Below are 119,993 nucleotides of genomic sequence, written 5' to 3' on the forward strand. Positions count from 1 at the left end.
AGTATCAAGGTAAACTAGGCAGTGGCAGAGCTTCAATGTGTCCTATTCTAGGGCACATCTGTCAAACTCTAGGCCCACAGACTGAATGAGGCTTTTCACAACCAAAAAAGGCTGATCATGTCTTAAAGTAGAGGCACATATTCTTTTAAAGGGCACAAATTAAAAGCAGACAGTGTGATCTATGTATATAAACCAATAAAATCAACAGTTTCATTTATACAACAGCAATCAAGCTTTTTTAAGATAATATGAAAATAATTTTGACAACCCTGTTTTAGGGGGTTGATATTATCCACTTGACAAAAAGAAAAAATACAGATTCATCCATCAAATTCCAATTTTGCATAAAATGTGGCATATCTCAATAACTTGACTCACTAAGTGTAATACAATAAATATCTCAGAAAACCACCAATTTCTATTTAATTTTTTGTTGATTGATTTCCTGCCTTCAGCTAATGAAGACATATTATTTAATATTAGAATATTAGACCAGGCAAACATTTATATAAAGAAATGTTAGTTACCTAAAAAGTATACTCAAAACCTTTAAAAGAGAGATATTTTGAAAAGGTACTTTTAATCTGCCGAACAAACCTTACTGGAATGCTAATTCTGATTTACCGAATATGAATATACACCAAAGAAGCAACTAAAAGAAATGTCAATACAATAGGCACATTCACATATGCATAGTGTGAAAAATGTACTTTTATTTTTAAAGTTTCACACCCTTAGTAGACTCTGAACAATGTTGTGTAGTTTCCTGGTGTGTTTCCTGTTCATAGAACAATGTCTTTCTCAATAACCTGTATTTGGACTTTTACCTTTTGAGGTCTGTGGCATGCCTCACACACACTGCTGCTGCTTTTTGTTTGTTTTACTTTCATTTATAACTGTCTGTTTCCCTCCTTTTTTCTAGTCATAAAAATGCATTACAAGTGGAGTTTGCAGTTTAGTTGTAAACCTTATTGTATTTAATGATAAAATTGCACAGAGAAAAAAGAATTACTGATTGATTTGTCTCTGCATGTTCTAGCTCTGTAAGTCCAGGTCATTGATACAAGGGACCTTGGTTGAAACCTTGAAGGACATATGGTTTAAAGCCTTTACCAGGTTTGTGTTAAAGTTGAAATCCAGCATTTACAGAACATTCACAAGGATACCATTTTCAGCAAAGCAAAACAATGACAAAAAATACTGTTTTCTTATGTGTGATTTGGACCCCTTTAAGTCGGTATTCTCAGCACTTCAACAGAGATGTTTGGGTGATTGCAACATGTAGAGGGGTAGAGTATAAACTGATTGCCTACCTATAAAAAGTTAACCTATTCAAAAGGAAGGTGTGTACTTCAAAACAAAAATTATTTATGCAAAATAAAATTAAATATCAAGGCTGACACATTTGTAGTTTTGAAAAAAAAAATAATAAAATGGTTGGATTCATTTGATTTGGATATTAATTTTGGGTGTTGGAAACCACTTGTTATTCTTGGATGCTAAGCAGCTGCTTATTGTGCCTCTGCTTAGTGATAGTAAATCAATATGATGCTTTATTTTTCTCATTTTTAAGATTTTGTATTGGGATAATAAAATCTACCACATGTGGTGCATTTTCGTTTACACTGAAAGTCAATAAAATTATCATTAAAAATAGAAAAACAAGCCATGGTATATTTCCGTATATGAAACCAACTAAATTCAAAATAAATTTAATGTTAAAGCAGTTAATCTTAGCAGATTACTAAGTTTCTTGTTAAATTACTCACTTTATTTCATCATCATTGTTTTAACCCTGATCAATGTATAATAGATACAATATCTGATGGTATGTGGTCCTTTTTAGATTAGCTACTATTATAAGGGGGAAAAAAACTGATTTAAACATTTGGTATTATTGTATATGGAGGCATGAATTTCTAGAATAGAAGGCAATTATGTGGCAATTTTTGTAATAAAAAATAAATAAAAAGATTCAGGAAAAAAATATCTTATGCAGACAATAAAAAATAAAGTATGCAGCTACCTGCCTGTAAATGTATTGGGCTCAAATCCTCTAACAATGTCCCTGCCTGAAACTTATAAATATCCAAACGGAAACAGCAGCAAATATTTAATCAGCTTTTATTATTACAGGTACATTAGCCTTGAATGGAAACGTTCAGCTATAAAAGTAAGATTTTGAACACTTTTCTAGATGTTTAACTTATTTTGGAAAGACGCTCTACTTTTTGAAGCGCGGCAGGATACTGAGATTTTTGCCCTCTTCGGCATCTTGATGTTCAACTCAACTGGCGGAAGCAGCATCTTCGCAGCAAGCGGGTGCGGTTTGGACCAGGACGGGTGGTTCACCTAGCAGTCCTTTACTATTTACAGCCAGGAAAAAAAAGGATAACATTCGACCCAACAGAAGCTACGGAGGAGCCGCTCGACTCTGGTAAAGACCACACGTTTAGCTCAGACATCGCCTCAGTTTCATGCTTTAGCTAAGGCAGTCATCTGTGGGGAGGGGGGGGCTCCGGTGGGGTTTTCTGATTCGGCTGGCAGCAGCACAGCAGTTTTTTTTTTTTAACGGTGGCGCCTGGATCTACTTTTCGTATGTCTCGGTTAGCTAAGCTAATCAAACCTGAATCAGATGTTTAATGTTCCCCCTCAGTTGTCACCGTTCCAGCGATACAGAACAAATCCCACTGGTAAAATCAGCCACTGGTGACGCTAACTGCACCCCAGAGCGGAGAGTTTCTGCTGGGTGTTTCAATCTCTTACCATTGATTGTTTATGTTAGCTAGCTAGTTAGCTAACTAACGGTAAGGATAGCTACGCACGTTTCATGGCTAATTCTTGAAAGCGCTCCCGTTTATTCGGGTTTTAAACCACTCTTGTTGGTGTAACAGACAGGGTTTATCGCTCTGTCTCGATTAGTCTGCTTGTTATTATCCCATTTGGAGCCTCCATGAGAGAGGAGGAGTCGTAGAAGTGATTGCGGGCAGAGGGGGGGTTGTGTCTCTCATTGGAAACCGAGCTTCGAGGTCGGAACTTGGACGTGGTGAGGGGGGGAGGGGGATAAATATGCCTTTGATGTTGTATGCCGCTGAATGGTGAATTGTGTTCGCCTGGAAATACCCACCGCTTCGCTGTCTCTCGGTTTGAGGTGGAGACTCGGCATTCCCCCCTCCTCTTCTATCTACGTTAACTAGCAGAACAAGCGTTGGAAGACCTGGCAAAGGTAGCGCAGTAAAAGAGAAAAACAAACAAAAAAACAAGCAGGCGGAGGTTTATTATTATTACGCAGAAGAAATGCCATGACACTGTGGTTAGGAGTTTGATAAATATGACATTTAAATGTTGTCTTACTTGAATCTTGTATGACTTTCCACCCCCTTTTTTCAGACATATTTGCTTTGCGGGCTGAGGGCAGGCAGGAACAATGGCTACCCAGTGTGAGTATCGCAAACTTATTTTTAAGCTTTTTTTTTGGTATTCTGTGATTTTTATAAAGTAGTTTTACTCCATTGCACTTGTTCTCGATTTGTCCTTATGTTGATTAGTTACTGTAACACTGCGTTTTGGAATTTTAGGTTGAAGCACATGTAGCATAAAAGTGGGGGAAAGTTTTTCTTTACTACGTTATGTATTTACTCTGAGTAACAAAAAACGGCTTCAAAACATTTATCTCTGTATTTGGAGTTTATTAATTGGATTTATTCTTTCAGTTTTTAGATTGGAAATATTCCTATTTGTTTAGAATATTGGTAGATCAAATTAAATAACATTAAGTGTGAGAGTTTACTAAGATTGTTGCAAAACCAAAGGCTGAGGGGTCAAATTCACATAAGAATATTTTGTGAATTCCATAATTATTTTTCAAATCCTATAAAAGTGTCAATTCTTTCACAATATGTTTTTTTCAGGAACAATGTATCTGCACAGCGCACATTCTCATATCACATTTTTGCTTGATTAATTTTTGATGGTTTCACTAGTGATTGCTTATATTGCTTATCAGACGGTGGGATATAGATAAATGCAAACGACACTTTGCATTCAATTCATTTCAGTTTATTTATATAGCGCCAGTTCACAACACACTCCATCTCAAAGGACTTTTGCTTCAAAGTTTTCTAGGTAAAATCAGTTGTTTTCATTGACTCGAAGCCAATCCCTCACACTAAGCATGCTTGTAGCGACAGTGGAGAGGGAAAAACTCCCTTTTGTCGGGAAGAAACCTCCAGCAGAACCAGGCTCGGTTCAGACTTATTCACAGAACCCAAGCACATGTTACAGGTGTTTAATGATCTGACCGTGAAAAAAAAACCTCTTAAAAAAACTTGCCAATGAGGTCATGAAGGTAAAGTCCTTCCACCATCTTTGCTGCTTGTACCTGTCCAGTGGATCTAAAAATATTGCTAACAGAGCTGTATGCATTTTTTAATGAGTTGTATTCTGCAGCATACTGCTTTTTGTGGTGTACTTCAAACAATGTCCCTCATTTGATTTGAGAACTTTCAGTGTGACATTCTTTTAAGATTCATGAATGTTGGGCAAAAAGGTAAAAAAAGAACCATGTTAACTTTGAACATTTTGAAAAGTGGGGATCTTAGGGAATACACGTTGTGCCCAATTACTAAATAGCTAATTCCTATTTTAGACAATTTTGAAGAGTTTGGGGAAAAAACTGAAATTAAAGCTTGACTCTGAAAATGTAAATTTTCCAATGAAAGATTTTCACAAATTAGTCAGTTTTTGCTCAATTTAGACCAATGGGAATTTCTGCTCCTCATGTCTTTTTTTATTTTTCTGTTTAGCTGATCTGATGGAGTTGGACATGGCTATGGGTGACAGCAAGGCTGCTGTGAGCCAGTGGCAGCAGCAGTCTTATCTAGATTCAGGAATCCAGTCTGGCGTCACCACCACAGCACCATCTTTGAGTGGCAAAGGGAACCCTGATGCTGAGGAAGATGATCCAGCGCTCTATGACTGGGAGTTTAACCAGCCCTTCACTCCTGAGGCAACAGGTATGAGAAACAAAGACTGTCAAGCTGGTGAACATACTACAAAGTTGAACTTCAGAAAAAAAATAGGATCAATAGTGGTTATTATAATGTGGAGAAAACACTCAAAGGTTTGTCAGATTTGTAATTTCCTCTTATTTTTCCTAGACATTGAAGGTTATGCCATGACCAGAGCCCAGCGTGTGCGTGCAGCTATGTTCCCTGAGACTTTAGAAGAGGGCATTCAAATCCCGCCCACCCAGTTGGATGCTGCCCATCCAACGGCAGTCCAACGGCTGGCAGAACCTTCTCAGATGCTAAAGCATGCTGTGGTTAATCTCATTAACTATCAGGATGATGCTGAGCTGGCCACTCGGGCCATACCTGAGCTCACAAAATTGCTCAATGATGAGGACCAGGTTTGTGAACAATTATCACTCAAGGATTCTTAAATAATTTATTAATAAACGCTTCATTAATAATTTTGAGATCCACATTTTATTACCAGTCTTAACAAAAACTCCTGTTTCAGGTTGTTGTGAACAAAGCTGCAGTAATGGTGCATCAGTTGTCAAAGAAGGAGGCATCACGTCACGCCCTCATGCGTTCACCACAAATGGTTTCCGCAGTTGTCCGTGCCATGCAAAACACCAATGATGTGGAGACGGCTCGTTGCTCTGCTGGCACATTGCACAACCTTTCCCATCACCGTGAAGGACTTCTTGCAATCTTCAAATCTGGAGGCATTCCTGCTTTGGTCAAGATGCTAGGGTAGGAAATCTGAAGGGTTGCTAATGCATTCCTTTTAATACTGTTGTGGATTTTTCTGCTGTAAAGGCTTTATTTCTTTAGGAACTCAAATCAAATGGAAGTAAGAGTCTATTTTTATGTTTCTTTTTGTTAAGTACTCTTAAAATGTATTAAAAGCAGAAGATGTGGGTCATCAGAATAAACGCTGGGTCTTAAAGCTTCCTTTTTTAAAATGGTAATCCTATATCTCTGCACTTTCAGTGAATTCATTTCAAAGACCTCAGCAATAATAATAATGGCTTAACTCATAGTTTGATTCCTTTGGTTTCAACAGTAGCACTAAAGAGTCCTGTCTGCTACTATGAATTGGTAAAGCTCGGTGTGATGTGTTCACTAATGAAAACAGAATTCTTGGGTTTCTGATTGGCAGCTCAAAACTGTACGATTCTAGTTAGCGGCTTTTGGTGATCCCATGCTTGAAAATAAAGTTGGGTTCTACTTAGTGACGGTATCCGATGCTGCTGAGCTTTTTTGATTATTAGAAAAAGTCCACTGATTGTGACATCATACTCTTTTGCTGCTGTAAGTCATGTTTTGTCAGTTTTTCCCTAATCCAAATAATGGCTCTATTATATTTCACAGATAGCTGAATCTTCAGACAAACTTTAAAACTAGAAAAGCACTCAGAGCACAGACCTCTGCCAAAAAACAAATTTCCCCCCATATTGTGACTTACAACTATAACTAAAACTCTCCCATGATCTGGATCGTTACCAGATTGAAATTGTTCGTTGGCATGAGGTGCAACTTTCTGTAAAAAAAATCCGTAAAATACTTTCAGAGGTTTATAAATAAGACACACTGTGTGTCTGCACTTTTTGTTTTTTGAGCAGCATATCAAGACTTCGAGCGAGGCCATTTAAAATCTGTTCAGAATTTTCCAAATTATCCAGTACACTTACAGATGGACAGACAAACACAAACTCAGCTAAAATCATAACCTCCTTGGCGGGGGTAACAAGAAAATTGTGAGTTTGCTGCAATACTTGGAATAGTAAAATGTTTCTGATCTAATTTTTACTTTTTTTTTTTTTTTATGCGACTGAGAGGAGAAGTTGAATTATATGCTGTAACGCTTGTCATTTAGTGCATATAGTGCACTAAATGACAACCGCCCCCCCCCCCCCCCCCCCCCCCCCCCCAATCTATGGATAAATGTTTCTGGTGCAATATGTCTCCTATAGTTGCTGTTTTTTATGTGTTCAACAACCAAGCCTTGGTTCTTTTTTTTCCCCACTGACTTTGACATATCTGCAATGCTAATTATCCTAACAGTAGGATTTTTTTTAAGCAGAGGTTTCTGACATATTATAGCAGAAGAATTTTATAAACATGGCAAAATAATTGTTATACGGATGTAGAACCTTCTGTCGTAAGCATTCCTCGCAGTATTTCCTAGGATTTTATTTTGTTTATATCGATATTGAGATACAATCATATCGACTAAATTTAAGAAATATATCGAGATATAAGTTTTAAAACCTACTTGCCACCAAGCTTTGTTGTTTGCAGTGTCAAGCAGTTTTCTAGGACTACCCCCTCCAAACTATTCTATTATAGATGAGAAGGTCAGTTGGGAGAGGTATGACACAAAATGTCAACACACGTTTCTGAACATCTAAGGTGATTGTTTAAAAGCTCATAAAAGGACTAAACTTGCAGCCAAAACACTCGACTGCAGGGCGGGTTAAGACCTGTAGGAGGCAGCACCTGTGTTTGACTTCTTTCCTGCATCATGTTTCTTACTGTGTTTGAACCAAAGGTAGGAGTAAAGACAATGGGGTGAACTACTTACTTATGATTTTTATAGATTGACACCTGGGCTGTAATCGAATAAAGGGGTATAGAGGTCTTTGAATGTTGAAGTTTCTCTCGTGTTGCGTCCGCTGTCTGATTTGACTTGGCAACAATTTCCATTGCTGGTCTGATTGGGTGGACAGACATGCATACGACGCATTGAAGCATCATTTTGGCAACACACTTATTAACTTTGTGTTAGATATTCATTTAGCTGCTATCTGTCGTTGACAAAATGTTCTATTTACTGCGCATGTAAAGCGTTACATGGAAAAACTGAGAATCAGAATGTTTGATAAAATGTTTTGCAGCCTTATTAAAGAGAATTAAAATTCTGAATACTTGTTTCTGTCACAGCCACATCAGTTGTTTTCATCTCTAAGTCACGATTCACTGTCACGTTTGTTCTTCAGCTCCCCAGTGGACAGCGTTTTGTTCTACGCAATCACTACACTCCACAACCTGTTACTGCACCAGGAAGGGGCCAAAATGGCGGTGCGCCTGGCTGGAGGGCTGCAGAAGATGGTAGCCCTGTTGTCTAACACCAATGTCAAGTTCTTGGCCATCACTACTGATTGTCTGCAGATTCTAGCATATGGCAATCAGGAAAGCAAGGTACCAAATGATCCATCATTTTTCATCCAGCAGATGTTTAATATTTTTAATTAAATAGGAAAAGAATATTTTTTGTGTCCATTTACAACTTAATCTTCCTACAATAGCTAATGGTTAAACTTTTTTTTTTTTTTTTTTAGCTCATCATTCTGGCCAGCGGAGGACCTCAAGCCCTGGTCAACATAATGAGGACTTTCACATATGAGAAACTACTTTGGACCACAAGCAGAGTGCTTAAAGTGCTCTCTGTCTGCTCGAGCAACAAGCCTGCTATTGTAGAAGCGGGTACTTAAAACACAAATCAAACAATTATCACAATGGCTCTGTATAGGTTTAATAATAGGGTATATTATATACCAAAGTTATGATTTAATTATCATAATTGTCTAATATTGATCTTCTAGGTGGAATGCAAGCTTTGGGCCTTCATCTCACTGACCCCAGCCAGCGACTGGTTCAGAACTGCCTCTGGACTCTGAGGAATCTCTCAGATGCTGCCACTAAACAGGTAAAAAGCTGTAGTACATCTAACTGGTCCTGGTTAATCAGCAGCCTGCTTGAAAATAATGAATCCGATCTGCGTTCTTACTAATTATACGGTTGGTGGTGTTATAAAGACAGTGAAGATCTCTGTATGAAAGTTTCTGCTGAATAGAGAACCCTCTGATATTGTTTGAAAAGGACATCAAACCTAAGTGAAAAGATTTAGGAAACCAATAGGAAAAATAGAGCTGTATTTTCTGTGGAGATCCTTTTATTAGTAATATTACTAATTACCTCACCAATGTTGTTCTAGTTTAACAACAGGGAGTTGTTGAGTTTGCTGCTCTGTTTTTTTTTTTTTTGTGTGTGTGTTTTTTTTTTTTAAACAGCCAATCTTTCTGTCATCAAATAATTTACTAATTGCTCTTGGAAATAAAACAAAACAGAGAACTTGCCTAAAAGGAAAAAAAAATCCCTGATCCCTTTAGATCGTATGATGTCTCAAACTTTTCCTCAGCAACCCCAGAGTAACATTGATTGGTCAAACAAATATTAGGTTTATGAAGTTACTAAATTGTTAAGCATCAGAGTTTCACAATAGTGAAAAGGTAATGTTATGGATTTAAGAATTATGAGTTTCTACATTTCTACAACCATAAGCCATTGAAACTAATGCTTACAGTTGGTAATGTTTACCATAAGTATGCACAATATTATAAATATGTTAGCATCTCATATTAGCTTTAGCACTAAATATCGGATATTTACAAATGAGTCAGGATTATGTCTGCAGCCAAACTGAAGAGAAGCTATTTGTACCTTGGGATGTTTATGAGGCATTTATTTTCCCTTTATACTTTTATCTTCACTTTTTTATTTTTCCAGAGGGTTGAAAATTATTTTCTTTTTTAAAAAGTATCAGCATGTCAGAGATGGTTCCAGTCCATGAAGTATAATGCTATCTATCATATAGCTGGGATCAGAGCATTTACTAGAGATTTAATTTAGTATAGAATAAAAAAACATTCTATCTTTAAGTTGAGTTGCATGTATTTATTCTCTACTCTAGGAAGGGATGGAGGGTCTCCTGGGTACCCTTGTCCAACTGTTGGGCAGTGATGACATCAATGTGGTGACATGTGCTGCAGGCATCCTCTCTAACCTGACCTGCAACAATTACAGCAACAAACTCATGGTCTGCCAGGTATGGACTGTGTAACTATTCAGCTGAGATTTAATTTAACTTTTAGTGATTTACAACATCAACACGTGGATGGTCTTGTAAGGTTGGTGGCATCGAGGCTTTGGTCCGAACTGTGCTGCGAGCTGGAGACAGAGAAGATATCACAGAGCCGGCTGTGTGCGCCCTGCGTCACCTGACTTCCCGCCACCAGGATGCAGAGATGGCCCAGAATGCTGTGCGCCTTCACTACGGACTGCCTGTGGTTGTTAAGCTGCTGCACCCACCTTCCCACTGGCCACTAATCAAGGTCATTTTACAATTTCACACTTTTAAATTAACCAGACAAACAACATTCATTTTAATTCTAAAAAGTGCTATTCATCTTCTGTATAGGCAACAGTTGGTCTTATTCGCAACCTAGCCCTGTGCCCGGCCAATCACAGCGCTTTGCGGGAGCAGGGTGCCATCCCCCGACTTGTCCAACTGCTTGTTCGAGCACATCAGGACACCCAGAGACGCACAAGCATGGGGGGCAACCAGCAGCAATTTGTGGTATGGAATTTAATCCAACTTTTCTTTTCATTTACATTTGTTTTTACCCTCCTCATATTTAAATTGTCTTCCTGCTATCCAGGAGGGTGTGCGTATGGAGGAAATAGTTGAAGGCTGCACAGGAGCTCTGCACATCCTGGCCCGGGATGTCCACAACAGGATTGTAATCAGAGGGCTCAACACCATTCCACTCTTTGTCCAGGTAGGACCCCCCAACATCTAAGATTTACTTTATTTTAAAACAACAAAAAACTTACTTTTTTTCCCCCCTTCTGTTTTCTTGTCCAGTTGTTGTATTCTCCAGTGGAAAATATCCAGCGTGTTGCAGCAGGTGTTCTGTGTGAACTGGCTCAGGACAAGGAGGCTGCCGAGGCTATTGAAGCAGAGGGGGCCACTGCACCTCTCACAGAGCTGCTGCATTCCCGTAATGAGGGTGTTGGTGAGTATACTCAGAGATAACTGTTCACTCACTGTTCTATTTGTGTTTGGGGTTGCTTGATTGTTTTCCTTTTGTTCTCTTATAGCCACATATGCTGCGGCTGTCCTGTTCCGCATGTCTGAAGACAAACCCCAGGACTACAAGAAACGCCTGTCTGTAGAGTTAACCAGCTCACTGTTCAGGACTGAGCCCATGGCCTGGAATGATGTATGCACCCTTACTGACTAAATGCTAAGATAAGACAAATTCAATACTCCAATGAATCTCAGCAGTAACAAAGTTAATGAAACACTTGTAATGAAGCTTAACGGAACTAAGATTCTTCTAAGCTCCACAGGAGAACAAAGATTTAGTGCATTGTCTAACAAAGTGATGTTTTCATTTCTCTCTCTGAAGTACTTTTAAAAAAAATATATTTCTTAGGACTGACTTTAAATAAGCATTCTTCTAAAATGCACTGACTGCGTCATTAACAAAGTAAAGGTAGTGCAAAGTATTTGAGTTGCGTTTTTAAGAAATTATAAGCAGTCTTATATGTTCTTTATTATAAATCTAGATTATTTTATCCCCGAGGATGAAGTTAATGTAGGTCTGCTGGAACAAATGTAAAGTGAACTTCCTCAGCCTGTAACTTTAAACTCAAATGTCAGTTTATTAACCTTCTAAAGACTGTTAGAGGCTGCATACCCTTCACCCTGGAGACTGGAAGTGTGAAGCACAAACCAAGAAAAAAAAGCAGTTTAGATTTGAGCTGTAAGCCCCAGCCCTAACTCCTCCCATTGAGGCACTTTCCTAGTTTGGAAATGCCTTTACTAATTGCTCTTTCTATTATTTGACAACTTCTCATTACAAAGCAAACATGCAGGCAATCCTTCAGCATTGGTAATCAAGCAAATGATTCTGTCCATTCTCCTTTAAATCCTCTGTTCTTATCAGCTATATTCCTTTTTTCCTCTTTTGGATCCATGGCCCATGATACACGCGTCACTTTGTTTACAAAAGCCACCTGTCTGACACCCCCCCACACTAAAACATGTGTTTCAGTCCATGACTCAAATTTTCTTTGACAGAAATGTTTAAATTTATTGTTTAAATGTATTAATTATTAAAAAAAAAATTGGAAGCATTGGAAACATAAATATTTGTTTAATCTCTTACACAATATATTAAAAGAAACCAAGAAGAGATGCAGACTCTTGTTCTAGGAGAATTGCGGCCATTTTCAACTTCAAATTCAGGCCCCGTCCACACGAAGTCAAAACGAACACGAAACGCTGATGTTTTCCAAAACGTTTGCCGTAAAGACGGAGACGTAAAATAAATGTGAGCGTCCACACGAATGCATGAAAACGCTGCAAAATGTATGCAAGGCCTGTAAGTGGCGCTGTGGTGCCAAAGCAAAAATAAGCGACGAAATGTTGGGCATGCGCACTAATATTTATACATGGTTGCCCTGCGGATCCATTTTCGTGGTTAAGTCAAATTCAGGTGCTGAACTATGTCGTCGATATTGCTCTGTTCTTCCTGGAGATATTCCAGAAGAAGAAGATTCTGTTGTAAGCCCGACAGCAGGGTGAGTAGCATTAGCAGCAACGGCGCCATTGTTGTTGTGATGTGTCGCGCATGCGTGTTTAGAGGCGACGCTATGACGCATGCGTGTAAAAAAAAAATATGCGGTTAGAGCGTAAAGATGGAAACGCGAAAACGGCGTTTCGAAATCTTCCCACTCTGAAGGCTGAATAAAAAAAGATCGTTTACAGACCCCCGAAACGCCGGCTTCGTGTGGATGAGAGGCTGGTTTGGTGAAAAATTTGTGCGTTTAGGCCAGGGCTCGTCTTCGTGTGGACGGGGCCTCAGTCTGATGCATCACCGGAAAGCTCTCCACCTCTTGCAGGCTGGACCCAGATTTACATAAACAAAAACTTTCCTGTCGGTCGCTGCCATGCTTCTCTTAAAAGCAGTGCCTTGCTTGGGCTTGGAGAAAACACGTTAACGTTACAACCCTACACTAGAAATGCATGGACTCCTTCATATGTGCAATTAATGTACAATTTATTTATTTATTTTCATACAATTTTTTTTTTCTGCCACACAATATAGCATGTAAAAAGAGAGATTAAAATGAAATCAGGTTCATGGCCTTTAAGGTTGGTAGCTGTACACTTTGGTCTCAGGGCAGCTTAGAAGAACAGTTTAATTTAACCTGCAGAGCTAAATAATCTGGAATTGATGTATTTAGACATGGCTATCTTATCTCCACCAGTTCTCTAATTGGTGTTTGTCTCTTTAGACTGGAGACCTTGGACTGGATATGGCAGCACAGGGAGACCCTCTGGCTTTCAGGCAAGATGGTGAGTCTACAATTTTTTTTATTTTTTTTGCGTGTGTGTCTTTCCATGAACTTCACTCTTGTGTTGTTCCACATGGCCTGCGTGTCTAAAGATTTTAAGTAGTTTTTTACACTGAAAATAACTTTACTTTTATTTCTTCACTGAGACTTCTCTCTTTCAGTATTGAACTGCATAGAAAAACTAAAGTAACTAAACAGTTTCCTTACTGTACATCCTTCCTGACAAATAAAACCAGCTATTTAACATGGAACCAACAGTAATGACATAATATTGTATTTATTAAATTTTGTTGATTTTGTTTTTGCTTTTCAGACGGAGCGTATCGGGCTTACCCAGCAGCTTATGGCCAGGACACTCTGTTAGACCCCATGATGGAAGGTGCAGACTACCATGCTGATGCACTGCCTGACCTGGGTAACCATACTGATCCTCTGCCAGATCTTGGCCACACCCAGGAACTAATGGACAGCAACCAGCTGGCCTGGTTTGACACCGACCTTTAGGATTGGTAAGATGGACTATAGATCTTAGACGTCATCAGCATTGGTATGTAGCTTATTAATTTAATCTTGTCCTGTTTTTTTGCAGTCATTTTCCAATAGAACCTGCATTGTGACTGTCCTGTATTGTCTGAAGCAGCATTACGATTGCCCTGTCGAGTGTTAAAGGTAACGCGAGGAAAAAGAGGTCTTGGAAAGTGCCTGACACAAGGAAAAAGAAAAATCAAAGATGGTTGCCACAGGATTGTTTGAGCAAGTTGAAGCAGGGATGAAACCAGAATTTCCAAGTATCAAAGATATCATTCAGGAGGTTTAAGAGGAGGTTATCTGTTTGGATGAGTGCACATGAGGTTGATCTTTAAAAGTGTGAAACACATGTTTTAGCCTTGCCTGTATTAGTTTTTTTTTTTTTTTTCGTTTCTACTTTTCTTATTCTATTTTTTATTTCTTTTTGTATTACTCATTATATGGTACAGACCCAGCTTGCCTTCGCACTATCCATCTTCATTTTCTCTTCAATGCTAATCATTTGTATTTTTTTTTAAGAACGTATATTACATGTAGTGTTAAGTTATAGTGATATACAATGTTCCTTTGGTTATGGTCGAATGTGTAGAACACTAATAATCAATTGATATGTACTCTGACTTAAAGTGTAACATTGTGTAGTTTTTTTTATATAATCTCAAAAATGGAGAATTATGCACTCTTATTATGTGCTTGTTTAAGCATACAAATATGTCAATGTCAAATGTTCTAAATGGGAGAAATTGAGGGGGGAGGGGATAAATCTACAAACAAGTGTTTTTATATACAGTATCACTGGTAGGTTAACAGCTATTTTGTATGCCATCATTGGATGTCTGATGGGAACGGAAAAAAAATAAAAATAACGCTATTGTTGGTGACCTGACAGAAGTTTTATGTTCTATCAATGGTAGCTAGGTCGACAAACGGTAGTAGTCCTGCTGTTTATTTTGAGGAGGTTATGACATGGCTAAACAATAAAAACCATTTTATTTCAGACAGTTTGTCTTGCGTCCTTTGTCTTAGCTTGTATGCTGATGAAGGTTCTCAGTCATCCAGGTCATAGTCATTCCGTAAAAATTCAAAAAATATCCACTGAACTTGGTTTTCAAGATTTGAAGACGTTTCGCCATCCCTCCAGGAAGCTTTCTCAATTCAAATGTCTGGATCCGCATTGAGTTGAGTCTTATATGGACAAAGCCTTGTATTGCTTGGAAACATGCAATGGTAACCGATGAATGGGGTCGACCCCTAGAATCATAGACAGGTTCAGATGTTACAGGCTAACGATGGAACTAAACGACCCATTCATCGGTTACCATTGCATGTTTCCAAGCAATACAAGGCTTTGTCCATATAAGACTCAACTCAATGCGGATCCAGACATTTGAATTGAGAAAGCTTCCTGGAGGGATGGCTAAACGTCTTCAAATCTTGAAAACCAAGTCCAGTGGATATTTTTTGAATTTTTACGGACTTAGCTTGTATGGTTCAGTCCCATAATCTTCATTTAAAGCCAGGATTTTTAACACCTGTTGACTTTATTTTGGAAGTGATGCAAAATTGAAATTGTAATTTCTAATTATCTTTAATAGATATGAGTGACTGATGTACAGAAGTTTATGGGGTTTTTTTTCTGTCTTTTTTTTTTATTATTCTTCTAAAGGTGGTTTTAGTACTAGAATTACCAGATGGTGCAAAAGGCCACTCATTCCTTTAAATCCCAAGGTGGTCCCAACGAGGCTGTGAACAGCCCAGTTTATCACCATTGTTTTGTAAATTAGTTTGCGGGGGTTCGATAGGACAGGGACACGAAAGTGCTTTAAAAACACCCACTCTTCCAAGGACCAGGTGGCCAGGTTGAAAAATCTTTTTACATTAGTGTAATTGTTAATTGTGTTATTACGTTAAAAATATTTAGTAACTAAAGACACCCAAAGGATATAAAACCCAGATTTACTTTTAACAAAGATAAACTAATTGATCTCCAAATTGACCTTTAAGGGGGGCATTCTATGTAACTCCTGCCCATTATAATGCTAGTAAATTATAATTGAGGAATTTTTCCTGAAGATTTTCTCCAAAAAAATCATAAAAGTTGATGTATATCAATATATTGAGCGTATTTGATAAAAAAAAAATATGGCAGAGTGTGTATATATAACAAAGTGGCCTCTTGGGAACACAAGGGTTTATTATAATCTTAACCCATTTTGACCCACTGGCAATAATTTGCCAATGTATATCACTAGCATTTTTTTTTTTATCTCAATGGTACTAATGCAGCTTTTTCGATGTATATGCTGGTAGACGACTAAAACTTTTAGATTTTTTTGTGTGTGTTTTACATGTGCTTCCTGCCCCATCTGTCTGAGGAAATGGTGAATGCAAAACTTCATGGGAAGAGTTAACTTACAGAAATTACTTAGGATTTCCCCCAAACATCTTAAAATATATCATTCAAGTCTAGAATAACCTTCCCCTCCATAAAATGTACACAGGGCCTCTCTGCCCAACCTATTTCAATTTTTTGATTTTGACTAATAAGCTATTTCACTTTTAATTCTTGAATTTAAAGTGGACACATTGGGTCTTGTTGGGTGTTATAGATTTTGGCCGTACATGTTTAGAGGTTCTGTTTGTTAGGGTTTTCAGGAGAACTGGAACCACAAAGGCACTCTGAGTACAGACCTATGCTAAGCAGCTCGTTTCTTCCCTATTGTGAAACTGGTGAGCCCTCTGGCTCAGGTTTCACTGCAGGATGGCCACCCAAATGGAATGAAAGCACTCAACAAGGAGGTCCAGTGCAAATGACGTGGTGTATATTTATTTACAGTGCTCTAACCAAAAAGTGCAGTAACAAAAAGACTTTCCAAAACATAAACAAAATCAACACGATGGTTGTTCAAAATAATAACTAATAATAAATCTAAGCACAGAGAGCAATACCTCTTTTGAACACGACAGTCTCAGGCACCAACCTTTCTCCTAGCATCCAACCCACAAACTGAGGAAAAAGTAGGGTTTTTATACAAACAGACATAATTGGCAAATTGCATGCCTACTGGACTAAATCACTGACTGATTGGATGAGACCACTATGCAAGAAAAAAAAAGGTACAGCTGAAACAATGCACTACTTCATTTTCACTGTTAAATTACATGCCTAAGCAATCTACATTAACCACATTACTGTATGCATACATTCAATAAAACACATTTCTCATTACATCAACATTACACCTAAAAATAGCATTTTAAATGCATCAAACACTCAGTTTCACCCCGTCAGGTAATCAAAGCCTCTGATTGGCTGAATGAGACATAAATTATTCCCCTACCCACAGTTCGTGTTTCCCAGGGGAGGAGAAGTTGTCGGACCAGGAAGTGTGTGTGCGTGCGTTTGTGTTTGTGTGTGCAATGTGTGGAAACTGGAGCGGTATGGGATTATGGAGCGATATCGGCGGGTACCTCACCGAACGCTGCGATGGCTGGTCACTCAGGTAAGTACTGAAAGTTTTTGGAGTGTTGGCGTGACAAAGAGCTCTCATATGCGGTTGCCGGCTCCGCGAGTGAAAGTCTCAGATTCGTGTGTGCGCGCTTGTGTATGGAGGTGTGTGCAGGTGTGTGTGACGTTAGCCAGCTACATTGTAGCGTGCTGTTCTGTGGCATTTGTGAAAAGGGAGGGCTGCCTTTTCACATTTCCCCCTTCCTCTGGAGGCTCGCCACTTGGGTGGCGAGACAGATAATCCGCCACTGCATTCTGCGTGCCCGCCCGATAGCGGACCTGGAAACTGTATGGCTGCAAGGCCAAAAACCAACGGGTGATGCGGGTATTTGTGTCTTTCATCTGCCCGAGCCACTTCAAGGCCCGGTGGTCAGTCTCTAAAACAAACTGTCGACCCAAGAGATAGTAACGAAAGGAGTCCAGGGCCCATTTCACAGCAAGGCACTCCAATTCAACAGCAGAGTACCTTGTCTCTCTTGGAAAAAGTTTGCGGCTTATGTAAGCCACAGGTCGCTGCTGATCTCCTTCACCTTGAAGGAGCACGGCCCCCAGACCAACACCGGAGGCGTCAGTCTGGACGGTCATCGGCTGCTTGAAGTCTGGACTCTGCAGTACTGGCCCGCTGCAGAGGGCCTCCTTCAGGTCGTTGAAGGCCGTTTCATGCTGGTCCTCCCACCTGACTCGGACTGAGCCAGACTTCCTGGTGAGATTGGTGAGAGGGGCTGCTCTGGTGGCAAAGTTGGGGACGAACCTCCGGTACCACCCTGCGAGCCCCAAGAAAGAGCGGACCCCCTTCTTGGTCTCTGGCCGCGGGCAGTCCCGGATTGCCTGGAGCTTGTCTTGTTGAGGCTTGATGACTCCGCGTCCAACAATGTGCCCCAGGTAGCGCACCTCTTGCTGAACAAAGGCACACTTGTTGGGCTGGATGGTCAACCCCGCTTGGTGAATGCGGTGCAACACCTCGGCCAGGTGCTGCACATGCTCCGCCCAACTGCTGCTGTAGATGATGATGTCATCAAGATAAGCACCCGCGAAGGCGCCGGTGCCGTCCAGCACCCGGTCCATCAGGCGCTGGAATGTTGCAGGCGCCCCCTGCAGGCCGAAGGGCATCACCGTGAATTGAAAGAGGCCCTGGGGTGTCCTGAAGGCGGTGTAGGGTCTTGCTTCTTTTGCCAGGGGCACCTGCCAGTACCCCTTGCTAAGGTCCAGCGTGGTAATGTACTGGGCGCCTCCCAGACGCTCGATGAGGTCTTCAAGTCGGGGCATGGGGTAGGCGTCGAAGTGTGACTGAGCGTTCACCTGGCGGAAGTCAATGCAGAAGCGCATTGTGCCGTCCTTCTTCGGCACAAGGACCACTGGGCTGCTCCAGGCACTCTCCGAACGCTCAATCACCCCCAGTCTCTGCATGACCTGAAGCTCCTCCCGGAGAGCAGGTAACAGGCGCTCTGGAACTCTGTACATCCGTTGTCTGGCGGGTGTAGAGTCTTTCAGACGGATGGGGTGCTCTGCCACCGGTGTGTACCCCGGCTGGTCACTGAGCAGGCCTTCAGGAACAATGGCCTGTATCTCTTGCTGCTGCTGACGGGTTAGATGGGACAAGTCCAATGTCCCAGCTGGCTGTTCGGTCGGGAAGAATTGCTCAGGGGTGTCCTCCTCTTCCTTCACGGCCTGCACCAACAGCTGTGGACTAGGTGGTGCCTCCCTTTCATTCCACTCTTTCAGGAGGTTGACGTGGAACGCTTGCCGCTTCTTCCTCCTCTCTGGCATCTCCAGCTCATAGGTGGTAGGCCCCAACTGTCTGCTGATGCTGTAAGGACCCTGCCACTTCGCCAGCAACTTATTCTCTTCAGTGGGCAGGAGAAGGAGGACTTTCTGGCCAGGCTGGAAGGTTCTCTGTCGTGCACTCCGGTCGTACCAGGTGGTCTGGGTCACCTGGGCACTCTGGAGGTTGTCTCGAACGAGGCTGGCCATCTCCTCCATCCTGTCCCTCATGGCAATGACGTAGGAGATCACGTTGGAGGTGGTGGCCTTGGGCGACTCCCAGGCATCCTTCAGCAGGTCAAGGGGTCCGCGCACATGTCTGCCGTACAGGAGTTCGAACGGCGAGAACCCCGTGGATGCTTGAGGTACCTCACGGTAGGCAAACATCAGGTACGGCAGCCAGCGGTCCCAATCTTTGCCGTTGGCAGACACAAATTTCCTCAGCATACCTTTCAGTGTCTGATTGTACCTCTCAACAAGTCCATCTGTCTGGGGATGGTAGGGAGTGGTCCTGATCGCACTAATACCCAACAACCCATAAACCTGCTTTAAGGTGTTTGAAAGGAAAGCTGTTCCCTGATCCGTCAGTATTTCCCGGGGAATTCCCACCCTTGAGAATAACTGTAATAGTGCAGGGGCAATGGCTCTAGCCGTAACCTTGCGTAAGGGAAACACTTCAGGATAACGTGTGGCGTAATCACAGATTACCAAAATGTACTGGTGGCCTGATTGTGTGCGCTCTAAAGGTCCTACAATGTCCATACCTATTCGGGTGAATGGGACATCTATCACTGGCAACGGCTGAAGTGGATATGGCCTGACTTTGTGTTTGCTGTAAAGCTGGCATGTGGGGCATGTTTTGCAGTGTTTTTGCACATCAGTATACAACCCGGGCCAGAAGAATCTGTCTGAAATCCTCTGCAAAGTTTTCACACTTCCCAAATGTGCCGACCAAGGAATGTCATGACCCAAACACAAAATCTTCTGTCTTAGACAGGTTGGTATTACTAGCTGCTCTGCACTGCCACCTTCAGGCTGATGATACAGCAAGCCATCACACACAAAGTAAAATTCACCCAGCAATGTCTTTTCCTGGCCTGTGCCCACACCATCCACTTCAACAACTTGGTCAAACAGCTCCTTCAGTGAAACATCTTGGTTTTGCAATTCTTTCAGATCATCAGGAACTTGCCACATCTCCTTCCCTGCATCAGGAACTGCCGCTAGCTCTTCACCAGACATGACTTTGACTGTGCCAACTAGTTTGTCATGCCTACGCTGTCGGCGTGTCTTCCTGTCTCTCATTTTTACAGGGGAACCAAAATCTTCTCCACTGTATGGCATTTCACGTAACAACTCCTGCGCCTTTTTAGCCTGTGCCCTGGTTGCAACGCAACTCATTGGGAGAGAAGCCTGCACCAGGTCTGGCAGAATCCCCACATCCTGACCTAAGACCACAGGATAATTCAAGCCTTTAACAACCCCGGCTTCTAACCTGAACATCTGATCTTGCACTTTAACAGACACAAGTGCTATGGGGTATTCATGGACATCACCATTCACACACACTACTCGCAGTTTCTCGCCAGTCAAAGCTTCAGGCTGCTGAACCAGGTGAGGTTGCACCAAAGTGTGGGTGCTGCCTGTGTCCAGGAGAGCCCTTGCCGGTTTATCATTCACAATCACACCCATTACTGGCACACTGTCAGCATACACAGCATCAGTCATAGGTCTAGGCACAGAAACCATACTGCAAGTAGCACCCCTAACCTTCTTCAGAGGACAAACTCTAGCCCAGTGACCTGGCTTACCACAATAATGACATACAGCCTGTGTGTTAGCAGGTGTATTGTGTGTTGTGGATGTGTCAGTAGGTCTAGGCTGAGAGGGGTGTTGAGGCATGTAATGTCTAGTGCTTGGGCCCCTACTCTGTGTACCACTCCCCGGACCAGGACCAACTCCACTCCCATATCCCACAGACTTACCCTTCGGCGGTTGAGGTGCTCTGTTGGGGCCTTGGAATCTGAAGTCCTTCGGTCCGCGGCGGGCTGACAGGTAACCATCCACGAGCTCTGCGGCCTTCAGGCCTGTGCTGGGGTTGTGCTCTTTGACCCACACTCTTACCTCCGGGGAGAGTGAGCGCAAGAATTGTTCCAGAATGAGCACTTCACCGATTTCTTCCACAGTGTGCTCCGCTGGGCGAATCCATTTTTGGTACAAGTCCTTCAGCCAGTTGTAGAATTCTTTCGGCGTCTCACCAGATTGAATGTTCGGCTCCCTGAACCGTGTTCGGTAGCTTTCTGCGTTTATCTCATATTTGGCTAAGATGGCATTCTTCACCTTGAAGTAGTCCACGGCTTCATAAGGATCCATGGCGACGTATGCAGCCCGAGCTTTGCCAGACAGGTACGGTACAAGGAATGTAGCCCACTGGGCTAAGGGCCACCTGTAGGCTGTGGCTAGACGTTCAAAGGTGGTCATGTATTGCTCCACATCATCGCTGTCCTCTAGCTTCGGCACTGCTGCTCTGGTCCATGTTGCTGGCGCTGGTGCTGCTGGATCAGGAAACAGGATCGATGGGCCTGCCGCTGGCATCCATGGGGCTGGTGGTGGTGCTGGATACCCTGCTGCCGGTGCTGCTTGGAGGGTTGCTGCCACTGGATGTGCCGGTGCTGCTGCTACTGTCATGAGGGCTGCTGCCGCTGGATGTGCCGCCACTGCTGGGAGGGTTGCTGCCGCTGGATGCGCCGCCGCTGCTGGGAGGGTCGCTGCCGCTGGATGCGCCGCTGCTGCTGGGAGGGTCGCTGCCGCTGGATGCGCCGCTGCTGCTGGGAGGGTCGCTGCCGCTGGGAGGGTTGCTGGCTTTGCTCCATCTGGCTGCTGCTGCTGCTGCCCTCCCCTGGAACTCCTGCGATGGTCCTCCAGCTCATCACGGACGTTACCCAGTTGAACTTGAATGTTGCGCCACCGCTGCTCTTGTTTCTCCCTCTCTTTCTCCTGCGTCCGCATGGACCGTTGCAGTAGGCTGTACAGGTCTGAAAGGTTGAGTGCTTCTTGCGGCCTGTCGTCGTCATCAGGTTGTGTCTGTTGCTCTCCTCCTATGGCTCCTTCGACCTCTTCCTCACCTGGACCCAGGGGGTTGGTCTTCTTCAACTTCCTGTAAGCCATCTCACTCTGCTTGCACTTCTTTCTTGTTGACTTTCGTGTCGGCGCCACGATCCCACTTCTGACACCAAATGTGAAACTGGTGAGCCCTCTGGCTCAGGTTTCACTGCAGGATGGCCACCCAAATGGAATGAAAGCACTCAACAAGGAGGTCCAGTGCAAATGACGTGGTGTATATTTATTTACAGTGCTCTAACCAAAAAGTGCAGTAACAAAAAGACTTTCCAAAACATAAACAAAATCAACACGATGGTTGTTCAAAATAATAACTAATAATAAATCTAAGCACAGAGAGCAATACCTCTTTTGAACACGACAGTCTCAGGCACCAACCTTTCTCCTAGCATCCAACCCACAAACTGAGGAAAAAGTAGGGTTTTTATACAAACAGACATAATTGGCAAATTGCATGCCTACTGGACTAAATCACTGACTGATTGGATGAGACCACTATGCAAGAAAAAAAAAGGTACAGCTGAAACAATGCACTACTTCATTTTCACTGTTAAATTACATGCCTAAGCAATCTACATTAACCACATTACTGTATGCATACATTCAATAAAACACATTTCTCATTACATCAACATTACACCTAAAAATAGCATTTTAAATGCATCAAACACTCAGTTTCACCCCGTCAGGTAATCAAAGCCTCTGATTGGCTGAATGAGACATAAATTATTCCCCTACCCACAGTTCGTGTTTCCCAGGGGAGGAGAAGTTGTCGGACCAGGAAGTGTGTGTGCGCGCGTTTGTGTTTGTGTGTGCAATGTGTGGAAACTGGAGCGGTATGGGATTATGGAGCGATATCGGCGGGTACCTCACCGAACGCTGCGATGGCTGGTCACTCAGGTAAGTACTGAAAGTTTTTGGAGTGTTGGCGTGACAAAGAGCTCTCATATGCGGTTGCCGGCTCCGCGAGTGAAAGTCTCAGATTCGTGTGCGCGCGCTTGTGTATGGAGGTGTGTGCAGGTGTGTGTGACGTTAGCCAGCTACATTGTAGCGTGCTGTTCTGTGGCATTTGTGAAAAGGGAGGGCTGCCTTTTCACACCTATACTGTGATATACACATAACAAACACTAAAATTTCTACATTAATTTAGTCACCAGTATCACATTATTTGACCACAAGGACATATACGTATACCTCAGTAGTTATTATGACTTATATTACTTTATTTCTAGATTATTTCTATCATTACTAGATGTTTGATCTACTGAGAAGATGTAGCTTTGACTCAAACATGAAAGAGCATTTTCCATTTGTGCATTTTAATTTTAAATTTTCAGAATGAAGTTTGGTCAGTTTTCCACCAGTGATGCATAGTAAGGGGGTTATTATACTGTGGGGAAGTTCCAGTCTTTCCAGGCAGGATTGAAATATTCATAACACCTAAACCCTTAGAAGCTAATTTCTCATCATGCCTTTATATCCATCATGATGCAGATACACAGTATGCATAGCAACTGGTCAAATACCTGCGGTAGACCAAATGGGGGTTGTCCAGCTGACCTGCAGCCTGAACTGAATGACGGAGGAGCAGACCTTGTTAATGAGTTACAGGTGTTGATTGCTTATTTCAGTCATAATAATCGTCACATAAATCTTAAATTAGCAGTGGCATAACTGTAAAAAACCGTGACTCCATCCTGAAAACTTAAGATATTTTATTTTGATGTGATTTATTGCAATTAAATTAAAAATGCACTCTAACAAATTAAAAATGAAATGTAATAAAACTCAAAATGTTGAGCAAAATCAGTCATAATGACCTTTACTGAGTCTAAAATAAACATAAAAATGTTTTTTTTGCTGTTGTTTGATTTTTCGGTTTTGAATCAGTTCAATTTATTAAGTAAAATGTTCCTTGTTCTCCTTGTAGCAAACAAGGCAAAATTGTTAAGTAAAATGGGGTCTGCAAAGTCTATTTCTGTGTTAATGCTGACTGTAACTGCTTCATAATATACCACCAGGATTCTAATGCTGCCTACTGTGTGTTATATGTACTAGCTACTGTAAATTAATTTATAAAAAGTTAATAAGACAAGTTAAAAACTTAAGATCAGTAAATTGTAAAAAAGCTCATTAAAAAAGTTAAAAAGCTAAATAAACTAATAATAATAAATAAAATAACAAATGAAATTATGTTGTACCAAATAAAGCTTTTACCCTTTTTTTTTTAGAAAAATGTGAAAATATATGTATTTATTTCTTTTATAAAAGTAATAAGGTCTTGTTCTGTCCTCCAATAACATCCTTGACTTTAAAGGGATAATGTTGCTCCTTTTCAGTGTTTAATATCTATATTTGATATAAATATATATCTCTATAAAATTTTTTTTGTTATATCGATCTCCTAACTTCAGCATATTCTTCGTTACAATTTCAATGAATTCAGGGAAAGGGAGCACTTTCATTCAGCTGTGTAAAATAGCTCAAACAACGATAAGCATTTTTTGCTAAAGTTGTAACTTTTTCAAACTTTACATGATCTTTTAGTATTTTACGGTATATAAAACTGTTAAACTTCATTCTTTCAGTGGGTGTCTTTAAAATGGAAATCAAACTGAAAATGCGTACTGGATGGTAATGAGGATATTAAAGAGGTCTTAAAGCTTGGGTGGGGTTACACATACATTACAAAGATTCTTGTCTGATAGCTTACAGGAAAGGCTGTTTTTTTTTTTAAGCTGACCAGCAGGAGTTAACGGCCTCATTCAGTAGCCTTAAAGAATCTGTCAGTCTAAATATCACCCACAAATCCCTATTAGATATTTAAGTATTGATCAAATAATCTCCAAGTCTTATCTTTACACCTTCTGCAGTAAAGCATCTACAAACAATGAAACTTCCAGCTCCATGTCACACTTTTACAGTTTAATTCCTGGAGCTATATGGTAATTTAATGCCAAACAAGCCCTGGGTTCTGGTTTCAAAGTCCTTTAGTTTATTCCAGATGTTCTAGTTTTTTTTCTGAGGCTTGCCTGCAACTGTTGGTCTGGCCTTCATCTTTTTTTCTTCCAGAACAAATCTTCCATGACATTTCCCAATTATGCTTGTGCAGTATGTAGTGCCAAGTTAACATTTGACATTTTAGACATTTTCCTAACATTAAAGAGGCTGCTTCCTGGTTAAACCTGCTCAGATACTAACCAGCACTGCATGCGTCTGGTGTTTTTAATGTCATCCACTTTTATTTTGCAAACAGTGAAAAAGCTAATTTAAAAATTGCTTTAAACAGAACAAACCTTTAAAATTAAAAGTAACACTCTAATCAGGGTTATTTAATGTCATTTAGGCCAAAATGTTATGTTGCATTGTACAAAACAAGCTTGAAAGGTTTAGTTTAGGCAACGGGAAGTGAATTTTTCTAGCAGAGGACTTCTAGAAAATTCCACGTCCAGTTGCCTAAACTGAGCCTTTCAAGCTTGACCATGCCAATTGTTTGGAACATTATTATTAATGATGTGTGAGTCTGTTAATCCCTAATATTACCTGCCTGTTGCATGTCAGAACTAATGTTTTTCCAAGTAGTTAGGACAGTTCCTCTGTCCAATTAGTCTTCGTTATGTACATAACACTCTGGAAAAACGAACTAGAAATGAGTAAAGATTTCTTAAATTAAGTGTATTTACCCTTAATTTGAGTAGGTAAATAAGAAAGTTTGCCAATGGAACGAGTATTTTTACTCTTAAAATAAGATAATTAGATAATATGCACTTGAAATAAGACAATGCAATTAGGTTTTTTATTTTAAGTGTAAATTGTCTTGTTCCATTGGCAAAACACTGTACTTATTTTAAGAAAAAAATGAATTATCTAGATTTCAATTTTTCAGTGCGCTTGTGTTCTGACAAGGATCCCCAAGGCCTTGAGCAAAAACCTTAATCCCTGATTGCTCCCCGGGCACCACACGATCACAGCCCACTGCTCCCCAAATTGATGGTTTAAATGGAGAGAACGAATTTCCCCATTGTGGGACAGTCAAGGGATTTACAAATGTTATAGTTTTAGTTTAGTTTTATTGGGATCCCCATTAGCTACAGCTATGCTTAGGCTATTCTTCCAGGGGTCCTGAAAAAAAAAAATATATACATTAAAAACAAAACCAAGAATACAACCAATATTTGAAAGAAAAAGAAAATACACAAACACATATACAAATACATATACAATATATACACATATTAACGTACATATGTACCCTTATGCGGGCGTGATATATGACAAATATAAAACACATTCTACTCTTACACCTGTAAACATACCTACACATATACATACATATTCACACACATATATAAATATAAACATTCAGTTATATTATTTTGATAAATGCTATTTTACATATAATTTGAATTTATTGACATTATTAGCAAGCAGGATATGTTTTGGCAGATTATTCCATTCTTTCATACCTCTAAACACAACAGTATTTTTTATGGCATTTGTTCTCACTATGGGTAAAGTGAAATTACCTTTAGTTGCATGTCTAGTACTGTACTGATGATTTACTACACTGAAAGAAAGATGCTTGAACAAAACAGAAGGAAATTTGGAATTAGAAATATTTCTTATGAAAATTAACAATGAATACAACAATCTATCTTTGACCAACAACCAATTAAGATCTTTGTGCATTAAAGCTACAGTGTGTAATAATTACAGGGATATACAGTCAGAAATGTAATATATTATAAATAACTATGTTATTTTATCATCATCTACGAGCTCAGGCTCTTAACCTTAATATTTGCGTTGCCTTAGAATTCGTTATTTATAATTACATAGGAGCGGGTCTCGCAGCCATGGAGGCAGACATCTTTGCGCTACGGCATGGCAGAGCCAACAAACTAGTGATTGCGAGATCGCCAAAATGTCACAACGTTGTAGAAAAAATAACGGGTATATTTATTATCTTAAGTCGACATGAAATCTATACCCTACACAGACTAATGAAATACTATCTGTAAAATTATCTATGTAAACAAACCTCATTACTTGAGAAGGTAGGTGATGCGGACATCGTGGAAGACATTTTGTCCCGTAACGCTCGCCGTACTGTTGAGGGGGAGAAGCGGGGGGGGGGGGGGTGTTCATGTTGCTGCAGTCTGCAGTCTGACCGCTAGATGTCGCTAAAAGTTACACACTGTAGCATTAATGTTATTTTTCTCCTGTAGCTATCAAGTAATCATTAAGATGGTTTACAATATCTATTGGCTTAGTTATAAGTTTATCTCCTGTTTCCAAAAAAGATGGATTTATTTTGTTTTTCTTACCAGTCAATTGATTTAAAACATTCCATAACTTCCTATTATCATTACCTATGTTTTTAACGTGATTATCAAAATACATTTTCTTCTTCTTATTATTATTAAGTGTAGTAACAGAATTTCTCATTTTACGATATAGGTCCCAATCACTTTTATTTCCTGTCATAACTGCTGTTCTTTTCATTTGACATCTTATTTTCATAGAGTTTTTCAGTTCTTCATCCAACCAAGGTGTGACGTTGTTTCTGACCGTAAACGTCTTCAAAGGTGCATGTTTATCAATCAATGACAAGAATAGCTTGTTAAATTTAAATAGAGCAGTTTCTGGATTACTAGCAGCCAACACATCAGATACTGCTCCTTTAGCTAAAAATGAACAGTAGAAATGCCACAAATATCCCTCCTACAACTATATAAACTCAAATTAAATCTATTATAATCTCTACCAGGGGAGCCAAAAAGGGTGGAGAAGCTAATCTGTTCTCTAATCCGTGGGGACGTGTCTGATGTCTTCAAAGAGAAACGTCTATTCTAAAGACTTTTTTCAGCTTGGATTTTAACTAGAAAGAAAACTAAAATAAAAGTAGGACTCATGTATTTTAGCTGTAAAGTCATGTATTGCCATGCATGAGATGTGACTTGTGTACACACTGGCACAGATAAAGTGATATATTTGTGTAGTGAGTTGGTTAAATAAGGAGCAGATGAGTGCTTGGTGGGCACAGGTAACATTCCCAGTGGGAATAAAACACCTGTTATTGATGGGTTTATGATGAGGGCCCACTCCTTTAGTGTTAATGATAGAACAAACATTTGAGGTAGAAATTAAAGCCTCTTTTATGCTTGTATGCCAAGGTTCCTGCTTCAGGCTAAATGAATTAAAGGTCTAGAAGTCAGAGCAGAATGACTGTTTCTCTTCAGGACTGATTTAATTGAGAAAGGACCAGTAAACTTCACCGCACATTGAACCTGAATAGTTCTGCAGACTGCAGCTTCATCTGTAATATCCAGCCTTTCATACTTTAGTAAATGTGAGCATGTGGTTTGGAGCATCTTGGCCAAGTAGGTAACCTGGCTGGTTAGCTCTGCTTTAGAAACCCCCATCTTGGTCTTCTCGAGAGAGAGGTGATCACAGGACCCAAGACCTTCTATTAGAATAAAGCAGTTAGCTTTGCACATGAGTTCTTTTGGAACAATGAGAGATCAGATGGTGTCCATTGCAATTTAATGAGGAGCCATTCAGAAGATAACGGTCCCATTAGTGCTGGAGATGGAGCCGCACCTCAAATGAATAAAGATTTCTCAAAGTTCTGGTCATTTCCAGAGATCAACTAATTTATGCTCCTCTTCTAAAAGCAACTCAGATCAAGCTCTTTCTAATTCTGTCGGCTGCCAAGGCAGTGTGGCTTTAACATCTGAAATTAAGAATTTTTATTCCTTGTAAATTGCCAGGTACTTTTCGCGGCAAAGATTTCCCATTTTGGCCTTTTTTTTTTTTACGTAACTAAAATAATACATCCTATATGATTTACTCATATATAAGATTAATATACTCAGATTTATATAAAGGATAGCAAGAATGGAAGAGGAGAGGTATAAACATGTCAACCTGGAGTTTTATGTTTAGATTAAATGCATATTTAAACAATGCTTCCTATTTTGGAACTGGGGGAAGTTCTTTAATTGAAGCAGCCAATGTAGCTAGAAATAGTAATGCTTAATTCAAATTATGACTTAGAGTTCAGACATTTTACATACGGAGTTAGAAGTATCATAAAAAACTTAATGACATAAATTTTACATTTAGAAAGGTAATGTAAATTTTGATAATTTTTTTAAGTGATGTTAAGTAAAACATTTAGAAAAAATTGGATACTGAGATTCTAGATTACAGTAATGACTCTTCAGACTTTGAGAAATCAAGTTGGTTTGTTTCAAAATTATGAGATGCTGAATTTTAAATCAATATTTCGGAATTTTTAGGCTTTTAGTATCTTAAATATGAATTTCAAAGTCTTTATTTTAAGATGTCCGGTCAAAACTATTGTATAAATTCCTTTTAACGCTTTTAAATGTATAACTTGGAGAGGTAAGGTTTGGGAGGAGCGGAGTCAAAATTTTGACTTTGAATTTAAATTTGATGTAGTTTTTTTTCTTAAATTCTGGTTTGGACAAGTATTTTGAAGAAGTTCTAAAAAAAAAAAAAAAAACTAACATAAACACCAAAGTTTTTCTATGGGAATGCAATAAGAACATGTTAGCAGTTTTAACTCCCCAGTTCTTCAAACCAACAGGAATTTTATTAACAAAGTCTAGAAAGAAAAAATCTGGAGTTTCATCAGCTTTACATATAAAAACTGTAAACAAAGGCAAAATGACACCTAATATATATGACTGCTAGTCATTTATAAGACTTGGAGAAATTTTTTGCTAACAACCTCACAGATAAATTTGAAATAAGACACCAGGGTTTTGAATAAACTGTATGTATAAATGTATTTCCTTCTAAGCTCAGATATGTGTTTTTTATAGTCTAAAACGACAAAAAAACAAAAACATGTACAAAAACAGTGAACATAAGAAGTGCTGATTCTAATAAATGTTGCTAGAATTGTAGTGAACTAGATCACCTATTTCCTTTCCTGTAATTGTTGCATATTATTAGGTTACAGGCCTTAAGATCACAACACGGGTCATTAAATTATGCAGCTTAATAACCATAAAATTAATCTGGCAATGAATTATAAAGACTTGCTGAAAAATAAACAACTCTAGTTTGTCATCAAAGGTCCACCTTAAGTAAAACATACTCATCCAGTGTTTAACAATCTTAGTTTTTAATTACATTTATAAGTTTTTATTCATAAGTGAATACAAATAGCAGTTTTTTCTTTATGTATTTACCTTAAATTGGCTTTAACTATTATGATTTTGCTGATCTTAAAAAACAAAATAAAAACACATGCATTTCAATTTTTATTTCAAATACCACATCTTCTAGTCTGCAAGTCTTTATCTGAAAGCTAACAGTGATCCAGGCTATCTCACACAAGACTGAAACTTTGCATTGCACACAATTACAGTCAAGTGAAATCAGCTGGTATGGAAACCAGTCCAGTCTCAAAGCTTTGGAAACAGGTAATGTGCTGATAAATTAGAATGGGGATCAGTGATGTAAATTAGGGCTGTAACTATAAGGCCAGGGAATGATTTTAAAGGTCAATAAGCGATGTGTTAAGTATTGGAATGTGACTGGATTGGTCCCTGTGATCACCCATTATGTAGATTGAGGTGCAGTAAAAACTGCAGGAAGGAAAAATAATCCAAATGATTTCTTTGAAATCCTTTTATCCTTAAAAGACGGTTTTGTTCAAAGCAGACATAATGGGGCTTAAGCATTACATTTTTCAAGCTGTTAAGATTTGAATTAATCTTATCATTTTAGCTCATAAATGCCCATCTTAAACCAAAGGACTGCAATGACTGACAGTTTCTAAGCAATATTTAAAACATATTTAGACATTTCCCCTGTTTAAAAAAAAAAAAAAAGAAGGTATATGATTTTTATATTTGTATTTTATACTTGTAGCAGTTTCTACAAACCCCCCTTTCCCTAATTTGGTTAGCCTCCAAAAGTTTGTCACCATTTTATTGATTCTTAAGGTATGATAAGAAATTAAGCAGAAATGAAATAATTAGCAATATATTACAGAAAAGTGTTTAAAATTGTAAAGCAGTAAAATTATTTTCTAATTTAAGTTCAGAGAATTATGTTTCAGCTCTATGCATTAAATTCAAACTAGAATAAAAATACTCTTTAACAGCTAAAGTTATTTGAGTGGTGCTCATTTCATCATTTATTATTTTCATATAATTAATTCAAAAACAAAAGTTTAAAATTATAAGGCAGGTGTGTCATTCTTTTAAAGTTGCTATAATTTCCTTTGAAAGTAAGTTCTTAAGTTAATTTAGACACTTTCTTTCTTATTCTGTCTTAATGTATTACACTTTTGTGGATTTCAACCCTTTAAATAGTTTGAGAATCTAAAAAAAATTATATTTTGAGATAAGTAGAAAAATAATTGTAACCATTTTATGCATTTCTGCAAGAAGAGTTGGACTTCTGCCTTAAACCTTTAGATATAAGGACTAAGATGCATATAACAAAGTGTCAGATGCAAGTGCACCCTATACAAATGTAGATGTTGTTTTTCAAGTTGCCCACCACTATGGCTCTGTCTCCACCTCTTACAATCATGGCTAATCATTTGATGAAAGGATCCCCATCACTCTGCCGTACACACCCTCTAATGTCCCTTCTCTCCAGGATATATAAACAGACCCTCCAGCTTCAGAGCCAGCAGCAGCTCTCTCTGAGATCTCCAATGACTCTCATTTGGGTGAAACCTGAATCTCCAAGCAGGATGCAGAAGAGGAAAGAGAAATCTAGGACTCAGCTGTTGGATTTGCCAGTTGCTCAGAGAGAGGTTCTCAAAAGAGACACCACATATCTGGCAAAGATTGCCCTTGTTCTCCAGGATGCTCCAGGCAAAATGCTCACCTTCACCCAGGTAAGAATTATCTCAAATGCACTTACAATTTAAACTTTGTTATTCAACCAATAACCTACATTTATAAAACCGTCTAAAGCTGTTTTTTTTTCTTTCTTCTTATAGTTGATGGAGAAGCTGGCAACTCTTATTTCAGAAGACCTAAGATCTGTTGTGAGCAACATCAGAGTCTGTTTGTCAAGCCACAGATGTTTTGTTAAGGTATATATAAGTATTACTTCATTTAATACAAACTATAATTCATTTGGCGGCCGCATATCCACTGATCTATATGGACCATTTTCAGATTCCCGTGTTCCCAGGTTCAAGGGACAGCAAGAAGAACTACTGGAAACTAGACTGTAGCAAGATCACTCCAAAGATGGTGCGTCGTCACTTTATGAGACTCCTGAATATCTTCCCTGAGTTGGCCTCTAAGGTTGAGACAAACAACGCGAACAGACCATCAGAGCAAAAATCAACTGTCCCATCTCCTGAACCTGCAGCCTGCGGCTCTGTGCAGGTCAGATGTGAGGTGAAGTTCACTGGTCCCTTCTCGATTGAATCCCTCCTGAAGAGAGACAGCCCGTCTTCTCTGACCTGCAGAATTTCTGCTCCGCCCAGCATCCAGACCTGGGCAGATCAGCAGCTTTTGCCCATACACACGACAAGGGTCTCCAGCTACTATGAAGAAGGTTCGCCTCCTCAAACTTCTTCAGGATTATACCCTATCTGCTTAGCAAGGGGCAGCACACATCACAGAGGCGTTGAACCCACCACAAGGATTGCTGTCCACACTGAGCCCCAATCCTACTTCTACATAAGAGCTGCTTCCAATCTCAACAGCTCTCTCTACAGTTACATCACACACTCTGTAGCAGCATTTACACCAGAAACCCTCCACTTTTGATTGCATATTTTTTTTTTATTTCCCTCTAAAGAAACTTTGCACTTGTAAGCACTGTATGTGTTTACAGGAGTGGAAACACTCTAAAACATTTAAGCATGGAGATATCCTTTAGCTAGACAAAGCTGTGGTTGGTGTTGTGTCTTTTGCTGTACTTGGTCTGGTAACGATTGCTTGTTGTTTTTCTCTTTTGGTCCAAACATAACACTGTCTTCTCAGGCAATTCTCTGGACGATACTTTTTATTTCATTTTTTTGCATTGTTTAGTCATTTTGTTTGCATGGCTACTGTTTGTTCTTTGTTTTTTTTTTTGTTTTTTTACTTTTTTTTTTTTCAATGGTCAAACTTTAGGCCATTTCGATATGGCCACAAGATGGCAGTATAGCGTTTCCTTTTGTGTCTGAGATGTGGTGTTCAGGGGAAAAAAAATCCTTTCCAAAATAAAGCTTTTAATAAAAATCTTTCTCACTTTGACCTCTTTTTAGTTAAGGCAGCTGTGAATTCAGATATCCATTTAAAATGTACATTAATTCCTTGGATGCTTGTTTAAAATAATGTGTCCCAATGTTAGGACATGCGGTGCATTTGTGCATTAAACTAATTTGCCTTTTAAATGGGCATAAATTTACAGTCATACTGAATTGGTGGTTATTAGAGAGATGAGAGATGTTGTTTGGATGTTTTACATTTTGAAACACATTTAAGTCCCAGAGTCGTATGTTTGCAGTCATGTTTGTCAAAAACCCACTGTTGGAAAGCAACAAGATTTTGAGGAAGAATAAAAAATAAAAAATATATCTTTAAAAAGCCTAAAGCTACGGCTCCTTGCAAAAGCTAAGATAGATTTGGATTTTTTCCATAAACTATTGTAGCTTGGCCACCCCAAACATTGACTTTGTTTTTCTTAAGTCACCTTGCAGTGGGTTAGTGTTCATTTGCAAGGCACATCTGTGCACAAGTTTGATGATTTCTTCAGACTTTAAAGTTGCTTTAGTATTTTTAAATTTGTTTTAAGCAGCCCAAGTAATTATTTTCTAGACAATTTATTACTTCTACTCAAATTTCTTTGCAACTATCTCTACTTTATACTCCTTACATTTTAAAAATAGACTTATTAGTTTTATTTCATTTTAGCTATTTTTTGTTATGAAGTGTTGGCAGCAAAAAAAAAACTATATTAGTTTCATCCAGGCAATACATTTCTTTGTGGTTGGCCTCGGTATTGCACTATAATACATAGTTTTTTAAGATGATGCAAAGTTAAAATTGACATGGTTTCCATTAGAAACTTAAATGTAAGGAATTTATCATCCAGGAATGTAGAAAAATGTTCCTTTAATAAGGCAGTGCAGTAATGTGTATAAGGTTTAAAGCATCTAACCTTAACTTTTTTTCCTGCATTACTTTTATACTTTAAGTACTTCAAAAATTTAGTTAGTATTAAATTAACTTAGTAAAAAAATTCTGTTACACTTTGAGAAAAAACACTTAAGTTGATACTCTAACTTCTACAAAACTATATTCAAATAGTAGGATTTTTACTTCTTCTTGAGTAATAAATTTTAATACTTCTGACACTATTATTCCAATCCATTAAAATTTGGGTGAGGATCCTAGATTTCCATTGGTCTGTACTTTTAAACTGATATTCTGGCTTTTTTATGTTTTCAGGTAATGGCTTCTTTTTTGCTGAGTGGCGTTTGAACCCATATCAGTAGGTGACTAATTTAACAGTAGACCATGACTGTTTAGGCAGCCTCTTTGAAAGATCTTCAGCTTTGTTCTGCCATGCACCCGCCGAAACACATTTATCTCTACAACTAGCTTCACCTCTTTCCTGAACACTATGCTGCCTGAACATTCTTTGCATATAATTGTATGAACAGATGAGTTTGACAAATTTAATACATCTGGAAAATGAATCCAGCTTGTGGAGGTACACAGCTCTTATATCTTAGTTGATTTATTTTACAAGAGTTTTCCTTGGGATCACACAAGGAGGTATTCGCTTAGAAATACACCAATATAGAGCCAGACTTTATCTTTTTTTCTCTGATATATAAAAATAATGGAATTTTAAGTGTATAAAAAATAAATCTGACGATTTTGGCATTTACCAAGTATTTTTGATAATTTTATTCTATCGATAATCTTAAACAGTGAAGAAAAAGGGTATGTGTCTTTCTGTTACCTGCATGTTCATATCAGGTTTCCTTTGTAAAAGAGAAAAACAGCAGGGAGAAGATGAATGTTCAGTGTGTTATTAGACTTTTTAAGGACAAGATCATCCATAAAATGGAACAAAAAAGGAAGTAATTGGTTTTACAGTGTGCTTGTCTGATAGCTACACTCTTGGAAACTCTACAAACCACACATAAGCCAACAACCTGAACTAGCTTAAATACATGTGTAAAAAAATATAAGAAGAAATAAAACATGCTCATTAGTGGAAAAAAATGAAGATTTTCTTTAATGTTTCCATCATGTCAAGTAATCCAAGGAGTTTGAATAAAAAAAAAAAAAAACACTTTGCTGTAAAGTTTATACGAAACAGAACATAGACACCTTCATACCTCCTTATGAATGGAACCACTTTAAACTCCACATGGACTCAGAACAATCTCCTGTAATAAATAGGTGAGCATGACTTTCAACACAGTTACAGCCAGCCATTATGCATGAAAACAATTCTTGAGCTTTTGCTTGCACAGTAGCTTGTACTTTGCTCTTTAATGTTTCTACATGGTGCAAACATTTAGCAGGACATGGATCCTGGATTAGGGGCTGTGCTTTAAGGTGAAAGGTCCTGGTGAGGTCTCCATCGCCATATCCTGCTGAGAAGTCACAGGGAAGTCATGAACAGTTCATGGACAGCATGCAGTTTTTAATTAAGCCAAAAGATAGACATGTAAAACAGAAAGGCATCATAAATGTCAAATAAGTGAAATAAATCATGTACATAAAACTGTTTTTAAGATGCTTTCCTTTTTTTCCTAAAAAGAAAAATCATTGATAATTCATGATGTTTTATATAAGTGTCAGAATTTAGCTGTTCTGCCTCTTAAAATGAAGCTCTTTCTGTAGTGACTGAATGTTCTCAATAACTATTGATCAGATGTTCAGAGCAGCCTGGTGGAGTTTTATCCCTTTGCTTTTGTCCTGAATGTCGGCAACACATAGCTCCTGATGGATTTCCTCACATGAACTCTTTGCCTCTTGGCCCTTTGACAACCTTTCTTTTGGAGTAAGGTCAGGAATTTGACTAGGGCCCTCTAAAACATAAACTTTGTGCTTTTTTTAACTATTATTTGACAGATTAACTTGTGTGTTTAGGGTCATTCTCCTACTGCATTACTTACAAAGGCTTCACCTAATGCACACATTTTCTCAGGCTGTCTAAGCAATTTCCTTTCAGTAAAACGCCAAAGATCCTTCAAAATTTAACAACATGGACATGGTTAAAAACTCATGGTAATCTTTATGGAGTAAAACATTATTGACAAATGTGTTTACGTAATGTATTAAACTGGGAAATGTAATATTACACAATTCAATACAGAATACAGGGTAATAACTGTTGCATTGATTATTGTTAAACCCCTGCAGGACTAGAAGAAAGCCAAAACGAACTTGGGTAAGAAGACAAACAATTCTACTTTTTCTCCATGTTCTGAAGTAAATTCACCTTTTAGTTGGAAAATTAGAGTTCCAAACTATGGATTTAGGTGAGTTTGGAAAGTACTCATACTCAGTGGAGTACCCAATTCCAAAAGAAAATAAGTCAATGTATCTTCCCTTAAAGGCCATTCGACATAATTGTGATAAAGGTAATTGTCTTGACAGTTTCTTTGTAGAGATTTTCCACAATGAGAGTAAACTATCAATTGTTTTTTTTCTAAAAAATCTGCCTAGTTTGGGAGTGATATCCAAGTATCTCAAAGGTAATAGAGATAACACAAGTTGCTTGGGGTCAAAATGTCCACAGAGCAGTGATGATACCCTGTAATACGCTGCTGTTGGACCACTACTATTAATCAAAGCCAACATTCAGCTCAGCCCTCTTCAGAAAACCTTTGAGCACATATTGGTCTTTTTTAAGTAATTTACAAAAATAAACTAATGCTTCAATAAAATTCTTATTGACTGAAATTCACTTAAATACAATACAATATACTGTATTGTATTGTTATATAGGGGGAGAGGCCTAGTGGTTAGGACATAGAGCTTGGAATCCTGAGGTTGTGAGTTGGAAACCCACTCCCACAGACTGCCACTCTGGCTCTCTGAGCAAGACCCTTAACTCCCACTGCTCCCTGGACGCCGTAAATGGCAGCCCACTGCTCCCCAAGGGGATGAGTTAAATGCAGAGAGTGAATTTCATTGTGCAGTACTTGTGACAGTGTAATGACAATAAAATAAAATAAAATAAAACACTCTGGAAAAAAAATGTTATCAATCAAACGATAGTTGTTGACTAGGCTGGTTTTTCAGATTAAAAGTACCATTAAAAAAATAAAAACCTGTAACCGGGTATTGAAATTTTTTTTTATTAAGCCTGCAATTCTGCATTAAAATATGTTTTTATTGGTCTGATGTATTGTTCTAATCTGAGATGTCATGTCTTCATTAGCTATAATCGGAAAATCAACTAATATTACAGACATAATGGCTTAAAAACATCAGTATGTGTGTAATTTATTTATATGTTTTGTTTCCTTTTATAGATTTAGTGAAATAAACCGAACTAAACAAACTTTTTAAAAGCATTCTAGTTATCAACTAGATCATTTTGTACTTAAAATATAAATATTTGAATAAAATACATCCATTAAAAATCATATATGTTGGAAAAAATCTGTTGTGATTTTTTTTCCTTTTAATTACAAAGGCTTATTCAGAAAGTCAAATATTCCATCAGATAGGTCATGTGAGCTGAGAGCGAACGGAGGAACTTTCACCATAAACCAAGAATTTACTGAACAGAAGGAAGAAGAGTAGGCTGAGTTCAACATTTGGCCCTCTGTGCCCACGACATACTTCCATCCCAAAGGGATTACTGGCAAGCGACCTAGATTGTGGCACCAGACTCCTGTCCTCCATCTTTTTTTCCACCTCCCTCCTCCCCCCCTCTTCCATTTCAGACAGATTACAGAGAGTTGTGAGCCTGGCACTCAGACAGAAGCACAGAGCATGTGACAGTGACACACTGAGGAATAGACAGGATGAAAAACAATGTTTTTCTCTGTCTTTTTTCACAGCTGCTTACTTTCTTTTTAGGTTTTTTTCCCTTATGCTGTCATGGACATATTTTAGCCTGAAAAGTTAAATTAAGTAAATGTTAATCTAAAAAATGCATCAATATTTTATTTTTGAATATACATGAGTCATAAAACACAAAAGAAAGAGTAAAAAATAAAATTGAATCCAGTGTGTTTATCTATTAACTCCCTGGTTTGTATAAGATGAATTAATTCAGGGATTCAGCCCTCATTTGGTGCATTTAAAACTGTTACAGGCTGCCTATAGATATCAGTCTCTAAACTCATAATATATATGAAACAGCTTGCAAGCATAATCATTGTATCATTTAACTTTTTTAAAGTTATTACAACATTACTGTGCACAAGCATCTGTCTTACTAGATGTAATATCTGCTGTAGTACTACTGGTTGAATTCTGTTTCATGAAAATCTAACAGTTGTTTCTCCCCATTTTTTTTTATTCCTGAGCTATTAGAGGCTGGAAAGTGACCATAAATAAATCAATATTACCACTTTATTTTCCCCTGATTTATCTGCATTTGTTTTATTTAGAATCTACTAAATGGGTTATGTTTTATAAATAGAATAAACCTTTATTAGAGTGTAAAATTATTTACATGCAAATTAAATGTGCTGCACATGTACTGTCACAGTATAGCTGTCTGCTATAAATGCATCCTACAGGTGGACTTATGATGTCATGTTTTTCTTAAAGGTACAGAGCAATATAATAATAGGTCCTGCCACTGCCCCACTGTTTAAGACGCTAAACACTGTAATTTGAGTAAGAACTAGATGTTTCATAAAGGTGTGGCAATCTGACGTCAGAAGGACGAAGCATACACCACGTAGTGAACTTGAGTGGAAATAGTCACGTCTTCCTCGTCTTCCTCGCTCGCTTCCCGCCCTGTCCTGAACCGCCCACACGAGCCTCGAAACCACTGCGTCATCATTACCGTATAATTCAGGCCTAGCAGCGCTGCGTTCAAATGCTGTATGGAAATAATAACGTTTTGAAAAAAGTTTTTGTTGGTAGTAATTTTTTATTTTTTTTTTGGTTTGAACTCTGCAAAAAAGTACTTTTTTGTGTTAATTATTTTTTTAAAAAGTATAAATTTCGCTTCATACTTTAACTATTAAGCAGAAATGTTAAAATAGCTTAACATTAGGTCTCATTTGACAGTACAACCTATTGTGAAAAAAAACAGTACTTCAAAATTAGAAAGTTTCTAATTCATTATCATTTTAAATGTGACTCCAAATATACACCTAACATTTAATCTTTTAAGTACTTTCAACCTAAAATATATTTCCTAAGAGAATAAACTTTCCAAACATAGGGAGAAGCCACAATTTGATTTAGATTTTAAAGAAATAATTTACTTAACATGAGAAAAAATAATAATATGCAAATAATAGTTTAAAAGAAATAGTTACATTTATACAAACTTAAATTGTGATTTCTCAATTAAATCCTGTTTATTATGATCAATTTTGCACGTTTTTTTTTATTGGTCTAAAAAAGAAAAAAAGTTTGTGAACGATAGAACTGAAAGTTGTTTGCAAAGATAAGCAGAAATTAATTTCAGAGCTTTTTCAAATTAAGCATGTTGTCAATCAGCCATCATGGCAGCACATTTGGTTTTGATTTTGCCATGAGTCAAAGTACATTTGGATAGTTAAATAATTAAAAGCAGGCGCCTCATCATATCTCACATCATATGACAAGTTTATTACCTGCATTAACAGTGTTTGTCTGCAGGTACAGGGAAGAGGAGCTTTGATCTATTACGGTGATATTGTTGAATTATATTACGAGCTTTTGAGGAGTGCTGTGTGTTTATCCTCACAAGGTTGATAAGAAATCATTAACAGCTAGCTTATTTGGGTCAGTGACCTATTTTTAACTATTAACAACAGGGCAATAATGTTGATGACACAATTAACTGAGCCCTAGTTTTTACCCCATTTTTAAACAGACTGCATATAATTTATTTGAATTTATAATATAAAAAAAACACATTTTGGCATAATTAATGCTTAGAATAGTATTGGTGTTGTTTCAATTGTTAAGTTTTATACATCAGGAAACAATAAAAATAAAGAATCTAAGGTGGGTGTATGTTTTATTTTCCAATTTAGGTTATTTTATAGGTTTAAATATTAAACTTTAACCTTAGGTTTTCAAAAACAAAGAGATTCAAAAATATAACGTTTAAACAATAAAGAAAAAAAAAAAAAAAAAAAAACTAAGCAATGAAACCCAAAATTATAAACCTGACTTTACTGAATTATTTCATAGATTATTTAATATCTATGCCATTACATTAGTTTACTGATTTATTTGATCTTTGAATATTGCACGGTTTGAGCTTGGGTTAATTTGGGATGTACTGTTCTCAGGGAGGAGTTGAGTTGAAATTGGAAATGGTCAAATGACCTTCTCTACAATAATGTGCAAAGACAGTTTCTACTTCAAGGAGAATGCTGACCTCCTTTCATACTTTAGTCTTTTGTTGACCCACATCTCTCAAAGTTCTTGCTTTTCCACAGGTGGTCCTAGTTACTAATGATTACTCATTAGAATATATTTTATTAGCAATACTTGACTGCAATATTTTTTACTTCTTTATGTTTCAAGTTAGATTTAACCAATTTTAACAACATTACTTTTATTATGACACATGATTTTGGGAGCACAGAAATCAAGACTTGTTTTTCTTTTACAACGATCCTCTGCCCTGTTTAGGTTTTCCATCAGCAACCCCTATGACCGCAATCCCCAAATCCAGATGGCTATGTCAAATATTTATACATAAACATCAGCATATTTTTGTTTTCCTCCCCCATATGAAGGGGTGAGTAAAAACAAAGTCACAGTTTAATTGTATTTATTAATGAATTTGTTTTTACCATTTTGGTTTTTATATTAGATCAATACTGAAACTCAAGAAAACCAATTTTATGAATGTACGCCTAATCTACTGCAAACATGAATCTAAATAGATGCCACCCATGCCCCCACCCCACTCTGACCTCACATTTTTCCCCCGGGAATCCAAAGGAGGGCCGATCAGGTGCAGTTTTTAGTTCAACAACTTGCTCAGCTTCATCCCACGATGCTGACTCTAGCTGTTCCTGGAGTGTTTTGCTAATGCCAAGCATTAAATCAGGAATGACAACAAACATCATTGTATCTAAATTGGCTATTTACAGCATTAACAAGTGAAAATGTAGTCATGCAAAAAACCAAAACAGCATGCATCAGAGAGGTTTCTAGTCTTGTACCCATGCCATGGCACTATGTAAACAACTGCTGAGAGTGCTTTTTAATCATTTGGTGCTTCTGTCACCAGTACCCACTGTTCCCTGGCATGTTTACCGCGTCTATACTTGGCAGTGGCGATAAAGATATTAGCCTTCCACTACAGAACTTGAGAAGCAATGACTGTGGCTTTGAGGAGATTAGGGTTAGCTGCAGCGGTAGTCCATTCACTGTTTGTGTCTTGTCTCCTTATGCAACAAACAATGAGCTTGCTTGGGTGATTTCTCAAGCATTGTTGAATAGTGCTAGTTTTATTTGCTCTTAATGATTTACTTTATGTAGAACTTTCATTGCAGGGCATAGCACACCATACTTTGTGCTCTTACAGTGTGAAAACATGAGTAGTGAAGCTTTAATTTCTTACTAGTCTTGTGCCTTTGCCTTGTGTAAAAAGAGCCTAAGGTGAGTGATTGTTTTTTAAGATATAGCATTAATAATTACAGAGACATTGCTTTTCTCGCTCCTCTGAGAATATGTCAGCTGACTGACACTGTGAGCATGACCTGTAATATGTACCTGTAAACACTGATAGCTTATGAATCAACAGGCCCTTGGGCAGCAACTTGTTATAAGCTTCAGCCCCTTTTGCTCTTCAGAAATAATAATTGATAATCAGACATCATCAGAAACAAATTATCATTTTAAAACCCCCAGATCATTTATGTTCCTGTTGCAAATACAAAACGGTTTAATGTGTTTTAAAGCCAATCCTTTTGTGTCTTCCTGACCTCTGTCCGGTGGATAAGTTTCCCCCTGTCATTGTTTTGGAAGTTTTTTGTTGTTGCTTGAAACTCATACTTGTTTTGAGTAAATTTAGGCATGTCAAAAACTGTTTTGAGTAAATTTAAGGTAAAATTTTGAGCTTCTTTGTGGCTGTTCAAAACATTTTGCAAGAGTCAGTTGCTCTGTGACTCTAACTCATCTCGATTTTATCTGTGCAGTCAGCTTGAATCTTGTTAAAGCATCACCATAGAGTAACCATATCAAATCTGACCTTAATATTTAAGTCACGAGTCATCAAAGCTTTTTTGACATTGTTTCAGATTTTTTGCTATCCTTTGTATTAAGGATATAGGGATTGTGTGTTTGATGACTTATTTTTTTTCCAAAAACAATTTTTTTTGTTATTTTAAACTCTTGGGTGCCTTTTTACAGGTTCTATAATATACTCTGTGCATTTAACATCTAAAGTTAAATCACAGCAAAGGTTTAATAACTGATTCCTTATCGTGCATCTATTTGATCTTGTTATGTCCAGAGATGGGAAGTAACGAAGTACAAATAGTTCGTTACTGTACTCAAGTAGATTTTTCTGATATTTTTACTTTACTTTACTACTTATTTTTATGGCGACTTTTTACTTCTACTCCTTACATTTTAAAAAATTGGCTCGTTACTAATCGACAGATTCGGCGGTATTCATTCACGGCAAATCATTGCAGCTTGGTGGCAGTGGCGTTAGCATAGTAGCATGGACGACGAGATGATTGAAAATGAACACAACGGAGATCTAGTCCTATTGGCAGACATCCATTTAAAATGTAGGCAACGGCATGAAAAAAGTGGTTTCTACTTTTACTTTTATACTTTAAGTAAATTTACAAGCCTGTACTTTGTTACTTTTACTTGAGTAAAGAAGTTTAACCAGTACTTCCACTTTTACCAGAGTATTTTTTAACACAAGTATCTGTACTTTTACTCAAGTACGGAAAGTGAGTACTTTTGCCATCTCTGGTTATGTCTTCAAAGTGAGTCAGTTTTGTATTTTTCATAAATTTTGACAAGAAAAGAAGCGAAAAAAATATCGAGACAAGGACCAAAACAAAACAAAAACTAAGGAAAGCAGACTAACTAAATAGTTTATAGGCATATAGGTAGCTAATTGTTTTTATTACATCCATGCCTGTTTGCAATTAAGAGTTTTCCACCAGACAAGGGTAAGGAAAGGAAAGTTTTGTTTCATGTAACACATTTCAGCATCAAGACAATTTGTACAGCTGTACATGAAGAAAATATCCTAGGAAAACAAAGAGAAAAGTGCACAGTGTCATAGTTGGTAAAAAATAAAAACAGAGTATTAATGGCAGTTAATTGATTAATGAAAATTTATCATTATTTTTTTATTTTTAATCTTGATTTAAAGCAACCAATGCTCATGGACTCTGCCGGTGGCTGGTCATGCCCAAGATGGACCCGAATGAGATTCCAGGGGTCCCTACTAGGGGGTGCACCACCTCTTAGGGCAGGGGTCACCACAGTGCTGCCTGTGGGCACCAAAGGGGCCCTGAAGGACCACATGAGGATTCCTCAGCATCTTCTGAAAACAGAACAACTCGCCAGTGGGCTAAGTTAGGAATTCTATTTTTTTCTGTTGCTTTTGTTTTTTTTAAATAATTTACAGAGCATTTCAAAATGACAATGTCTGAAATAACATAAATTAAAAGAGACAAAAAAAAATTTAGTTTTTTATTTTAATGTACGAAGTTTAGGTGAACACTGACCCTTCTCCTAACCCATGGATCAGTATCGGTAGACCTTCTTATGACTCAGTACCCTTGAAGTGGCCCTCAACCTTAGAAAGGTTGGTGACACCTGCCCTAGTTGGTACCCAAACAGGGTCAGAAGGCCCGGCAGCCAGCGGGGATGAGACAGCCCCCACCAAAATACCCAACCCTGTACGTAGAGAGGAAGGCAAACACTCAACCTGACAAGTAGACAAAGACAAATTCACATTGATCCATTCATACACTCAGGGGCAGACCCTAAACATATTCTTACACTCCTCATACATATACTATATTCCCGGGTTTAGGGGCCAATACCCCAAGGGAGAAGAGGCCCACGGACCCAGGAAGAGATCCACAGACCCCCAGTGTTGGAAGGGGGTAGGCAGCTTGTACTGGGATCAGTGCCACCAAAGGGAGGGGAGCAGCAATTTAGTCCTGTTCTAGCCCAAAACACCGCCCCAATCTCACCCCTAGGAGCCCCCCACTACCCCGCACCATACACCACCCATCCCATCACAAATAGCACTGGCCAAAGCCCCTCCATGGCATGGAAACCACACACCAACCCCACAGACGCCAGAGCAGGTAGCCGATTTGCAGAAAAGCCCACGCTGCCCCAACCCAGTGTGCAAAGTTCTAAATCCTTTTGGTTTACTTGAAACTTTATTAATTCAGCATTTCTTTGATTACACTGAAGAACATTTTGGCACACATTTTGGCACACATATTCATGTGATTGTGTTAACAATAAACCTTGTTAAACTTTTCATCAGCCTCCGTGTGTGTTCTGCATATTGGGTTTACTCTGTAACCAATTATGACACACCCATGTATTAATTACTTCTATAAATTTACCCAGTGTTCAAATAAGTTGTTAGTCACCTGGTGAAATTTTAATGTAGTAATGGCATTTCTAATAATTAAGTCTCTTTTGCATTTGTATTCAATTTGCTTTATATCAACTGTAAATATGACATTACATTTTTCATGAATATTAGTTGTTCAAAAGGTTTGCACTTCCTAAAACATTATGTAGTTGCCTTGAGCCATTTTAAGCTAACTTATAAACATTTTATAATAAAGGTTCGGGGAATTTTAATGAGAGGTTTTTTCTTTCGTTCATATCTGGTCAACTGTCATTGAGCTTTTTTGTAGTTGTCTTGATTAAATGAGAGCATATTTAATGTTGAGTGAGCAATTTCCTGTATTTCTTTTGGTTCATTTGAAGAAAATCCTTTATTAAATGTATTTTTTCATCTAATTAAATTTGATAAGGTAGAGACAAATGTTCTTTTATGTCATATTCTGAATAATTTATAAGATATGGTGAGTGTAAAAAAAATATATATATAAACCTGTCTTCCTGTTTGTCATAGTTTTTTTCCCCCCTAAATTGTATCTAGGCTTGTCATTTCATGATACTTTGCTTAAATTTTTATAATGAAGTGCTTCTAGTCTTCAAACCTAGGTTGTGTCAGGAGGGGCATTCAGTTTAGATTGTTTCTGAGGTGATCCCTGAATATGAGAGCTGCCAAAAGGACAAAAACAAATGCAATCATTATATTTTATTTCTATTTGGAAGGAAAGTTTTTCAAAGACTAAGTACTAATAAAATTGTTGACATCTTAAATTCAATATAATCTAAAGATTTTTTTTACACAAAGTCAAATCTGATTGAGAGGTTGTGAACTCTGATTAAACCAAAATATCAGGTGTGCAAGATCAGGTGTCAAATTATCAAAACAGTTCAAGTCTTGTTTGTTTTCTTTTTGTTCATTAAACCATCTTGGTTTAATGAGAAACAGTTCATGTCACAGAAGGGCAGTAGTCCAGGGTCCATTTTATTTTCATTGGACCAAGAGTCTGCTCCATGCAGGTGTAGTTAGTAATCCTTCCTCAGTTTTTTTTCTTGTAGGAAAGTGTGAGAAATTGCCTTTTAATTTCTTCTAAAAAATGTAGTTATATTATGCAAAGGGGAGGTATCCCAAAGCTGGTACCTTTAGTTCGTTTTATCTTTCCACCCTGCAGTTCACAGACCAAACAAACAGTGCTGTTAATGTTTTACAGGTCAGTAAAGACGATTATACATCACACACATTACAAAGCCTTTTTTCGGTAATAAGTAACAATCTTATCAGCATGAAGAGAATAGAAAGCAATCTTAATGCTGCAGTTACTGCACCTTATTAAGACAAGCAGTAATGAATGCAGGTCAGGCTGAAGGAAATTTCCAACCCATAAGGTCCCTTTACAACCACATGAAAAATCTTTGTTTTATTGTTGTTTTTTTGTTTGTTTGTTTTATTTGGTCCATAACTAAACACAATAAAAAAAACATTTTTAAAGAATTTTTTAGGAAATTATGTTGAGCGTTTTTAGAAATTTTTGAATTAATCTTAATAAAGAAAATGCAAACCTTTCTAAATGTTGCAGGATATGACCTTCAGGAGGCAAACTAGACCTCAGCCTCGTATAATAATTTATCTCGACAACACATCCTGGAAAAGAATAAAAAAACAGTGTTGGGAAACATTTACAGTTTAAATCGCCAGACGATGCAAGCCCCTGTGTTGTCATGGATATTGCTGAAAGAAAAAACAATGCACACGTTTTTAGCTGTTACAAATTTACTTCCTGTTACCCACTTTTTACTACGTGCCTGACAAAACACAACACTTGTCATGTGTGTCTGAATCATGCACACCTCTTACAAGCCTGTTGCATCAGTGGATGTCATGACTAGTTCAATCCAGCTCAGGGACGAACAATAAAACTAGGATGGGTGTGTGCAGTAGTTAAATCCGAGGAGAAAAACAGATTTCAGGAAGCGACAGATGGATGGATTATGTTTAACATAAATACCTCTGCAATGCAGCTGCAGTCAGGATTGGCTCAGACTTTCAGAGGTTCTCATTCTATCTTTTGTTTGTCTGCTCTGTTTGCAAAGAACAGCGGTAGACCAGTTCTGAACTTGAAAAGCAAACATAGATACACATGTATACCCTTACCTGGAGACAGGAGACATAAAGAGCAGGAGCCAGAGAAACTCTTCAATACTGCAGACATAGAAAATCCAGGAAAGAAAAATAGATGTCATTAGATCAGACTAAACATTTTCTGTTTTAAGTAATATAGGATTCCCCAAATCATTTCGAACGACCAATTGTTTAAATCAGGAGAAAAAAAATATTTCAGAAGTTTTTTTTCTTATATTTAATATTTAGTTATTTAGGTAAACTGCATTTATTTTAATTTTAAACAATGTGAACAATGTCCCAACAAGACAAAGTCATGTCTTTGCAGGGCCCTTATTGATTTACACTTTGAGAAAGATTGGGGCCATGCATTATAAGGTAAGACCTCAAACACACTGAAAAAAATCAATAATCCAAAATGTCAGGAAAAACTTTGGTACCTCTATGTAGTACCTAACATGGCTGAAGGTACATGTCAATCAGTTAAAACACTTATATCGAAGCATAAACAGCTTTTAAGGATCACCGTTCAGTAAGGGGGGTTGCAGAGATACTTGAGAGAGTTTTTCTCGAATGCAAAAAAACAACCTATAGAACAAAAACAAAATTCTTTGCAAGCATTGGGACAATATACCAGAAATAATCTACAAAGAAAACAAGAAAACAAACAAGCAAAGACAAAACAACAAGGATTATTACAGTTCTGACTTTAAAAAAAAAGGCCTTTTCCATTACTGTTGCAATCCATTTTTTTATACCAGCCTACCCTTGCAAGGTTTTAGGGGCAATCAGTAGAAAGAGAGATGGTTACACCCTTGATAGGCCTACAGGGCAACATAAAGGTCGGCTCCAGATAAGCTGCAAGGTAAAGAGACAATGAATATTTCTGGGCTGTGGGGCTCCATACAGTAAGATCCATCTGGGATTTTAACCAGTACTTTACGGTGACAATGCAACAGTGCCAACTATGAATAAAAGTAGTTTTGGTTATCTTAACTGACCTAGTAAGAATTTGTTTTAATGTTAGAAATGCAAAAAAAGAGTTGAGAAGTCAGGTCTGTCATGCTGTGTCCTTGAGCTATTTTCTTTGTTATCTGTCTGTTATTAACACAAAGGTCAAGATAAAAGTATTAATTAAAACCTTTAACGGCTGGTGCTCCAGTAGAAAGGTTGTGGGCAAAGCCATCCTGTCTTTCCTACACTTATCTACCAGGCTAAAGTCTGTTGCGTTTATGAGACATTGTGCAACAGATAAATGCTGCTTGCTTTAGTTTCTGGAAGCCTTTAAAAGCCTGTCTTTTTTTTTTTTTTTTTTTACGTTTGCAGCTTGTGATCTCTAGTGAAAAGATACATGATTAGCCGTGTGGCTATGTCCCCCTTCAAATGCTCCCATTGTCTGATGTGTTCCTATTGAAGGCCTCAGATTACAACCTCACACTGTGTCTATTGTGTCCAGACAAGGACCTTTCACACTCTGGTTGCCAATACTAGCACTTATTGGCAGATTCTCTGTGGTTTTCTTGCAGGTGTGGAAATTTCCATAAAGAGTCCAACTCTGCAGGGTCACTTGGTCAAAAATGAAGGATTTGGGTGGTAAACAATTGAACAAATGCTGGTGTATGCATTTTCCAAAAAGGTTAGTGCTCAGGTTTCTGATGACCCCAGCAACCTTTGTTGTCCAACGGCAAAACCACTTATGAGGGCATTCTGCACTGGCATTAAAGCGCCTGGTGATAGCACTTATAACCCTTGAACTGTTCTGAATTTTGTCATGTCACAACCACAAACCCCTGTGTATTTTATTGGGTTTTCATAAGTTGGATAAAAGAGCAATACATCAATGTGAAGTGGAAAGAAAGGGATATGTTTTTTTTAATACTTTACTAATAAAGATTGAAAAGTGAGCAGCCTTTGTGAGTGAAAATGTTGTAGAACCTGTTTTTTCCACCATGACAGCAGCAAGTTATCTAGATCCTGAAAGTTTTGCCTTTCCCCCTGTGGGAAATGACACACGGTCATGTTTGATGGGAAAACTGATCTTGACTTCAATGAAGCTCTTTAGCTTGACCTTCATTTCAATTAAATTCATTTTAGCTCTGTTCAGTTTATTTCTATAGCGCCAATTCACAACACATTTCATCTCAAAGCACTTTACATTTCACCAGATCATACAGTCAAATTGAATCAAAGTTATCTATCTAAGGAAAACCGGTTGATTGCATCGACCGAAGAGAGCACATCCAGCTAGTCACAGTCAGAGAAACAGGGCTACACTGAAAAACATCAATCAATCTCCAACATCTATAAACAAAGGTGTCCTTGTCACCACAACGTCTGAGTATGGCATACTTTGATGTAAATCATACCCTTGTCAGTCTTACTTTGCATATACGGTTGCTCCTATGCTGTAAGGTGAACCTTCATTTCATTTTCAGAATTTTTGTTTTTTCAATTGCCTCTAACAGTTTTCCAACAAAACTATAGTGTATTCAGCTACATATACATTTAAATCAACTCAAACCAGCTTCGTCATCCCCGCTCAAAATAAATGGATCCCTATCAGATAATGCTGCCACCATCGTATTTCATAGTGGGAATTGTGTTTTCAGGATCATGTAAAAAGTTAAGCTTTTCTCCAGAAATGTACTTATATGTTCAATTAAATATTTTTTTCAACTAAAAATTGACCAAAGCATCTCTTCCAAGGGCATGTTTCTTCTCCATAATTAAATGTTCTAAATGTATTTTAACAACAACCCTCTTTTTGCTGCTCTATTAATGGATCTCAGATTTGTTGACTGCAACATCCACTGTTATCAGGCCGACAGATTCTTTGTTACTCCCTTAGAGATTTCTCAATTTCAATCCTCAATGCTCACCTTGTTTAGTCTGTCCCATAATTTTTTGCTTTCCGCTTAATTATCTTTCCATTTTCATATGATTGACTGAGCAGTGCTCTTTACAATTTTCTGTTGTATAACCTAAACTCTTAGCTTTTTGCCAGACCTCCACTTTTTCATTAATGTTCCTCAACAAACCCTTTAAGAATCTTTTATTCATAGAGCAGCTGCATTTATTCAGAGATTACAGCACAATCAGGCCTGTATTTTGTGATGACATGTGAAGAAAGGTGGTTCCAATTGATTTTTATCACGGGGTGTTAAATACATATGTCGGCCACACTTTTCAGTTTTGGAATGGATTCAAAATCACGGTTTAAGGCCATAAAACGTAAAAGATTTTATGACATTAATACTTTTGCAAAGGAGCCGTAACTGCTGATTGGATATCTGATTTATGTTATTTGTGAGGGCAATAACTGTCCACAGATTAGCTGTAGACTTGCTTTGACCTAATTCTGTATGTAGGTGACTGTCAAGGAGAGGGGGAAAAAAAATTAAGATTGGTGAAGGAAGGGCTTCCCTTTGTACAGACTTGTCTTGGCTTGAAACTAGACTGTTATTCTGGCAGCATTCCTTACAGTCACCCTTGAGGATCTGGTGTCTGAAACACATTTTTGCAATTTTCAGCTGCTGATACTTCAAGAATGCACGCCCTAAAAGTTAGGCTGGTTGAAAGACACTCAAAAATGAAGTGATCTGATCATTTAAGCAAGGCTATTTTCAAAAAGCTTAATTTGCTCTTCAACTGAACTTCATTTCTAAAATGTATACTTTTAATAATATATATAGTGAAGTAATGTAGAACCCAGAAGAGTAACATTTCGAGCACTTTCCCTCATGCAAACCGCTGGAAAGAGCAGCAATCCCTCAGCTGCTGTTGCCCAATAGACACAGTGGTGTAGAGAAGTGGGCAGTGCTGCACACTCCCCCCACCAGCCTTTATAAATTCCCCCCCTTACATCCGCCTTGCATGCGCTGAGCTTTATAAACAAAGGCAAACCTTCTTCCCTTTTAAAAGACGGGTAGTTCTAGTTGACTTTTTGTGTTTGCTGTTTGATTCGGGACAATTAGAAGTTGAAGCAACAGGTAGGTTCTTTTAACCAACTAACTTTTAAACGGAACTAAGCTTTTTCTCACCTTTTCTCTCGGATTGGGCTCGCTGCATGTCATCTGACCACGTTGTGGTTACTATTGGTTTCTGGAAAACGAAGTTAGACATTTTTTATAAATAAAAAGGAAATTAATACGGTTACTTTTAGCTTTATTTTTGTTTTTATTTATTTTATCTTGCGTGCACATCCGTTTTTTTCGCATGCATTGTTTAGTAAATAATTAAAATGTTGTGTTTGATGACTTTCAGTCTGCATTTCTGTTACTTTTCTGCAGGTATGGAATGAAATGCGCGTTAGTTTGTTGCAAAAACGACTAAAGCGGATGGTCCTATTTCACACGTGTCACTGAGGGCACGCGCCCACCCAGAATACTTGGAGTTTTTTCTTTATTTTAAGGATGGGCTTTTTCTTTCTTTCTTATAATTTACCCACAATATTGACAGCCAAAGCAAGCACAAGGGTTTAAAATAAAGGGCGCTGGAGTAGGAACTGGACTGAGATTATTGGATTAAAAAAACATATAAATACATTTTAAAGGCACTCCACGTCTCATTGTTTACATTTCCAGGCAGTTCAAATGTTGACATGGAGCTTAATCCAGTCTTCTCTGGCTTTGAAGAGCTCATCCAACTGTTTAAAAAGTTGTAAGCTGTGGTGGGCTTAAAGATGAGGACCCACACCATGAAAAAACACCAGCTGCTGCTGTCATGTTTCCTCATTTCCTTTGCTTTACTTTCCGGCCTGGACATCCCCAAAGTGTCCCTATCTTAAATGTTTATCTGTTATTGTCAGAAATGTAGGTCTAGAGCAGCTTAATCCCACAGTTGAGTCCTGTGCTGATATTTCCCAACTAGGGATTGACAGATTAAGTGAGTTCCCAAAGATTAGAGAAGCAATCAATGTTTCTGCTGATGGGGTTGTGAATGTCATGCTACAGGGAAACACTTGATTCTGCCAATCTAAAACTGAATTGATGTGTTTTCCTGAAGTTTGAGATCCAGGTGGTTTCTGCCTTGGGATGTTTAAATCCCCATGTTTTTATCTCTGCATTTAAAACTAGAAAATAGGCATTGATGTGATTATAGACTTTAGTAGTTAATGGGTTTTAGCCACTGCGTTTTATTGGGAAGAGGTACACCAAAATGCTATTTGATTTTACATTTTTAGAAAAAAAATAACTGTAAAAAGTCCTGGAAAGATGTTTTTGGTCTGCCGGCTGGTTCTGTGAAAGTATCTGGTTGTTGAGGGCCACATTTTGGCTCATCCTAGACACATCCTCCCACTGCTTCCTGTTCATGATTACATAAGCAACTTCTACTTCTGCCTGACTTGAGAAGCTTTACGGAAATGTTATCGCTTAAAGTTAACTGTTATTTTGCTTTTAAAGTGACCTGCTGATCTATGCCCTAAATATGTTTCTGCATGGCGGAAAAGTCCTGATTTCAGGTTTGACCGTCTGCATCGAAATGTTAGAGGAAAAGCTTCCTTTACACAATGCAATCATTCTGGCTCTGAATAGAATGTTACACAGAAGGTAGAAGGTAGCCAGAAGTAATGCAATTTTTTTTTTTTTTCTCTCCAACAAAAATAGATATAACAGTTGGGGCTATTTGTTATTTTGTCTTTAAAAATTAATCGTAAGATCAAAGCTGAACTGGCCAAAATTCGTTTTTGCTCATTTCGATGAAAAAGTGAATAAAATTTAATAGATAGACATGTTTTTTAATTCGACAGGGCCTAAATGTGTTTTATCCTATTTCCTCATCAAAGCACATGTGAAGATTTTTATTTGGACCAGAGAACATGAGGAGTAATATAGGGTTTCTATTGCTGCATTCATAAGCTGGAAATGGTGGGAGCTGTTTGTCTTTATTTTTTATTAAATTAATAATGTTTTCAATAATTGGCCACTTGATCACCTAACGAAGCCAATCAATCAACCAATGATATGCCTTATCTATTAGTGGCAGCTTGGTGTTTCTCCATAGGCCTACTTCATGCACCTTTCTTTGCCAGCTGAACCATGCATTAAGGAAACAGGTGTTGTGGGCGTTTGAAGGGTGGGTGACTTCTTTCTTGGTCATTTAATTTTGGTTCTTCTTGTAATTCTTTCCTTGTTGTTTTGGTAGTTCATCTACCTTTTTAGTCAGAAAAGAGGCCATAACAGTTGCCCTGTCTTTCAGTGTGGCTTCCCTTTCTCACATGACTGAGGAATCTCAGCGGGGGCCGATGTCTTGCCCTCTTTAACAAAGCTCCTGCAGTACAGCGGTGGTCCTGTTTTTGAGCTCTGTGGACAAATGAACCTGTTGTTTGACACTCTGCTTCATCTGGCTTTGATTCTGGACGCAGCACTTACTTATTGTGTGTGAGCGTGGAGCATGTGGGCATCTTGGAAGATGTTTGAGATACTTTTGGAACTGAATCGTGATCAATCAGTTTTTTTTTTTTTTTTACAGCAATTATGCTTTGAGGAATTCCTGATAGTTTCAGAGCTGGGCTAGCTTTCTGGATGTCGAAACACGGAGAACTTTGCGTCACACTAGAAAGAGCAAACAGAGCCAGAGGAAAGTGCATAGAGTTGTCTGAGGCTGGGAAACAGAGTGTCTGTGGCTTCCTGTGAATGTGGATGAGTCCTGGTCAGTGTTGCCTCCCTTCAGCTGTAGAGAAAAGAGGTCAATCTCCTCTCTGACCCTCAGGAGATGACCAACCCAGTAGACAAAGGGTCCTTTTTTAAAACTAATTTGATTTGCATGCAGAGTCACAGCCTGCATGTTCTCTACTCCAACAAAGCAGAGCGATCAGCTAAGCTCAACCTCTCTTCTTCCTTCTTTTTATTTAGTCAGTCTTCCTCTTTCCATACTTGAAATGCTCCAGATAAAGACTCCCTTGGTTTTCTCACAGGGAGACCATAACCTTCTTGAAATTAATACCCAAGTCTGCCACAAGTTCCTCCAATCATCTGCAGGAGTTTATTATGGCTGCCTTCAAGCAAGTTCTGTGGGGGGTTGAGTTGTTAAGATCACATTACCCTCTTCCCCTCTTCGCTGGATTTCCTCTTAGTCTGCCAGTTGCATGAGCCTTATCTGCCAGGTTTTACAGGCAACCAGAATTTGTGCTTTTGAGTTCCTGGGTGTGGTTCACTTCTGTCTGCAAGATTCACATGTTGGTGCAGGTCACAACTTTATTGCATTTCCACCTGAGATTCGGCATCTTAGGGATAAGAAAAACACAAATGTTCAAGAAGGAATTTTCTAGTTATGTAGTGATAAGATGCCATTTTCTTTTGGTTCAAAAGGATGTGAACTTTGACCAAATTACTTCTCATAAAGGGAGCTTTGGTTTTCCATTAACCTTAAGCTTCAGAAAACCTTGAAGGGCACATTGAACCTGGCTAATTATTCTCCTTTCTCTGACTCCCTAGGCTTTGCAGGTATCTGAAATGGATGAGATCCAAGTTGAGTCCAAACCCCTGTTGGTTGACAGAGAACTACCGGTATGTTGGCTAAAACCAATTCATTTCCATGAATGCTTGTTTAGGAAGTAATGTTTTGGGATAGGCCTGTATGGCTCAAAATGAATAATGCAAACATTTTTACCATCCTCTGATTTACGGTTACGCAATCCATTCAACATTATTTGTGACAATATCAGTGATTTAAAATGTAGTTAAAAAAAACTACTGATCCACAGCATTTGGCAGGCTGGTATATTTGTGTGCTTATGCTATATAAGAAATGGGGCCATCTGGAGACTTGGGAGCAGTAATTTGTTGTATTAATTGCAGTATACAAATAAAAGGCATTTAGGAAATTGTTGCAGAATTCCACATTCCTCATCTTCTTGTATAGTAAGAGCCCCATACATACGGCTCCTAAATTCAAAATCTAGCCTAAATACAACAAACACCCATTTTTAACTTTGACACAAGGGAAGGACTTTAAAAAACTGATAACAGATGAAGTCATCATAGTGTCAAAAATAATATGGCACTGTCATGGTTATCTTATATCTAAGTCTCCTAAATTAATGGCTTTTTAAAATTTGGCCTAAAAGTAAACGCAGCTATTGTCCCTATGGACTCTGGGATCAGAGATGACCAAACTATTCAGCATCTGACCCACAGAATGCTACCAAAGGTGAATCATGATCCAAACTATTAGTTGGGTATACAAACATTTGTTTTTACAAAATCTGTTAACCAGCAATGTTATATTACAAGCCGCATCAGCAACCACTTTTATTTTGTCAATTTATAAGGGACCCTTTTATAACCATATAAATGTTTCTTTACTCTAATTCCTGTGGTAGATCTCAAGACCTTGGTTGATCAAGGACCCCAAATAGGGTCATAACCCAGATTTTGGGAATAAAGATGATAGAAGTTCTGACATTTTTTTTTAATACATGTTTTATGCTTAAACATAATGGTAAATGGTAATAAAAACCATTCAAATCTAGTGGGCTGAAGATACTAAAATTCTGTGACGTTTTTTCCTCTTTTCAAACAGAGGGACAGTGAAGGTCTCACAAGCTGATATGGTTGTGGTCCGAAGGTCCGTTAAGATGCTCATTCTGCAGTCTTTGCTTAACACACATAATAAGAAAACAATATTGCTTTAATACGACAGATGGAGGGCTTCTAAAAACTAGGAGAAAACATCAATACCTTTCCTAGAATCTGGACCGTAAATGGCATTACAAGAAATCGTAGACCTAGTTTCTAATGCTGACCAGCCTGTGCATAATTCTGATTTAAGATAAGACTTTATTGATCTCACAATGGAGAAATGGCCTTGTGACACCAGCTCTAAAAAACAGAAGATGCAAAAGAAGGTGCAAGATTTTTACGTCAAGCTCTACGCCATTTGTTTAAATTGATCAGCAAACATAAGAATAATAAAAACGCATTCCAAAAATGCTGTATATTGTCTTAAATGATCACAAGAAAAAATAAAGAGTAGAAATTAGAACTGATAAGAATTTGTGTGGAAGAGTACTGGGAGATTAATCAAGTATTAAGCCCCATAAAACCTCTTGTTTGACTCCTGTTATCTTTACCATGGCATTAAAAGACCAACTGCATTCAGTGACCGTGTTAGGCCCTACGGTATTCAATTAAATTATGTTAATGACTTAAGTGTATGTTTTCATTACTCCATTTTCTCCTTTCAGGGCCTGAGAGAGGCTGTGCAGCAACTTGTTGTCAAGGTAAGGTTTCATAAATGCACATGTATGGCAATATTACTCTGTTGCTAAAATTTCATTTAAGCAGCAGCTATTTGCATGTTGAAGTAATGTCATGCTTTATTATGCCGTTTCTTCTTCCATGTTTTTTCTGGTTGGGAATGTTTATGATTCGGTGAAGACTGCAGTTTTTTTGTTCAGATTTCAAATTCTTGCTATGTATAAATCATTAACTGTAAAACTTTTGTGGAGGAGACTGGTATAAGAAGCCACCTTTAGGAAACATCTTGCAGGGGAAATGGTAGGAAGTTGTTCTCTATAGACCCAAACTGACCTTTCTGAACATTTTATTTATTTTTATTTTTATTTTTTTTAATGTGTGGGAAAACAAAAGCTGCACTTCAAGTTTGACAGTGAATTGTCAGGCCGGTAGCATAAAGGTATTTTTTTTTTGCATGAGGGGGCAGGGAAGCGTTTAATTTGATTAAAAAGATAGTTGAAGCTAAATATGATGATTCCAGATGGTGCCTGGGTTAAACCTTTACGGTACCCAAACATGCAGCCCAAGGTATGTTTAGATAAAACCATACTGATGAATCAGAAAGGCCTAGTTAAAGACCAAAGTTTAATGCAACCATTTCCCAATCAACCTAAGTGTTTGAGCTATTTTGAAGAGAGAAAAAAAAAAACTGTTCAGAAGATATGCAGAATTCTTAGGGACATACAGCTCATATAAGCTAGCTTTTTTTTTTCCCTTTTGCAAAAAAATTGAAGCCCATACATAATTTCTTTCCATATAGTGTCTCATATCACCCTGTTAAAATTATTGAGGGATGTGATATGCAACATAAAGAATTATGGAAAAAAGAACTTTTGGTGTCCTTCGTCCTGTTTCAGAAGCCTATTTTTTTTGCATTAACTGTTAACTAATGAATATCACAAACAAATGCTGCACAATCAAAAACCTTTTCCCTGAATTAGAAATCGCCTTCAGTCCTTTACCCATTCTCAGCCTCTGCACTTTGACCTCTGAGACCCCAGGGGAGTGGTCTGCATGAAGAGGGAAATTCCTTCATACTGAAATCCTCTGAGTGGACTCTAATTGGTCTGATCACTTAAAGTATCTAGGCCTTAAACATCATGCTGACTGGCCCCAGTATCAAAGCTGTATACATTTGCAGCATTTTCTGTCTCATAGCGGTATTTTACCCTGATAGATTTTTATAGAGATGTCAGGGTATGCAGGTGAACTGAAAGGTGTGCAGTTACAGCCTTCCACATGTGTAGGGATTATCCTGCCTACGTGCCTGAGCAGGTCCTGTAGAGGTGGAGGGGGTGGGAGGAACAAGATGTGTGGTTTCTTGTTTGTCCCATCCTGTACATGGGATGTGCATGTCCTTGGAAATTCCTACTAAAGTACATGCAATTAATTTCTTCTGAGAAACAAAACTATGAAGTAACTCCCCCAAAGTAATATGTTTTTTATATATTGGAATTTTCTCCTATATTCATCAAAGTAGGCGTTTTTTAGGAAGAAAATCGCGATAATTTCATTTTGCTTTCCAGTTTGGACGATATTTTATACACTGTATAAACAGTATTCAAGAGAACTCCCCTTCTTTATACCCTCCAGTCTTTTTTTTTTTTTTTTTTTTATGTGCTTGTATTAATTTTAAAACTTATTCCAATATTTTGCTGAGTAATGGCAGCAGTCATTTCTCCCTCATGTTTCCTCTCTGTTCATTAACCCATCCTTTCTCATGTTCTGTTCCCTGTCAGCTGCCCCTCTCTGGTTGATCCAATTTAAGGATGTCTTCATCTAGAATTAGCTTGTTTTGACCAGCCTGCAAGGCACCCTGGGAGGCAGGGGAGCTTAAGGCACACCGTTAAGCGGCGAGGGTATAAAACGCAGCTCATGGCACAGGGCTGGAAAAACTTTAGAGGCTTACCAAGTGTGGAAGGAGCCTGATTGCAGTTTTTAAATAGAGAAGTGTTAGGACTCGAGACCTGCAAACATGGTTCTAGAGGATTCTGATGTGGAAATGATGGTTGATGAGATTGAAGTCAGTGTAAGTAAAGTCTTGATGGTTTTTAGTTTAGACTTTAACAGTTGGATGGTCTTAGTTTGAATTATTTTAATTCTACTCAATTTGCGAGGATAAGTGAAAGCTTTAAAGCAAAGTAGAGACTGAAAAATATTCCCCCTTTTTTTTTTTTTTCTGAAAATTTTCTTTCAAACTAACTTTGAAACTTTTCATCCTGACTTTTAGAGAATAAATAGCTTTTTTTTTCTCTCTATAGGAGCATGATGTTGAGACTCCTTATGGAAGACTCCATTGCACAATGAAGGGGGCTCCCAAAGGAGACAGACCAGTCATCCTTACTTTCCATGACATCGGCCTGAACCGTAAGCCTTGCTCCTTCTTTAGCGTCATCTGGATGAAACGGCTGTTAATAAAGCCGGTGGGGTTTTTAATGACTGTTCCATGTGTGATCAGATTATCTAGTGTGATAACCTTAAGTAAATGGATACATTTTTTTTTAAACAATAAATTCTTAATGCAATTAATTTTAATATATTTAACCTTTACTGCCAAACATAGGAGATTATGTACTATTTTTCATTCTGTTGACAAAAAGCACCAAATTTGTAGCTACCGTAGTTTGCCATCTGCCCATGTAGATCTGACTGAAAGTTTGCTGTTATTTTAACTGTATATTTAAACTGTTACACATATTAAGATGATCAGTCTGTTGAATTTTAATCATGAAGAAAACAAAATCTTAAATAATTACAAATGGCTTCATTGTGGCTGGGAAACTCGATTTTCCTGACCATTGGATCTTTTCATTCCTTTCATTTAATTTTTTTGCTCTTTTTGAAGTGTAGACGTTGGTTTTGCAGAGATTTCTAACTATAAGTTTTATGATCTGGTTAATGTATGTAGTATCTCCTGCAAAGCTGTAAAAGGTAACTGCTTGTTAAACTAGATTATTGCTGAGTGGTAATTCAAATCAAGACATTTTTCTCTCATAAACTACAAGCTCTTTTTAGGAAAATGTAAAACTGACAAGATGACACTGATTTCGTGGGCTTGCGGATGTTTTCAGGGATGTTTATAAGGCTTACTCTTTTCTCTTCTGTGGTAAAGATGTTGAAGTAGGGACACTTGTATGCAAATAACCAAAAAACTCACACATAAGGTGATTAAGTTGTATTTAAATTTAGTTATCAAGGTTGTAAAGTTTCTATTTAAACTTAATTTGACTCTTAACTGGGTCTAAGCTTTAACTGGAAAATTGCTTTAAAGAGAGGTAAACGTTAAGTAGTTACAGGAAGTGTGGAGCAACTAGTGGGGAAGGAGTGTTGTTGCTACAGACTGCCAGTGATTTACAGCGTTTTCTGTTATCTCATGAAAAAAATCCCCTTTAAACTGTAGAACCGGTCTCATGATGAGTAGTGGCTCTAAACCTGAAAATCCTGGTGCAGTATGGGGCACCTTGATGCATAATGGGGCAAACACGGTTGCATTGGAGTCTAAACTCTTTCAAGGTTACTGATCATGTAACCAGGTACACCATGGGTTATTCCTCATTGAAAAAAAAACAAACTGCAAATCCCACCCTTCTAATAAGCCCTCCTGTTTTTTGTTTGCAGACAAGACCTGTTGGGACGCGCTCTTTAACCATGAGGACATGGCAGAGATCATGCAGCATTTTGCTGTTTGTCATGTCGATGCCTTCGGGCAACATGAAGGAGCTAACACCTTTTCCACTGGGTGAGGCAGCAAACCCACACTGTGCCCTATCATTCAGTCTGAGTTTTAACTGGGTAGATTGATAGATTCCTTTGGATGGATTTGGGACAAACCGATTTAACAACTGTGTCACTGGGGCAAATTATCATCTCTGTAATCTCTTGCTGTGTTGGTACTTTGTCTCTCAGCCATGCCGTCCTGGCATCAAAGTAAAACATTAATAGTGGTGCCCTTCCGATAAGGAGCAATAAATGTGATAAGCTTAACGGTAGATTTAACTTTATGCTTTCAAGGTATGAGTACCCCTCTATGGACCAGCTGGCTGATACCCTCCCATTGGTGCTCAAGCACTTTGGGTAAGTTGAGTTTCAGCTTACCAATGCACCTCTTACTGCTGTTTGTCAGGAATCCTCTGACAAGTTGTTCTAACAGTATCCACCTGTCTTTGTGCACCACAGTCTGAAGAGCGTCATTGGAATGGGCATTGGAGCCGGCGCCTACATACTGACCCGATTTGCTGTAAGTTCACACCTCACCCTCCTCTGCATGCTTCATGATTCAGGTTTTAATTAATCTAGGATTAACAGTTCGTGTTTCTACTTTTTGATTATTTTGGCCTTAAGAGGCCACTTGTTGACTTAGTCCATCTGAGCTACAAAAGCCTGAGGAATTTACCAGATCAGCTCAACTCTAACCCTTTTGAAGCCTCCGTTTTTACAGAATACTTACTGGAGTCTCACTGTTGAGAATATTTTGGATAACGGCATGAGTTGACATGCCTCATAAAATGAACCTCAACTACACTGGAGCAGCACAACCTGAAGGATTTAAAGCACAAGCTCAAAATTATCTTTTCTCTTTTAGCTGGACTATCCGAATATGATGGAAGGTGTCATGCTGATCAACATCAACCCATGTGCTGAGGGATGGATGGACTGGGCTGCCCACAAGGTACCATATCCAAGAAGGCTATAAAAATAGTTAAAGGATTTGGATTTTCATTAGAAGCTCAGATACTAGATAAAATGTTTTATTTTACATTGATAAGAATCAGGATCTCTCTGAATTATTCATATCCAGGTTTGACTTGTCCATGAGTCTAAGAAAGAAGTTTTTAAAAAATACTCTGACAAAGCTTCCACAATGTTTTGGCAACTGGAATATCAGATTTATAGATCAAAGTATTACTATTTTATTATTTATTTTTAAAGTATTTTTCATTCAGTATAGAATCTGTGTCATTTAGGATTATAGAGTATATCCAAAAATAATGGGTTCTTATTTCAAAAGTGGCGCCAACTGCTTCCAACAGTGCGGTCTACTATTTAATGTAGCCGATTTTGTCATCACAACAGGGCAAATCAATAACTATGTTTTTTTCCACATGTATTTATAAAAATCTCCACTAGTGATGAAACATGGTATAACATTTAAAATGCTCACCTTTACATCCTTACCTCTTGATAATGGCTTAAAATCTCTTCATAAGAGAATTGAACAGCATTGCCTGTCTACCATTGGAAGATTCATTGTAACTTTTTGTTTTTTAGATCAGTGGCTGGACCCATGCTGAGCCTGATATGATTATCTCCCACCTCTTTGGAAAGGTACCATTTTATATTAATTTATCTATACATCTAATTATAATCTAACGTGGTTGAGGGTAGATTCTGGATTTAAAATGTGTAATTATTATTTTTATGCTTTCTTTAAAGGAGGAGATCGGCCACAACCATGAACTGATTGGTAGATACCGCCACCATATCTTAAACGACATGAACCAGTTCAACCTTCATCTCTTCGTCAAGTCCTATGAAAGGTGAGGCAGCAGGAAAAAATGACTCTCAAAGGTTTTAACATGTTGGGATGCTAATTTTCTTTCTCTTGTTCCAGCCGGAGGGATCTGGATATTGAGAGGCCGGTACCTGGAATTAATGCCAGAACTCTTAAGTAAGCATGGGAAGCTACCCTATTTGTACATAAAGGAATGGATGGTTTATGGCTGATTTTTAAATGCTTTTTTTGTTTCTTTGTTTTTCCAGGTGTCCTTCTCTGCTAGTGGTTGGGGACAATTCTCCTGCTGTGGATGCTGTGGTGGGTTCTGGCTCTTCACTTTCTAATTGAAAGCATGGCTTTTAGTTCTTGGAACTAGAAACAGATCACACCCTGAACGTGCTTTCCATCCAATGCAGCCTTCTGTTTAAAGGGAGAAGATATGCCAGTTTACATAGATTATCACCACATTTGAACTTGACTCCAGGAACACAGATCAAGTGACTCAGATTAGATTTAATCTCCTAAAGTCAAGAGATTTGTGTAACTGGGTTTACTTGTTGCTTAGGAATTGTCTGCAGTCCCGTATATTTATGCATTAATGAAAGGGGGAAAATATTTGCTGTCACATTTTCATTATGGACGTTACTATAAGGACTTTTTTTTATTTTTTTTTTTATCTAATCGGACCCGTTTGTTCTTGCAGGTTGAGTGCAACACTAAGCTAGACCCAACCAAAACAACCCTTCTTAAGGTGAGTTGTGTCCTGTTCTTTGTTCCACTCGTGTCCCCATTTTAGACCTCCTTGTCCCATATTCACATAAAGATTATAATAGCCTTGGTGGAAACGCTTTAGCTGATAAGTTTCCAGCAGGTCAGCACTTACTTGGTGACATATTAACCAGAGGTGCCACTGCTGAGCATGTCCTTGCATTCGCACTTTGCCTGTGCGATTGTCATCAACTGACCTACTTCTGTTTGCCTTTGGCAACCATTTAACGGCATATCAAGATCAAATGGCTGCTGAACTGAATGATAGGTTCACCATTGAGACTCTATAGCACTATTTTAGAGGAATCATGGGGGACTGGGTCAGAATGGGTGTGATGTATATGTATTTTTCTTTGGGGATGTGGCTCAATATTCATTTTTTTCTGTCTTGTTCCAGATGGCGGATTGTGGTGGCATGCCCCAAATCGATCAGGTATGTCCCCTTGCTTTTCAGATAGATGTTCTCTTAGCAGGACAAGTTGGATAAGGAGTGCAGATTGTCAGGCTGGGGGGGAGGGAGTGTAAGAAGGTGGCACATAAGAGCATTAAGAAGCAGCAGACATGGACCACAGTTATCAGGTTTTAATCCAGCACACTTAGCTGCACCTGCTTGTAGCAGCTGTCATATCGCAGTAAGCTGTTGGCTGGAGGGAAGGAGCGTGTTGATGATCTTAAAACTGAGTGATTTATTTATGACATGGAGATTGATAATCTGTGTTTGTGCTCCTCCATGCAGCCTGCAAAGCTGACGGAAGCTTTCAAGTACTTCATTCAGGGAATGGGACACAGTAAGTAATCAATAAAACATTTTTGGGTGTTTAGGTATTTCTAACTATTTGACCAGGGGGAGTGGCGGCCTAGTGGTTAGGGCATAGAGCTTGGAATCCTGAGGTTCTGACCCCAACTCCCAGACTGCCACTCTGGGTCTCTGAGCAAGACCCTAAACCACACACTGCTCCCTGGGCGCCCAACGATGGCAGCCCACTGCTCCCCAAGGGGCTGGGTTAAATGCAGAGGTAAATTTCTCCAATATGAGATCAATAAAGTTCAATTATTATCAGATACATGTTAGCACTGCAGGCATTTGATCTTGGAATAAAAAATACTGATATTTCTCCCTGTTCAAGGCACTTCTGCCACCTTGTGGTGAGATCAAGGTTTTGCTAATGGGTCATCTTATTGTTTCTAAACAGGTTTTTTCCCCCCCATTAGTTTAACCATGAAATCTTAAAAAAACAAACAAACAAAAGTTCAATGGATAAACTATCTGTTCATAAACAAAATCAAATTACTAACTTTATCATTAAAATGTATAATACCTGCCTAGTTCATAAAAATGTCTGCACTTTATTCTTCATTCTGTTTTATAAGTTGACCCATTTCTTTAAATTCATTTCTTTAGATTCACTGATAAATGAAAATTCAAATGCATATAAGCTTAAACACTCTTATTGCAGTCTGATTCTTTAAGTTAAACAATATGAGGCATTCCTGACTTGGACAAAAAAATAACTAGAAAGAAATGACTGCCAGTAACCAAAAGTGAATGTTAGTTCCTAGTATCAATAAGATCTGCTCTGATCAACTTCTCCTTCCTTAGTGCCTGCTGCCAGCATGACCCGCCTGGCCCGCTCTCGCACCGCTTCTGGCTCCAGCTACACCTCCGACGGCAACCGCTCACGCTCCCACACCCACGATGGCAACCGCTCTCGCTCGCACACCAACGAAGGGAGTCGCAGCCGCAGCCACACAACTGAACACGGCCACACCGACGGCACGGCCAACAACAACGTAGACCAGTCTGCGCCCAAGTCCACTGAAATCTCCTGCTAAATTGTCCCCTCCCCCCTGTTGGTGCAGACAACACAAACCTCTTAAGGTCCCGTCATGTTGTGCTGCGCTGCCTCTTAATCAAACGCATACACATATTCAGAGAGGGACACTAAAATGGCTTAATGGGATATGTACAAAAAAAAATAACGCACAAAGGAATCTCTCCTGCAGATCTTCCACTGCAGATCAGATCCTTATGAAAAACACTTAGACTAGAAGGTTTTGTTCAACTGTTTTGTCATTCAGGGACTCGCGCCCACACACACACATCTGCATTCATATTGAGCAGAGGAGCAAATGGAGGTAACGCAGCATTCAGGGACACCAAAATGGAGAATATCAGAGAAAGCTGTGGCTAAGAGTACTCCTGCTTATAAAGTATTTCTTTTGCATTTAAAGCAGAATTTAAAAAAACAAAAACAAAACAGCATTCCCTCCTTCGGTTTCTTATCACATTTTAACACAGCTTTCTCAAATTTCCCCGACTGTAAATGTCTTGTTTTGTTCTCTGTAATTGTCTGATCATTTGCTCTTCCTTTTTTCCATGCTGTGTCATTTGTGCATAGGAGCAGGTTTGTAGTTGTGAGGGGAGAAAAATAGGAGGCGCTGATGGATGAGACATAAAGGGCTCACAGTTTCTGTAGCTTTACAAGTTAAGGGAGGAAGTTTAAGGATATACTGTAAATAATGCTTATTACATTCAGCTGGTGTTTATCATCTTCCAGGTGTTGGGTTTAATTTTACTTTAAGATTTTTTTTTTCTGCAACATTTTGGTTAGCATGTGGAAAAACTGGAATTAAGACTGAATATGGAAAAAATTTCACAAAAAAATAGCTTTATAATGAATTGAAGTGCAAATTCTCTCAACCTTTTCCATCATGCTTTATGATGCCCTCCCTCACCCCTCCACCAACCAAATGTATGCTGATTTCTATGCAATCAAGTACAAAGGAACAAAAAAAGTGCCATGAAATTGTTAGCTTCTAAGATGTGATGGTCCAATGTGGTTTTGAATTTGTTGGGTGAGTGCAGATGGAGAGGTCCACATGTTAACATGAGGATAGCCATAGAACTTACCCGATACCATTTCCTGTATTTTACTTGCACTACAGCAACATTATACTTTGCAGTGATGTAAATGCAGCTTTGTAAAGATGCAATTCAAACCATCTATTGCTGTAGAGGAAAAAATAGCATTAAAATGACATAACAGTTAGTATTTATTAAAAAATGACAAAAAAACAATCTTGTAACTGACTCCTTTTTCTTTCTGTGATGAATGCATGTAACTATAGACTTCAATCTGCTCTATTATAAACTAGAAACTGCAAAAGGTGACTGTCTTCATTGCAAGGATATTCACACCCAAATTAGCTTTCAATAGAACTTAAGTTTAATGCAATTTATGTAAAAGAAAAACTGCAACATAACCTGTTTGAGACTTTTGAGCAAATGCTTTATGGAAACCAAACACAGCTAAAGTTCAAATTAATTTAAAGTGGGGTTGGTTGAAACAACCCGGCGGCATCCTATGCTTTAAGCACTTTCAGATTACTTTTCAAACGCTATCTAAAAAAAAAATGGAAGTCGCACAGCAGCAAGCCTGCAATCGCATGGGTGTCCACCTAAACTTACATGCCAATTATTTGTCAAGGACTCTACAAATATGACCAGGAAGAGAGTGGTTAGTAGGGAGTTCCTGTTAAAGGAACTGCTCAGTTTGCTTGTCGCTGCAAACAGTATGGGGATGTCTGACCAACATTTAGAACCCTGTGTGCAGGGAGGACAATAACACTGTCTAAACTTAGCCTTCATTTACACAGTAGTGGCAGTATTATGTTGTGATACTTTCATATAGCAGGAATAACTGGAAGACGAGTAGAGCTAAATTAAGGATAATCCTTGAAGGAAATGGGTTAATGTTCAAAACACTGAAGCATTAGGCAAAGGTTTATCTACAAGCTGGATGATGACTGTAAACAGCGGTGGAGTTTAGATTAAAACATATATTCATGTATCAGGACAGCCGAGCCAAAGATTATCTAGTTGATAATCAGATGTCCAACAAACAGACTGAGCTTTAGGTGTAAAACAAATGACAAAATACATCTTCATATTTGCAAGGATTGTATAAAACAGGTTTAGATTCTAAAAAATATTGAGTTGGGGAAGTGAATACACATACACATTTTCATATGAAATTAATTGATTTTAAATAATTTTTTTTCTTTCCAATCATTGATATACATTCACAGTAGATACAACAGAATTTGCTCTTGTATCCTGTCAAAACGTGACACAATTAAAGAGGCTTAAATAAGCAAGGCAGTAGATATTGATACTAAGGAAAGTATGTACTGTTGCTTTAAAGCAGTGAACAATCCAAGATAGTTAAAAGCAAAACATGCTGCCAAGCAGAAAATATAAAAGAATAAATTAAACTTTAAATATGGGCTTTTTTATTACCTCTTCAAATATTCTCACTACATGAATGCATCTTAGAGACATATTCCATATTTACAATTTTCCAATAATAAAAAAATACCTTGCACATTAATAATGCAAAGTTTCTCTAAAACAGAATAAAAAACCCAAGCCTTATTTGCTATTATGCTTCATTTTAGCTCATGACCTCCGGGTAACCATAGTAGTTCTCCAGCTCTGCAAAGATGTCATTGGGATTTCTGCAGCTGAGGTTGCAGAAGCAAGCCTGGATCCACATCATCTTCCAGGTGAACCCGGTCCCGTTTGGACACTCGAACTCCACGTCTACCGTCTTCGACTTGTACGGGATGCAGCAGCGCTCGTCTGTGCAAACGCCACAGTATTTGGGCCGGTACTGCTTCTTGCTGGTGCAGCCAGAAATAGTGAGGTTTGAGGACTGCTCCTCCCTGTAGATATTCAAACACCTTTTTCCTGGCTAAAGAATAAGAGTAGCATTTAGAATCTAATGTCAGAAAACTTTATGACACTAAAGGTTCATGTTTGTACCTTGATATGTTGGATTACGTCTGCCTCACATGGCCTCAGATTGCACAGGCGGGTCTCCTGGATGAGCTCACATTGATCATTTGCATTGGAGATCCTCAATGAAAGGCCACGACCGCAGGTTTTAGAGCAGGGGCTCCATGAAGTGGTCTGAGTGATGCAGTTCTTGTGCCAGCTCCTGCTCTCAGTTGGGAAAACTAGATTGACATAAACAGGAAATGAGGAATTATGTTGCACATCTATATGAAATACTTTGAAATGTAATGTTAGAACTTGATTTTACTGAATAAATTCTAATAAAAAGTCACCATAAAATCTCACGTCATCATTCAATATGACCTTGACTTGTTAACCATTTACCAAAATGAAGTTAATGACTGATTTAGACAAGTTCAAAGTTTTTAACCGTCCGGTCAGTTCCCTGAATCGTCTGGGTTTAATCTGTAACACCTATCTTAGATATACAGCTGTAGAAACTTTTTTAATGAAACAGTTAATATTGCCCTTCATTGATTTCTCTTCTCTGTCACTTTCATAGAAATATGCCCGGGCTTTATGTGTGCATGGCTGTGTTTCTTTCTCCTGGATTAAAGTTGCTGCAGTGAACTTTATCTACTCTTTTCTCCTTCATACAGAAAGTGTACCACATTTACCCATTGTTGCCATAGTGTATTATTTTTGAACGTGGTAATCTGTGAATAGGCAGCTTCTTTATTAATGAAATTTTGACATTAACCCTGATAACATATAACTATCGTTTAAATCAGTGATTCCCAACCGGGGGTACTCGTACCCCTAGTGGTCAGCGAATGCAAGGGGTACATGAAAATATTTTATTTCGTAAGGATTAAAATAAAATAGAGCTGGGGTCTGTTTTGCTTTGTGATGACCCAATTGAAAAATTAACCAAGCTTTTATCAACCAAAAAGTAAGTTTTTCTTATATGTTTGAGTTCACCTTCAGCTTTGATACACATCCAAACCAAGCAGAGGAACAGACTGGATGTAGAGAAAAGCCTGGTATCCGCTGTTTTTCCACACTGATCTATCGGAGCTCATCAAAGGAGCTGAGGTGTCTTGATGAAAAAAAAGTAAAAATAAATTAAGTCAGTCTGACTATCATTTTTGTTCTGTATTTTGTTTCCAATTCATCAAGTGTAAATGTGATTATAAGGGAGTTATTCAGAGGAGATCCAGTTTTACAAATACAGGTTTATAATGTGATTTCATTTTGTGTTTATTTAGAACATCCAGGCAACATATTTATGTAGCTTTTTTTCAATTTGAGGGAAAGATGGAAAGCATAAAATACCTTAGAATTAAATGCTCAAATTAAAAGATTAAGTAACATATTTGGACTGCACACTGATGCAGTGGGTAGCATTGTTGCCTTGCAGCAAGAAGGTTCCGGGTTAAATTCTCACTCTACTCACTGAGTGGGTTCTCTCTGGGTACTCCGGCTTCCTCCCACAGTCCAAAAACATGACTGTTAGGTTAATTGGCTTCTTTAATTGTCCTTAGATGTGAGTGTGTGTGTGATTGGTTGTGCGTCTTTGTGTGTCTCTCTGTTGCTCTGTGACTGACTGGCGACCTGTCCAGGGTGTACCTCGCCTCTCGCCAATAGCCTGCTGGAGATAGGCACCTGCCACACGTGAGCCTGACAGGACTAAGCAGATGGATGGAGTACAATAGGTTTTATTTCATAATCAGTTTTTGTACGTTCCACTTTTGGACAATCATCAATACTTTTGACTGGGAGGGGTGGGGGGTGGGGTGATAGGGTACTCATGGTAAGACATAATTCCCAAAGTGGTGCATAAGTCAAAAAAGGTTGGGAAACACTGATTTAAAGGACTATGTAGGGCATAGTATAACACTTATATATTAATAGGCCATTTAATTAGTCTTACAAGGCATTTTAAGGTGACTTTTTGGCTGTTTAATGAACTTTTTATGACTATAATCCATTAAAATCATGTATTGAATAGAAATGCAAACATTATATCCATTTCTGTGAAAACAAAAACATAGATAGATAGATAGATAGATAGATATTTAAGTTTTTACACTCATAATTTAAATGCATTACCTTTTTGTGATACTTTTTTGATTTACCTTTAGATCATAAAAAAAATATTTTAAAAAACTAAATGCTTATTGGCCTGCCTCTATCCTAAACGTGTCCTACCCTCAACTGCGTGCCTTGGTGCTGTCTTCCGCCCTCTCCTTGGTTCATCACAGATCCACTGTTCACAGCACTGCCCCCGAATTTTGACTCTCCGTGGGCTCTGGCACCAAACTCTGGGTGGCTGGGACTCTGAGCATTGGGACACACAGCCGATGGCACCGTTCACGCACACACACTGGTATTTACAGCTGGGCTTGAAGCTCTGACCGTTTCGGTAGAGCACACCGTCATACTCACAGCCTGTTCCCGTCATATCTGACAGAGACAACAAACAGACACATTTTATGTAGCTAAACAGCTCAGTCTGCAGAGCAGGATGTTTGTGGTGCAGCATAGTACAAACAGATGTCTCTATTATAGAGATAAACCTTGTTATGAATACAAACATGACATTACATACTGTAGAATTACAGAGGGGCCTTCCCATGCTGCAGAATGAGCTCTAACTATTCAGGAAACAGGACATGCAGGATGTGGTTGTTGTAGAAAGAGAAAACTCTCAGAGTGCCGTGGATAATTTGGTAGAGTCTCTATAGATCATTTTCTTTTTATAATCAATCAGTTACAGTCAATTAGGTATCTTGGTTGGGAGATATCAAAGGTAGACAGTAGCTTAGCTGCTGAAGTTTTATAGCAAGGATTTAACTGCTCTGCAAGGATTTTACAGATATCTTTAGTAAAACATGGATGCATTTTATTCAAGAAGACACATCTGAAGACAGATGTCAACATAGCCAATTAACCGAGTCCCAACCTGCAAACTTTAATCTATAAAGTACTTTTTAAACAGCAAGCAATGACCAAAGTGCTGAACAAAAAAATTATAAAAATTTATAAAACATAAGAATTTAAAACAAAAAGATTAAAAGTAAATCTTTTTGCTCTTTTTAATCATACCACCCTTGCATTGTGTAAGCTTCAGTTGGATTCATCTGATCCACTTTATCTTTTTTTTATTTTTTTTTATTTACTTTTATAAATTTAAAGGTTTATGTCTTTGAACAGGTATAATTCAGGAGGACACTACAGCTGACATTGGTTTATCTTTGGAAGGTGAGGCAGCATCTGAGATGCTGATCCAGTTGAACTTTCAGAGTTAGCAAAATTATTGTCTTCATCTAAGCCTTCAACTTGTATGTTAGATCCAGTTCCAACCAGGTTATTTAAGGAAGTATTGCCTTTGATCTCGTCCTCCATTTTAGATGTGATGAATCTATCTCTGTTACAGGGACATGTACCTAAGGCTTTTAAGGTTGCTGTAATTAAACCTCTACTTAAGAAACTGTCTCTTGACCCAGATGACTTGGTCAATTATAGACCTTTATCCAATCTTCCTTTCTTATCTAAATTCTTGAGAAAGTAGTTGCCCAACAAGTGTGCGACCACTTACATCATAATGAACTTTTTGAAGAGTTTCATTCTGACTTTAGAGCTCATCATAGCACTGAAACAGCTCTGGTGAAATTCACTAATGATATTCTCATGGCCTCAGATAATGGACTTGTGTCTGTGCTCGTCCTGTTAGATCTCAGTGCTGCATTTGATACAGTTAATCATAATATTCTTTTAGAAAGACTTGAATATTTTGTAGCAATTAAAGGAACAGCTCTAGACTGGTTTAAATCTTATCTATCTGATTGATTTCAGTTTGTTCAGTTTAATGACAAATCTTCCTCATGCTCCACCTGAGGAGTACCACAGGGATCAGTGCTAGGACCAAATCTCTTTACTTTATATATGCTCCCAATCGGTAGAATTATTAGACAGCATGGGATTAATTTCCACTGTTATGCTGATGATACCCAGCTATATCTGTCTATAAATCCAGATGAAGGTAATCCATTACATAGATTACAGGCATGTCTTGAAGACACAAAAAACTGGATGACTCTTATCTTTCTGCTCCTGAATGCAGACAAAAAAGTTATAGTCTTTGGACCAGAGTGTTTGAAAAACAAGCTGATTAGCCAGTCACTTCATTTGGATGGGATTAAACATATTTCAGATAATAAAGAAAGAAATCTTGGTGTCATTTTTGTTCAGGACCTGTTATTTAAATCCCACATCAAAAAGGTTCTAGAATTTCATTATTTCATCTGCAGACTATTTCAAAAATGAGAAACATCCTGTCCAGGGTGATGCTGAGAAACTAGTCCATGCATTTGTTACTTTAAGGCTGGGCTATTGTAATTCTTTATTATCAGAAGTCCACAATCTGTAGTTAAAAGCCTTCAGCTGATCCAAAATGCTGCAGCCAGAGTTCTGATGAAAAAAATTAAAAAGAGAGATCATATCCCTCCTATCGTAGCTTCTCTTCATTTACTTCCTGTTAAATCCAGAATAAAATTTAAAATCCTTCCGTCTCACATAAGCCTTGAATGGCCAAGCTCTAATATCAGGATATGATTGTTCCTTATGTGCCTAACAAAACACTTCGCTCTCGATCTGCAGGTTTACTAGTGGTTCCTAGAATTTCTAAAAGTAGAATGGGAGGCAGATCTTTTAGTTATCAGGCTCCTCTCCTGTGGAACCAACTACCAGTTTTAGTCCGTGAGGCAGACACCCTGTCTACTTTTAAGGGTAGGCTTAAAACTTTCCTTTTTGATAAAGCTTATAGTTAGAGGGGCTCAGGTTATCCTGAGCTATCTCTATAGTTATGCTGCCATAGGCTTAGACTTATGGAGGATGTAGGGACCCCTATTTCATCATTCTGCTCCATTCTATCTCTATGCTCCCACTCTGCAGAATCTGTTATTTCAATCTCTAACGTTATGCTCTCTCTGCTTTTTCTCATAGTAGCTTTGCCTCGTCTGTTCCTGTTTGGCTGTGACACCATCCTGGAGAGAAATATCAGCTGTGCTGCTGCCATCAACACCTTTGTTTGTTTTTCAGTGCAGTCCTGTTTCTCTGACTGTGACTGGCTGGATGTGCTCTCTTCATCCTTTGACATGGGAGTTGGCTCAGAACTCGTTTGCCAGGCTGTGTGTTTCCTGGACGGGGCCGCCTTTTACAGTTGTTTTTTGTATCTCTGCTTCTGTCTCCTTGAACCCCAGTCTGCCTCTGCAGATGGCCGCTCACACTGAGCCTGGTTCTGCTGGAGGTTTCTTCCTGTTAAAAGGGAGTTTTTCCTCTCCGCTGTCACTACAAGCATGCTTTGTGTGAGGGATTGCCTTCTAGTCAATGAGTCCATGCAATCAACTGGTTTTCCTTAGAAAACTTTGAATCAATCTGACTAGAAGATCTGGTGAACTGTAAAGTGCTTTGAGATGACATGTGTTGTAAATTGGTGCTATATAACTAAAGTGAATTGAATTGACATTACCTGTTTGGAGGTAATTTGGTCTCTATGAAAATAGTTTAGTTCTGTTTTTATAATCATAGTATCTATTTGTGTAATTTGCTTGATAAAAGTTCGATTTTAACAATACTACATATAACCATTAGTTAATACATTCCTGTTAAGCTCTAACTGTAAAAACCGAGATCCTGCAAAGACAGTTTTTGCTTGCAAGAAATACTTGGACAAACTAATATATGACTATAAAATATAACCCAAGAAGTTACTGCTCCATATAACTTGATGATTCCAGTGAGGGACACTTACATGCACACACTCCTTTTTCGTACCTAGGCTTGTCCGAGCTGTAGTCGCAGTACAGCCCCTTGTGATAGTCACAGGTGTCTGCCTCGTTGCACTCCTCCCCAACCTGCTTGGCACAGGCCTTGCAGCAGTCGCAGCCATCCAAAATTAGGCTCACACCTGCCGGACACTTGGGAGCCACCTCAGGACACTCGCATGGCCACTTGCAGTACCGTTTTCTGTTGTACGGGTCTGCGGTTGGAGAAGAAACGGATGTGGCAGGTGGCATGGCAGTGGAATTCAAGGAGTAGGCCTGGAAGGAGAAGAGCACAAAAGTTAAGTTACATTTTCCTGATCTCTGTGTTATATCTCTAATATTGTGTTTGTTTTTTTCAGCACTTTCTGTGTGTTTCTAATGTTCAATAGTATTATTTTTGCCATTTCTTTATGCTCACTATTTTTATTTTTTTAGCCTATTTTCTGGATCTTTTGGTGTTACCATTTGGTCATGCCATGGTTTTCTCATTTATTTATTCTGTATTATTGGATAGTTTTTTATTAGATTCTTCCCGTAAATAGTTATACTTCAGCCTGACCAGTTAGTTTGTAAGATTTAATTTACTTATGTCTACTCATATTGTCTTTTCTTGGACCAATTTTCCTGACTATTTAAGCTCTCGGATTGTTTTCATTTGTAACTGGGTTCTTTGCTTGCTTCCTGTCTATATGCCCAGGCTTTTGTTTTGTAAATTGTTATTGTCTTTATTAAATCCTTCAATTCATCACACTGCTTCTGAGTTTTTGGCTCCTTCCTTATCTGGCAAATTATAGCTCCTACCTCCTGTGCCTCCCTCCTATCCTTTACTTTTTGTGAGGCCAACAGTAAGACAATATCCAGGGTAGGAAATCCTGTGCTGAATCCAAGCAGAACTAAAAAAAAAACAGTTACTTAAATGCTCTTCTTATAAATAAAAACAATACATATGTGTCTTTTCTTACTGCAGTCCAGTTCTGGCATTTATAATGGCAACCTCTGATGCACTTCTGCTTTGGCTTGTGTCCTTACCATTTTGACTAATTAGGATTGAGCCTAGTCTGCACCTTGGTCTAGATCATCAAACTTTGTGATAAAAATGCTTAGAAAAATAACAATAATCAGAATTCCCAAACTTTTCAAATATATTTTGGTGAAATAAATATTTTCTTAATATATGACAGAACTTGGTTCTTATGTTTATATATTTCCTCTTTAAAAATCATGAAAGAGATTCTAAAATTAAAAATTGTAAGTAATAGCTTCTGTGCTGTGTTGTATCCATATAATAAACGTGTTGCTCCAAGAAGGACATGTGACCTGTTGTATTAACTAAGGCATGCAATATCTTTAATCCTGCATTTATTCATATCGTCTTTGGCAACATGCATGGCTGAATGGTAGATCTGAGGGCTTTCACATAACTAATTTGTTTACACCCTTGATAATCACTAATATGTGGTCACTGCAATAAAAAAAGCTAAACACCCAGTGGAGATAAACTTATTAAATTAGCGTAAGAGCCTAGCTATGCAAGTAATTGTGCTGAGAGATTGCAAAATACAAGAATATTCTAAATGGTGTCTCAGTTAGCAGTTACAATCTTCTTGTATTTTTTGTTGTGGAATCTGCCTTCTGCCGCTATTCTGCAGTCACTTTCCCCTGTTAGGAACTCCTAACCTTTCCCCTGTTAGGAACTCCTAAACTTTCCCCTGTAAGGAACTCCGAAACACCAGACAATCCACATTGGGGATTTTTCTCAATTTTTGTCACCATTGTCTTCATTCTACCTGGCAATTGTCCATTCCCTAACCAACAATACACATAAACATTTTCTCCATAACTGTAAAACCCCTGACTTCAGTTGATCTGTAGCCCTCTGTTTTGCTGAAACCTGTCTTGATGAGCACATCACTCACCTGAAATACAGATGCTAGACTGCAATTCCAGCAATTTCGAGTGAACTGGAGTTGGTAGGTCTTCTATATAAACAAACTCTGTTGTGCTGCTGGAATAGGATTATAGGACACCTATCCATTACCTAGTCTTTTTTAAATAAATGATAAACTCTTTTATTGTCAGGGGGAGTTCTCCTTGTTTGTTCTGGCAAAGGTTTACATCCCACCACAAGTCTGCACGTAAGAGACACTAGGCTGAATGAGCTTCCTGAAACTTTCACTTCTTACACTGCAAAAAATATAAACCTCAATAAGTTATTTTTTCTTAAAATAAGTGTGTTTTTCCTTGATTTGAGGAGGTAAAACAGACACTTTGCCAATGGAACAAGACAATTTCCTTTTAAAATAAGAAAAAAACTATTTTATCGTCTTATTTCAAGTAAATATTATCTAACTATCTTATTTTAAGAGTGAAAATACTCATTCCATTGGCAAATCATCTTATTTACCTGCTCAAATTAAGGCTAAATATACTTAATTTAAGCAATTTTTTACTTATTTCTGGATTGTTTTTGCAGTGTACATAGGTTTTGCAAGGGAGTATGTAAGCAGACCAAGATCTTTTGCCCATAGAAAAAGAATATACAAGTGTTCACTTTACATCTAAGCGAACTGTAAATACAAAGGAAGAGGGTAACATCAGTGGGGGTTCTGTATAGTCAGGCTAGGAGCAAACTGACTTAGGAGATTAGAGCAGATAAAAGAAGCAACAATAAAAAAGGTAAAAAAAAAAAAAATGGTTGGAGAGGAGTTTGGAAAGGTCTAAAAAAATATATTAACTAAAAGAGACCCCACCCCAAAGCCCAACCATGAGCAAAACTCCTTATCTGACAGCAGAGCTTAACTGCTTCTCTTGCAAGTTTAAAGAGGAGGTGTTCAAGCCCACCACCAAGTTCACATGTCATCCTAAACAATAAATTCCCTCTTCTGCTTCGACCCTCTTCCGGGACCCAAGATCTCAGAGGAAGATGTAAATTGGTTCTTGCATTCTCTAAAGACTAGGAAAGCTTGAGGACCTGACTATCTGCACTGCCGAAAAATGACTAGATTCTGACTCAAGTGTTTGACAACTATAGGCCTATTGCAATGACTAGTATCAGGGTGAGCATCTGACCCTGTTGAAATACTTCAAGCAACAGGTTCAATGACTATAGGTTGACTATACTAGAAAAGCCATGTTTTCCTTTTTAATATGTAAAGGTCTTTAATAAAAGCAGTGTAAGCACTCAACAACAACTACTACCACCATCAAGTTTAAGCACATTGTGACAAAGTTTAGACAACAAGAACCATGCATGAGTATAAGTTTAGTTAATTCAAGAAAAAAACAATTGTTTCATATAATCTGCGCTGCTCAGCGCAATAGAGAAACTTAGCTGAAATCTTTAAAATGTATGCCCATTCGCACACTCATCAGGCATGCTTAATCCACAATCAATTATAGTAAAGCATATTAAATTGTTTTATGTATTTTTTTCTAAGCTTGTTCTCACCCCTTCAGTGGAATTAGTCATAATACTAATAATAACTCAGTGTGATGTTGTCAGCTAATGCTGATTAATGAGTTTTAATCAAAGCTTTGCCCCTAAGCCAACCCTCTAGAGGAGTTAATTTAGCCTACAGTGACTCTGCTATTTACAAAAAGAGTAACACAGTTAAGCCCACTATTATTCATATCCCATGCAGAGAATCCATGGAGTGGACTAAAAATGAAAGCAATGGCATTGGTATACTATATTGTTTAAAATAAAAAAAATAAAAACTTTTCATATTGTTCTATAAGATATTCCTGATACTTTGTCTATGAGAGGCAAGGTTTTTGGATGAATAAAATAAATTTCAAATCTAAATTAATGATGAATAATTTTGGGTTTTAACTGTAATAAAAACTCTTCGGGAAACTATTTCTTAGAAAAAGGAATCAGATGTAAAATTAATGGGCAGGACCTGTACATTAATTTTGATAACTGGATGCTTCATGCAGTCAAAGTGCTAATTAAAATACTGGATGAGTATCAAGGCATTTTGGAGGTAGTTCCTTTTCAGTTTTAAAACTTTTTAAAATGCAATTTATACCTTTTATCATTTACATTGAAATGTAAGCTTCAAAACGAGAAGTTAAAGAAGTATCCTTTACGTATTTCAACTAATTTGTGTGTTTTAAAAGTCTTTTTGCATTACGAATTTAGAAGTTCTGCTTGTGTACTACTTCATTACTTCACAAAATAACAGGGTCTAAATTCAGGTATGGGTGTTAAAAGAGAAGTTATATTGTGAATAAAATCTGTATAATTTTAGGTTTTAGATTAGACATTCTTGACCAAAGGCAACAATATCACATCTCTGCAATGAAGCAGAGATAAGTTCCAACTTTTGAGAAATAAAACACAAAACCTCTTTAATCAATAATGTATTTATGTACCAACTTTCCAATAGCTTTTTACCAACCTATGCTGAAGAACTGTTTAAAAAAAACAGTAGCAAACGGAAAAATAAAAAGCATTTCTTATACTAACCACAAGAGGACACTAAAACCTTACATAAATAATGGTAAAAGCTGTCAGTTGTGGCTCACATTTCAGGTTTATCTAATCACTAAATATAGAGAGACAATAAGAAAGTATCTGCAGGTGTACTAAAGAAAAATAAAAAATTTTCCTGAACTGTTTTATTGAAAAACTAAATGAAAACACCCAAATAATAGAATGCATTTCTGTTGAATTATACTTAAAACAAAATCACTGAAGTGATTAATTATTTAATGTGACACATTTATTCAATCTAACAAGTGAAAAAAAAAAGTTTCCTTTAGCCCACCTGTTGAATCCCAGCTGCTGTCAGAATCCACAACAGGAGCCAACTCATCACTGGTGAGGAAGTGCCCGTGCATTAAATCAGGAATCCGGTTCCGCTCTGTTTACACTACAGAAACGCAGCTCTTTTCCCCTAGGTGAGCTACATCCCTCTGCCGGGCTGTCATTTTCTGCAGCTCTCCTCTCTCTGATCCCAAACCTTCTGCTGACAGCCCAAAGTAATGTCTGTGGGGAGGAGAACAGCCCACTGTGGAAAGTTTCTTCTCCTTTTCTCCACTCCACTTTCACCCAGAAAATCCTCCTCCTCCTTCTCCTCCTCCCCATCTTCTTCTCACAGCCCTGGCAGCCCCGGTGGTTTGGGCGTGTCTGAAAGACAGCTGTTCTCTCTGGATGTTCTGGAACTTGCTTGGTTAAGATTATAGGATATAGATCAAATCAGAGGCATAGCCAGAAATTTTCTATAAGGGTGGCCAGGCAATAACCAATGTACACTGAAGGGGGGCCAAATGTGGATAGGCACCAGAACCTCAGGGTCAATCTACACTGCTCCAACAGGAACAAGCACAACGTCCATATCCCTAAATAAAGATAAACTATATTTTCCTACAGCCTTTGCTATAAAATAGATGCATATACTTAAACATCCATCTAGATAAAAGCTATATTGGATAAAATTCTTTGAGGTTTATGTTCTGGAGCGAACATCTTTTCCATCGTTATCACTTACCTACTTTTATCAGTAATCATTATGCATTAAATTTATATTTACAAGTAATAATATCTACATATATTTGTAATTAAATAGGGTTTTATTAAAATAGTCATTTACAGTATCTGATTTCTCTGAAGACTTCTCTTTAGGGCATATAACACAAAATTTAGTTCTGAAAGAGCATGAATTCTGTACTAATCATCTCTAATGTTGGTATATTGATGTGCATGACTAACCACAGTGTTTTTGTTGTCAAGTAATTGTTAATATATATATAAAAAAAATGTTTTGAATATTCTACTTGAGAGAAAAAAATGGTAGGGGTGGCCACAGGGGTAGCCAAAAACATTTTTGAGAGCCATTATTGTTTTTAGAATAATTACTTAAAGCATTACAACTTGGGATGTTTGACTTTTGGTTTAAGGAGAACCTTTTTATCATGCAATTGTAGCCCTTTCTATGAAACATCATATCAGAATATGATAGTAAGTTAAGAAAACTGATAATGATGAAGCATAAAAAGAGAAAATCAAATGAAGTCAGATGGTATTAATAATCCATCAAATCCACACCTGTACCATGACCTTGATCAGCTTGAACTACATTAGCACAACTGCAATGGCTGCCTCCTCTTTCGCATATAGAATTTAAAATTTCCTTACTCTCCGTTAGTATTTTATTAAGCGATGAATGATCTAACACTCTGATATTTCACTAAACTGTTGGAACTAAATATATATAACCCTATAAGAGCACTGGCAACATCCTACCAGATGCTGTTAGCGCAGTTGTGTTACAACAGCACGTTTCTGCTGAGGCCTTTAGTTGTCAAGGTTGAAATTGGAGTACGGAAAGGGTTGGGCAGGTAGTTCAACCAAGTCAACCAGTAATTATTTTGAAATAATTTATCAGCTCATTCTTTTCAAACATACATGTTTAGGGTTGTATTTACTGCAGCACTACAGTCTTTGTTTGTTTTTTCTTGCAGTGTGTTGCTGACCTGTGACTATTTCTCTGCTGCAGCCAAACCCCCCAAAGAGCTGCTGATGTGACACCTAACCACACACGTTACAGGTTGCCCACTGTATCTATATTAGGCCTCTGAATGTATCTGGCTTCCAGATGTTCACTTTAAATCAATGATGTCATGATAGTTTGATACTTTCCCGTCTCCAGCTTTTCTGTGAACATGGATGTCTCATTTTGAGAGGATACAGACAATGAACCAAAGCCATTTCACTCAATGAAGTTATTTCCAGTTGGAAAATACCAAGCAGATTGCTGCTCTTTTCCTGCTGAAAGTGTCTCTCTGAAAAACCAAAGTGTCTGAGAATTTTTGGCCTCTGGTGGAGACAGAAAAGGGGGAGAGTAATGGATGAGAAATGAGCACTTTGTAGAGAGGCTGGCTGCCCCAGGTCTGAACCCCTATTATTTACAGACAGTTCTCTAATCCCTGTCAGAAAGCTGTCAGCCACTGAGCTGATCTGAGCAGTATTTCCGTCTCTGCTCTAGCCCCCGTGACCCGACCCCTCTGCAGCACAATGTGCCCACTTTCACTCCTTCACACTCTTGGTCCTTTTTCTCTTTCAAGCTTCTTTTTTTTTTCCAGTTTTCTTTTTTTGGTACATTAAACCATATGCCAAAAAAATGTCAAACCTGTTAAACTTGAACCTAGATAACAAAACACCGGTACTTAATCAAAGATATTATTTTCAAGTGTTTCCAGAGCGTCTAGTGTGATTCTGGCTGGATACATGGCCTCTCCTCTTAGAAGAAATAATAAAATTATGTTTAATCATTTGGAATCATGCCTGGGATTAAAGCATTTTCCACAAATTCTCAGTGTGTTAAAGTTTAATGTCATCCTGATTAATCCAAGATAAAGTTGTGTTGTGTGTTTGGAAGCTATATCCTGCTGAAATCCTCAAGTTCAAGTTTTAAGACTCCATTTTTAACCAGGTATATTTTAGGGAAAATAAAAAATAAATAGTTTTTAGAAGTCTTGATTTTTTCTTCCACTTTGTAGAATGACAATAACTTTGGCAGCAAACAAGGCCCTCAGCATGATGCTTCCAGCTGCAATACCAACTACAAAAAAATATATATTTCTATTAGTCACGTAAATAAGTTTTATTCAAATCTCAACATGAAACGTTTTCCTAAAATGTCTTTATGCTGTCTTTTTTAATAGTTTCAAATTGCAGCTTAAAGGTGTTGGTTTCAAAGAATGAACTTCTCGGCACCTTCTCAGTCTGTAATGATTTTAAACTGCCATTACTCTGAAGAGTGACACTGGTGATCCAGGAGTTTCAACCTAATAGCAAGCATAAGCCTTTACGGTTTGTAGATGTTTCTAAACAAAGAACAATGTGTTTTATTTTAATCAAGTGGCCATTTGCCCAACCATAAATGTGTATGTTGTATAAACACATAATCTCTTACCATGCTCTTTGGTTTCATGTTGCTTAATACCTCAATTTAAGAGAAATAACATTTAAAAGGGTCATAGAATGCAAAACTGAGTTTTCATCGTCATAGATGAATAACGATAGTTCAGTTGGTGAAATGGACGTACAGAGAAGTTCAAACCCCATTGACACCTCCTTTCTCTGCAAATCTCACAATTCTAAACCTCCACCATAAAACGGGCAAATTCAAATAAAGCACTGAATTGACATCAACAGGGATGTTGCCTTATTTGGTTCTGGCCTGTACTATTGTCACGCTCCGAAATTGACATACAGGCCAGCTCACTGGTTCACTAGCCCAAGAACATGAATAGAGGTAGATGTAAGACATCACTTTAGCTGTTTAGCCTACAGTTGGGTTTACTTCTACAAGAATTAGAGGCAGTTTCTCTATTGAAAGTGAGCCATAATTATTTGCTTAAATGCTAGTGTTCCAGGCTGCACAGAGAAAGGGGTACATTTTCACAGTCTTCCCAAGGATCCAAAGACTCCTCAGGCATTGACTATTGCCAGATCCCTGCAAAGTTTGATGCTCAGCTGTTTATTTGCTCTAAGCATTTTACCAATGACAGGTTTCAAAATCTTGGATAGTTAAAGCTACGGGGTGAGAGGGTCCGAACACGACCAAGTGACAGTATGCTTCCCCTTATGCTTACAGTACACTTGGCTTTCAAGATGGTTTTAACAGAAGACCTGCTAAAAACCATCCATTACCACTAATCGGGTTATATTATTGAGAGACTCATGAGACCACTAAACATGGTCCAGGTTTAGGTCCTCTGGAGGACCTATTAAGATCCGTAGCTATGGTGGGAGGACAAATCTGCTTCTACAACCCAAAAGTTAGGTGTTTATATAGGAGTGCCAGACACACACACTCACGGTGGCAAGCTACATTGTAGCCACAGCTGCCCTGGAGCTCACTGACAGAGGCAGGGCTGCCGTACACTTGCGACACCGGGCCCTCTGACCACCATCAGTAGACAATGTAGGTGAAGTGTCTTGCCCAAGGACACAACGACACTGAAAGTCGGAGCCAGGGCTTGAACCGTCAATCCTTCGATTTCAGGGCAAACTCCTACATCCAACACCACACTCACCCTTATAACAATACTATCAGTCAAAGCATCTGTTAGAATGGCTTAGCCATATGTGAATATGATTTGAAAAAGACAAACAGTTCTAATTAAATAAGTTGAATAAAATTATGAAATTATATGAAAACAGTTTAGGCAATTTGTAATCTTGCACACATGAATATTTCTTTCAGCCAATGAGCGTTATAGCCAACTGTCCCCTTGATGCCATGGACTGAACTGAGAAATATCTGAATGCAAACCAAAAAATATTAGATCATTTGCTTTAAAGGGTAAGTTGTGTCTCTGATTTGTAAAACACAAAATGAGAAAACTGTAATCTGAGCACACAGGTGAGATCGAATTATATTGATTGACTTGATTGATCTCACAGTGAAGAAATGTACTTGTTTCATCCTCTCAATAGTCAGAAAGAAGAAGAAGGTAACAAACGGAAGTAAAAGGTGCATTGGGTATACACAGTATATGCAACTATAACTATATATAACTATATAGCTATGTGTTAAATTTATTATCTGAAAATAAAGCTGTGAAAAACGTAAAAGGATGAGAAGCAGAACCACACAAAGCACAAATGGGGCATGATTGCAGGAGCCGATCATCTGTGACTTCAGTCTTGCATCATTGCTCAAACTGAAAATCCCCTCATTAAAAAACCTTCTACTGACCAGGAAGTCCTAAATTCAACCCATGTTTGGGAAACCTTGGAGCTTAAAAGAAAAATCAAGGCGATAATCCCTCTTTGATTACTAGAATGACTTTGAAACACCTTTAGGGGACAAAAAACAATCAAGAAGATGTAAATGCTTCTCATAGAGTTTGGGAACATATTCTGAGATCAAATTACAGCTTGGAGCCAACTGCCTCAGTTATACAGCATAGAATGCCAAACAGCGAAGATATGATCTATTACACGGTACAAGCAGTAGGACTGCTACAAATACATCAGTGTCATGATCTTGGCACTGATGTCTGGCTAATTACTAACTGCATTCACCTGTCTAACTCTGCCAGGTTTCTCATGACTCCTCATCTGATCCACCTGCTCCTGCCTCTATTTAAGGTGCTTGCATCCAGTCATCAGTGCCAGTTTTTTCTTGTTCTTTCTGAACAGTGGTGAGAGGGTTTTTAGCATTACTTAGTGTTCCTGATTACCTCTTCTGGACCTGTTCTGCCTCTCAACCGCTGAGCATGCCTGTTCTTGTCTGAACGTTTTTTCTGAAGTGTATTTGGAATCCTGGACCTCTGAGCCAGCATGTTCCTGTTCTGATGTGTTTGCCTGACCTGGCTTCAGACTCTTGGACCTCTTGAGCCTTTGGTGTAGAGAGTTTCCAAGCATTAATATAGTGTTCTGTTTGCCTGATCCTGACCTGTTTCTGTATTCGGACTTTTGAGCCTGCCTGCCCCTGTCCAATCTGTTTGTCGGACCTGTCTTTAGACTCCTGTTGGACTCCTCTGTGGACTGAACCTGGATTTGCTTCTTGACTTCGCCCTGTGGATTATCCTGCCTTTCTTCGTCTGCTCGGATCCGATCGTCTGTCAGTTCTGCAGCCTTCTAGGCTTCCGCATCTGGAACTTTCTGGCAGCGGTCCACTGTGTCTTGTCAGCCGACTGCCTGGAATTCTCCTCGTTCTCTGGGCACAGACTTTACTGTCAAACCAGGTTAGTGACTCACATGTTCATAGTCATCCTCTGTCAGATTAGCATGTCACTAACCTGTGTTTCTCTCCTTCAGATGTTCCTGCTAATGCAGCCCCTCCACATTTTTAAATAAACCCTTTGATGTTATCCCACTGTCTGTCTTGCCCGAATAAAGGGTCCCTCTGTTCTGAGCCTTTACAATCAGGCATTATTACATTTGCAATATGTAACTAACGAGGACAGGCCTAAATCCTGTAACTGAGCCCCTGCTTTGTCGGTCATTGTGTTCATGGGCCAGTTGGTTTACCTGGTTTGTTTGGTGGTGTCAGAGGGCCGATTGTACCGTAGGCCCTAGGACAGCACAGGCTACAATGTTGCTTACAACCATCTGCATGTGAATGTGTGCATAACAATGTAGTTTAAAGCACTTTAGGCTTTTTGCATTGGGAAAAGCACTACGTAAATACAGACCACTTTTGCATTAAAATCCGATAACTGGAGTTTTTCTTGAAATTGGTTTTATAAACTTCTGGGTTTAAAAGGTTAAACCCTTGTTGTCAGCTCCTCAGACCCCTTTCTGATGTTTATACCTGTAACAGCATACCTCAGGCGGCTTTTAAAAACTTAAGTACTAATCCAGACTGCCCCTGGGGACGGCATGAATGTCCTTGTTCAATTTTTTATCTTTCATTCTAGGGATCTAGGACTAAAAAAGATCAAAGTCCACATATATAAAATGGTCGCGTTAACATCAATATCTAAATTATATTAGGCATTTCAGAAAATACTTGAGAGCTGGCATTTACCCATGCTCTCCAATCAGAATTAGTTTCAATGTAGTTTGTTTAGATGTCCAAAGCTAGTGGTAAATCATGCTAGAAGACTTGCAGCTGTTAATGCAGCAAAAGGTGGTTTTCAGCCCATCCCACTTTTTAAGATTTACTATGTAAGACACAAATCAATCTCTTCCCTGGAATGGTATGGTATTGATCTCTCCAGGATATTCCTAATCTCATTCCTGTAGACCACTGGAGATAGGTATAAACCACACCACAACAGGGTACAGAAGTAGCAGGTATAAAAAATTGATGGATGGGTGGATAGAATAATCATTTTTGCTCCATGTTATAATTATACAGTACTTTGTTTTGATCTATCTCATTGAGGTCCATCACAATACTCTAAAGTCAGCAGCTGTAAAGAGCATAAATGAGTTAGAGGGTTGTATGTAATGTTTTAAAGCACAGTAAGTGTTGCAATTTGGGCAAGTTTAAGATTGAAAAGAAGAATTAAACTGCTGTGAAATATGCAAAGCAAGCAGTCATTACCACATATGAAATTTAAAGTGAAAGTACCCTTGTGATTTTTTGGTGTTCTATACTTTTTGAAGATTGTGACTCCTCTTATATATGCATGCATATGTTAATTAATAAATGTCTTGTACTGTTCTTTGGAGCTGGGACCAGGAAACCAAGAGCGATATGTTGGTTGTGTCTAAATTATATATAACATATATCTGTGTGGGTGTATGTGTGAGTAGCGTTGTTTCACCTAAAATGTGGAGGCAGTGTTTAATAAAATATCCTACATTGTGAGGGCTTACAGGTACATGTGGGGACATCCAACTAGTCCCCATGTCGCAAAGTTCTCTTCTTTGAGCTGGGGTTAGGTTTAGGACTAAGGTGTGTATCCAGTTTAGGTTATGGTCAGGCTTCAGGTCTGGAATAGGCCACATAAAAAATGAATAAAAGTCAATGCAATGACCCCATAAATCAAGAAAAGAGAACTGTGTGTGTGTGTGTGTGTGTGTGTGTGTGTGTGTGTGTGTGTGTGTGTGTGTGTGTGTGTGTGTGTGTGTGTGTGTGTGTGTGTGTGTAGGCAAGGGCATGGCTGACTTTGCTCAAGCTGGTCCAGTAATTAAACGTCTTTATATAGATGTGGTCTGAGACTTCTCAGCCCAAGAAAACATCTGCTGGGTTTAGCAGATACAAGCCTGGATCATGAACTCAACAAACTTTGTTGCCATCTAGGGTCCATTTTTCTGATAAAGTAGCTTTGTGCTGCATAGAGAAACAAAAAGCTACTAAACTAAACTAACCAACATGCAACAGTTTCGTTTTTTAATAGCCCATCAAACTATCAACTTACTTTCCCAAAAGTTAGAGGTCACTAGATATGCATTTTCAGGAACTGACCAGGTACTTTATTGGAACTACTATATACCGTCATGTAAATAACCAGGCACCTTTCTGGAACTTAAAATTTGGTTTCAAGCTTTAAACTTTAAAGGTTCCTACCATGTACTATCATTCAGAAATGATCATAAACTTTCATAATAGTCATCTTGAACTTTTCTTGAACTTTCATTAGACTTACTTGTAACTTTTCTTCAGCTCACAAGGTACTTTTATCAAACTAAAACATTGCCCTTGTTAAGTTTATATACCGTACAATAAACTTTTCACGCTAATTTCCGCATTTATATCCTTTTTTCATTAGCTATTTGTGAAAATGGAATTTATTACATTTAATTGCTGGTATTAACTCACATATATATTTACATGCATCAGGTTGAGTTTCAATTTGCTTGAAAATTAAATGATTTATACAATTTTTGTTTAAAAGTAGAGGTTTTATCCATTACACATCTATTTATTACTAAATATATGCGTTCCAATGTTTTCTTTACAGTGAAAACTGAATATAATTTTAATGAGGTCCAGCCTTAAACTCCTGTCATTATGTTTCACATGTTTACATTTTGCCCACCGACATGCTTTTGCTCTTGTCATGTCTGTGTGGCTGATGACTGAAAAGTTTTAATGAACAGCAGCCATTGTTGCTGAATGTCTTTAAATGGAAACTCTTCTGCAGGTCAAGATATGCTTTTCTTGCCACGACGTGGACAGCAGCTGTAATGGCTCTTCTAGAGAGCTCATTGCATCATATGTCAGCACAGACGTTGGGGATAATTGTCTTTCTGTGCAGCTTCTCTAACATGTCAGTTGCAGTGAAGGTGATTGATGTAGAATGCTGGAAGATCACGCCTTCACAAATTAAAAAAAGTTGTCTTAACATGTCTGCCCTTGTGTCAACAATGAGCAAGCCCAGTGAGGGAGATTCATTTCAGTCCAGTATTTCTTTGGCTGAAATTCAAACAAACATTGGTTTGATTTTCTTTCAGTTCTATGGGGACACTGACTTTTGAGTTTAAAAACACAAACTGTTTTAGGACATGGAAATGGACCATCTGTTAACCTCTACAAACTTTTTTCATAGATGTGACCATCCCACTGTAGGAATGTTAGTCTTAGAAATGCTCAGACCCTTGTCTCCAAAGGGCTTTGACCTCATGACATGTAATACCAGAACATTTTGGCAAAAAGGGAATTTTCAAGTACCATATATATTAAACGACAGATATCTTCCATATGTAGATATGTAGATATGTATATATATATATATATATATATATATATATATATATATATATATATATATATATATATATATATATATATATATATATATATATATATATATATGCTTTGTCCATTTTTTTTTTACCAGCAGAGGCTTTATCTAATTTTTAAGTTGAATAAGAGGTTACAGTTCTTTGATCTTTTTTTATTTTAGTTTGTGTTCAGTTTCATGCAAAATATTTTTTTTCCATATGTTTACTCTGTAGTTGACTGAACCGAAGCAAAGAAAGAAAAAAAAAATATATGAAATGTGACTTAGACTTCAACTTTAAAAAAATCCCTTTACACATTCCTTGCAAAGCCTACCTCTGTGGCAGCATACAACTTTGAGTGATATGGCAATATATTGGTTCAACATTCTTCTTCCACTTCTGTTTCTCTCTTTATGCACTGTATTTTAATTAAACAGTAATATTTAAAGATCTAATAATATATTTAGAAGATGAAGGCAATCAATGTATTCTAAATACTTGGAGAATTGTGCAGTAGAGGGTGTCCGGATCCATGCCTTTTAGGGGTGTGTGTGTAAAATAAGACTGAGCTAACACTGAATTAGTAAGGTTAAAAAAACAAAAGTCAATGTCACAGTTTTAGATTTAGGATATATGCTGGTATATGATATCAAGACTAAGCTTCTTATCAGGTTTTTTAAGAGCACTTTATCACATTCTCTCAGCTTGGCCTCTTATGACTTCAACTATAGGTAAAATGCTTTATCAAATTAATCTGGATATTGAATAATTCACTGAATATTCCACTGAAGTGAAATAATGTAGCCTCAAAGGATGATAAAAGTGTGTAGGGGTCTACATTAAATCCATAAATCAGAAGTAAGGCTCTGGGCCAGGGGTAACCAATTAAAATTCAGCGGGGTCCGAATAAAGAAAATCCTCAACCAGTAAAGGTCCGGAGACATCTTTAATTATAATCTGTTACTTTAAACAGATCACTTTTAACTTTTAACACAGGAAAATAAAATCATTTATATATTGAATTTTTAAATAAAAAAATAGATAAAATATTACATTTTTAAAATCTAAAGGGTTTTTGAAGTAGAGAACAACAATGGTTCCGTTTGGTATATAGACAATTTCCTGATTCACATATTTTATAAAACACCTGAACTGACTGTTCTTGTTTTTTGTTTTTTTTTCCGTTTTTATGGCTTAATGAGAGAAGTGGGCTTTACGCTTCCATAGGTTTGAGCCTGGATCAGTGTTCCTTTTTGAATATGTTCATGGTGGAGAATCATGCTTCACAGCAGTAGGCTTAGCCAAACATACTCAAATTGTGCGGGGTCATCTTTAAGCACGCTGTTTCACTTTTCTTTCACCAGTTCACCACAGTTCTTCCAGTAGTCTACACTTTCTCTACTTTCTTTTCCTCATCATATGCTCCTTCTTTCCCATTACCCAGCTTGCCAAAGGTTTGCCTGCTGTGTCTAAAAATGGCTCATGTATTGACCCAGACTGACACAGCTCATTGGCTAATTTAGATCACATGCAGCCTGGTCCCCGAAGCTCTGGAAAGCTTTACCATATTAACTGGAGAAGCAGCACGAGTGAAGTTAGACACTGTTGTTGGACAACATGCAGTAATTTATAAATGTTTAAATCAGGTTGGGTCCAGATTAGCCAGCAGGTGGGTCCAGATCCGGACCCTGGTCTGCAAATCTGTGACCTTAGCACTAGGCTTTGCTCTGACATAGTACCTCAATCTTTGATAACAAGATGAACTCCATACTTGTAAACATCAGGAAGGAATCTCAGCAATGTAGGAAATGACAGGAATTATAATACCTGAAAGATGAAGTCCATGAGAATTTTTGATCCTATCTTGAAGACTATTGTTTGAAGCCAGGATGTATTTAATTTTAGTGGCAAGACTTTAAAAAATGCTTCTGCTCTTAAGCAACCTTACAAAGAAAAACAGGCAAGCATTTTAGTCTTCAGTTGACAAGTCTGGAGACTTGCAGCTCCAAATGCAATAAAAGGTGGTTCTACAGAGTATTCACGGGAAGGTTAAATTCAAAAGCATGCCACAATGTTTTAAATGAACCACAGATTAAGAATATAATCAGAAAATATCTTACATTAATCATGACTTTTTATGGAATATCATTGGAAAATGCTATAAATAACTTCTGGTCTTAAATTCCATAGACATTAAGGAGACTTCTATGATTCATAAAAACTTTAGGTATCAGTGATCAGTAAGTGCAGTCTTTCACAGTCTCCAACTCAAACTTTTCTATCTCATGTATGAATTCATAACAGAAAATTTTGAAGTGGTAAGCTAACAAACTCGGTGAGCCACAATAACCATAATGTTTGTTCTACCACCTCCCTTCCTGATTGTTGTTTAAAAAAACAATATGGAGACATGAAGCAACCCCATGTAATAATACATTTGCTTCATAATGTAACTTGTGTGTCACTCTAAGTTTTACCATAATTATCACTTAAAAATAATGTTAGTGTATTCTAACAGAAATACTTGAAAATGAAGTTCATGGACAACATATGTAAATATGTATTCATGTCATTATATGCCATAAAGATAACTCCTGTTATGTTCCACTGAGCTTTAGATTACCCTTGTGACTTTATCATCTTGCAAAGAGGCTAACTCTAAAACCTCCAACATCATTAACGTCTTTATCAGATTTCTGAGATTTAAGCATCTCGAAAACAGTAGTCTCCCTGTACGTTTGCAGGTGGCTGTCTTTCACAGGTGCATAGGGAATCCATACATACAGAAAATAACTCCCTGTGCTGTAATGAGTGGGTAACCGATGATGATGCAGCAATATTTAGTGAACTCCCTGCTGGATTGTTGAAGGGAGTGAGAGAAACCACTGATGCAAACTCTTATTATGGGCTCCACTAGGCTGACTGCCAGTGCAACCAATGGTTACACAACCCCGGATGTGAAAGCAGGCATTATACTTGAGGTGTGCATGTGTTAGTGAAGGTTGAGGGTGGAGATGTCAGAATACACAGGTAGAACACTGATTATAGTGCTTGACCTAACGCCCTTAACTCCATGAGCACTTTCACTGTTAGACCACTCTACAAGGGATTTTACTGCAGAGGCACTTTTTCAGTGACAACTGTAAATGTATTTTAATTTATCTGAAATAAAGAAAACAAATAACTCTGCAAAGGGAAAATACATTTTTCCCAAATACATATTAACAACGTAAACTATTCATAAATATAATGAATAGTGGTTGGATACTGTGAAGTGAAGCCAGGAAAAACTTTTTTACAAACACCTGTGTTGCAACAGCAGCAGCCAAATTAATGTGCCAAAATGTCAAATATCTATAAATACACCAGAACAATGAATTTCTAGGTTGTGTGTTATTTGAGGTTTAAACTTTGACTTTTCTAGCTTCTTGTGGAAGATAGATGTGCTGCAGGGTAAATATTACCTTTCACATCAACAGAAGTTATACCTAAAGGTTCTGTAATGGTTCATTGTGTACTCCTGGAATGATCCATAGTTGTTCAGATTTAGTTTTTTGTGTGTATATCTGTGTTTTGATCTTTTACTTGTTGTTCACTGTGTTTTAAAAGGTTTCCACTCACCCCGTTGGTCTATCTGTGTCCAATATTGTCTTTAAGGTGTTGCCATACGGGTTGTTTCCTTTTCTCCATTAATTCTGAATAATCTTCTCCTTTGATTAGCTGCTCTACACCTGGCTTGCATCCTGTGCCATTTTACAACCCTCCCTTCAAATGTAAACTCTCTGCTTTTCTTTGTTCATTGCTGGATCTCTCCATTACTGTGTTACACTGCCTGTTACTCAGCTTGTGCTTTATCCTGTCCCCTTTTGTGTAACTTCTGTAACATTTCTGTTTCATTATCAAGTTCCTGACTAAAGTTTGATCCAATATTTAACCGTGAAACTTCATATACTAATACTGTTCTAAAATAAACTTTCAATCCAGTAATCTATCTATTCATTTTTATGAATAGGTTGCTGGTGGAGGATACCTGGTGCCTATCTCCAATGGTGGTTTAGAGAGGATGTCAGTCCATTACATGTCAACAAACACAGCCAACCATGCACACACAATAATACAACCAGTTGAACTTACTTACAAATCCTTATCCCTATGCAAGTTTCCATTCTTTTTAACTTAGTTCAATTGGATCTATTTTAGCTTAATTAAATAGCATAAATTTAATGAAAAACACTTATTTGAATCTGTTCTTATATGACTCTTTATTACATAAATAGCATTATTCTTCCTTGTTTTTATCTTAATATTAGAAGTGAAAACATAAAGCTACCAGTTAGTCATGACAGTCATTGAACTTATCTCTAAATATTTTTCCAGGGTGTTCTAAAACCATTTCCCCAATGACCGGCACTTAAAGGTATAAAATCAAATATCTATAACTGTGCCCACAATTCACAACAGAGAGAGTGAAGTCATTTGTATGAGTAATTCTTTCCAAAACGTATTAGGTCTCGTACTATTTACAGTGTCCTAATGTTCTAGTCTGGGAATTGTTGTTGTTTATCCATTGCTTCTCAAGCTTTCTGAGGGAAACTTGGAAGAAAAGAACAACTTGACTGCCGTGTTATTCTTCTCAGAATAGACTCTATGATAATTATGCAGTTTTTTGCAGGCACAGATTTTTTTTTTACTCAAATTCATCCAATTATTTTAGCATAATAATTCTATCTTGGAACTGGAGTAACATATGCTGTGATTATAATTTATTTAAATGCTTAAGCAAGCAAGTAGAAATAACAAACTTGTTTAAAGTCTGTGTATGCATCAATGGATGTCAAGCAAGGAGAGTTGATTACTTTCACAAATAATTTTGTGGAATAAGATGTTCCAGATGTCTAAATTACCCCCAGACAGTGAACAGTCTATAATGCAGGCTTAGAGAGGAGCTACTTGTACCTTTGGCTACAAACATGTTAAGTCTCAGGACAGAAATGGCACAAATACATTTATTGCAGAAGCATTCCTCCAAGTCTGTCATGTGCTTTGGAGTCCTGTGGGCTCAACTTCGCCTCTGAATTCAGATACTGCTCATTACTGTGAGAGAGCAACCACATAAAGTTAAACTCCATATGCCTTGTCCATTGTTTTTTTGCGAAAGGCATAAACGGTTCAGAGCTGCAGTCTAACAACAACTCTCACTTCTGCGTTTGAGTCCTAACAGAGGTCAAAGCCAAGAAGATGTCTTTATTTTTATCGAAGGGGAAATGATGATGAGCATTCTTTGCAGTTAGTAATTTAGTAATTTTAGACAGAGGGTGTTGGAAGTATTTTGCAAAATGTTAAAGCACATCCAGACTTTGCAAGCAGCTATTGTCCATCACAGTCAGATCACACTTCCTGTCTTTTACAAGAAAACACCTTACAACTAAGTCACACATGGAAAATACTAGCAAATTGTTTATCATTTTCAGACCAAAGGCTCGTGTCTCAGTTGACATGTGTTTTATGCCATCTTAGGGACATCAATCTTTTTTAAGCTCTTTTCCAATGAATCTGTCAGCATAATATTACCTTTACAGTGAGTGAAACTCCTCCAAACACCTGCTTGGAAGAGTTCAATGAGAGTTTCACAATAGAGCATAATAATTTTTGTAACATAATACCAACCAAAATGCAGAAGCTCCTCATGCATTATTTTAACTGATTACATTGGTGCACCCATCCAAAATTAAATGTGTTTGTACAGTTTTTTTCATCATAAAAACACAAGTCAGTCAGTAAAAATAGGTTTTTATCTAATCCTGTTGATGAAGATTTGCTCAGAAACGTGGATATGATTTATATCAATGGGGGACTGCTATTTCTATTAACTATTCTATGGGCTGTTATTAGAATCTGAAATGTATTTTTGTTTTGGCGATGAGGTGTTGCACAGAGACAGGCAAACTTACAGGTAACAAAAATACACTAATAAAAACATTTAGAATGAGCAAATCATTTGTATACTATATATTTTGTATATGTACAATAAGATATCATACGTATATAGATGTGCTGAGTTGTTTATTATCTTTTGTTTTCTTCCCTTCAATGGGAAAATTGTCAATAGGGGACCGCGGCTTTGTTGGTGAGGCTAATAGATGGAAAGAAGCTGATTCCTTTAGTTATGTAGAGCACCATATTCTCTCCACTTTCCTAGCATTATGCTTCAAAGTACATAGCTATAAATTAAACTAGGGAGCCAGTCTCCTATTAATAAAATTATATTCTTTTTAAAGGGGCTATGTTGTCTAAAGCAGAGAAGAACAAAATAATCAGTTTGCGAAGGGGAAATAAATTGGCTGGTTGACCTCTCCTGTATTCCTCTTTGCCACAGAGGGAGCAGATCCTTAAAAAGGTTTTACTGCTTTATCTGATAATGGTCTGCTAAAGTGAAACCTTGTCCAAGGGAAGGAGAACTATGTTAAATTATGTTCAAAGGTTCATAAAAGTTGTTCAGATCGGACAGAATTGTGATGAAATACAGTTGCCATATGTCAGCAATCACTTTATTACCATGGAGCTCAGGGTGACGGGGGTGTAGTCATTTAGGGTTTTGGTCCTAGGCCTTTTGGGGAAAGGAATGATGGATTAAAATCAGAACCAAAGGCTCCATTCTCCTAATACCAAACATGGTGAGCTTATATTCTTTTAGTTAAATATTAGTTTTTTTGTTATTCAATTGAGAATATGAATAATTATATATTTTTTATATAACTGTATTTGAAAATACATTAAATTTGCAATCTCCATCCATCCATCCATCCATCCATCCATCCATCCATCCATCCATCCATCCATCCATCCATCCATCCATCCATCCATCCATCCATCCATCCATCCATCCATCCATCCATCCATCTTCTGCTTATCTGTCAGGGTCACGGTGGAGTGCCAGTCTGTCTCAGGGAAATCCAAAACCCCTTTCTCATTGGCAGAAAAACCCGGGAACAATTGGCTTTCAGTGCAAACGGCTCACTGACCTGCATTGACCCGGGTCAAAGGAGGCTTAAAAATTGCCTTGAGATGGTTCAGTTCTAATCAGCATTACAGAACATCAGACCCAGGTCGATCCAGTACAGTAATTTATGTGTTACCGCTGATCTAATGCATATGTTATCGCAATTATGCTAAATACCAAAAGCCAACATGAAAACTGCACAAGAACACCCACTCATGTCGTTAATTTCCACTGGAGAGCTGGGAAAATTCTATGATACCTGAGCCACTGAGATTAGGTAAACTTTGACGTTTCATCTATGCAGAAAGCAGAGGAACTATTCTGTATGGTGAATACTCCATTGATAAGCTTTTTCTACTGTGGCATTTGTAGCTTACTCAATGCTGTAAAATATATATTTAAAAAATATATATGTTTCAAAATCAAACATTATTGTTTGATTTTAGCAGATGCTCGCTAGCAGTCATTTGATGCAGTTGACCCATCCTCCTCTTCCTGTAGCAGATGAATTAGGAAGTCCAACTGTCTTGCCAAAGTAGCAGATCAGGACAATCTTTAGATCCAACATGTTTCTCTTCTCTACCACAACAAAAGAGCTTGAACACAATTTGCTGGTTATTTCCACTTTTATTTCCACTAGTTAGGATCATCTTTACCATACCACATGAAGGCAGCATAACAAGCCGAAACAACATTGCTTATATTAAATAAACATGGCACAGCAGTAGTGAGAGGGATTCGGACAGAGCTGTTTTTTCTGCACTTCATCCAGTCTCAGTCAGCTTCTTATTAAGCTATTTTACTTGAAAATCCTTCTTCTGTTTTTCTTTTTCTTTTTTTTATTAGGCTTGGATAAAGAACACTGTAAACAACCAGCTTCTTAAGCAATAAGTTGTGTAGCTTACCCTGTTTGTTGAGTCAGTGACTGTCTTCTGCATGTCTATCCATTTAGAATTCCTCCTCGTTAATTTTCTTCCCTAGGGATCCACAAGAAAAGGCAAATCAATACATTGGAAAATATTTACAAGTGTTTTGATTAAGTTTTCAATTACCTGATTAGTGTATCACACCAAGGCTTCCCAATACTTAAGTTTTTCACCTTATTTAAATTTTTCCAGATGCTGAATTTTGGATTTACTCATCTGTAAGCCATGTTTCTTACAATTGCAATAAATTAAGGCAATTTTACTCTATAAATCCAAATAGTATCAGCTTTACATGTTCAACTTTATTGCAGTTTAAATGGACCTAAAACAGACTTAAAGGTATCTGCTAATTGGTAATGCATTATGTTTAGAATTTTCGAAATAATTTCAACAATACATAATAATATTACATCAGGCTTTAATGTTAACTTGTATTGTACTGCTTCTTTACGTACTTCAGTCAAGACATTGGACAGTAAAAGGCACTTATTTCCTTGACAGTATTGGTGTTTCATGTCCTGGTTATCTATTTACCTTATAGAAAGTATTTACAGTATGAAATCACCAGACTTACAAAGCCTCCCTGTGGATAAAAACCTGTCCACTGGGATCGATGAATAAAAATGGATTCACTTATCAATTTTAGTGGTTTTTGCATTGTCCTCTCCCGGTATATTACCGTAGCTTATCATCTGCTAGGCTTCAGCTGACATCAGCAGGCCTTGTACAAATTATGTATTCCATCCTTGGTTGGACAGGTCACTGAGAACATAATGGGAACTCAGGCTAGACAAAAACCCTTTTCAAACAGCCCTAACAAAGCTAGTTCAGCATGAAATCTAAGATTAGCTTTTGTTTTAAAATAAAATCTAATAAACATCTAATAAACACCTGTTCAGTTAGCGTCATTCAAATGTTTGATTATGGTGATTTCCCTTATAGAACGTCATGCAGGTAGCCTATGCACCCTAAGCCCATCCAAAGACTGTTGCAGATTTGCTGTTGTGTCCAATTTCTTCTATTTTGTAATAGGTATGGAAGTTGGTGGTTGAATATTAAGTAGAGAAGAGTTTTCACTTACTGCACAGTTGGCTTCATATCCTGGAACTGCTCTTGAGTTCACTGAGCTCCTGGGAGCAATCCATTCTTTGAAGAATGTTTGTAGAAGCAGTCTGTATGCCTAAATGTTTGAATGTTTGCACACGTGGTGAAAAACTTTGGAACACCTCGGTCCAGTGATCTGCAGAGGTGGCCAAGACTTGAATTTTTGTCAACATTAAATATTAAGAACATTTTCACAAAAATTAGTATGAAGTTATTCAGGTCAAATAGGAACTCAGCAACCACATAAATAAACTGACTGTGTTCTACTATGCTGAATAAAAGAGAATTAATCATATGAATTCTATCTTTTTGTTTCTCTGATGTTGCTTCTTTATTCTTATCATGTTACCTTTTGTTATTCAAAGAAGACAAACATTTAAGAATGTTTGATACGGTACAGGTTAGTGAAGTGTATGCTATAGGGGTTGCATGTATTCTTTTTAAACTCACCGCAGGAAACCTACAAAATACCACAGACACAAATGATGACTCTGAACTTATTTAAATCCAAACCTAGAGACAACTTCCTTCCTGGCAGCCACATAGTCAGTGCTGGCAGTTAAATACTGGCCACCAGCACCAAAACCACAGTGTCTGTTTTCTGTAGCATAACATATGAACTTGTTTAGCTTATAGATTATTTTATATGCACAACTCTGTCAAGCATGTTGTTCTTGTTTGTAAGAATGCATGAATGTCTCAACCCCGGTCATGAAGGAGATGTGGCAATGTGTACAAGAATGAGGAAGGTCTTATTAGAGTGAATACCGTACATAAGATGAGCAGCTTGAATTATAGTGGTAGTACAAATAATTGACCCAGGCAAGCTGAATTCATTAGGTTTTTGATTGTACACTTTCCTTTTTCAATCTTAAGCTCCACTTTGTGTTGAATTATCAGACAAGAACCTAGTAAAGTACATTATCATTCATGGTGTATCATTAAGAAATTCAAATATGTGAATACTCCTCTGAGACACTCCAGATGTTATTTAAAGAGAGAATGGAATTTGGATTTTTTTCTTTACTTGAGCAATTACATATATATATATATATATTCTACATTCTGGTTGGTTATTATTAAAGTTGTTTTGGATACTCCTGTTGCAATCAGTTTAAAACAGGAAATGAAGTCAAACGTGTTTTCTCTGACACTAAACTTATACTAATATGTGCTTAACACACCCTCTCACACAATCTCACTGCTGCATAAACAAGTTTCCATAATGTCTGTGTACTGGTTCTGGTTGCTTATATAAATAGAAACATGTGATAAGAGTCTTTTAGATAAGAAAGGATGAGAGATTTCTGATTCTTTAGCTTTGCAAAAAAAGAAAAAAAATCGGTAGACCAAAAGAACAAAATTAAAGGTGATTATTGAAGAGGAGATGTTTTATGGGGTGCAAGGTGGTGCAGTGGCTTGCACTGTTGCTTTGAAGCAAAAAGGTTGCAGGTTCAATTCCTGGCCCAGGGTCTTTCTGTTTGGAGTTTGTTTGTTCTCCCCTACCCTCACCTTAGGTAAATTTATTCAAGTGTTTGTATGCATAGAATAAAATGTCTAGTCTCAAAGCTGCAAATGTATCCATCTATATATATTAAGATAGGGATGTGTCTCCCTCCACCCGCTTAAATTTTTATCCTTTGTACAGACATGTGCAGGAGTGCCCATGAAAACGAGAACATTTTAAAATTTGCGGACAATGCCATTATCAGTTATTATCAATAATTAATCCACTATTTTATTGGGTGATATAATGCCTCCTTCTTTGGTGCTAAACACATCCACAGCAACGTACATGGTTACTGATTATAGAACTCATTCACTTATGATCACACAGTTCCAATGCGTTGAAAGAGAGGACAGCGCCAAATATATTGGCACTACAATTGATGACAAACTGACTTTCATCAAGAACTGTGAGGCAGTAGGTAGGAGGGGACATCAGAAGCTGTTCCATCTTTGAAAACTGTTCTTAACATTGATAGGTATATGTTGACCCTTTTTTATCATACTTTCATTAAGTTGCTATTATCCATCTGTTTGTGCTTAATTCCAGCAGGATAGTGCAGCAAGTCACTAATATCAAAACATTCTCCTTTACTCACATAGTGTGTTCCAAAGTCACTGGGACATCATCCACTCAGTCTCGATCTTGTGATGGAAGCTAAATTTACAATGTGGACCTGCGGCTGCATGACAATATGATGTCATTGTGCATCAAGATTTCTCTGTAATGCTTGCAATATTTTGTTAAATTCAGAAGAAAAAAAAAATAGAAGCAGTTTTGAGGGCAGAGGGTACCCAAATCAATACCATTAAGATTAGCATAAGTAAAGAGGCCAACTAGTGTAAGTCTGTGTTTGAGATATAAGTTTACTTTGATTTATTTCAATGAGAAATTGGATAATTCTACAGCCCCATGACTTGCTGCAATAGATAGTGCTGCACAATTTTCAAATCTGTTGCAAAAAATGACAATTACAGCATGTTGTTTGAATTTATTTGTCTTCTTTTCAATACTTCTTGAATTATACCAAATTAAACTAATATGCAAGAGGTCTCTTGTGTTCAGCTTGATAAGAATGTCCCAATTACAGTAAGTCTCTTTATACTTCAACTATATAAACTCACTTTGAACATCAATGTATTGATATATTTTGATTCAATATAAGAAAACAGGCCTGTTTATATTTGCAATCAGATAAAAATCCATTAATTGTAATCTAAAGGGAATAATTGGAACATGCTAAAACCAGGAAGTTTTTTTGTTTTTTGTTTTTTTACTCAGCCATTGGGTGTTAACGCTACACTTGCGTGTTTTCTGGTTTTAAAAAACACGTTTGCCTTCTCTCTTCCTCATTTCAGTACAGGAAGTACGTTTGCAGTGTGATGCAGAGCTGTCACCGCACTCTACATGTTTTTCTGGTAAAGTCTCGCTAACATGAAACAACCCTGCTGCCACCCTGACCCTGTTTGGACAATAACCCTTATTGGCACATTTGAAACACCTGTAATGAACTGCTAATTCTATGGGTAAGGATTTTACTTTTCAGATCTTTCTCTTAGTTTTGTAATAGTCAGAGCAGTTACTTTTTTTGTGCAAGATAAAGGAAAACTATGTAGGCCTACAAATGTAATGTAATTTAATCATTATGTGAAATAGATACAAGTTGAATTTGAGTTTGAAAGGTTGCGTTTTGTAAAATGTTACTTCATGCAACCGCTATCAGTTTACTCTACACCATACTGGATGCTTCAATGGAAAATTCTACCCGATACCATCTAGCCTCAGCTTCCCCATTCTAAACCGAGCGTTTCGGATGCGATAGCATTATGGTCAACTCACAGTTACATGCAGAATACAGCAAGCAAAACAACAGAGAGACTTTAAGCAGCTGGAAAAAGGAAAATTGTTACATGTTTGTCTGTCCACCTCAGGTTGGATGCTGGTCCCCTGGAGGATGGGGAACATGATGCGAGGCGGAACTGCCAGCAGCAAAGTGAACACTGAAAACCAGGACAGTGCTCTAAAGGGTAGGCTTAATGCTAAATACTTCAAAACACCGTAGGGTTGAGGTCACTTTATTTAAAAGAACAAAAAGAGGCATGTTTGCACGGAATTAAAATGGAATGAAACAAAATCCTTGTCTGTGCATTATAGAAATTGGATTGTTTTATCAGAAACTAAATTGTGAAAACAAAACTCGAGCTGACTTTCTATATATAGAATCGTCATCTGTATGAAACTAAAGTACATGCTATTTACTAAAAAATAAAGTAAATTTTTTTATGTTTGAAATAATTAAACATACGATCAATGCAAAGATGCAACAAAAATATATTCCTCCCATTTAGCCTGTATACACATTTGACATTTTTCCTTATGTTAATCTGTTCTTAACTATTTTTATAAGTTAAAAGTAGTAGTACATAAGTTTATGTATTTAAATAAGAAATATAAATAACATCTCTCTTTTCTTTAATTTAGCAAAAAATGCCACCAGCCACTGCTAAAAAACATTTTGCACCACCTTATTGATTAGTTAGCTAGCTCTGAACAAGATAAAAACACATTTTCATAACATTTTCATAAAAATGGTAATTGGTAAGAGGTAATTTAAAGACTTTTCCTATAAGGCCTGTTTAAATACAGCAATCTGTATGTTAACTGCTGTAAATATGCTCCCATTCTGCCAGGTTCCGATGATGACATAGTAGTGGTAATCGACGACTACCCCTCGTTGGAAATAAGCGAGCCCATCTACAGAATGGGGGAGAAGCTAAGAGTCATTGCACAGTATGATTTCTGTTTCATTTATTTCAAGTCATCAAAACATTAACAAAGTTATGGGGAAACAAATGCAAAAAAAGAACCACTTTATGGTGTAACATCTCATTCTAGAGAAGTGCTCACCAGAAAGGGCAGCTGTTAATTCCTCTTTTTCTTTTCACTGTGGACAGGGAAGCTTATTGGTGGAAAGTTCGCTCTGTTGAGACAGGGAAGGAAAACTATATACCCAACAGCCATGTGGTGAGGGTTTATCACGGGTGAGTAGAACTAGATGTTCCTTCTCAACATGGGAGACACAGCCAACAGCAGAATAAATACTAGCTCTTCCTATTTTATCATGAAACTTCCTCCATATATATCATGTTTGTCTTGTTGCCAGGTGGCTGTTTGAGGGGGTGGGGAGGCAGAAAGCTGAAGAGCTGCTTCTTTTACCTGGGAACAGAGTGGGCTCATTTCTGGTGCGGGAAAGCACCACGGAGAGAGGTAGGAGCATGCAGAGCTATGTACCCAACACACGCTCACCTCCTAGGGTTAGAGTGACTTCAGTACCTGCTGCTTATCTGTATGTCCATTCATTAGGGAGGCGGTGGCCTACTGCAGCAGGCGCCTAGTGTAGGTTTTGTGTGTATGTTTGGTCATGTATTTGTGACCTTGTGGGGACAATTTCTCTGGGATATAGTTATTTGTGGGGGATTTATAAGTACAAGTGGGGACCAACAACTGTTCCTTATGAAGAGTGGAGCTGTTCTTTGGTTAGGTTTTAGGTTAAGGCCTAAGGTGTGAATTGAATTCAGTTAAGCTTAAGTTCAGGGTTATAAATGTAATGATTATGGCTGTATAGGGTAAGGATAAGGGTCTGAATTAGGAATTATAAATATATATCCTTAAACACAAATCTGTTGCATATCAGCCAGCTTGGACATGTCCCCCACCTTTTCATATACATATGTTACACGCACACCTACAAACCAAAAAGCATGCATGTCAATTTATATAAAATCTGTAAAAATGTATCTAATAAGTAAAATGAAAGAGGGAAATAAAATCATAAAATATATTTGAATAATGAAGAATGTTTGCCAAGATAAAGTTATTTTATTGCAGTAAAATTGTAAACATTAAAAAAAATTAACAAATCATTTCAAATTGAAGAAAAGTGTTCTGTTTTTTTTATTTGTAATTGGCAAGATTTTTCTCATCTAAGAGTTGCACACAAAGTGTGCGGTCATTTTCTGATTAATCCTCAAAATGAGTCAAGCAACTACAGTGAGATTCAAATGTATTATTTAGATATATGGATAAAAAGATAACTGTAATAGCATTCCATTATTTAGCATGGGCATAGATGTTTTAAAGGTGAAAAAAATCCCTCTAACAAATCATCATTTTTATGTTGAGTACAGACGTGTGTTACATTTAATAAATAAAAGGGGAATTAAACAAATAGTTTATTTTTTAACTGAGTTTTTGATTAAAGATTATAAGCAGTTTGTATATTTCCTGTTGATGTCTTTATTCAGTATGGATCCTGACCAGTTAATTCAAAAGGGCGAGTATAAGAACGAACTTTTAAGTGATGAAAGTAGACTTCTGCGTATATTTCTACTTATAATGACTTCAATCTGAAAAAAATCATAGAGAACAAGATAATATGCGATTATGTGAATGGCAATCTTTACATTTTCTGTTTGGTCATTTCCCAGACTACCAACACTAGAAGCGTTCTGTTTTTATAACATTTCACACATGAAGACTGGTGGCAGACCGTCGCCTACTTCTGGTGAACATGCAAATGATCACCGGCTTTTATTTAAGATTTTCCCAGTATTCATTTTGTACCACTTTTTTTTAGATATTTGAGCTGTGTAAGAATTGTTGGGGTATGCTTTGGGCTTGATTCAGCCTTCTGGACTAATTAATCTTGGTTCTGGAGGCTGAAATCAAAACCAAAAAATATCATGATTTAAATGAAGACACCTTAAGAGTTATTAACTGATGATAAAATAGTAGCTAGAGCTACAACCATACATCGGTTGACTGATTTTTGGGTCAATACGTGCATTTATTGGTTGATTGAAAAGTGCATTCAGCAGCCATGCCTTCAGATTGTGTGAGGCAAATGCGTTCGCTGCGCCCTCCATTTATTATTTATTGTTAATGTTTTGTAAAGTTTTTTAATAAACGTTTTATTTTGTTCAGATTTACACTTGTGTAACATTTGTTATCGTTATGCCTTTTTTATCATGTAAATGGAGGAACAGAGAGTAGAATCAGACTGAAAAAACAGCCCAAAAATATCAGCAGCACATATTCGGGGATCAGTTAGATTGATTAGTATTATTAATTAGTATCAGCATAAAAACCTTCATTGGTTGATCTCTAAAATCAACGGCTCACAATCTCGAAATAGAACATCCCTTCTTGAACTATTCCTTTATGTCCTTACTGAGCAGTCAAACAGGTGATTTGAACAGGTGAATTGTTAAATAATTTACATTAACATACAAGTTCATATCTTGCTGTTTAAACATTTTTATATTTTCCATATTTATGATTATCTCCAAAGTAATATTGCACAATGTCCTCAGGTCTGTATTCGCTCTCAGTGAAGCACAGGGCAGTGAAGCACTATCGGATCTTCAGACTGGACAACAGCTGGTACTACATATCCCCGAAGCTCACTTTTCAATGCCTTGAAGACATGATCAGCCATTATTCTGGTGAGTAGATGATGTAGAAACTCATGTATTTAAATAGAGTTACTGAAAATAATATGTATCTTCTATAAATAGAAACATATCTTATCATTTAGAACAATATATATACTTCCTGAAACATTTTTGGAACAAACCGGAAATTAGATAATGAATCGGTGATAGATAATAACAAGCCATGCACAACCTGCTTAATGAAACGCTGATAGCTGATGCAGAGCTATCTCATAGGTGGCAGGAATCTCCATTCTCTCAGTTTGGTTTAAGTGGTTTTTGCTTGAGCAATGAAGGGCATAAAAGCATAATGCAAATCTTAAAAACTAAAATTAGTTTGTTTTTAAAATGCAGCATTTAATTTCCACTCTCCCTTCCTCTTTAGATTCTTCAGATGGGCTATGCTGCACGCTAACCACCCCTTGTCTGTCTGGAAAAACCGAAACCTTGGACATGAACCCTGGACCGCCAACGGTGGTCATGCGACACAACTTTGATTGGACAAAAGTAGAGAGGTAAAGAAGAGACATCAAAATCACACTAAGCTAACTCATTCATGAGAGGATGAGCAAATGAAAATGAAAGTTTGTGATGTGTAAATTAGATGAGGTACATAAAGAAATGCCAAAACCAAACCTCTGTTAAATAACCTTTAAAAAAACAACAATCTTCTAACAAATTATTTCCCGCAATAGGAAGGACTTTAGATGCAAAGTGAAGAACAGTTTGTGAAACTGAAGTCAGACTAGCATAAATAACCACAAAATGCAAATATAGAATGCAAAAAATTCAACCTTACAGAAATAAACATATATGCAAAACAAAAAAAGGAAGTGTGTATTAAATAATACATAAATTGAAATTTAAATATAGCTCAAAAAAGAAAAAAGACACCAAACCTTTAAAAAAAGCACAAAAATCCAATTACAATGGTCAACAAAGATTAAAAACAGATTAAAAATAATAATGATAATAATAATGGGTTTTTTATCTCTTGGATAAACAGGAACCAACTGGTGAGCACAGATAGCCAGAGTGACAACATGGTGAGCTACGGTGTGAGGAACAGCATCGCTTCCTATCTGTCCTTGTCTGGCCAGGAAAACCCTCAGCAGCAGCGAGCAGAACGCAGAAAGAAGAAATCTAAATCTGTGTATGCCATTCCTGAAAGCAATAATGCAGATTTCCAATATGAAGAAGACTTCTAATGACAGAACTGGATCAGTTTGAAGGAAGTAAAAAATGATTGAGAGGAAGCCTGCAGAGACTCCATGATATCTACTACAGCTCCTAGGTAACAGTCGAAAAATCCATGGACCCAGCGCTGGTCAGAGTACCTCAGTCATAAAAGTGAGTTTAAATATCAGCACTTTGGAATCTTTTAACAGTAAATTAAGTACTCACACTTTAAAGCAAATATAAAGATTGATGATATTTTATGTGAACAGTGTGTGAATGGGTTTGATGTGTGGATATACAGCACATGGCTTCAGTAACAGAACCAAGCATTATTGGAATAGGAAGTATGTTGAATACATATAAGTACTAGTGGTTCAAACTAATTCTCTTTGTCTGGAGATGAGATTAATGTTCATTGACCAAAGCATGTCTAACTAAGACCACACACACGTCTCTCTCGCCCTATATTATTTCAGTTTATTAGATAGACAGAGAGAGCTATAGATCTATATTTGTTTTATTTCACTTTCATTGTATTCATTCATCTGTACCTTATGAGGTTGTCATAAGTCATATCATTTTCTATCCGCCTTGGGTTACACGGTTAATGAATAAAATTTGTTTACTGTTTGGAGTAGGGCTGCAACTAACGATTATTTTGAAAATCGATGAATCGGACGATTATTTTTTCGATTAATCGATGAATCGGACACAAAATATTTTTTTTATATTAACCTCTTTATTCCAAAATAAACATTTTAGACAGAACAAACAAGCACACAAGTACAGGTTGCTCATTAACTGTACTGGTGCTATATGAAAAATAAATGTTTGTGTTAAAACTACGCAAACTTACATGAGAAATGTAGCTGTACATCCACAAAATATAGGCTACTTTGTTTCATAAAGCGCAAAAAGAGACAGGCATTTTTGTTTTTTAAAGCCCCTAAGGGGTTCAAACAATAGGCCCCCCCATTTCATCAAATGAGTTTTTTTTAGACTTGAAGAGTTCTGCCTTTTAAGACAGGAAAGTATAGCAGTTAAAGTTGCTACTTGAGAAAATACTGAACCATAGAGATAAAAATAGCCCTGTGATTCAAATTATAAATTGTATTTGGAATAAAAATGAGAGAACTAGGGGTGGTAAAAAAACACATCCTCCAAAGACAGATATTTACATGGGAATGTGGCATATAATTAATTGACATATTACTGATCTTGCTGGATTTTATTCTGCTTTACTTCCATAAATTGCAGGATCTTCTTTACTTTATCTTTGCGAGAAGATTTAAACTTTAAAAGCCTTGCCCTCATAATTTGCAAATTTATTTATTTATAAAGAAAATATAAACGCTGCTTAAGCTAATTCAAATGAAATTAAAAGTAAAATAAGTAGCCAACCTTATCACTGTCTGTAACCTACTAACATGGTAAGGAAAGCATCAGATGAGCTACCTGAGAAACTAACTTACGTTTCCCCACTTTAAAATGAAACAAACATGGTTACTCATCCTGCTGATCAGCTCTCTTCACTGCCATTGAAGGCTCCAACGTGTTTTCTTTTCAGGTGCTGCGTCATAACAGTGGTGCTTCCGTGCCATGTTCATTTGTTTTTACAAAAGTTGCATGTTACGACTTTTTTCACTTTACAAAGCGCAGGCTATTTTAATTATTGTGATCAATTTGCGCCGTCAATCCCGGGGCATGCGCGCTTCATTTGCAGTCTGGACGCTGAGGGTAAACTCCTCACTAAAATCCTGCGGCTCGGACTGGAGCGCTGAGAGGGATTCTGTGGGAGAGGGAGAAAGGCGTTGGGATGGGGGAGGCGCCCCACGGCAGCAGCTGCCGCTGGAGGACAAGAGTAGGAACGATACATGCTTTCACGTAAGAGTCTCCAAAAGCCGCCAGTGACACCGTAAAAAGTCGCCAGATTTGTCGCTAGTCGCTTTTTAAAAAAATAGTCGCTGGAGGGGTCTGAAAAGTCGCTGAGTTGGCAACACTGCAACTGCGGCGCTGACTCGCTCCGCCATATTTTTTTTCTTCCACGGGATGACGGCGGCGGCGGATGACGCATTAATCGCGCGACACAACTAATCGATGATTAAATTCATTGCCAACGCTTTTAAAAGTCGATTTTTATCGATTTTATTGATTCGTTGTTGCAGCCCTAGTTTGGAGATGAAGAAAGCATGACGTGGTCCATGTGTTGCATCTCAAAGGTATTGAGTATGAAACATTTTGAAAGTATGTGGTAATAAAATGTAAATTAGAAATGGGCTATATGATGTGATAGCATCTCTTAAAACAGAAAAGTTAAAATTATACCTACTATTACAAAAATGATTTGTTTTTATATTTCTTACTGCAAATTCAAAACATTGAATTTATGGTGGGTTGCTTTCTTTCAGCTTTATCACCCTGGCTGTTTGTGTTTTTGCAAAAAGAAAATGTTTTAAAACCTTTAAGTAAAGAAAAAAAAATCCAGGTTTTCGTTCAGACAGTGCAGGTGTTTGAAGCAGCTCCAACAGGAGGGCTGACCCATTCTCTGCTAACTGGAATGCAATATTGACCTGATAATCTGAGCTGTTAAACGTGAAATAAGACTACGCCAATTAAATATTTTCAAATTTAGTACAATGAAATGGCTTAAAGAAATATGGCCAAAAATTAACAAACGATGCAGGATTTTAGTTTCTATTTTTTCAAGTCAGTTGAAGGTGATGAAAATTCACTGTTCTGCTTTATTTAACTACACAGTAAGCTTTATTGCTTTTACATATATTTCTCCACTAATTTGTGAAATGTCTGTCATATATTAGTATTTGTTATTAAATGTGCAGCTTATGACCTTTTCTACTTACAATTGAAACAACTACCTTTGTATAGTCATTTATATATTTGTTTGCAATACTGTAAACATGGTTTGCAGTGTTTTTCTATAATATTTTAAGCCCTTCTTAATAATCTTTTAAAAATATATTTATTCTTCGTTTTCCTAAATGTTAGTGACTTGAAACAAGGTGGCAGAAAATAAAAATGTTGTTTGTCAATTCTGGGATTAAAATACTTGGGACTTTTTTTTTTACCTTAGTAATTTGTGTGGGTTTTTTTCTACTGCTCTTGAAACTCCTGGAAAATGTATTAATATCAGCTTAATGTATGGGGAAGCTTTGACATTGTTTAGCTAGGAAGGTGGAATCTAAAGCAACCACCATGCATGACATCTATGCTGCCATACTGTGAAAAATAAAAAGTTCCCTGAAACTATAGTGAGTGATCTTTATTTTGCTGCAAAATTTCCATAAAAATATTTAAACTTTAAACCCTATTTGATCATGTTATTAGTAGATGAACTCCCGGCGAGTAAATATCAACCACACAAAAATGAAATTATTTTTTACGGAAAACAATTCAAAGCTTTTCCAACTTGATCATACTTGGTTCTAAAGCTATTTCATCTTCTGCATTATTTACAGATATGGCCTCAAATTTTTAGAATCACCAGATGTAGGCTATATTTAGATTTAAAAAGAAACAAAAAAGCTGCATTGTTCTTACTCTGTCTAGGTTATCTACATTTACGTATAGCTCTAAATCTATATACGGAAACACACGTCCAAAAATGCATGGTGAAATAAGGCTGAGTCACGTGTCAGTTGGTTAGTTGTAGAGGAAAAGGTCAAGATAATTATACGTGGAAGGCATGTTCAAACAGAAGTGTGACTTCTGACTGAGTTTCAAAGTCATATTAGTTACAAACTGAAAAAGATCGGAATTTTGCAAAACAACATTATCCCTAAATAAATTCTGTTTCCTGTCTCTAATTTTTTTTTTTTACCTGTGCACAATATCAACGCGATATTTATGCTACAAAAAAAAAAAATTGGTAACATCTTGACTACACAGCTAAATTACTGCATTATTTAGTTTGTAGTTTTTATATCACATTGAGGTGGTTGTTTATGTTGGAAAGATTTGACCCAGAAATATTTTCAAAACGCATGATGTACATTTGGTAAAACTTTTGCATTTACTTCATTCATAATGTAAACAATACAGGAAAGAGGCGTGCATCATGCAGTTTAAATCATGTGGACTTCTAAGGGCATATGATTTGTCAACAGCCCATAAATCTTTATTTTCAGTTGCTGCTAATTACATTGTAGCAGCAACTGAAAGAACAAATATTCAAGAAAAAAAAATGCCTAAAAGGGAGGATTTCAACTTTAGGTACCATACCAGCCAAACCTCTCTCTCAGCAAAGGGATAAAGTGATATTTATAAAGGCTAGCCACAGAGTGGTTTTGTAAAACAGAGAACAGAAGCAGCTAAAAATCTAGCTTTTGCTCGCACTTTTGGTCTTCATTTTTGTTTTGATGGTGAAGCTGCACAGTAGTTTTTTTTTACCAGTCAAAATGTTTTTGTTTTTTCTTCCAATAACAATCTGTTTCACACAAACACACTGTATAAGCTTATCTATAATGCTTTTTTTTTTTTTTACAGCAAAATATCTTTGGTCCCAGGTTCCTGATGTTACACATAGATAGATTTCATTAAGTCATTTTGTACAAACAAGTGTAAACAAAAAGAAATTTCGTTAAGTACAGCTCTCTAGACTATTTCATTTTTTTGAAGTGCAGCCTTGATGAAGGTAAGCAGTTACCAGTCATTTGTGTCAGACACTAATGAAAAACCGTCCCTTCCGCGATGATTATCATGGGAAAATATGCAAAGGGGCAAAGACTGAAATTTCATTCAATCTAACAAAAAAATAAAAAAATAAAAAAAATCCACATCAGCAGATATTTCAGACTCATAGTTTCAGGGCTGGCCGAAAACATAAGTGAACTAAGTGGCTGCTTGGGGTCCCACAACAACTAGCCACCCCCCAAAAAGAAGCAAAACTTATTTTCATGTATAAAGACTCCTATATAAATATGGAAACAAAGACACACAGCATGCCAACATTACAGATTTTTTATTTTTTTATTTTATAAATATAGCAAGAAGAAATTAATACATATGTGTCAGTCTTTGGGTCAGACAGAGAAAGACAAAACGGGACCAGTTTACACTGCTCTGATCAGGAGAGGTAAACTTTGCCTGTCTGGAAAATGTTCCAGACATCCAAAGGCAAAGATTATCTCATTTACTCTCTTACATAACCCAAAATTCTTACTTTTACCCAAATCTTTGGGGATATCTGTTAGATTTCTTACAATAATACCATCAGTGAATTTCCTAACAGTGTCAGAAGAACAGTGTAACATAAAAAGTAATGTGTCGAAAAAGTAAGTTTATGTTTTCAGATAGGACTTTTTTTTATAAAGATACAAACATACACATTTTTAAGAGCCTCTCATTCAAATTTTAATTTTTTATTTTTTTTTCTTGCAGGTTTCTAAGAACATGCTTAGTATTGTATTATCTAATTATGTGTGTTTTTGTATCATTTATTATTTTTCTTGCTATTTTATTTATTTTTTGATGGTCTTGAACCACAGGTTATTTTTTGGAGACTGCTGTTGCAGCTGAAACCAAAAAGTATAAACCACAAACACTTTACCTGTAAATAGATGGCATGCTAATTTATTTTATTTTTTTTTAGTAATGCTGGATGATGCATTCAAATAAGAGACCTTTAACACTACTGCCAAAGCTGTAAAAAGTTTATAGTAGGTGTGTGACGAATCTGCTTTTGATTGCAAGCCTCAATACAATTTGCAGAAGTATAGGGCCCCAAAAGTATATTTGCCTAATGACCTTTGGGCCCCTGGGCTTCCTCTGGATAGGTGAAACAGAAATGAAAAACAAGATAGAAACATTTCAGTTTATTTCTACAGAAATTGTGGGTTCACAGCAACACCAAAGGTTCTTTGTTGGTCTTCTTCTTGACTTCAGCAGAGTCGAGAGGAAGAGCCAAGAGCCTTATCCTAGTCATTTTTCCTTTCCCCGAAGCCAAGTTTCCACTGACTAAAACGTCCTGGGGCAGAAAAATGTTTCTGACTGAGAAATTTTTTTTTGGTGGGTGATGAAAAGACCATCCTGTTCTCGAATTTACCTTCACAAATTTTCCTCTTTTTTCCTAGTGTAGCTAAATACAGTATAGTATGAGCCATTACTCGCTACCACCCACTGTTACACAACCAAGCAACGTAATCCTGTTAGAAGTCTTTGTTGTCGAGGAAGCTCTTTAAAAAACAATTGTCAGTCATGCTCTGTATTGTTCTGTATGTTCTGTATCTTATGGCACCTGCCATGCATATAAATGTGGATTTATTAAAAGGAAGCACTGATCCATAAAAGGGAATTATAAAATTACTGAAAAATGCTTGAAAAATAATTCAAACGCAGGATCTAATCTATTCAAGCTAAAGTATTTTAGGATATTTAGCTCTCTAGCCCCACTATAAGATTGCATTTATGGTTTAATGAAGAGGTGAGGCAAATGCTGAACTAAAAGAATGGAAGCAGTAAAAGGTTAAAGTTAATTGTACTTAGAAACTGTATTTAACCACTGGGAAATGTTCAGTGTTATAATGTTTGCAGTCTCAAATTTACTTCGCAGAATATAGTGTTTGTTCGAATTCAGAGGCTGCATCCTCTGAAATCTAACACACCCTATGTTCTGGTCCCTGAAAATAAGGAGTTTTAGCCATGGATTCAAACAGGTCAAGCCTTCTCCGTTTTTTTACCACCCGTGTGCACTATTGCCTAGCAACCGTGGCAAATGACACACAAAGCAGGCAAAGAATGGATAATGAACTACTGAATTATGACTATTCTGGGTGCTAATTGCGTTTTCGCGGGGCTTCAGCAGCAGTGCCGTCGTCGTGAATATCATATGTATAATCCCCCACAACAGAGATATTAGAATCTGTGCTTAAATTTCAACCAAACCCATTTGCACACAGACAGGTAAACCCTTAATTTTAGACAGAACTATTCACATACTTGTATAATAATAAACTGCATTTACAATATTCACCACTGTTTGGCACCATTTACCTTTTTTTCTCTGAGCACAGAGCTTGGACTCGCAATCAATCACGGGATACCCAAGGCTACATAGATTACACCAGACCCATCATTCAAAACAGGCAAAAATACATTTGTCGGCCGCATAACGAGAAGTCTTCCAATCCGAACAGGCTTCAGCATTGCACTAAGACGTAATCGGCCAATGAACATGGACTTCAGAGGGCACAGCCGCTGAATTCGAACTCAGCAATTGTCAGTTTAAAGCTGTCAACAAAGCGAACGTTTTAAAGGTTTATAAAAGTGTATGGAAAGTTTTGTTTCATAGGTAATTACTTTTCAGAAAAGAAAGATTGGTAAATTAAGAGTTAGAAATTGATGTTCTGTTACTAACCTTTGGGGTTCTATCCTACCTACCTACTGTTGTTTTATTCGAGTTTGTGATCTTTACTTGAATAACTCTGGGAAAGCCCATGGTTGGTTTAAATTTGGAGAGAAAAAACCCCCTTGATGATTAAAATTCTTTGAGCTCCTTTTAACTTTAAGCCTCCAGCCTACTGATTAAAGTTCCTGTCCCGGTCCTGTCACAGGCGGAGAAGACAGGAACACACAAGCTTACATTTCTCCCACACTGCCTGACATGGGCTAATTTAAAAAAGCTGCCGTTCACCCTCGCATATTTTCTTCAAAGTTGGCATCCGTGCCAATTTTATTAATGTTTTCATTAACTTTACAAGCCGAATGTTTGTGATCAGTCAAGCCAAGCTCAGCAGTTTGTACCCTGTAAAAGAAAAGGATATAAGAGTTTGGTAAGCTCGTTTCAAAGTCTTGTTAGATGTCTGCCACTGATTGGAGTAAAGTCAAAACTGGTGTGCTTTTGTGTGTTGAGTGGAACAATCAGTGATGCAGACTCACACATATGGTTCAATGCAACATGCAGAGACTGCTGTCCAGTCAGCATTACTCACCGCCTACAGCTGAAACTTTTCCTTTGAGATAGGTTCTCAAATAAAATACTGAAGGTAACTTGAGGAAAACAGGTTTCATTCTGGTAATTTTCACAATTTACTCTTCGCATTTGTCAATCCCCTTCACAATAGTTTAAAGTTACATGCAAATATTTCATAAAATCACATGAGATGTGCAAATAAGGTCAATTTTTTATATCAAACGTGTTAATTTTCAGACACCATAAAATAGCATTTTGGTTCCGCTTTGGTCATTTTATTTCCTATTTCTTTGTTGTGTCAGGATTTGTTTGTGGATTGAGGACCCGAAAGCAGAGGCAGGCAGGCAGAGGTGACTTTTTAGTAGATTTAATAAGAACTGAAAAACAAAGTCCAAAACCACAGGCAACAGGAATCCAAAAACCAAAAAAAAAAGGAAAACACAAGTCAAAACTTTACCAAAAACATAGGAGTCATCAGGGGAAGAACTGTAACCAGGAGGAAGGCTCAGATAGACGAGTAGGAGGAAGACTGATGAGGTTAGACGAGGACCCAGCAAAGAAGAACAGAACAGAGAGAGTATTTGTAGGAGACTGAAACAAAGAGAGGGTTAACGAGCAGATTAGGAGCAGGTGTGAGCAGAGCAGAAACAAGGAGCAAAAGAAAAAAGGAGAACTCAAGAGTGCAGCAGAAGGCAACAATTAAAAACTTGAGAACTGAAAGTAACCAGAAAGAACAAAATAAGAATGAAACCGCTAAGACTATAAAACGTGGAGTAAAGCAAAACTGAACACTCAAAAGAAAAACATAACAGAGCTAAGACTGAAACAGTAACTAAGAATAAACCAGAGAAAAAAGCAAAACAAAAATAAAACCACTAACACTAGAAAACAAGGAGCAAAGCAAAACCGAACACTAAAAAGAAAAAATATAACAGAACCAAGACTAAGACAGTAACTGAGAAAAACCCAAGGAACACAACAAAATAGGAATTAAACCATAAAAACCTATAAAACAAAGAGCAAAGCAAAACTGAATATCAAAACAAAAACATAACAGAAACAGAAACCTAACAAGTTTTAACTAAATCTGGCTGTCCTAGCATGAGTTATTATGTAATTATGAATAGATTTGGTAGCTCTAATGCATTTTGTTATCAATATCAACAGACTTGTATTAATGCAATATTATCAGCTATATTTATTTCAGTTTGCTCTTATGCTCCAATAAAATGATAGCCTGGGTGCCATTCCGAACTTAGTCCCGCCCACAACGTTTAAGGTCGGGAAGTTCGGTCTGGCATTGCTCAATAGTAGCGCGAGTATGCTCGCACAATATCTGGCGGGCTAATCAAATTGTCAGGGCGGGCTTTATACGATGATGGACAGATGATCAACAGTAACGTAATCAGTCACCAACAACATTGGCTGCCGCTGGAGAGTTGAGGTGAGTAGATTCTGCTATTAGGTCTGTTCTAGAAGATATCGACAGCAAATAAATTTTAAAAAAGGAACAGAGAAACGCGATCAAGGCTCATCTTTTTATTCTAGGCGTGCAACTGCACGCTTTGATTTTTGTTGACAACAACTATGCGTCGCTCAACATACGTCAAGCACTCCGCTGCTCTTATTGGTTGTAGGTCTGTCCAATTGAGTGCAGAGGCATTTTTTTTCCTGGTTCGTTCAAAACACGCCCCATAATCACAGCTCTATGGAGCAGTATCAGACTCATATTCTGCCTAGAATTGAGTCGGACTACGTCAGGCTAATAAAATGAGGCCCCAGCAACACATTATTGGGTGGAGGATAAGTATCCTGCCACAAAGGTCAAACAGATATTTAGCTTTTGTTTTTCTACTGTAGTGTGCAGCTATTGGAATAAATTGTGATTGTATTCTGCTTCCGTACTCAGTAATCAGCAGTGCAAGTGATTATGAGATGCTCATAGTCAAAGACCTGGAGTTTTAGCATTGAATGTCGTTTCTGACACACCCGTGATTTGAACCTAGTGTTACAGTTTGAGACTTTGACCACTACACCATTGGAATGGCAAAGTGGTTGTCATATTACCTTATGGACCATTAACCCAACAAGATTTTCCCTACATTTAGCAGTCATTTGGAGGTCACAATTTGATGTGAAAAAGACATTGGAAAGTGTGTTGCTTGGCATTTCATTTTGCATTTTCGAGGGACTGAAATGAGACACCCAAAGGTGACCTGTAAACAACATCATAGAAACATGTCTTGTAGATCGGCTCATGCAACAGGCATTTTATCTGATTTGATGGAGAAGGTAAATTTGTGCTTGATAACTAGTTTTTGGACTTTGCTAAAATGACCCTAGACCACATTCAGGTTCTTATCAAAAAACCACATACTTATTTTTAAAGGGGTAATTCTAATACTGAAAGCCTTTAAAAGAGAAAGTGACACACAGTATCACAGATATTCCACCATGTACTTTTTTCAATGCTTTTGCAGCCCTTCATAGCTGCTAAGAAGTTCAGCTCACCATTTGAATCAGGTATGCTGTGACAGAAACGCAAAACATGCAGAGCAAGGGTACTTGAGGACTTGGATTGATAACCTCCTACTTATTGCCTCTCTGAATGATGGCAACTGAGTCAAAGCAAACAGCTGCTTTTAAAAATGATAAATAATTAAAAAATAAAGGGCAAACTATAATAATATATTCTAAATAATCAATATATTTTGAAATCATGATCCAATGGACTGCTGGATTTTGCAAAATTGATCTGCCATTACAGGCCGATCCGGCTTCAGAAGAAATTCCTTAAGACGGATCAAAACAAGCCTTAGTTTTACCACCCTACAACCAGGGATGATAGTTTTAAATTCTTGTAAGCACTATAAAAAAAGTAACTGACTACTATTTTTTTTCTCACTCTTTTTAAATGCACAGATATCTTTATATTAATATCATTATTAATACTTCTAACATCTTCTTTATTAACTATTTTAAAATATTTCTATATAAATCCCTATCCCTATTTATTCACTCGTGTTAGCAGGCATAGGCCCAGTATGAATTTCTGACAGTATAATGATCTTAAGCAAAAGTATTACAGCTTCATGATATCAGAGTTTTATGATAACAGATCTGTTTCTAAATTATCAAAAAAATGATCAAATGAAACATAATTTTTTTAGTCGTTGTTAAATTTAAGTGTTTGTGGAAGTTGTTTTTAGAAAAAAGGTGTCATGCCGAAATGTTTTTTCTCTTGCATGGTCGCCGTGACCAAATTATGTAATTTTAGCAACCACAGCTTCTGCAATGTTTGCATGACCTGGATTTCTGCACAGCACACCTAGAAAAAATTGCAACTACATAGACAACTTTGCATGGAAAATCATGATAGACGAGCAATAGCTTATATTAGCAAGAGTTCTAAAAAAGTAAACATCTAGCAATACATAATGATTTAGCCCCTGAATATCAGTATGATCAATAGATTGTGGAAAAAACTCTTGCAAAGAAACTGCTGTCAATTTTGGATGAGGAGAAGTGGCTTTGAAAAGGATGGAAATGGCTGTGTTTCCTACATCTGCATCTTGTGTGGTGTTTTGAGCTTGCAGTCTGTGCTTTACGAACATCAGTATCTGAAGTAAAGGCACACAAATGACACTGGTCCAATTGGGACTACAGCCTTCCAGAAATTAACAAACATACCTAAATAAAGTGTATGACTCAAGCTCTTGCCTATAAAGCCTACAAGATTTGAAGGTGTGCAGATACGCACACCTGATGTTGGCTGTGCCTAAACAGCCTGTCAGAAGTTCCTAATGCTAAATAAACTGGTGTTGCTCTTTCTTGCTTGTTCTTTACTCTATGAACTATTTGGATAGGACTGATGATGACCCCTAATGCACATTTGCCTTGGCTTATGTGTCCGTACCAAATTCGGATCAAGCCTAATTTTGGTCCTCTGAAAGTGCAGAAACTGCAAGTTCATTATGTCACATACCCATTTCAGATGGTTCAATGCCGCACCTTGGCTATGCATTACTGCAGCATAGTGTTGTAAACACCTATTTAAAAAAAAAAAAAAACACAATTGGCCTATAAGTCTTTGACAATAATGTGTGGAACCTGGGTTAGAATCGTAATTGTGTCAGGAACACAGCTGTGGAATAACTTTTTCAAGTTTGTGGGCGAGTCATAATGACTTACTGTGGTGACTCCTGAATATGAGTGAAGATCCCAAAAGAAGATAAACAGAAACAAATACTGAAGATGTAACGCATCACCATTTCAAACCTGCTGCTGAGCCAAAGCTAAATATCTGTTTGACATTTGTGATAGGAAAAAAAAAGACTGACAACTGAATGTTTAACTTAAAAGTAACATACTCAGACAGATTCCCATGGTGCACTTGTTTGAACAATATTATTAATAATCTTAATAAAAAAAAAAAAGAATATTAATATATAAGTCTAATTATTTTATCTCAGGATTTCAGGCAGAGATCTGACCAACATGCAAAACACATTTCAGGAGGTTTCTTTTTAAAGTAGTTAGGAGAATCTCTAAGTAAACCTTCTGGGAACACGTCAGCGCTCTGGGAAACACAGCTAAGGTTATTTCTCTTGTAGATGAGGGAGTGAAAATGCAATAAATTTTATTCTTTACCCTGAGAAAGGAAAATGTTTGCTTTGTGGAAACCAGCTTTCAAGTTTGTGAAAGCAGAATTTCCTTTCTCCAGGAGTAATTCAGGGTTTTCTGAAGCTGAGCAACAGAGGTGGAGGAGGTGGAGGAGGGTGAGCAGGGTTCGGTCAGAGCAGCTACCAGGATGGAGGATCAGAGGCATGGAGCGAATGCAAACCACAGAACAACTCTGGAAAAAATAACTGGGAATCAATTTAAGAGATAAGGACAGAGAAATAATTAGTCGAGTCCAGAGAAACTCAGGAGATTAGAGGGAGATAACACTCTATTGAAGTGCTGGCAATGGGCTCCTTATAAGCCTCTCTGATCACAAGTGTGGATGAGAGACACCTGCGATCCTCCACCAGCCTGCTCCTTTAAACACCTGTAGGAAAAGATTAGAAGGCAACCCCAAGAGGGAGCCAGACTCCAGGGCTGAATCCCAAACCGGCCCCTAAGCACTAACCCTTAACTAACAAGCACTACTCCCAATTAAGTCACACTCAAAGCTGTGGAAGGCACCTTGATTGAAGGTGAGGGGGTATAAAAGAGAATGCACTGCCCTCTTCCCTCCATCGAAAAAAAGAAAGCAGTCATTACAATGGCAACACCGTGACGCCCCATGTGCACAGCTGTAGCACTGTGGTGCAAGTTGAAATGAAGTCAAACATTTGCAGCTTTCTTCAAAATAAATGTATAGGGTCAAATAAAACTGTTTCAAAGAGGACCTTCATTTTTGGGATCCATTACGTCTTTTTTCTTCTTTCTAACTTGTGATGTTCTGTCAGTGTGACGAAGATGCAGCGAACTAGCAGAACATCCATTTGACCGCCTGCATTTCCTCTGCCATTAGTTCGTCGTTACACCCGATGGCAAATTCCAGTGAGCTGGCACGGATGCAGACTCACTATTTAAGGGCTGAATGGTCCACTGACCCTACCCACAACGTGGTTTGGGACGGCCCTTAATGTGGCAGACACCCCACACTCCAAAAAGACCAAGAGGGGGAAGGGGTCCTGGCAAAAAGCTAATGAAGTTAGCGTAAGTTGATTTTGGTCTGCTTACTCATAGAGTCAACAAAAATAGGGAGAAACAGAGGGAAGAGAAACAGAAATAACAGGAAAACTTCTTGTGCAGCAAATAATAAAACGTTAAAACTTATAAATCTAACTCTTAGCACAAACCAGCGCAGCCCTGTTTGTTTTACTACAGCCATCCGGCTCTGGTTGACGCGCTCACATACTGGATGTCAGTGCATTTCATTGGTCCTAAAATTTCTTTACCAAAACAAATGTATTACCTGGCTCCAAGATCTATTTTTGAGAATTTGTGAATTCAAAAATCTCACAACAACTCATCTTGCTTGCTAAGTAAAGGCAAAAGATGTAACACTTTCTTGAAGCTTGTGGTTCGTGGCTCAGAGGGGGAGAGTAACAGAGGGACAGTGCTGGCTTATAGGATTCTCTTTGGGGCAGTGCTGTGCTGCTCTGAAGGAGATGCAGTGTTTTTGGTTCTTCTCCTGATCCAGCTCACCATCGGTGTTGCAATCAAGCAATTGAGAGAAACAGATCTGGTTGTATTGCTTGTCCAAACCAATTCCGATGCTCTATTATTCAGTCAACTTTCACAAAGGAGGACTTTCGTGACTCCAGTTGTCCTGAATTTTCACTTTACTCCAATAACAGAGGCAGTTCTTTTCAGTATGCTTGACTAAGGGAGGCAATCAAAAGCTCTGCAGACGATTAATTCTATAGGCACCAAAACTTTGTATTCAAAAGAAATAAACAAAGGAGAGGTGACAGCTTTCAACCAGCAGAATTCAATACCCTGAGGTTATCTCTGTGCTTCCAAGCATGGAACTCAGCTTTTTAATCTCTCAAAGTGAAATAAAGTGAAATAAAGAGAATAGTGGTAGTCATGTTATTAAATAATTCTGGTAAGGTTTCACAACTGCAAGACATGCTTGGAGCTGAAGTTACATTTGACCTACGATGATCTAATACTACACTGGCTACATTCAGTGCAGAAACTCTTTCAAGTCTGTGAGCAGGTTGTACTGCCTTGCTGTAGACCCCTGAATATGGGGGCAGCTGAAAGGACATTAATACTTACTTGATGAATCTATTTAGTATGATTAAAACAGATTTGCATTTGTCTTGTGGAGGTAGAAATTAGATGTGTGCTAAACATTGGAGGAAAAGAGACTTTCTTTTTTCACCAATATTTTACGTGCAAATGTGACCTAGAAAAAAATGTCATATAATTGTGTCTTTGCACAGTGGTTATGTTAAGAAGATAAAAACTAATTATCTGCATGTGGACATTTTCACAACCTGCAGACAATGTCTAGTCTGGCATTCAAACTGACCTTATTTGCACATCCTGTGGTCATCCATAATAAGTTATCAACCAACGCATCCAATATAGACATGATCTGAACCTCCATCAGATGTCTTATGTTTAGTGGGATTGCTACTTTTGTTTCCATAGTCCAGATAAACGTAGGGCAACTCTCTTCAAGCCTTTGCCATTGGTCTTTTTGCAGTAGCTGAAGTATGCCCATATAACTCACTACAATGTGTTTCAGAGATTAATGGTGCATGTGCTGTATGCTGTCTGAAAAATGTAAACAAAAGATGAAATAGTTCAGGTCGCTGATCTTCTTCAGCCTTAAAAGAATCTGTAGAGGTAGCAGCTAAATAGTGGTGTGCAATAAGGCCCGACACCTACAAAACTCTTTGTTGAAAAAAAGATGTCTAAAGGACTGGCAGTTATTTCAACACAATGGTCATACTAGTTTTACTAAACTATTTGAATTTATGTTTAGGAAGACATTTTTTTTTTTTTTTTGTGCCTTCGACACTTTGCCTGTTTTCAAACTTTGATGATATCCACATAAATAAAAGAAATCTTTGAATGCTGGAACTGTTGGTAAAGCTATAA

The 119,993-nt window shown here is 37.6% G+C and overlaps 5 protein-coding genes across 9 annotated transcripts; 4 read left to right on the top strand and 1 right to left on the bottom strand.

Moving 5' to 3' along the window:
* Positions 1-2,278: 2,278 nt before the first annotated feature.
* LOC119785872 (catenin beta-1-like) lies at positions 2,279-14,745 on the top strand. 3 transcript variants are annotated; one of them, XM_038288734.1, is made up of 17 exons: positions 2,279-2,437; positions 3,391-3,440; positions 4,806-5,015; positions 5,160-5,410; positions 5,524-5,762; positions 8,012-8,213; positions 8,354-8,498; positions 8,618-8,721; positions 9,766-9,900; positions 9,983-10,186; positions 10,273-10,431; positions 10,514-10,633; positions 10,720-10,870; positions 10,956-11,077; positions 13,161-13,221; positions 13,534-13,729; positions 13,810-14,745. In XM_038288734.1, the coding sequence occupies exons 2-16, from the start codon at positions 3,428-3,430 to the stop codon at positions 13,722-13,724; spliced, it is 2,307 nt and encodes a 768-aa protein (XP_038144662.1). In that variant the 5' UTR covers positions 2,279-2,437; positions 3,391-3,427; the 3' UTR covers positions 13,725-13,729; positions 13,810-14,745. The 3 variants fall into 3 exon arrangements, with proteins under 3 accessions (XP_038144662.1, XP_038144663.1, XP_038144664.1); XM_038288735.1 differs by lacking the exon at positions 2,279-2,437 and adding an exon at positions 3,075-3,226; XM_038288736.1 differs by lacking the exon at positions 2,279-2,437 and adding an exon at positions 3,290-3,313.
* Positions 14,746-27,604: 12,859 nt separating this feature from the next.
* On the top strand, positions 27,605-32,933 carry si:rp71-45k5.2 (uncharacterized protein LOC560783 homolog). 2 transcript variants are annotated; one of them, XM_038288970.1, is made up of 4 exons: positions 27,605-27,725; positions 31,799-32,029; positions 32,135-32,230; positions 32,316-32,933. In XM_038288970.1, exons 2-4 carry the CDS (start codon positions 31,844-31,846, stop codon positions 32,916-32,918), a joined length of 885 nt encoding a protein of 294 aa, XP_038144898.1. In that variant the 5' UTR covers positions 27,605-27,725; positions 31,799-31,843; the 3' UTR covers positions 32,919-32,933. The 2 variants fall into 2 exon arrangements, with proteins under 2 accessions (XP_038144898.1, XP_038144899.1); XM_038288971.1 differs by having other exon boundaries at positions 27,610-27,689.
* Positions 32,934-50,816: 17,883 nt separating this feature from the next.
* On the top strand, positions 50,817-64,463 carry ndrg1a (N-myc downstream regulated 1a). Of its 2 annotated transcripts, XM_038288681.1 has the most exons (16): positions 50,817-50,972; positions 54,420-54,491; positions 56,171-56,206; positions 58,484-58,589; positions 59,841-59,961; positions 60,234-60,296; positions 60,399-60,459; positions 60,805-60,891; positions 61,491-61,547; positions 61,656-61,759; positions 61,834-61,890; positions 61,983-62,034; positions 62,420-62,467; positions 62,882-62,917; positions 63,221-63,272; positions 64,085-64,463. In XM_038288681.1, the coding sequence occupies exons 2-16, from the start codon at positions 54,438-54,440 to the stop codon at positions 64,315-64,317; spliced, it is 1,167 nt and encodes a 388-aa protein (XP_038144609.1). In that variant the 5' UTR covers positions 50,817-50,972; positions 54,420-54,437; the 3' UTR covers positions 64,318-64,463. The 2 variants fall into 2 exon arrangements, with proteins under 2 accessions (XP_038144609.1, XP_038144610.1); XM_038288682.1 differs by lacking the exons at positions 50,817-50,972; positions 54,420-54,491; positions 56,171-56,206 and adding an exon at positions 58,140-58,251.
* Positions 64,464-65,697: 1,234 nt separating this feature from the next.
* Positions 65,698-78,155, bottom strand: ccn4a (cellular communication network factor 4a). Its single transcript, XM_038288683.1, has 5 exons — positions 77,883-78,155; positions 73,098-73,386; positions 69,494-69,748; positions 67,310-67,503; positions 65,698-67,238 (listed from the first exon to the last, which is right to left on the bottom strand). The coding sequence occupies exons 1-5, from the start codon at positions 77,928-77,930 to the stop codon at positions 66,939-66,941; spliced, it is 1,086 nt and encodes a 361-aa protein (XP_038144611.1). The 5' UTR covers positions 77,931-78,155; the 3' UTR covers positions 65,698-66,938.
* A 20,973-nt stretch (positions 78,156-99,128) lies between these two features.
* sla1a (Src like adaptor 1a) lies at positions 99,129-105,086 on the top strand. The gene is made up of 8 exons (XM_038288648.1): positions 99,129-99,313; positions 99,719-99,814; positions 100,478-100,577; positions 100,742-100,828; positions 100,951-101,054; positions 103,160-103,291; positions 103,665-103,794; positions 104,286-105,086. Exons 1-8 carry the CDS (start codon positions 99,310-99,312, stop codon positions 104,485-104,487), a joined length of 855 nt encoding a protein of 284 aa, XP_038144576.1. The 5' UTR covers positions 99,129-99,309; the 3' UTR covers positions 104,488-105,086.
* Positions 105,087-119,993: the final 14,907 nt, after the last annotated feature.

This window comes from Cyprinodon tularosa, unplaced genomic scaffold (assembly GCF_016077235.1).
Source record: "Cyprinodon tularosa strain WSP-4 unplaced genomic scaffold, ASM1607723v1 ctg26, whole genome shotgun sequence".
Classification (NCBI taxonomy): domain Eukaryota; kingdom Metazoa; phylum Chordata; class Actinopteri; order Cyprinodontiformes; family Cyprinodontidae; genus Cyprinodon; species Cyprinodon tularosa.

Excerpts from the sequence above, each read along its gene's own strand:
- LOC119785872 (XM_038288734.1), top strand. Across the intron at positions 5,016-5,159 it reads CTTCACTCCTGAGGCAACAG|ACATTGAAGGTTATGCCATG; the intron begins GTATGAGAAACA and ends TATTTTTCCTAG. Across the intron at positions 10,187-10,272 it reads CCCACTGGCCACTAATCAAG|GCAACAGTTGGTCTTATTCG; the intron begins GTCATTTTACAA and ends TCTTCTGTATAG.
- si:rp71-45k5.2 (XM_038288970.1), top strand. The coding sequence starts at position 31,844 with ATGACTCTCATTTGGGTGAAACCTGAATCTCCAAGCAGGATGCAGAAG. Across the intron at positions 32,030-32,134 it reads AAATGCTCACCTTCACCCAG|TTGATGGAGAAGCTGGCAAC; the intron begins GTAAGAATTATC and ends TTCTTCTTATAG. Across the intron at positions 32,231-32,315 it reads GCCACAGATGTTTTGTTAAG|ATTCCCGTGTTCCCAGGTTC; the intron begins GTATATATAAGT and ends GACCATTTTCAG.
- ndrg1a (XM_038288681.1), top strand. The coding sequence starts at position 54,438 with ATGGATGAGATCCAAGTTGAGTCCAAACCCCTGTTGGTTGACAGAGAA. Across the intron at positions 61,760-61,833 it reads TTCGTCAAGTCCTATGAAAG|CCGGAGGGATCTGGATATTG; the intron begins GTGAGGCAGCAG and ends CTCTTGTTCCAG. Across the intron at positions 63,273-64,084 it reads CATTCAGGGAATGGGACACA|TGCCTGCTGCCAGCATGACC; the intron begins GTAAGTAATCAA and ends CTCCTTCCTTAG.
- ccn4a (XM_038288683.1), bottom strand. The coding sequence starts at position 77,930 with ATGAGTTGGCTCCTGTTGTGGATTCTGACAGCAGCTGGGATTCAACAG. Across the intron at positions 73,387-77,882 it reads CAGCAGCTGGGATTCAACAG|GCCTACTCCTTGAATTCCAC; the intron begins GTGGGCTAAAGG and ends TTCTCCTTCCAG. Across the intron at positions 69,749-73,097 it reads CGAAAAAGGAGTGTGTGCAT|ATATGACGGGAACAGGCTGT; the intron begins GTAAGTGTCCCT and ends TGTCTCTGTCAG.
- sla1a (XM_038288648.1), top strand. Across the intron at positions 100,578-100,741 it reads AAGCTAAGAGTCATTGCACA|GGAAGCTTATTGGTGGAAAG; the intron begins GTATGATTTCTG and ends CACTGTGGACAG. Across the intron at positions 100,829-100,950 it reads GTGGTGAGGGTTTATCACGG|GTGGCTGTTTGAGGGGGTGG; the intron begins GTGAGTAGAACT and ends TCTTGTTGCCAG.